Genomic DNA, 130,788 nt, shown 5'->3' with positions numbered 1-130,788 from the left:
CTCTCTCTCTCAAAATAAATAAATAAACATTAAAAAAAAACCCTGGATTTGATTTATGGCTTTCACTTACTAGTTATGTGACCCTGAACAAGTTACTGAATTTTCCTGGGTCTCAGTGACATCATAGGTAAAAATGAGTGTAACATAATTGGAACTACCTGGGGAGAAAAACTGTAAAAAATGCCCAGAGCAAGGTCTAGCATATAATAGGAGCTTAGTAATGGGTAGGTTTTAAAAAATTATTATTGGTTTTGAAACGTTGGACACTTTGGTGGAATCCAAACTGTCCTAGGCTTCAAAGGGTGAAGGATTCAGGAACCATTTCAGTACCTTATATCATAGAACAACACTGCTGAGACAGCTTCGTGTGCTAAGAAAACCCTGTGGTCTAGGCAATTTACAAACAATAAAGCCCCTTCTGTCTTCCCCCCGTTAGACTACAAGATCTTTCAGGAAAGGGCTGGAGGTTCCTCATCTCTGTGTCCCCAGAACCTACCATTAATAGGTGCATCATACCTCCCAGTACTGCTTGGGCATTTTCTCAGTGAGGAATTTAAACTGCTATGCAACAGGAAACATTACAAGGGACTGTCAGAGTACAGCCCTGGTTTAGGAAAAGTTCCAGTTAGAAGCAATTGCCTTAGGCTGATGAGTCTATGTGTCTTACTTCTGACACTGATGTTCTTGGATAGCCCATTGCTATTGGAACAATAATCCACAATCCTCCAGCTTGTTTTATTCATTAATTCATATATTCAACAAATATTCATTAAGCATCTACAACATGCCAGGTGCTATGTGAGCTGCTGGGGATACTTAGGGTGAGCAAGACAAGCAGATTCCTTTGGAGCTGACCTCCTTAGGGGAGGGGAATAGGCACAGACAACAAACAGTAAAAAATTAAGTCAATAATGTCAGATCATGGTAGGTGCGATGAGGGAAACACATAGGATGATGGGCTGGAGACGGACTGGATAGAGGCAGTGCCTCCTATAGGTTAAGGGTTCAGAAAGGCTTCCCTTGGGATGAGGAACCAGTCCTAAGAAGGGAGAGCATTCCAGGTCAAGGGAACAGGTGAGGGCGGGGGCAGGGCCTCCAAGCAGAGAACTGCAGGTGGAATTCAAGGAGTAGAATGGAAGATAGCTGGGCTGGAGCAGGTGAATGAGAGGAGAGTGCTCAGCGAGGAGCCTGGGAGAAGCAGATGAGGTCAGTCCATGAGGACCATGTGGGCTAAAGAAAGTGAGGGGTGTAGGCTGACCACGTGATTCTTACAATTCTCTCCCAGAATGTTTGGTGGATATTTTGCATTTGTGTACACTCTGGCACTTCTGCAAGATACTAAGGGGACAATCTGGATCGCTACAAACCCCATTATGCTATGAGCAATTACCCTTAAGTCAGTCTCTGTCAACCCTTTTGAGCCGCAGGTCCTATATTCTCTGGCTATGCTTAGAGACTGAATTGAAAGCAGCCCTCCCTAGGAATATTTCTGTGGAGTGTAATCTATTTGATGTGTCATTTTTATTTCAACTTTAATTTTTACAGTGTACCTAAATAAAGAGACACTTGAATGGGTGCCTTTCGAGCATCTGAGAATGTAGAAGAAGACAAATAGTGAACCAAATCCAAGAAAAGAAAGTGAAAAAACTAGTGAGGCATGGGAGGGAGTTCTAAGCCTCTTGAATTCATCCAGGGCTGAGGGTTCCCATTGTTCAATAGAGTGTGATTAGAAGGACATTATTAGAGCTTTGTACTTTAAAAATACTGGGCAGCTAATCAGTTAACTGGAGAAACAAGTCAGAAATCTAATGATAAATTTATATTCAAAGTATTTTTATTTTCTAGTTTAATTGGGATTTCTTCTTTTATTCTTAAAAAAATTTTTTTTAATGTTTATCTATTTTTGAGAGAGAAACAGAGTGTGAGCAGAGAAGGGGCAGAGAGGGAGAGAGGGAGACACAGAATGGGAAGCAGGCTCCAGGCTCTGAGCTGTCAGCACAGAACCTGACGCCGGGCTTGAACCCAGTAACCACGAGGTCATGACCTGAGCCGAAGTCGGACGCTTAATCAATTGAGCCACCCAGGTGCCCCTCTCTTTTATTCTTTCACATGGGTTTAGCTCTTTAACTGGGAAAATTAATATTTTGAAAGCACAAATGCATGTATCATATTGTTACTTTTTTTTTTTTCCCAAATAAAAGAAAGAGCAATTTTTTTCCTGCAAGCACTGGAAGTCTTCTTTCTCCTTGTTACTCTCTGAGAGAGACGAGGCAGCACCGAGGTTAAGGCCATAAGTCAAAGACTTAGTTTCCAATTGCTGTGGGCAAACCATTCCAATTCTCTGAGCCTCGGTTTTCCCTGCGGGGGATGTTACACCAGATACTCTAGGAGTCTGTGATTTTAGAAAGCGAGGAGATGTTTCAGAGAGAGGATGAAGGAAATATGACAAGAAGAGACAGACAATAAGAAAAATAAAGTAAGGTTTTTATGTTTTTTATTTAAAAAATTGTTTTTTCTTAGCATTTATTCATTTTTGAGAGACAGAGACAGACAGAGTGTGAGTGGGAGGGGCAGAGAGAGAGGGAAACACAGAATCCGAAGCAGGCTCCAGGTTCAGAGCTGTCAGCACAGAACCTGATGCAGGGCTTGAACTCATAAACCGTGAGATCATGACCTGAGCCGAGGTCGGATGCTTAACCGACTGAGCCACCCAAGTGCCCCTAAAGTAAGGTTTTTAAAGAACAAGAGTTTGGATATGTATTGTAGTCAACCTGCTCCCAGTTAAACTTCAGAAATGCTAAATTAACTTTTCTGGGCATTTTCTCTTTTCTCCTCTGCATCTGCTGGTAGGAGTGCAAATGGGCACCAAGGCACATTGGAGAAAGGCAGGAGCTGCAGGAACAGGGATGGTAATTAGTATAATTAGCCTGCAAGCCATCCCGATGTGATGTTAGCTTTCCCTCCTTACATGGCAACCGGACCCCGAAGTCCAAAAGGTTAAAAGGGATCTTTACGCTGTGCGGGCGCTCCCGCATACCAATAATCTTAATTCAAAGGCATACCAATTGTTTAATTTACCCAGAATCATCTCTTAAGTACACTTTGCCATGTGCTTCATCAAGGATTTCAACACAATGAAAAAACACCAAAGATTATTCTGATAGGTAAAGCTTTGAAAAATTTCTTGGTTCTAAATCGAGTCTTATATTTTACTGTCTAAACTGATTAGGATTCATTTCAGGCCAAGTTATCGTTCAAAATATATCTCTGCGTTTTTGTTTTGTTTTGTTTTCTTTTGTTTAAGTATCCAGAGAGAAGACCTAGGGAAAGAACGCTCTCATTGAGCACACTAAATAGAATTCACAACCTCACCTCCAGCCTTATCTCCAGTGGCTTAGAAGATAGTGTCACTTAGATTCATTCTCTCTCAACAAACCAGGCCCTTAACTCATATGGGAAGAGGCAGGTGAGTAAACAGTAATTATAGCACTCAGTGAAGGGAGGGTGAAATGCATTGGAGGACCTTGCAGGGGACGTGTGAAGGTGGCTTGAACTAGGTGGTGGCAGTGGAAAGGGAGAGAAGTAGACTTTAGATATATGTTGGGGGGAAAAGCGACAAGAAAGGGCAATGCACTGTGTAAGAAACATAGGGGGAAGGGTGTGTTTCTAGTCTAAGTGTGTGAACTACTGAGATGGAAAATCAGGAATTCTGTTTAGGACGTGGTATTTGATAAGTAATAACTCCTAAATTAAGTTATAACTCCTCCAAGGGATATGTGCATTTTAAAGAAAAAAGTTCTCAAGAATTAAAAAGGGTGAAGCTAGCTAAAGTGGTAGATGGGCAGGAAGTTGGGTTGTCATTTTTGGCTTTGGGGTTTTTTTTGTTGCATTTGTTTTTAATTGAAATATAATTGGCATATATATGTAACGATTCAATATTTGTATTTTTGTGAAATTTACCACGATAAATCTAGTTAAATAAAACTGGTCTCCACACAGTTACAAAGAATTTTATTTCTTGTGATGACAACTTTAAGACCTACTCCTAGCACCTTCCAAATCGACAGTACCATATTATTAACTATAACCACCATGCTGCACCTTACATCCCCAGGAATTATTTAAGGGTCGTCATTTTGGAATGAAGGACTATCTATTCTGCCTATGGATAAGACTAGTTGGGGCGTAATGACCACATTTTATGGAGATGAGCACAGGATCTAGGAGAAAGAGTTCTTTAAAAATTTTTGTTGTTGTTGTTCTGGTGCTAGGAACGTGAAGTTTGGTAGAGAATTTTCCCTGAGTTGCTCCTGAGCATATCTTGACCCAAAAGCCTAGGTCACCCACAGTGGCTTGTGAGGAAGTGACTACCACTCCCTTCCCAAAGCACCACCTCACCTCTAGCCCCCAAACCCATCCACCTTGAGGGAGGGAACAGCTTAAGCTTCCAAAGAGCTGCCAGTCTCTCTGTCCCTGGAAAAGGAGCTCAATTCATCTTAAAATCAGGGAAAAGGAGAAGCTGGAATTGGTAGAATTTCATATTCACAAAGGAGGACAAGGAAGAGAAAGAGACTAAACTGTCTGAAGCCAGGTTTTCTGATCCGATTCTCAGAACCCCCGCTCTCCTCCAAAGTTATCCAAGCCCAGTGGTTCCTAAATACTTGCAAAAAATTACAACCCTCACTTCAAAAGAATTTGTACATAAAAAAGTTCTTAACTTTTTTTTCCCCTGCACATATGAATACCTAGCATTCACTTAGCATTTAGAAGTTTTGAGTGGGGGCACCTGGCTGGCCCAGGAGGTGGAACATGTGATGCCTGATCTTGGGGTGGTGAGTTCAAGCTCCACGTTGGACATAGAGATTACTTAAACAAATAAAGTGACTCAAAAAAATAAAAATAAAATAAACTTCTAAGTTACAACACCAGCCCTGAAGAAGGTTTTTATCGGTCTCTACTTATTTTACTGAAGTTAGAATATGCAGCCACAAAGTAAACTTGGTTCTGGTTATATTATCTACAAGATCAGTTAATCTAAAAGGAAATCATCATGCTTTTATAGTCAGCTTTGCTTTTCATATACAATTTAAGCAGCCAAAGAGACAATAACCACTCTATTTAAAATGATATACAATTGTAAATTTTAAAGAAAATGGAATTACCTATGTACAATTCAGTTCCAGTGTCCATTATCTTTAACAGTTAGCAATCCCTGGTTGTCTTACCTGGGACCTGCCTAGTTCCTGGCCAGGGCCCTAGACCACCTCACTGGCATTGTCATTAGATCAAAAACTCTGTAAGATCCGGCCCATATCTGTCTGGGTCACTGCTGGAGCCCCAGTGCCTGGCATACTGCCTGCCTCATCTTAGGGAAACAGAAATATATCTCTCCAGTGAATGAATGAGTGGACACAATCCAGCACCAGGACTTTAGGATAAACTGAATCTGGTTGGATTATTTCTGAAGTAGCTGGGTAGAATTTAAGGGGTAAATGTGAATCGAAGCTGAGGGATGGGAGCCAAACACCAGAGGAGTATCAAATGTACTTTGTTTTGGTTTTTCCCCTAAGGGATTTTTACGAGGCCAAAAATAAGAGGTAAAAGGGAAGTTCAGAAGATCAGGAACTTCTCAGAAACTCAGGTGTGAACAGGGCAAAAAACAAAGCAAGGGTCCCAGATGTCATTCTTGCTGGTGCTAGTCAGTCATGTGACATACAGGCAGGTCCTCCAGTTTAAAGATTAGACTTGATCCCCAGAGAAACTTCCTTGAAACCAAACCCTTCCTGGGATTGCTTAAAAATTTCAAAATAATTTGATAACAAAAATCTTTGCAGTGAATTACACTGTAGTTGGAGGAACCTCAGCTCAAGGTCACATTCCCCAAAACATAGTTTTAAATTTTTCTTAATGACTTACTTACATGGGGGATTAATAGGGTTTTGTGGAAGGGAAAAAAAAGAGGTGAGTAAAACAAATGTTAAGCAGATTTCTTTCTCGTAGCAATTCTCAGAGCCTTGAATATGTTAATGTGCATTATGACTCTCCAAAAGAATGTGTGTGTGTGTGTGTCTGTGTGTGTGTGTGTAGCATCTCTTAAGACTAGAATTTTGCACAGCACTCTTTTGGAAAATACTGATTTATTGAGTAATCCCACCTTCCTCTTAAGCACTCTTGTGCTAAAACAAATTCCCCATCAATGTCAATGCTTTTCGCTCCAGAGGTCTTCATTTTCTTTTTGTGTGGCATGGTAAAAGCCCAAATGAAAGCTGAAAGACCTGAAATATATAATTTTCAGTAAGAAAGAAATATGTTTTCTTTTAAGTTTTGGTATTCTGCCTGTTGAAGCCAGAACTGGTATTTTTCCTTTTTCATATACAAACCAGCCCTTTAGTGACCAACACAAACAGAAAAATATGACAAAAGTACTTTGTGCAAGAACACAAAGTTAGAAAAGCAATTTATAAAAATATAACTTTAGTTTATTTTTTGAGAGAGAGATAGCATGCCCATGTGCACGTGCTCGAATCAGGGAGGGGCAGAGGGAGGGAGAGAGAATCCCAAGCAGGATCCACACCCAGTGCAAGCCCCATACGGGGCTTGATTTCGCCAACAGTGAGATCATGACCTGAGCCTAGATCAAGAGTTGGATGCTTAACCAACTGAGCCACCCAAGCGCCCCCAAATATATAACTTAAGGAAATACTTTTAAAATGAAACTCAACCAGGGTCCCTGGGTGGCTCACTCAGGTAAGCGTCTGACTCTTGATATCGGCTCAGGTCATGATCTTACCAGTCTGTGAGATCGAGTGTGGCATCGGGCTCTGTGCTGACAGTGCAGAGGTTGCTTGGGATTCTCTCTCTCCCTCTCTCTGTCTCTGCCCTTCCCTGCCTCAAAATAAATAAACTTAAAAAAATAAAATAAAATTTAGCCACAAAAAACTGAGATACATGTGATTTCATCATATATTAGAAAAGTAGAATTACTCATTATTTTCATAATTCCTAAGAGTACCATTTTATAATTTGCCTCAGGATTTCATTTTATTTTCTAGTGGCCCCAAAGTTGGCAATATCTGCCTATAAAAGCCTCGATTTGGACTGTGTAGGCTGCTGATTTCTTTTCAGACGTTTTCTCATGAAAAGAAGATTGCATCCAAGTTTGGCAGCATCAGGCTTCCCAGAGGCTTATATGATCAGAACTTACTTTTCCCTTCTCTTTGCAAACCAACTTTTTTCTTAGCTAGTAAGTATAAAATATGCTTTTTCATAGCATATATATAAAGCATATATATATATATATATATATATATATATATATATATATATAAAGCATATATACAAAGAATAAATTCTTTATTCTTCATTTCACCCCCAATATTTTCTCACAAGTGTCCTGCCCCTTTCTTACTTCCTTTTAACAGAAAATTTGTGAATAATAAGACATAAACATAACTGATAGTGGAATGGGCCTTGTCATCATTTGTCATTTAAGAAGTGTCTGTCTACTGCGGTTTGCAACAAACTTTTGGTGCCTATTGAGAAAATATTCATGGATTTTCAAAAAAACAAATGACTACACTAGGCCCGAGTAAGAAATATGTGTTAATCATCAAAACAGCTTCTTATTTGACCATCATCTGCTTCTATACTCTGACATGTGCTTCTCCTACCTATGGCAGGAAGGAGTTCAGTAGTAAAGGCTGAGACTGTCCTAAAAACTAGCTGGAGAGGCCACAGGGAGAGAACAAGACAGGCCTGCAAGATGAAACTGCCCTCACTGTCCAGCAGATTCTCTGCTGCAGGGTTATTCTTGCAAAACACAGTCAAAAAATGAAGGGTCCTGAGTTCTGAGAGTTGCCCTTGATCCTGTGGGCTTTGTCCCTAGAGGAATTGCCCAAAGAGTCCATTTTTTATAAAAGTCTGAATGATGGCTGGATTACAGAGCTGTTGTGGCTCAGAGATGGACTGTGCTGTGATTATAATTCCCCTGCTTGCCTTCAAGATTCATTCTCCATCCCTCCCAGCCCTGCTTCATGCCCAAGGAGATTCACCCTTTCAGATGAAAAGGCGAGGAGAGAGTGGTCAGGCCTCATTCTCTGCCATCACCACTTAGGAGCTGTGTCTCCGTTGGTAGCTATGATGTTCCACACCTGTGGCTCCCCTCAGGTGGCCCATCTTTCATGCTCTAGCTCTCACCAGGTTCCAATATCAATTTTCCTCCCCTTCGCCCCATCAGCCCTAAGGGAAATAATGGCTTCCTTCGAGTGCCAGACTCAAAATCCCTTGTTCATTTCCTCAATTTTGTCCCTACCTCTCAAGCCTCTTCATTCAAGTTTCTTGGTGATTGCTGTTTCCTGTGGGGAATCTGACTGATAAACCAACTGCCACTCATTTGCATTAAAAGAGATCTCGAGTTAACAAAAATAGATTTTCTTCACAACTTCAGAGCATTGCTTAGGAATATGGGTTTTGAAGTCATGCAGATCTGTTCTTATTAATTGTATGATTCTAGGTGTGCTTCACCTTTCTAAATATCAGTTTTCTCATCCAGAAAATGGAGCTAAAAACGGTGTTTAACACATCAGATTGTTGTTAGGATTAAATCAGATAAGTTGGTAAAATAGTTAGCACAGTGCTTAAAACATTGAAGACTGTCAGTAAGATGGAGCTCTTCTTTTTATTATTACTTATCTTTGAGTTTATTTCAATTTTCAAACTATCTAAGAATGCATCTTTATATATGAATTGTTCTGTGTTTCTTATTTGTGAAACGAAAGCCAATTACAGAATGTTATTGTTGTTTTACCAGTATGGACAATGGATGCTCAAGGGATTTGTACTGGTAGATTAAGAACCAACAGCAGAGAAAGAAAGGAGTTCAAAGCCTTGCCATTGGTTACTTTTAGGAAGTAGCATTGCTCTTACCAACTCCCCCCAAAACAGATACCTAGCTTTTCACTCTTTTCATACCAGCCTATCACACATTTACCCCGTTCTGGGCAATATGACACATGATCTTGTCCTTTAGTGCAAAACAGAATTCCTCTTTTCATCTGTTCACCTGAAATGTACTGAATCAGCTGGTGTTGGTTTAACTGTGAATGACCTAAAACTCAAAATAATAGTAGTGTAAGCAAGATGTTTATTCTTCCTTCACATAAAATCCGAGTGGGTAGTCCTGAGTTGGTAGGGGACTCCATCGTGTCAAGGACTCAGGCTTATCGCTCTGCTGTGCATGGCCCTTGTCCCTTCTTTCAAGATGGAGCTCCAGCCATTACAGCCATATTCCAAGCAGCAGGATGGAGGAAAAGAAGAAAGATAAAGGACCTTGTGAAATAATAGAAAATATATATATTGGCCTCTGTTTCCCAGTTCCTGCCACAGTCCTCCTAAAACCCTTATAATTTCCTAAATGATAAGAGCAGTAGGAACTCTCATTCCTAATCTTTGGTCTTTGACCCTAGTTCTAGACACACAGCTCCTAAATTCCTTGGAATTTCTGGGATGTGTCATTTATTCTAATGAGATGGGGCCAGAAAGATCAAGATGGGGTGACCAGAAAGATCAAGCCATAATTAGAAGCTTGGAACTTTTAATCCCACCCTCTATTCTCTGGGAAGTTTTATAAAGTGGCTGGAGATTGAGTTAATAACCAATCATAGCTAAGTGATGAAGCCTTCATAAAAATCCCCAACATATGGGGGATTCAGAGTTTCTGGGTTGGTAAACACATCCACATGAGGGGAGAGTGATGTACCCCAACTCCACAGAGACAGAAGCTCCTGCACTTAGGACTCTTCTGGACCTCTCCCATGTATTTCTTCATCTGGCTGTTCATCTGTAATCTTTATCAAATTCTTAATTATATAACAAGCTGATAAATGTATGTTTCCCTGAGTTCTTTAAGTCACTGTAGCAAATTATCAAACCCAAAAAGAGGGTCATGGGAACCCCAATTATAGCCAGTCAGAAGTATAGGGGACAACACAGGACTTGTGATTGGCATCTGAAATGAGAGGTCGGGGGCAGTTTTGTGGGACTAAGTTTTTAACCTGGGGGATCTGACACTAACTCCAAGTAGCTTGTGTCAGAACTGAGTAAAATTGTAGGACACCCAGCTGGTACCAGGGAATTGCTCAATATGCAGAAAACCCACACATGTGGTGTTGGAAGTGAAGCGAAATGTGGTAGTGGTGTAGGGGTAAAGGAGAAACATGGGAGTTTTTCCTTCACATTGTCCTACACTAGCTCTCCCTTAAAACAGGGATCCCAGAAGTTGCTATTCGACATTTCTGCTGTGAGCCCATGGGCCACCACTCAGTCGGGTGACTACCCTAGCGTCAAGGAAGCTGGGAAATGTCTTTACCCCGGGAAGTCACGTGTCCAGCTCAAATTTCTATAACTATAGAAGAAACGTAGAACAAATACTGGGGGCAAGGAGCAACTTCTGCCACAGACATCTTCCTTTCCACCACTCTTCTTCCTTGCCAGAGTTAGGAAAAAGAGAGGCAAAGAGATTTTTTAAAAAACCAGTGCCATCTTGACAGTAGAAAAGGGCACTTCATTATTTTTTTAATGTTTGTTTGTTTGTTTGTTTGTTTGTTTATTGAGAGATAGAGGCAGAGAGAGAATCCCAAGTAGGCTCCTCGCTGTCAGGAGCAGAGCCAGATGCAGGGCTTGCATTCATGAACCATGAGATCATGACCTGAGCTGAAATCAAGAGTCAGATGCTTAACTGACTGAGCCACCCAGGTGCCCCAGAAAAGGGCACTTTAAAGTGTTTTTCATCATCTCAGAAATGGTATGGTGTGAAATCAAAAGGAAACTGGAAAACTGTCATGCATCTTACTCTGCCCCACCTCAAACTCTGCTCAGATCAGTTTCCAAACATGAGCAATCAGTAGACCTTCTTTTAGACCATTGCCCATACACAATCAGAGCACAAATCTATATAAATATAACATTGACAGTAACTGCAAACACAGAATACATTTTATATCTGAAAGATAAGAGACAGCCTAGCAAAGCAGTCTGATGTTTATCTTTAACCATTCAGACATGGATTCAGCTGGTCCCCATGGCACATGCCTGGCAAATTCATTCTGTTGCCCAGTGGCCATCTCCATAATTCATAGTACTTGGGTGTCATAAAGATTTTTGAGTACATGTGCAAATAAGATCAGAATTATGCTCTAAGAATATTAACCTGGTAAAGTATTAAGTGGTCAGGCAAGAGAGAGAATGGAGTTGACACCAGTGAACAGATACTGCAGTGCTAATGACAAGTGAGGTATACAATGGGAATGGGAAGCTGGTTACAGATAGAGATCTACTCCAAAGGACTCAGAAATAGACTGTTTTCAGGGGACACACTGAGAAGAAGTTTAAAGAAGGAATCTGTCAATTTTGTGTTTTTAAGAGTCTCTTTTTGTAGATAATTGTTCCTCTGCCATTCTATATGATTATGGCAAGACTGCCAAATGGCAGGACCCTGCTGTTTAACAGATGAACAGAGATGTGAGTGTGTGTGTTAGTGGTAGGAGCAGCCAAGCATAGAATCTTACGCCCAGCCAATCATAGTACTCCATTCTCTTAGGCACAGTGATTGGTCCAGGGATGGACAATACGTGCCAGTCTGGGCTAATTAGAGCCCTTTTCTGAGACTTTTTAATTTGGAGCTGTTGGGGAGGAGGCAGGAGTGGAGAAGAGGTGTTGCTTATTGGAAGTTTGTGAGTGAGGAGTACCAGCAGCCTTTCTCTCTTTCTTTCTTTCTCTTTCTTTCTTTCTTTCCTTTCTTTTTTTCACTATTTGGAGAACACCTGTCTGCAGTAGGAAAGAATGAAGGCAACATAGATAAGTGGGCAAAGGGTACATGGGGCAACCAGTTGAGTTCCTGAGTCCAGTCAAACTAGAAGTTAGATCACTGCCTGGACTTTCCAGCTATGGAATCCAATAAATCTCCTCTTAAGCATAAGCTAGTTTGAGTTGGGTTTCTGCCATTTGTGATCAAAACACATCTGAACTGGAAAGAAAGAAAGAAAGAAAGAAAGAAAGAAAGAAAGAAAGAAAGAAAGAAAGAAAGAAAGGAAGAAAGAAAAGAAAGAGAAAAGAAGTTGAATAATATGCTCTTGCTATTAGAAATAGACTTAATAAACATCTAAGAGTCCACAGTAAATTCAATGAAATGAATGCTTAAGCACATTGGTAACTAAGAAATATTCATTAGCAAACTATAGACAAATCAAAGGTGTTAGGAGAATGTTGAAGAAGCCAATTTTGCTCATTTTTGTCATTTTCCTTCTAACACTGGTAGTTTTTGCTTTTGAAATTATAAGAGGAAGAAAACAGATGTGTCAGTCAAGAGAGAAGGAATTGATTGAGAGGCAAGAAAAGGAGGTATGGGAATAAAATGACGGGAAGGGAATGTTGAGAGATGGCATGGCATAGCAGTTCTAGTCTGGGAGTCAGGACCTGGGTCATAGCCCTGGCTTTGTCACTACTGTTCCACCAACTTGGGTAAACCACTTTGACGAGTTGTAATTTCTACACCTGAGAAATAAGGAAACCTGGAATAAAGGATGATAAGGTCCCTCTTGGTTCTAACAATCTATCATTCTAGCATATCCTGTTTCTGCCAGAAAAATGAAGGAAGCAGGGGAATAGGGTGCATCACTATTGGATTTGCAGCTGTCAAGAGAGTGACCTAAGTTTTCTGAAGAGGTACAGCTTGGATGTCAGCTGCTCTGAAACACCCACACCAGCCTCAGATCATCCCATGGGCAACTGAGGCTCTGACTTTACCCTGGAGGGTCAAAAACATGGTCAACAATTATTGGGCTGGCGATAGAAGTAGATCCAAGGCAGGGCTCCCTGTTTATAATTCATTAAATAATTTATCTAATTCCTTAGGCAGAGAGAGAACCAACCTAATCTCCCTCTTCTCTCCCCACCCTCTTCCTACCCACTAAGGAATCCTGACCCACACTAAATCCTATCCAGAGGAGCATACTGGAATCCATCCAACCTAGCAAGTGCAGCCTGCTTGGCAGAGACCTGAGCAAACCAGTTTCACACAGGAAAATTCAATAGCCTGCTATTATCACAACCAGGGAGGCAGGGGAGGAGCAGTCCCATCTATCACAGTGATTTGAGGAGGTGGAGAAGTGAGAATGGGAAGAAGAGGTGAATAAACAAACAGGGAAAGGAAGAATTATAGAAGGTGCTCCTGCCCAAAAGTTGGGGCTGAAGGATACTGTGTGAGAAGAAAGGAATTTCCTTCGAGCTCTTTCAAACTGTTTTCTCCATTCTCCACCAAAATGGTCAGCAAGAAGTTTCTCAGTTCTTAGAGTTCTGAAAAGACTTGGTACACAGTCGGCATTTAATATATATTTACTGAAAGAAAAAAAAAAGAATGGATGTACAAATCTATTGGTCACCATGTTTACTCTCTTTGTCTGACTTTCTGATGAACCACAAAAATGGAATATACTCCATAGAAGAGAAGGCATGATAAGGATAGGGGCTAATTTCAGGCTCAGCTGAGGCTGATAGTCCGCACTGTGGACTATCCAGGCTGAGTCATAATAGGTCACATCACACAGAGGGTGTTTCCTTCAGTCAATGAGCAATTGTTAAACAACATGCTCTTATGGACCCAGGACCATGTAGATGTTAGTGCTGGACTCCTAACTGAAGAGGGTGTTAGCCCATATAGAACAATGATATGAATCACATAAATGAATAAATAGCCTTGTTTAGGGAGAACTAGAATTGCAATTAAAGTTCAAAGAAAAGAGAGATGAGTGGGGCTGGAACAGTCCAGAAAAGCTCCACTGAAGTGGGATTTGACCTTGATGCAGAGAACAGGCAAATGTTCATTCACTTGGGACAAACTTGGGTTAACATTCTGAACTCTGATCCCACCTGGGTCATCACAGTGCTATTTTCCAGCTGCATGGCTAACCCCCCTTCCAATTTGCCTTTCATAATCTGCATGGCAAGTGAGATTTCCATCACCATTAGAGCAGAGGGGAGCCTCACAAGGAGCAGTGCAATTTGAGCGGTGATGAAGCCAACAGGTTTGATTCTGAAGGTTATTATTGCTGCCAGGCTGTAACCTAGACATATAAACTTGCTGCTTCAAATGTTCCATCAGGAGAATTGGCTGGGGTGCACTAATCCTACGTGAAACCCTCTTGATTACAAAGGAAGAAACGACAACACCGTATCATTTAACCACTGAACTTCATAATGAAACACAAAGCGGCATTAAAGTTCTCTGCCTGTAATGCCTCAGTTTAAGCAGTTAATCTTATTTTAGCTGAATGGCATGTTCATTACAGCAAATAAGTAGGTAATATGTGGGATTACTGAAAGGAAAGATAAACCAGTTATGGGCATCATGTTGATTTTTTTAACTGTCTGATTTAACTTGGTATTTTTCATCAGTCAGAACTAATGTATACTCATCTAGCAGAGATTAAGTAGATGGGACTCTTGCCCAGAAAAGCTATTATATACAACTTAAGATACTAGTTTTAAGGGCAGCAATCCATGGTACTCAGCACTAATTCCAGCCTGGAATCTTCAGTGCTTAAACTGGAGTGTTCCTGAATGGTAAGATGGCATTTCTCTCTTTTCCATTAAGTATGTTTTCACCATTTATGCTTCTCATGGGCAGCTGAAGGACTTTTCTTCAAGGTCTCAAATATCCTTCTGAGTGGAACTGCTACAAAGACGCCTTCCAACATAATGTATAGTGCAGGGATGTATCTTATCTCATTCACACATGCTTTCCTCAAGCAAGTACTGCTCTTACTCCAAACGCCATTCACTGAGCAAAGGATACAAAAGGGAGATATATAGTCCCTGAACTGGAGAAGATTACAATCTAGCCAAGAGAGGAGGGATAATAATCACAAATATAAGGAACCCAGGAAACAATGCGAGAGGGTGTATAATCCAATGCCAGTTGCACAATGCAGTCCATAAAGGGAAAAAAACTAGTACTTACTGAGCAATATGAAGCACTACATATTGGGCATTGCACTGTAGGCTCTTTGTATACTTAATCTCATTTAAGTTGCACAATAATCTTGTGAGAACAGTATTATTACTTCCCATTTTCACAGCCCTCCCAAAGTGAAGGCTCAGAGAAGTAAATTGCTTGCCCAAATAAGGGGAAAAACAGGAGTTTAAGCCCAGGTCTGATTGATTCTAAAGCCCTCTTTTTTTCTGTTATGGCAAAGTGCTTCCTTAAAAAATATGAAGAAAGAGCAGAAGAAAATCCTAAAAGATGTAGTGAAAGGAGGGGAATTGGATCTGAGTCAGAATGTATCTTCAGTCCAACTTAAAAACAACAAAGTTCATTACTAGTACCTATTTGAAAATCAATTCTACTTCCAGAAACAGCCTAAAGAAATAAGCTTTCCAGGTAATGCAATGACCTTAAAACATTTTAACTCCAAAAATAATCTCCTCTTGATGTTTATGCCATTGTTGTTTTTATCTATTTATTCTTTCATATACATAGATATATGAATATCTATCTATATATTAGAGAGAGAAAAAGAGACATCCCACAGAATATTATTGTTGTGTCCAGTCATTATTATTTAAATTTATCTATATATTTTACCCTTTTCATCAATCTTTTCTTCTTATACCTGAGTTTCCATCTAGGGTCATTTTACTTCTCCCTGAAGAACTGCCTTTAGTATATCCTTTAATATGTAGGCCTGCTTGTCAAAACAAAACAAAACAAAAAGAAAAAAAGAAAAAAAAATATGTAGGCCTACTTGTGAGAATTTTCTGTCTTTATGTCCATAGATGCCTTTATCTCCTTCTTAATTTTGAAAAACATTTTTGATTGGGCATAGAACTCTAGATTGTCAATCACTTTCTTTTAGCACTTTGAAAATATTCCATTTGTCTTCTGGCTTTCATTTTCTCTTGAGAAATAAGCAATAAGTTTAGTTATTGCTCTTTTAAAGGTAATATCTTTTCTCCAGCTGGTTTATAAGATTTTCTCTTTGGTTTTTATCAACTATGAATGTGACTAGGTTGTTTTGGTTTGTCTTAAATTCTTCTTGGGCATCTTCATTTGTGGCAATGTTTTTCACTAGTTTGGAAAATTCTCAGCTATTATGTTTTCAAAAAATTGCTTTCATCTCATTTTCTTTCTCCTTTGCTTCAGGGACTCTAACTATATTTATATTAAATCTTTTTAATGCAACCCCTCTGTCTCTTACCTACCCCCTCCCCAATCTGTATTCCCAAACTTTTTTCTTTCCCTGTTTCCTTCTGAAGATACTCTTCTAACATATTTTGAGTTAACTCTTTAACTATGTCTTATTTGCTATAAAACCTTTCCATTGAGTTAATTTCAGCTACCATATTTTTGGGGATTTGGTTCCTTTTAATGGCTTCCCTAACTGCCAATCTTACTTTTTGTTTTACCTCTTTACCTTTTGTTTTGTTTTTGAAAGAAAAACTATTTTACTTAAAAAAAAAAAAAAAAAGTAGGCTCTGGGAACAGAAGATTAGTCCATTTGAGCCTTCAGTGTCCTGGTGATAATTTTGTCCTTCTCAATGATGTGGACAATGGCGCCCATGCCTGGCATTGCATCTTGATCCACAGCATTCAGCATGGCTTGTAGGATGGTTTCAAACAGTGTTCTGGATCCATGTTAGGCTCCCAGAAGGACTCATACATCCCATTCTTGTTTGGAGTAGATGTCACTGACCACAAAGTCGTCAGTTACCATGGGGTTGCTGATGAGGTCTAGAGAGCAAATGAAGAGCTTAAAGGTCTTCAGGTTCAACCCAGGGATTTCTGGCTCTGTGTAGTAGGGGCCAAACCATCTCTGTACAAGAGGTTGGCCATGATGCTCATGAGGGTATAAGCCTTGATCTTCCAACCATCCTTCAGCTCATACAGGTTCAACCAGAACTTGAGTTGCTGGGAAATAGTCTGGACATCAGTGATAAGCCCAGTCAGTCCTATATACAGCTGATTGCCCATGGGAAAGAACTTCCGAAAGTCCGTGATCACCATCTGGGCCTGGATCCCAAAGTGCCTGTCAGCAGCGATAGCCACACAGTTCTTCCCTTTCAAGGCCATGACGGCCCCTCCATTATAGGACATAATAGACATAATTGCAGTATACTGGGACCTCCAATAGCCACAATTCCAGTCAACTGGTTAAGGCCCTCACTGCCTGTTTTACCTCTTTGAATGTATTAAACAAATTGTTGAGCAGTTTGCCATCAAGTAAAAACAGTTGACAATAAAGAAACAATCAGCGAGTTCTAGTCCGACTTAGGATATAGAAAGCCAGTAAACACTACTCCTACCAACTATTTTGCTTTGGGAAGAGTACAGGAGGAAGAGTAGCAGCCAAAAAAGTAAAGGTAAAAAACCCGAAATGTTAACAGAAGTTTAAAGACCAAGTATGGGCTAGAATGACAACTTAGAACCCCTGGGAGCCATGGTACAAAGTGTGTGCCCCATTTGCCAGCACTTTTCCATAGGCCTCCCTGGGTATTCACAGGAAAGACTGGGTGCAGATCAGGAGAACTGAAAGAGCCTCCCTTTGGTGAGACAGGCATGCAGATGACGGCCAGCTACCAATGTGAGACAGGCATGGGGCCCATGTCCATCTTCCACACAAAGAAAAAGCCATCTGCCACTAAAGGAGTAGTACTAAATCTTCTTGCCCCCTGGTCCCAAGATAAGGTTGGCTGTGGCAGAAGAGGAGTTGAAGCAAAAGCCATCAGATGCTGGAGGAAGGCAAGAAACCTACCAGTCACCAGGATCCTTCACTGATACAAAGCAAGGTCTACTGTCAGTGAGAAAGGGACAGAAAACTCACTCCCATTTAAGACCTCCCCCATTACAATGCAGTGTCCGATTGCCATGGGGGAGAAGGAGGCCCACCCTAAAGCTCAAGAGCCCAGGACCTGCATGAAACTGAGGTTAGAGGGGGGAGAAACAGTGCCTGCCCCTACCATAAGCCTTGCACAAAGAAACAAGCAAGAGACCCCTATAGCTGAGGAAGAGACAAGACCATGGAGAGAGATCCCACTTAGCACAGTTATACACAGTCTGCTGAAAGTTGAAGTAGGAACACTGAGAAGAACTCTCTTGGCATTCTAGGACACACACCAAACACAAAGTAGCTGCACAAATTCCATCACTGGAGGAATTTGACCTGTGATATACTGAAGGTAATGATATTAACAATAAAACTCAAATCCAGATCAACTACTGATGGGAGGTCTTCAACCCTCACTCCTCATACTAATAGTCTGATAGAAATGTTTGCTCAGTTGCAGGTATGAATACTAGTTATTTCAGTTTCTACTGTTCTTTTTCATGCAATGTCTGGCATTTAGGCAAAAATTGTAAGATGAATTAAAAATCAAGAAGAAAATGACAATGGTGTATTGTCAAGAGATGAAGTAATCAAAGAACTAGATCCAGAGATAGTTCAGATATTGATACTATCCAACAAGAACTTTAAAATAACTGTGATTAGGGGCACCTGAGTAGCTCAGTCAGTTAAGCAGCCAACTCTTGATCTCAGCTTAGGTCTTAACCTCAGGGTCATGAGTTCAAGCCCCATGTTGGGCTCCACACTGGGCATGGAGCCTACTTAAAAAATAAAACATAAAATAATATAAAAATAACCATGATTAAAACACTAAAGGATCTAGTGGATCTAGGAGAATACAAAGAAAAATACACCTAGACACATCACAGTAAACCTGCTGGAAATCAAAAATTAAGAAGAAATCTTGAAGGTAGCCAGAAAACAACAAAAACATTACATACAGAAGAACAAATACAAGAACTATAGCAGGACTCTCTTCAGAAACTTTGCAGTCCTGAAGGCAAAGGAATGATTTCTTTAAAGTACTGAAAAACTTAGACTTTACCACAATCCCATCAGGTCATTTGAATTTTTGGTGTTTGTGAAGCTAATGGGGACAAAGAAAAATGGTGGCACTATGGGAACAAGAGTAAATGACAGGGCTTAAATCCAAGGAGCTGGGTGGACTTGAGAGCCCAAAGTGACATGGATATACCTCATGAAAGCAGACTATCAATAAGCTAGGATCTCAACCCCCAAAAGGGTTTTCCAGAGCCTGACCAGGTCAGTGACTGCATTCTCTAACTCACTTCCAGCATGGTGGGGTTGGTTACAAGCAAAATTTCAGTACCCATGTAAGTAAGCACCTATCCCTGGTGTTTCAAAGACACAGAATGAGTGGTGCAGATTTGGTGATAATAGCTAAACTACAAAGGATAGTTCCTATGATTCCATCTATTGTGGTATCAGGAGACGGGGAAAAGCGAACAAAGAAAAGAGGACATAAACCTAGCAGGAGGAGCCAAAGCAGCTAAACAACAATTTCATGTTTCTCCTGAGATGCTGGGTTGGAGCAGGATTAAGTCCTGAGTGGATGGCGGGCAAAGTGTGGCAAGTAGTGTAATTTCAAGCAGTTTTAGCCCTTTCACAATGTCCATCATTTTCCAAAAGCCTCCCCCAGTAAATATACAATCTAATACTACTCCTAGAGATTTCCATTCCTAGGTCCCTCCTATATAAATATTTGGGAATCACAGGGGAGAGGTGTGAGGGGAAAGAGTAAATGTGGAGATTCTACTTGCTCACTCACACTCTTTACATCCTGTGCTAGCTGTTTGCCCACACCATAATTCTCCAAACCCATAAGGAGAAAAGCAAGAGAAAGAGCATGTGTATGTGTTGGGGGGTGAGGTGGGAAATGCAGTCCCTAGGTTGTAAAAACAAAACAAAACAACAAAAAAACACTGCCTTGTTTAGTGAAGAACAGCCAAGATATAAAGAGGATTTGGATTTTATTTGTTTGTTTATTTATTTTGAGGATTTGGATTTTACAAAGCCACGGTCAAGCCCTTTATATCTCAGCTCCTATTACATTACTGGCAATAGCACTTCAAATGAACATAGAAAATGAAGTACTAATAGGAGGGAGAAAGGGAAGACATAACTTCCCCTCTGGAAACAGGGATGACTGTCAAGCTTTCTCTTGTGGGCCTCTGCCTCTGAAGATACACATTCTGGTGACCAGAAACCTACTTCCTTCTGCTTACTCTTCTGCTTCAGAAGTCAAAACAGGATAAGCTAACAACTTCCAATCCTCCTATCTACACTCTAGTTGTCTACAATTACTCCAGAAATTACAGCTGTTGAATTGTTTTTCACTTCTAATGCTATTGAGCAAAACTTTTGGATACAATTCTGGTACTTAGGTATGACAATGGAGGATTTACTACAATATCTAGCTAAAGATGGGCTTATCATTCATTCCTTTTAAAGGTTTGAAATATTTTGATTGCATTTAGGTACTGGGATGGATGTTTTAAAAAATACATCTGTTTATCACAGGAAAAAGATTTTAAAAATTATTATGGAAAACCTCCCTACTTTAAGAAGCATGAATTAGTCATATTATCTTCTAAAAGCCCTCTTTAGTTCCAAGGAGACAAAGAAAACTACTGGTCATTAAGTATGTTACATGTATGACTAATATTTATTATACCCGATGTAATAGTTTAGAACAAGCAACCCTGGTAGAGTTGTAATTTTTATGTGTTACATGTATAATTCAGTATAGGCCGAAGCTCTTTTTATAATCAATGTGATCATTTTTTGGAATTTTGGATGAGCAGAGTAGAAAAACATTTGATTAGGTATTTCAAGTCTCAATTTTAGATTTGACTATCAAACAATGGCTCAGTCATAAATAAGGAGCTCCATGATGTTCTGCTTCCTCAATTGAGAAGATAGGAAATAAGTGATACACTTTTTAGAGGGAATTCATGCAGTGGATGGGTTAGATCCAGCTGTCTTTAGGGATCCATCTGGCTCTCGGAGTCTGTGACCAGATGACCACTAAGGTTTCTTGTAGCTCAGAAAACAATGTGCTTGGAACATAATTTTTTTCCTATCTTCAACAGGTACATAGGTTACTGGTGTAAATTTTGCTTTTTTAATTCATTGCTGCTGATGTCTATTATTTATAGATGTCAAGTCTTTCATCAGGAATGCAACCCCAATAATAACGTTCTGGAAAAACATTTCGGTTTATAAGGAGTACACTGCAGTAGAAGTACAGCTCATCCATGAAACATTAGAAAATGCTGTCCCATTAGAAGTAACCTTTACCATCTACACTCTGGTGGTATTGATTTAGAGTCACATTTTAAGATAGCTAGCTGATGCTAGTTCTACATCTCAAATCCAAACAAAAAAATAAACAATCCAAAAGTACATTTTTATTAACAACAAAATGATTAGATGGTACTTTTAAAGTAGGCATTTAAACTCAATGCCTGAAAAACTGATGTGTGACGTTCAATTACATCTGAAGTTTTAAAAATATATCTTAAAAAAATCAAATATGGTGCACTGCAGTTTTTTTAAGTTACTTCCTTTATTTCAAAGTGTCAAAAAGCTAAAGATGCACACACATATGCTTATGTGTCTCAGAATTTAAAACTATGCAAAGAATTTATCTGTATGACTAAAAAATGAAGTATTTACACACTTCAGTGTAATGCTTAATGCTTATTTTTGAAATCTATTGCTGATGCTATGTTGAAAGAGCAATGACTCAACCAGAAAAATAGCAAAGGCTATCTTTTCTTTTCTAAAGTGCTTACTTGCAACCATACCCAAAAGCAATGGTTTTTAGAAATACATAACATTGAAAGGTGATCAAAGAGTCACTACTTACAGATTCAAATATGCCATTTTGTAACTTTGCATATGTAAACTGGTTTTATCTGCATTAATGAAAGATTGCTTTCAATGGCCCTCAACTATATGCTTCAAATCAAGACAGTGTTATTAGTATCAGCAGCATGAACAATGACAATGACAGAATAAACCCCAGCACATTTTAAATGGATCACAGCCCACTAGAAAAACTGTAACGGCTTTTGGATATGTTACATATCCAAAGATAAGCCTTCTTTTTCAACTCTACATACATAGTAAACATTAAAAAAAATTAAAAACACTTTCTTGCCTCTTTATAGAGCATTTTACTATATATGAAGGGATTAAAATTCTTGTACTATTTAACCTAATTCTTGTTTCTATACAGAGCAGGCTTCACATTCTCAACATTTAGAACAAAGCCTATTTCCACCAAGAAAGCAAGAAGGAATTAACAAATGAAATACCTAACACTAAAAACCTGAGGGAAAAAAACTGTGAACAATTCTGAAATGAAGCTTTTTTCTAGAAAGGTTGATACAAACATCCCAAAATAGAATTTGCATTCTGATAGTGAAATATCTGACTTCATTTCTATCATATCACATTTAACTGATTTAAATAATTTAGAAAAAAAACAGGCATCTTAACCTAACTGCTTTCTGTATCAGACTCATCTTAACTCATGCCCTCAACATGAACCATTCGACAGTCTTCTCGTGAGCACCCCCCACGTCCCTATTTTCTGAACCTTAAGGTTTTTTTACCCCTCCTCTCTCTCCCCTCCAAAAATCTCCATATATCCCAAGAGAATCTCCATTAAAAAAAAAAAAAATAACAACTTAAATACATATTGTGAGAATGCTACATTTGATTTAAAGTAGTAATAAATTATAAATTGCCAAATAACTTAATGTAATTCACAATGCAAATCCCTGGTAGAAAAAGAATCCATCTTGCCCTGAATATAATACAGCAGTCCAGTGATTTCAAATTATTTAAGAAATAAAGGCAAAAATAAGGTGTAAAATACAACACTATTTATAAAAGTTAAGTAAGAAACCAGTTACCGTAAATCTTTTTACAAAGATAAATGTAATGTGCCTTCCTGCTTCTAAAAATTGTTAGGGAGGTTTCTAACTAGTGGTTTCAAAAATCACTTAAAGTAAACTAGAGATTGAATTACATATTATTTGTAATGTATGACATATTAAATATATATATAAAACAATAATACTGCAATGGTAATTTAAATTAATCTTTGGACCTGCTACTTTTTGGCAAGTATATTTCTTTTTCAAAGTCTTTGCTATAATTAATTAATTTTTAAATGTTAGTTTTCAAAAACTTTGCTACTAAAATACTATATTAATAAGGAGATACCAGAAGTCTCAAGTAGTAATAATATGCCTACAAAACAAAACAAAGATTGTCCTTGCATCTTTTGTTATTGTAACAAATACTCTTTAAAATAGACAACATTACTTGGCCTGGAAATTAAAAATACCCAAACCCTTGAAAAAGGAACAAAAAAGGAAAGAAAAATTGAAAATCCTTATTTAAAAATAAATCTGAAGTCCTTGCATTTCTTAGGAACTTGACTTGTCAAATCAGTTTATCTTCTTTTGGACCAAGCTGCATCTCCTACCATTCACCCATGGAACAGGACGTTAATTCTCCGTTTTGTAGATTTCAGTTTGAATTTTCTTGAATGTTTGCAAAGCTGGTACTGGACTTGAGACGTTTGGCTAGATAAATCAAAAGTATTATATTTTAACTCAAATGTAATTCTCTAAATGTAATTATTCATTATTTTTATGTAAACTATAGTATTCATCTAATAATTCTATGTTTGAATCAGAATAGACTCAATCTTCTAAGAATTAAAACCCAAGTCTATTTTTTTCTACCAACCTCAAAAAACGTAACTTTGCTTGAAGCCACACATGACTTTGTTAGAAGCAGCACCAAATAAAACAGACATAATTTATATCATCTTGAACATCACAATCTCAAATATGTAATATAGGTTAGAGTATTCTACTTAAAAATTGTAAGTGTTACAAGGTACAATAATAAAATTGTATATTTAAAAGTCTAAGTTAGTAGGGTGCCTGGATGGCTCAGTTGGTTAGGCATCCAACTCTTCATTTCAGCTCAGCTCATGGTCTTTTTTTTTTTTTTTTTTTTTTTTTAACATTTATTTATTGAGAGAGAGAGAGCATGAACACAGGAGGGGTACAGAGAGACGGGGAGTCAGATTCCAAAGCAGACTCCAGGCTCTGAGCTGTCAGCACAGAGTCCGACATGGAGCTCAAACTCACAAACCGTGAGATCATAACCTGAGCCAAAGTCAGATGCTTAACCAACTGAGCCACACAGGCGCCCCAACAGCTCAGGTCATGATCTCATGGTTCGTGAGTTCAAGCCCTGCATCAGGCTCTGCACTGACAGAGGGATTCTGCTTGGGATTCTCTCTCTCTGCACCTCACTTGCTCTCTATCAAAAATAAATAAATATGTGGATCCTGAGAAACTTAACAGAAGACCATGGGGGAGGGGAAGGAAAAAAAAAAGGTTAGAGAGGGAGGGAGCCAAAACATAAGAGACTCTTTTTTTTAAATTTTTTTTTTCTTAATGTTTTTATTTATTTTTTAGACAAAGAGAGACAGAGCATGAGCAGGGAAGGGGCAGAGAGAGAGGGAGACACAGAATCCGAAGCAGGCTCCAGGCTCTGAGCCATCAGCACAGAGTCCGATGTGGGACTCGAACTCACAGACTGTGAGATCATGACCTGAGCCAAAGTCGGATGCTCAACCAACTGAGCCACCCAGGCGCCCCAAGACTCTTAAAAACTGAGAACAAACTGAGGGTTGATGGGGGGGGTGGGAAGGAGGGGAGGGGGGGTGATGGGGGCCACCTGTTGGGATGAGCACTGGGTGTTGTACGGAAACCAATTTGACAATTAATTTCATATTAAATAAATAAATAAATATTTTTAAAAAAGTCTAAGTTAGAAACCCAAATCTAGATTTCTCTTAAAATAATTCTATAATGTCAAAAAATTGTCAAAAAAAAGTTGAAAAAAACTTAAATGGCTTACAAAAAAAAGTTACATTGAGTTATATTACATGTGCACAGACACACAAATACATATGGCTGCTAATAAAATATGTGCAATCAATTTTGATTATGATGCTAATGGGACTGAATCATTAGGGTCAATAAAGGAAATCATGGCTATTTTGCTTGGTAATGTTTGTGCTTATAGTTAAATGTGAATGTTTCTCATGTTCCATAAATGAAAAACAATTGTGCCATAGTAAAAGTATCTTACATTGGATAACTAGGAATCTCTCTACTTCAGAGGCTTTTAACATGAGAGTAGAGGTTGTGGTCAGAAGGTCTGCAATGGGACCCAGGCATCTGTTTTTATGTTTTGTTTTAAAGCTCTGCAGACAATTCTGATATGTGTTCAAGGATGAAAACCAGTGTTCTGGTTTCTATCAGGGTCTCTGCTAACCACCACTCTAAGATGACAACATGACTTTCTGAACCAGTGTATTGCTTCAGGCTAAACTAAAGGGCAACTTAACCTAAAAAACTGCCTAAGCTAGAAGTCTACTCTTAAGCTTCTGTGGGTTTGGGAGACAAACTAAATCAAGAGGGTTTCTTCCTATGTTGTTTAAAATTACTAGAAATAATAGTTTCTCACTAATTACCAAGTTTATTAAACTAACCAGGTGCAATGCCAATGAGTACATGTATCTACAACCTCCTTGCTTCCTTATTCTCTAATAAATCCCTATATCCTTCAAAATTCTACTCCAGGGGATATAAAAGGAGAGGGGAGGGAAGGGGCGGGGAGGGGAGAGGAGAGGAGAGAAATTCTACCCCAGAGATCTAGGGATGAATTCCAACAGCCCTAATGCAGAGTTGGTCTTACTCTCTGTGGGCCAACCACACTGTATACCTTTAACTACATCGGTTGTAATAATTGGATTATGGTCAGTGTGTTCTTTGAGGGCACATATTGTGCCTTGTTCCTTTTTTTTTTTTTTTTAATCGCGAATTCCTACCACAGGACTTAATAAATTGGGGTATATAAAATTGTGACATAAAAAAAAAAAAAAATGTCCATGAGATAACAGCACAAGAATTGTTTGCTTACACTAGCATTTCCTTAAATTCATAAATCAATTCATAAACATGAAACATCACAGGTAATATGCAAAAGTTCTGTCAAGTTTTGGGAATATAATCTCAGAACCTTTAATTTATATTCAGGTACATTATGGAGATCATAAAAAGGAATTTCACAGGACTAGTTATTTTAAGGAACACACCCTAGGAAATGCTAACATTAGATACACGTTCTTTTATCCAACAAATATATTTGAGCACCTAATATAGGCCGGGTACTTTCTAGATACTGATATAGTGGTGAACAAGACAAAATCCTTGTTCTGATGGAGCCTCCAGTTGAGTCAGGAGAGCAAATAAGATAGAATATAAATGAAAAAGTTAAGTTAAAAAGTGTCATCACACATGATAGATATAGGAGAATTGAAAGAAGGATGTCTTAAGGATGGGGGTCATAAAATGTATCTTTGAATAAGTATCTTTGGCCTAAGACCTGGATGACAGGAGCCAGTCAAGGAAGGTAGAGAGGGCCAGTGTAAGAGCTTTGGGAAGGGGGCAGTGTGAATGAGTTTGGTGTCTGAAGGGAGCAAAAAGGCCAGGCTGCCTACATACAGCATCATGAACAAAGAAAGGAGTGGGTGTAGTGAGTTTAGAAAGGTAGATGGGGAGGGAGGGGCAGGTCACACATAGCTTAGAAAGCAGACCCTGGAAATATGTTTTGAGTTTATTCTAGATGCAACAGGAACACAGGAAGGTTTCAAGTGGGAGAAAAGCATAGTAAAATTTGTGTTTGAAAAATTACTCTACCCACTATATGAAGAATGGATTGTTGTGGGTCCAAAAAATGGAAGCAGGGATACCAGGTAAGGGACTCCTGCATTAGGGCAGATAAGAGATGGGATGGCTTGGGCTAAGGTATTAACAGTGGAGGTAGAGAAAAGATAATTTAAGATACATATTTGGAAGTACAGCTGTCAATACTTGCTGATGGAGTGAAAAAAGGTAGGGAAGAGAATATGGGAATAGGGAAATAATAAAGAAAAGTATTAAGAAAGTAAAGATAACAAGGTTTGTGGCTTGTACAAGCAGATGGATGAAAGTGACTTTGAAAAACCCTGATCAGAAGCAATAAGTATCTTCCACAGAGTTAAACTGATTTGCAAGGCAAATATGATGCTAAACTTTAAAAGTACACTAAGCCTTGAAAAAGAAAGTTTCTCAATAGTGAGGTCCCTGCAATATTTTGTTAAAACTGTAAGTAAGTACTTTTAGGACTCATTTATTACATATTTTATAGAATGCTAGCAATCTTTGAAAAGCTTTGCCAAATACACTCATATTACAGACTTTCCCCTTTATTAGCTAGCTTTTCAAGGTGACAAGACATTACAAATTCAGTTCAAGCTGATCTGTAAGTAGCTTTTTTTAGTTAAATATATTAGTGAGGTTAAATAAACTGTGAAGAAGAAAGGCTAGAAAGAAATTTATAAAGGAAAGAAATTTTATATCATAGGTTCCTAGACTAGGAATAATATTTAAGAGAAAAAAAAGCCTAACTTTTTTCTACAAAAGGCATTCTCTATTTTAAAAATTAAAATTATTAAGGGATAAGCCCATACCTTCATTCTGATCATAAACAAGAAACCCACTAGACTTAGAAGCCACTCGTCTTCAGCTAAATAGGAACTTCTAGTTAGTGCTTTTTCTGCTCTGCCCTATTTGATGGGGAATATGTGTGAGCACGTGCTGTATGTGAAGTAATGTCCTTGCAACTACAATTCCAATTTATTCATAAACAAATTGTCTGTGTGTTCACTATAGTTTCTCCCTGCCTTTTTAGGTGGCTTTCTAGGTGGCTCCACCACAGCTCTGATGGGCCTGAGAGCTGTCCACCTCTCCCTACCATGGCTGTTCAGGTCTGCAAAACCTTTGTTGCTATTCTTCTGTTGTTGCCTACCTAATTCCAGAGCTAGCTCTCTCAGTTAAAACATCTGAAAAGATACTGTATGTTGACTTTTGATTATTTGTACTTATAGACTTCTTACACATCTCTCCTATTAGTAAGTATTTACTGTAAAATTTGAAGCAGAGAGCTGTTTTAGTCTAATACAGTTTGAGTTTTCAGAGTATACATCGTTTCTAAAACAGGCTTAAGTTTTTAAAATACAGGTTTTAGTTAAATAAATAAACAGTCGTAAAAAGAAACTTACGTAGAATGAGTTTCCGTTTCTTTTGTTCTGAGTGAAGAAAGCTACTAAGGTAGAAGACAATGGGTAGAAAGAGAATGAATACAGAAACAGCAATTACAGGCACTGTGTCACTGCAAGGGACAGAACAATTGAAAGTTCGACTCCAAAGTTTTCGAGTAATGTTCATCTGGAACGATAGCAAATAAAATTACTTTCTTTTACATTTAATTTGTCTTCAAGTCATACAATTATTTTATTAGTAAAATAACAGGCATCCAGAATTTAAAACTAAATATACATCCCTAAAAAATCTATTGATAGTTGAGGATAATTTCTTCTGCCCAGGAAATTAGCTAGTTTACAATCAGTCACTGTATAAGTTTATATCATACAGAAATTTCATATTCTAAATTCATAACACTATCCAAAGAATATCAGCCTTTCACAGATCTCAGAGAACTTGTATCAACAGAAATATGGTTAGACCATGCTTCATTCATTAAAGAAGATTTAAAAGGGTAACAATGTAAGGTGATGGATGTGTTAATTAACTCGACTGTGGGAGTCCTTTCACAATGTATATGTATATCAAATTATCACGTTGAACACTTTAAATATATTACAATTTCATTTGTCAATTATATCTCAATAAAACGGGGGGAAAAGGCTCACAAAAACAAATTTTTTTTATGTTACATGTGTAATCTCACTGAGCTTGTTTCAATATTTTTAGAATGAAAATAAAAACATCAACTAAATATGTAAATACAGCTATTCTTCAAGAGATGATATCTATGAAATGTTTAGTACCTTACCTAAGATATTATGAAAGATTCATATGGCAAATAATTGTTTAAGTCCATAATATCTAATGAATCATGGAAACTTTTTTAGGTAGTATTTCATTTAGCATCATACATTAAAAACAGATATATTTAGGGGCAGCAATACCCCATTTTCATTGAGCTCACAGTTTCTGTCAAACATGGTAAGTGATATAAGGAAACTATCAAATTTAATGTAGAAAACTGTTCTTGCCTGAATTTTGAGATATGGTTTGCAAATGGTGCTTTGTATGTTTACTGTAAGCTTTGCTTACTGTAAGAAGGACGTTCTAAAAACAGGCAGTCATGTTGATTTCCTATGTAATCCAACCTTTGTCAGGGAATCAATATTCATCTTTCTTCTTCATTTTAAAAATGATGAAATAGACTATTATTCTTAAAATAAATATTTAGTATTTACTGAGAGCCTACTAGAAGCAGGTACTCTTCCAGACATTAGAAAAAGCAGTAAAAAAATAAAAATCCCCATGGTATACCCATTTTAAGTTGACAATAAGTGCTTTTTGCCATCACAAATATTATTGATCCACCATAGTTCACTCTGAGCTGCTATTCATATTCATCATTCTCAACCATTAAGTTTATTAACTCTGACCTTTAGTTCTCTACTTTTAGCCAGTAATTCCTATTTCCTTTGATGCCTCAACCCTCAGGCACCATATTCCCATAAAAAGGCATGATCGCCATCTAGTGGTGCCCACATGAAGGCCGACTATACAGTGGAGGAAAAATCTTTTTTGTTAACCATTTAATCAATATACATTACTAAAGGCCTACTATATGCTTGGCACTGTTCTAAATACTGGACAGTAAACAGAAAAGGACAGGAGGTCCTTTTCCTCATGTGGCTTATAGTTCAGTGAGAGGTAACAGACTGTAAATAAGTAAACAAAAATTTCAGATGATAACAGATATAAAGAATAAAAGCAATGGGATAGGAAGCAATTCAAAAATGCCTTCAGAAACACATGGTAGCAGGGCACCTGGGTGGCTCAGTCAGTTAAGCGTCTGACTCTTGATTTCGGTTCAAGTCAGGATCTCACAGTTTGTGAGACTGAGCCCAGCGTTGGGCTCTGTGCTGACAGCACAGAGTCTGCTTGGGATTCTCTCTCCCTCTCTGCCTCTACCCCCCTCAGCTGTTCTCTCTCTGGAAATAAATACATAAGCTTACAAAAAGAAAAAAAAGAAAAAAGAAAAAAGAAACACATAGTAGCAAAACCAGAGACTTCTTGAATCAGCAATAGCACACAAGAAATTGAAATGTAAACATATAACACCCATGCCTCTGAAAATGACACATATTATCAACCTTAAAACACCAAACGTACCAAATTGTCAACTCATTTATGAAGTACTTGATTAATGTTCATTTTAGTTTGACAGATCAGGATATTCTAAAACTCTACTACTTTATAACTAGTTATTTCTGGTTGAAGACAGCATATACAGATTCCAATATACCTCTAAAGGGGATAATACTACTGAAGGCACAATCAACAACACTGCAAAATATGCATCATATCACAAGTAAAGTACTTACTGCATCTTCCACATCAATGCATAAATGTGTTCCAGATTCAGCCTTATTTTCAAGTTCATTCATTTTTTGCATTTCATTGTATAGACTACTCAGAGTTTTGTATGCTTCACGACAGTTTTTGCAAACTTCTGAATAATTCCTTAACTGCATAAGACTGTGTACGCTCACCTAAAACATCAAAGGCACATTTAATACACACAATAAACATTACATCTCTTTTAACATAAGCTATTTGACCTCCTAGCAGACAGGAAACACTATAGCACATCAAAGTACTGAGCTGTGTGATGTTAGACAGGTTACTAAATCACTCTGAGCCTGTTTTATCATCTATAATATATTGCTACCACTACCTGTATTATAGGTCTCAAGGATTAGAGAAGCACGCACATAGCAAAATATTTTCGCACTTTCTAGTTACCCTTAAATTTTGAAAACCACTGCACTAGTCGCTGGTAAGTGAGAACAATAGCTCTGATGCCAAATTACTAATGTCTAAATCCCCCAAATGTCTTAAATCATCTGGTCATTTATATGGCTGCTCTCATCTATCCTACTCTCACAGAATAAACCAAATATGCCATTCCCTGTGCTGACTTCAACACTGAAGTCTGCCTCATTGAGACAGAAGGCACTTTATTAATGCGGAAGGAAAAGGCACCAAAACTACATCCCCACTCAACCCTCTTATGTCAAGGCTTATAATCCAGACCTCTCTAGTCAACAAAAAGGGACTAATGCCAAAGGATTATATAACCTAAAATGAAGGTAGTGGATATAATATGTAAGCTATTACGTTGCTGAATCGCAATCTTTTCCATTTCCGCGACTGACACTTGTCTTTTCAAGAGCAAGTTTGCTAACCAGTCAGTTCACAACTTTGCCTTCTCTTCCCTTATTCATTACCTTGTAGCCTGAAGAAATGATATTAACTGAATATTGGAATGAAAGAGAAAAGAAACAATTAAAGGAAACTGATGCAGCCCCCACAATGTTACCCCCCCACCATCTATTTGACAGAGAAACTAAGTCTCCCTTTAGTTCTGCCACAAGAACTAGCACATGGCCTGTTTTTCACAAAACAATTGTGCATTTCGCTAAATGTGTTCAAGCAAAAATTGAGCACAGAACTTTGATGGTGGAGTATAATTTAGCCATTCATATGAAAATTTAAAATGCATATATCTTTTGACAGAGCAATTTCACTTCTGTTAAAGTCATACAAATACTCAAAAAAGACATGTTTGTAATAGTAAAATACTGAACCAAAAATCTCCATCAACATAGGGACTGACTGAATAAACGGTGGCATAGCCAAACAATAAAAAGACCTACAGTGTTTAAAAGGAATGAGGAAGCGGGATTCTAGAAAGAGGATGATATTAGCACATGCCTTGTGTCCTGACTTCTTCACAAGATTCAAGAAAAGAAAGGTAAATCCAGGCACTTGAATAGCAACTTAAATACAAAGGTATGACATGCAAGTCTCACATCACAGGAAGGTTGTATTGTAATATCAGCTACTATACCAGTCCCAGAGAAACTAACCAGAACCACAGTCTCTTGTGAACCTCTATCCCCTGCAGCCAGCCATCCACTGGGCTCTAGAGATGCAAGAGGCTAGAACAATAGCCCTACCCTGTCTGCAGACCCAGCCAGAAAAAGGAGCCTTTTCACAGCCACCAAGACAGTCCAGGTTTTCAGAGAAGCCACCTGCAAACGCTTACTACCCAAAATGGATCCGGTCTGGAATGTAAACCCATTTTCCCGCCCAAGCACTGAGTGCGGAGCCACTGCCACAGACAATGTCACCAATTAGGCTGCTTCCCTTTTGACCTCAAACTTTTTAGTTGTGTTCTTTCCAGTTTGTCTCTAGGCTCAGGCAGAAGACCCTGAGGGCAAAGTATCTCCAGAGGGGAACTTAAACTACCCCCTGAAGCAATAAGGGCGGCCCTGAGCCTATAAAACACTGCCCATGATTGACTCCAGGACGATGAGGATGATGATCAATTTGACCTTCACTTCCTGCCTGCACTACCCACCCATCTTTGCCCCACATTTTCCTTATGTAAACCTGGAAGTATTTTCAGCACTTTGGAGACAGTCTTTGGGATGCTAGTGGGCTGTCTTCTGGACATTGGCCTCATAGAAATAAATTCCTTTCCTGTTTCATCACCAATCAGTCTCTCTGACTTTGGAATTTGTCAGCAGCAAATGGCCGGCCCTGGTCTGTTTGGGACCCCCGGAGCCAGGTGCTCTTGTACCCTGGCTACACCACTCCTAAGCTGGCTCCCCTCTCCTTTTAAACACATGGGCGCGTGCACACACACACCCTACCTATGAAACACTGGAGTTCTTTGGGGCCCCTTTATTATCACTATAGCTTCACTCATTCACATTTGGTCTCATGACTTTAAACACCATCTGTACCTGATTTGATGATGGCCAAATCTGTATCTCCAGCTCACACCTCTCCCAAGCTCCAAGTTCACATATAATGTTATTTGACATCTCAACTTAGGTGTTCAATAGCTATTTTGTATTAACTTGCTCAAAACAGAATTCTTAATCCTCAATCCCTTACAACCAGTCTTTCTAGTGGCCCCATCATACTCTCGGATACTCTAGGATAGTCCTGCTTCTTCTTCCCTCTCTGATCAGCCACCACAAATCTCAGGAATTACCCAATCTATCAGCAAGCCCTGTTAGATATACTTGCAAAATATATTCTGAACCAATCTGCATTTCTCCAACATTACAGCCAGGACCCCAGTCCACACCATCTCTCTCTCCTGTGACAGCATCCTAAATAAGTTCCTCCTTTCCGTTCTTGCCCAGGTTCAACTGAGTTTCTCCACAGCGCAGCCAGAGTACTATTTTAACATGCAATTCATATCATGTCACATTCCTGCTTTAAATGGGTTCCCATTGTGCTCAGAATTCAGTCCATATTTCTTCCTTTGTTCTGCACAGCTCTACAAGATTTGGCCTCTGCCTATCTCCCCGTATCTCATTCACATATGCTCACTGTGCTCCAGCCAAACGGGCCTTCTTCTTATTCCTTGCACATACCAAGCTCATTCTCTCTCCCAAGGCCTTTATCCTTACTTCTAAGGGAAGCATTCTTCCCATGGCTGACTCTATGTCAAAATTTAGATTGTCTCAAAATTCACCTACTCAGAGGTACTCCCTGCCCACCCTCTCTAAAGTAGCACATTACACCCCTTTCCAGGACTCAGTACTCTTAATGATCTCATTTCTTTGTTATTAGTCTTACCCCTACTAGGACATAGTTCAGAAGAACAGAAATCTTAGCTGTATTGTTTACTGCTCTATCCTCAGTGCCCAGAACACTACCTCCTGGCACGTATCAGTGCCAATTAAATATTTGTTGAATGAATAAGTGAGTGCATAGTGCCTGCTTGAGGGAATTTCTGAAAGTCAAGCTATAGAAACCAAACTCTATATGGAGAGAGAGATTTCTTTCAGCCCTCCCAACCCGGTACAACCATCTTATCACACTGACCACATGAGCACATAAGAAAGTAAGATGAGCCTAACACTAGACATAAAAAGAAAACAAAATAAATTAAAAAAAAAAAAAAAGCAAATAAAGTGATTCTAAGTGCAAATTAAACCTAGACATCAGAATAAATGCCCTAATGAAAAAGAATTCATTCAGCATATAGGAGAGAACTTTTAAAAATTAATTACAGCTCCAGGTATGAAATAAATGTCCATGAGTCCATATTGATATAAATAAATAAATGTGGAAGAAGTGGCAAATCTTCCTTACAGAAGATTTCTAAATAATTTAAGCAAACACTCACTCCTCCAGGACTTAGATCTTAATTTCCCCATCCCCATTCTTGTCACTTAGGAACTTGCTTCCAAAGAATAGAATATGGAAAGAGGAAGAAAAAGGTAACTTTGAGTTAAAGAGACCTAGAAAACACTACCCTGTCCAGGTGATCAAGATTAACATAATCAGGGATAAATCATGGTGACAGCACGTACCTCTGACAGGATGTGATGAGAAAGGCACTTCACTTCTGTAGTGTTCTTCCCCAAAACCTATAGTCCCAGTGTAACCATGAAAGAAACATCAGACAAACCCAAACTGGGGGACATTCTATAAAATATGTGGCCAGTACTCCTCACAATTATCAGTCATGAAAAACAGGGAAAGATTGAGAAACTGTCATAGACCACAAGAGCTAAGTGTGGTGTGATGGGAAATAGGTATTTCGCCTTTGTCTCCGGTTCCTGGCACTGGGATATCCCCAGTGATGAGAGCCTTTTGTATGCTAATGCATGACTGGTGGCTGGGCATCCCTACATAGCTTCAAGCTAAAGGCTGGTCACCAGAAAGACCAAAGCATGATTGGGTGTTGGAACTTTTAGCCCCACCTCTGACCTCTGAGGAGGGGAGAGGAGCTGGAGACTGAGTTAATCACCAGTAGCTGAGGTAATTAATCATGCCTACATAATGAAACCTTCACACACACACACACACACACACACACACACACACACCCCTCAATGTTACAAGAGCTTGCTTCTGGGTTGGTGCATACAGCGATGTGCTGGAAGAGTGGTATCCCCAGCAGGGCATGGTAGCCCTGCACACACACCCCTCCCTCACACCTTCACCTACACATCTCTTCCACTTGAGCTATTTCTAACTTGTATCCTCTGTAATAATCAGTAAACATAAGTAAAAAGTGTACCTGAGTTCTGTGAGTCATTTAGCAAATTACTGAACTTGAAAGGGGGCAAGTTGTGGGAACCCCTTGACTTTGTAGCCAAGTCGAACGCAAGGGTAGGTAACCTGGGCACTTTGTGATGGGCATCTGAAATAAGGGCTTCTTGTGAGACTGAGCCCTTAAATCTGTGGAGTCTGACATTAATTCCAGGTAGTTAGTATCAAAATCGAATTGTAGGACACCTAGTTGGTGTCAGAGAATCAGAGAATTAGTTGTTGGTGTGGGAAAATCACTACACACTGGACATCAGAAGCGTCGTGAGTAAAACTAACTCACTTAAGGAAACAGAACAACTAAATGCAATCTGGAAATCAGGATGGAGAAGGAAGGACTTTACTGGAGAAACTAGCGAACACAAACTCTAGTTTAGTTAGTGGTAATGCACCAATGTTGGTTTTTCAGTTGTGACAAATGTACTATAACAATAGTAGATGTTAACAGAGTGGAAACTGAATGAGGGGTATATGGGAACATTCTGTACTATCTTTGTAATTTTGTTCTAAATCTACTATTATTCTAAAATTAAAACTTGAAAACTCTTTAAAAAGCAAATAATATGTCATCATATCTACAACTTATTTTTTTCCAACTTAATTTAAAATGCTTCAGCAAAAAAACTAAACATATCTGCACGTATATAAAGCAAATATGACAAAAAGTTGGTAATTGTTGAATCTAGATGATATGAGTCTTCATTGTAACACTCTTTCAACTTTTCTGTGAGTTTTAAATCTTTTCATAAGAAAAAGACTGAAAAAATAATGCATATCATTTGTCACATTTATCTGCAAAGATCTGAGATAAAATAAAATCAGCCTGCCTCTTGAAAAAAATAGAAGTCCTGAAAGGTAAAAGAGACTATATTAAAAATAATTGCTTTAAACTAGTATATACTTAGTAAAAGTGAGAGACTAAATATATGTGTAAAGAGATATTTACAAATAATCTGGCATTTGATTTCTTTCATCTGTATTTCCCAATGTTTACCTACAATAGAATAAAGCAAATAACATAGCTTATTCTTGAAACAGTAAGAAAAACAGCACCTATTAGAGCAATAAAAATTCTTGAAAATTAAAAAATACCTCACAACAGAAGAAATTAATATAGAAGCAGTGAAAAGTAGAATGCAACACTGAGGATATAATTAGTGATTCAGACAAGGACCTCTCCTAGAACACAAAAAGAAAAGCCAGAGAGACAGAGAGAGAGAGAGAGAGAACGGGAGAAAGTGAGAAAACTTACTTAAGAGAAAGAAGATAAGGGGCATGGAGGAACCAGACCCAAAAGATTCAGTATATCTGTAATAGGACTATTATAAGGAGAGAAAGGGCCAGGTAGGGCGAAGTAAAAGAAAAACTAAGTAAAAATTACCTATAAATGAAAACAATTCAAATTGGCATTGATTTCTATCTGAAACACTAAAGATAAAGGAGAATAATTCATAGAGAACTGAGAAAAAAGAATTATGATTCTAGAATCGTAAACCTAGCCAAGCTATTACTCACATGTAAGGGAAACAAATGGACATTTTCAGACATGCAAACATTTAGAAAGTACATCTCCCATATCCTTCTAACACAATATATAAAGTAGTAGTCTAGTCGAACATCAAAACTCAAAAAAAAAGGGAAAGATATAGAAAGGCCTGGAAAAGATAGCAAGCACAGAAACAGTAAAATATGAATAACTGCTAATAGAATGGTTATTGGGGCAGGTAAGGGGTTTTGAAAAAGATATATTTCAAATTTAATAAAAATGAGTTTTAAATTGCAGAGTATTTATATAAATTATGGGATATGGGATTCTATCTTGATCTAGGAAGACTATTGTGATAGAGAACTACAAATTCAAATATACTTCTTTAAAAAGTTAAAGAAAAACACTATGATGGCAGAATAGGATATATGAAATTTAAATTACAAATAGAGAAAAAGAAGTTGAGAAACAGGTCATTCCAATAAAAGTCAAGAAAAAGGAAAAAAACCCCAGAAAATAGAAAAATGGGTGGCAGGAATTAGACCTAAAATAATAGCACAATACATGTGAATTGGTCAAATTCCTCTATTAAAGACAGACTCTATATCAAATACAAAATAAAATCCATACATACATGCTACTTATATCAGAAATATTTCTTAATTATATAAAAAAGATTAAAAATGAAGAAATAAACAGAGATATAGGAAACATGCAAATAAAAAACAACAGGGGTGGCAACATTAGTGTTAAAGTAGAATTCAAGGCAAAAGCATTCAGTTGGATAAAGATAAATATCTTACATAAATATTTTATATATTTATAACAAAAATACAATCTAAAAAGACATCAAACTCATAAACCTTTATAATCCCTACAACACAGCAACAAAATAATAAAATTAATACTTTCACAAGCACAAGGTAAATTCATCCAAAATAAAATCACATGTAGAAACTTAGGGATAGCATACATAGACAGATAGAAATTTAAGTAACAGAACCTGCCTGAGTTTCAGCAGGGCACTTGGTCACCTAGCTAGATATGGTTATTGACTACATTCTTATCAATGAGACAAAAACATAAATGACACAGGAATTTCTGTGAAACTTCCTGAAAAGGAAACTCCTTGCCCTTCACTTTCTTTCTTTTGCCATTCTCACAGGATTAAATGGGGTCCTGGCTGAAAGCCTCCTAAAACAACTCCTTAAACGAGGGGGGAGCACAAAGGGACAAGAAACATAGGTCCCAGAATCACCCTGTGGAATACAGCTGCCTATCGTCTACCTGTGGACCATTTCATTCTCTTATTTGTGATAGTTATTTGAGGTCTCTGTTATGGCACCTTTGCTTATATTCTTCATAATATACTAACAAATTTAACCTAAAAGTAAATAAACAAATAAGTAAAAAAAATCACTTTGCATCCTATACACATATTCTTTTCAAATGCCCATAAAACATTTTTTAAAGGTTTTTAATAACTGATTATTACATCACAAAGATATCTCAATTAGTTCCAAAATGTACATAGGCTATACTTACTGGTCACAATTTTAATGAAACTTGAGATGTACAAATGCAAATAAACCAAAGAAATCACATCACTCCTATTAAAAAAAATAATTTTTTTTTAACGTTTATTTATTTTTGAGACAGCGAGAGACAGAGAGAGAGGGAGACACAGAATCTGAAACAGGCTCCAGGCTCTGAGTGGTCAGCACAGAGCTCGACGCGGGGCTCGAACTCACAGACCGTGAGATCATGACCTGAGCCGAAGTCGGACGTTTAACCGACCGAGACACCCAGGCGCCCCCAAAAAAATAATCTTCCAAAGAACTCTTAAGTCAAAGAACAAATCAAAACTAAAATTAGAAATTTAGAAATAAAAAGCAAATACAATGCCTTTATATGAGAATCTTATTATTGGAAAGACCAAAGTTATAAACTTACAATCTGCAAATTATTTTATTGTTGAGCAAAAAAAAAGCTAGAAATACATTGACCATTCAATTCAAAGAACTAGAAAAATGACAAAATTAACCAGAAAATATAGGAGGAACTAATAAATGCAAAAGCAAAAATAAACACATTAAAAAAAAACAAAATCAGAAACCAATAAATAAAACCAAACACAGGTTTTCAGAATGATCAACAAAAATGAACATACCTTTAACAAGCCTAAAGAAAACTCAAGGGGAAAACGCACAAAACAGCATTTGGAATAAGAAAGGGAATGTAGCTATATATATGATAGAAATTTTAAGGAGTAATCTGTTACTAAATGCAACATGTTATCCTGGAATGGATCCTTAAACAGAAAAAAGGACATTAGTGGGAAAAATGGTGAAATCAATAAAGTCTGGCATTTAGTTAATAGCTATGTACCAACATTGATTTCTTAGTTTTGACAAATATACCATGGTAACATAGGGTTAACATTTGGGGAAACTGGGTCAGGAATATACAGGAATTCTTTGCATTACCGATGCAACTTTTCTGTAAATCTAAAATCATTCCAAAATAAAACATTTTAAAAGAAAGTAACCACCGAAAATCTGGAGCGGGGGAAGAAAAGATATCATTCACAATGGCACCAAAAATAATATAATACCTTGGAATAAACTTCCGAAATGTATAACACCTATATGAAATTTAAATAAATCAGTAAAACTACTAGAGGGCATGAAAAAAATAGAGAATAAAGGTGGTTGCCAGAGGCTAGAGGAGGAAGACATGGAGAATCATTGCTTAATGGGTACAGACCTGCAGTTCGAAAAACTTCTAGAGATGGTTGGTGGTGATATTTGCACAACAATGTGAGTGTACACTTAAAAATGGTAACATGGTAAATTTTATATTCTATTTTACCATAATAAAAAAAAATAGATAATATACCATATTCCTAGATAGGAAAGCTCAGTACCATAAACATGTCAATTCTTTCCAAGTGATGAATCTAAAATGTAATGTAATTGTAATAAAATCACAAAATGATTGATTTTTTTAACTTGGTTCTATAATTCATTTCATGGATTTATTTAGCTAACTGGGACAGTTCAGAAGCCATCAGGAAAAACTAATGACCTATGCCTCGCATCTCACACCAAAATAAATTTCAGCTAGAGATAAGATGTTTTAACACAGAAAATGAAACCATAAAATTACTAAATCACAGCAATTTAAAAAATTATCTCAAAAGTGGGAAAATCCTTCTAATGTGACATCAAGTCTACAAGCTATTACAATTTTTTGATAAATCTGATAATATAAAAATTAAAATTTTCTTTGTAACAAAAAGGAAAACACAATAAAAAAAAACCCCAACAAACTAGGATAAAACATTTGCAACTAACATCCCAGCAAAATGCTAATTTTCCTAAAACATTCATCAGAACACTAGTCTCTTAAACCAAAGAGTAACCAACTGGTCAAATAGACTTGGTAAACACTGTACACAAAAATTACCATTTGGTCAACATAGTATTGGAAGCCTTAGCCTCTGCAATCAGACAACACAAAGAAATAAAAGGCATCCAAATCGGCCAGGAGGAGGGCAAACTTTCACTCTTCGCAGATGACATGATACTCTATATGGAAAACCCAAACGATCCACCAAAAAATTGCTAGAACTGATTCGTGAATTCAGCAAAGTTTCAGGATATAAAATCAATGCACAGAAATCGGTTGCATTCCTATTCACCAACAATGAAGCAACAGAAAGAGAAATCAAGGAATCAATCCCATTTACAGTTGCACCAAAAACCGTAAAAACCTAGGAATAAATCTAACCAAAGAGGTGAAAAATCTATACTCTGAAAACTATAGAAAGCTTATGAAAGAAACTGAAGAAGACACAAAAAAATTTAAAAAGATTCCATGCTCCTGGATAGAAAGAACAAATATTGTTAAAACGTCAATACTACCCAAAGCAATCTACATATTCAGTGCAATCACTATCAAAATAACAACAGCATTCTTCATAGAGCTAGAACAAACAATCCCAAAATTTGTATGGAACCAGAAAAGACCCCGAATAACCAAAGCGATCTTGAAAAAGAAAACCAAAGCAGGAGGCATCACAATCCCAGACTTCAAGCTATACTACAAAGCTGTCATCATCAAGACAGTATGGTATTGGCACAAGAACAGACACTCAGATCAACGGAACAGAATACAGAACCCAGAAATGGACCCACAAATGTATGGCCAACTAATCTTTGACAAAGCAGGAAAGAATATCCAATGGAATAAAAACAGTCTCTTCAGCAAGTGGTGCTGGGAAAACTGGACAGCAACATGCAGAAGAATGAACCTGGACTGCTTTCTTACACCATACACAAAAATAAACTTAAAATGGATGAAAGACCTAAATGTAAGACAGGTAGCCATCCAAATACTCGAGGAGAAAGCAGGCAAAAACCTCTTTGATCTTGGCCGCAGCAACTTCTTACTCAACACGTCTCTGGAGGCAAGGGAAACAAAAGCAAATAAAACTACCAGGACCTCATCAAAATAAAAAGCTTCTGCACAGCAAAGGAAACAATCAGCAAAACTAAAAGGCAACTGACAGAATGGGAGAAGATATCTGCAAATGACATATCAGATAAAGGGTTAGTATCCAAAATCTATAAAGAATTTATCAAACTCAATACCCAAAAAACAGACAATCCAGTGAAGAAATGGGCAAAAGACATGAATAGACACTTCTCCAAAGGAGACATCCAGATGGCTAACAGACACATGAAAAAATGCTCAACATCACTCATCATCAGGGAAATACAAAGCAAAACCACAATGAGATACCACCTTACACCTGTCAGAATGGCTAACATTAACAACTCAGGCAACAACAGATGCTGGTGAGGATGCGAAGAAAGAGGATCTCTTTTGCATTGTTGGTGGGAATGCAAGCTGATGCAGCTACTCTGAAAAACAGGATGGAGGTTCCTCAAAAAATTAAAAATAGAACTACCCTACGACCCAGCAATTGCACTACTAGGTATGTATCCAAGGGATACAGGTGTGCTGTTTCGAAGAGACATATGCACCCCAATGTTTATAGCAGTACTATCAACAATAGCCAAAGTATGGAAAGAGCCCAAATGTCCATCGATGGATGAATGGATAAAGAAGATGTGGTATATATATACAACGGAGTATTACCCAGCAATCAAAAAGAATGAAATCTTGCCACTTGCAACTACATGGATGGAACTAGAGGGTATTATGCTAAGCAAAATTAGTCAGTCAGAGAAAGACAAATATCATATGACTTCACTCATAAGAGGACTTTAAGAGACAAAACAGATGAACATAAGGCAAGGGAAACAAAATATGAAAACAGGGAGGGGGACAAAACATAAGAGACTCTGAAATGTGGAGAACAAACAGGGGGTTACTGGAGGGGTTGTGGGAGGGGGGATGGGCTAAATGGGTAAGGGGCATTAAGGAATCTACTCCTGAAATCATTGTTGCACTATATGCTAATTTGGATGTAAATTAAAAAAAATAAAATTAAAAAAAATTACCATTTGGAATTCTACAACATACATTAATTAGTCCACTAACGTTCTAAAGTCCTGTAGTAAAGCATTTCCCAACCTTATTAGAACACTCACTAAACCTTTTTTTATAGGCCATGTATTAATCACACTTTGCAGAATATATTTTGGGAACTGCTTATCTAATAGTTCTTATTCTCATGGAAATTCATAATTCTGTGTTATCACATTTATTAAAGAGGAATCATATATACCTATATACTAAACATGTTTACATCTATTTGTGGGGATTACTTACCTGCTAAGCAAATTTCAAACCTAGGATTTTATCAGAGTTCTAACGTCACCCCTTACCACCACCAGGAAAGTTCCAATACCAACAGTCAAGGGTCAGAGGTGGAGAAAACAAAACCAATAAGGGCAGGTTTCTTCTTTTTTTTAATATTTTATTTTTTGGGGCACCTGGGTAGCTCAGTCAGTTAAGCTTCCGATTCTTGAGTTCAGCTAAGATCATGTTCTCACCGTCATGAGATCAAGCTCCCCATCGCTTGCTCTCTCAAAAAAAAAAAAAAGTAAGTACTCTCTATACCCAATGTGGGGCTTGAATTCACAACCCTGAGATCAAGAGTCACAAGCTCTAGCAACCCAGCCAGGAGCCCTAAGGGTAGGTTTCTTAAAGGGTACCTTTTACATTATAATTCAATATTCAAAGCTACTTTACTAAACAGTGCCTTTAAAAGTAGGTAAAATATATTTCAGCAAATATTAAGGCAAAGAATAAGCTGCCTGTAGACAGAATCATATACTGCATAATACCTTTTGCATAAACAAAGTCAAGGTAAATTACTGTCAGAACAACATCGTGTTTTTATTAAACAATGACAGACCTAAGTTATTGTGTTCCATACTCAGTGTCTCATTGGATCTTCACTACAAAATACTTGAAGGCAGGCAGGATAAATTTTGCTGTTCCCACCTTACAAGTAAGAAAACTAAAGTTTTGATGATTTGCCTAAAGGCTAGTAATGTAAGAATTTAGCAGATATCCAGGTCCACTTACTCTTCTACATTGTATGTCTAGATAAATATCAATAATTAATGGTAAAACATTTTTAAAATTATTTATTACTCATTTGTACAAGGCATCATTTTAATTTCAAGTATCATATATAAAATACCTGAAGGTTATGCTCAAAGCAGGTCAAAGTGTGATTAAATAGACTGAGGAAATATAGCGTGCTATTTGACAATTCTTCACTTGTGTTCGTTAAACAATCTGTCAAACAAACAAAAACGTATATTAATATATCTCAAGCAACAATTACAAACTGTCATTTATCTCTCAAGCTATCATCTTCTGTTTCAAACTATAGTAATTCTTTATTCAAACAAGCATTATGTGTTCCACATACATGAAGCTTACCCCTTTTAGTTTCTAAAAGATATTTTTTCATATCATAAACATTTTCACAAAAATCTTAATCACATATTCTCCTCTCTCTATAAAAACAATATACCAGAGCAACTGTAGCTTAGTTGGTTAAGTGTCTGACTCTTGGTTTTGGCTCAGGTCATGATCTCACGGTTTCGTGGGTTGGAGCCCTACATCAGGCTCTGTGCTGACAGCACTGCAGAGCCTGCTTGGGATTCTCTCTCTCCCTCTCTCTGCCCCACCCCCCACCCACACTGTCTCTTTTTCAAAATAAGTAAACTTTAAAAATTAAAAAAAAAAAAAACACTACATCAAATAAAATTTAAATTGATTTTTGATATGTTACAAAGTCTTAATCGTGAACATCAGTTATCAAATACTGACTTAAGCGCACTTAGTGCTGTGTAGGCATAAAGACTGTGTATCCGGGGCGCCTGGGTGGCGCAGTCGGTTAAGCGTCCGACTTCAGCCAGGTCACGATCTCGCGGTCCGTGAGTTCGAGCCCCGCGTCAGGCTCTGGGCTGATGGCTCGGAGCCTGGAGCCTGTTTCCGATTCTGTGTCTCCCTCTCTCTCTGCCCCTCCCCCGTTCATGCTCTGTCTCTCTCTGTCCCAAAAATAAAAAAATAAAAAACGTTGAAAAAAAAAAAAATTAAAAAAAAAAAAAGACTGTGTATCCTACATTCATTTAATCTAAATTCATATGCTTTTTGATCCTGTTTTGTGCCAAATACAGTAGTTCTGTGTCTCTTCCATCTTCACTAGTGAGTCATTTACTGCATCTAACAGGATCAACCTTTTAAAATTTGCTCTTTTGGACTGGATATTGTATGTAAGCAATGAATCACAGGAATCTACCCCCAAAACCAAGAGCACACTGTATACAGTGTATGTTAGCCACCTTGACAATAAATTATATTTAAAAATAAATAAATAAAATTTTGAACAATAAAATAAAATAATATAAAAAATAAAATAAACTTTGTTCTTTTGGAACACCTGGGTGACTCAGTTGAGTCATGTTGAGCACCTGACTCTTGATTTCGGCTCAGGTCATGGTCTCAAGATTTGTATGATCGAGCCATGTGTCAGGCTCTGAGCTGGCAGCACAAAGCATGCTTGGGATTCTCTCTCTACCTCTCTGTATGCCCCTGCCCTGCTCATGCACACATGCTCTCTCTCTCAAAATAAATAAACACTTAAAAATAAATAAACCTTAAAAATAAATACATAAATAAATAAATTTGGTCTTTCAAATCTATTGTGAGTTATGGGAACAGAGAAACTAGCTGGTAAGAATTTTGCCTAAAAAATACTGATAAAGGGGCTTCAAGTAAAGTCTGGAAACAAAGATAATTATTTTACGTGTTTTTTTTAAATCTAAAATAAATGATATTCCTCTGTAACTTAATACTCTTACTTAACATTAGCTCGAGTTCATTCCTTTCGCTTTCCATGTATCTAGGTTGTAGGTTTGAGTGTCTGGCTCTATATCCTGAAACTTGTGGCCAGCCATTTCAATCTCACTCTCTGAGAATCCTTGCCCTCTTTACATTCCACACACTCACAAACATTTCCAACCCTAGACAACCTCCGTTTACTTCCTCTACTCCCAATTCTGTCTTGTAGCACACTATTATAGAAAATCTTAAGGTTATATTAAGGGGCTCAATTCTAAATTCTAGTCATAGGGCCACAAAAACTTCTTATAGGCACCCTACCAATTATTCTACAATGGATGTTCCAAATATTTTCTATTCTCTAGTACCTACTCCATGCTACTCTTGTCCTCCTTGATTTCAACTGATAGCTATATATTATACCCACTCAGGGCCATCTAATATGATGTCTCTCAACTGAGAGTGGAGAGACAGGATAGGAAGCTATTGCAATTATCCAGCAGGTAGCAATGCAAACAGAAAGAATTCAATGGATAAGAGATAAACTGAACAGGTAGTGAAGGGTACTGGAATACCGTCACCTCAAAATATGCCTCTGGGGCATATAGATTATTTTGAGCTAAAGGTCACTGATAACCAACAGAAGCAGGAAAAAAAGCTCTAAAAACAGGGAACATGTTATGTTTTATGAATGAAATTTACATTTGGAGGGAAATTTCCATTTGTAAAATGTCTCCCTCAGGGTGTAAGGAAGAGGACTCTTAACAACACTTACCAATGCAGAAGGCTCTGATGTAAATCTGCATTAATAACCTGGTTTACCATACCTTTTCTGGTTCTCAGAACTTGCCTCCTCCACTCAGAAGTCCGAAACCTGTTTTCTTTTGATTAACCTAACATGATATAGAAGCCCAAATTCTAACCATCCCTTTGGATTACTTCCATATGTTACTCCCATTATGGGTGTTCCCATGTGTCCATGTGCAAAACACATGTTAATAAACCCTTGTTTTTCTCTTCTTAACGTGTTCTCACCTGATCTAATCTACAAAGTTCTAGCAAGAGAACTTAAAATGGGAAAAGAGGTTTTTTCGCTCCCCTACAAGAGACACTAGTGTATCACACACTATGATATATGTACTGTAATTCTTATAATATTAAGAGGCAAGCACTATCATTATCTCCATTTTCTAAATAAGGAACAGAGGTTTAGAGGAATTAAGGAAGTTGCCTATGGCTACGAAACTGGTAAGTAACGACCTGAAATTTCTACTCAGTCTGATTCCTGAGACTGCATTTTCAAATACTGTGAAATTAATAAAATATTCACATCTACATTCTAAACCATTAAAGTTCAATACTGGGAATCAACAAATACAGGCCACTGCTCCTCCTTGCATAAGGAATAGATATCTTACACCACGCAGGGATTCAGGCAGTGACTACCAACTGATCAGTTTAGGCAACTGTGATGAACGGTAAATCTGCTGAACAGGGCAGCAACCAGCACTCTAAAAAACTCCTTTGTGCAAATTAGAAAAACATCCCCTCTGGGCAGATAGATTACAAAATGGCACACTCCTGCCTCCAGAAGCTGAGCTGGAATTAAGCCCCATTTGCCTCCTCATCCCCTAGTGCCGGGCTTGGTGTGCACCTGGTATACATGAGGCCCTGCTACTGAACCTAATCCTGGAGTCTTTGCCTCTCTGAACTCCTACACTCTACATTCTCTGCATCTTTATCTTCTCAAGAATGTAAGCCCCATTCTGACTGTTCACCTTATCATTTAAAAATCTGAGGGATCCCTTCACAAATTAGGAAACAGCCAGAGAAATAAAGTGATATACTGAAGATCATACATCGAGTTAGTAAGGCACTGCGATACAAAATATTCTTTCAAACTTTTAATTAAGCATTCTCTTAATTATACCACTCTTTGTTTACTACTTAAAAATGTTACTCCATCTGTCAGCTTTCAAAAGGTTCACACACTAAATTCTTTTTTAAACAAATATAATTTAAACCTCTCTTAATCCTGGTTTAGTGTCATCACAAAATCCTTTTATGCATGAGGCAGTATATATACAAAACACACAACTACAAACATGCAGAATGTATTGGCCCAAGAGATTAAAACAGGTTTTCAGTTTTTGTAGTTGACATTTTGCAGGGAGCAGAGGGAATACAATTTCACCCATAGCAAATGCACATCTGTGTTAATGAGCCATGTCGTGGCACTTGACACACACATTAGAGGGATAAATGGGGGGGGGGGGGGGTCCCTGTACTGCCTACAAAAACAGTAGAAAGCACACGAATATGAGAGAGCAGTGGCAATTTCTTCAATACAAAGTACATAACTGAAATAATTTTTATTAAAAAGTAATTTATAGGATACTTACGGAAAATAACAACAAATGAAAAAATAATTTATAAAGGAAGTTTCTCTGAACAAAAGAACTTGATCTCTTCTATTTTACTGACAGCCATTCCTTTTCATTTAAAATAACATGAAAATTAAACTAAAAGCTAATACAGACTGGTCATCTTGTTAAGTACCACATTAATGCAGTACCATCAAAATTTTTTCAGTGATCATTAGACAGTGGTATTATAAAGCACAAAGGAGTTCATTCATACAATAGGGTTAAAAATGTCTTAATTATTAAAGAGCCCTGACTTTCTGATTTAAAATAAAGGAGCTCCAGTAAAATTTCTCTTTTGTGCTTTTGTAGGAATTGGAAGCATAATGTTATAAGCAGTGAGAAGCTATGTATTTTATAAATTAGTAAGTTAGGGAATATTAGTAATAATAAAGCTTCCTATAAGCACCAAGTGAAGTGGTTATTATGAATTTTCCACATCTCAGATGATCAATGCAGCCTCATCAAGGACAGATTAGCATAGCTTCTTTCTTAGTGAGGGCTCAAAGCATCAGCTCAAGAGGCATTCTTAAAGGTATGGAGGATTCAAGTTAAGATACAGAGACCTAAATCATCATGACAGAAATTATTACGCACCTTTAGATAAAATATTTGGCATCCATTAGGCATTTGTATAAAGATCTCTGCTGTTTTACAAAACCAGTTTTATAGAGAACAGAGACAATTACCAATTTCTGAAAAATAGGGCAAGCTTCAGAAAATATAGTATAAACTCCTAGAACTTTGTGCCTCAATAACGTAATTAAGTTTTAAGTATGAAAACAAAGACATTTTAAATTGTAAGATACAAAATAAGTGAGTCTAATGCTTAGCAAATTACCATGTAGATAAAATATGTAAAAGAGGGGTTCTGGTTAACTGACCTTCTGATAACCATGAAGTTTTATTATTGACTCTTAAACAATTAAGACATGGTAAGTGAAGGGTGATAGAATATGCCATTCCAAAATATGCCTCTTTGCCGTAAGGATTATTTTGAGCTAAAGTCACTTGAAAAATAGCAAATGCAGAGAGCTTTCTGTGAACTGCCCTTAACTGCCTAAAGACAAATCTTCCAAAAGAAACTCAACTGGCATAAATCCCTTCCCTGGGAATTTCATCAACTAGTTAAGACTGACTGTTATCACAGGAAAGGAGACCGATGGAGCAGAATCCAGAGTCCAGAAATAAACCCCAGCATATACAGTCAACTATGAGCTTAATTCATAGAGAAGAATGGTGGTTGCCAGGGGCTAGAGGAAATAGGGAGATGTTAGTCAAAGGATACAAACCTCCAGTTATAAGATGAGTAAGTTCTAGGAATCTAGTGTACAGCATGGTGAGTATAGTTAACAGCACTGTCATATATTTACATACCTGAAAAGTTGCTAAGAGAGCAAATCTTAAACATTCTCACCACAAAAAAGAAATGATAATTATGTGACATGTTGGAGGTACTACCTAAACCATGGTGGTAATCATTTTCCAATATATATCAAATCAATACACTGTATATCTTAAACTTATATCTCAATTGTATGTCAATAAATTGAACAAGAAAAAAGAAAAAACAAAGAACCAAAACACTTTATCATAAAACAATCAATGGTCTCATCAAAGTTTGTGACCCTGGTAATTATTCAACGGTCATATGCATAGGATAACTAAGAAGCATGTTGATAACAAGGCTATTCCTATATCAACAATATACTTCTGATAACTGCTGTAAAATTCTGTACAGGAGAGGGGTGCCTGGGTGGCTCAGGTATGATCTCACAGTTCGTGATACCAAGCCCCATGTTGGGCTCTGTGCAGACAGTGCAGAGCCTGCTTGGGACTCTCTCTCTCCCTCTCTTTCTCTGTCCCTGCCCTGATTGTGCACGTGCTCGCTCTCTCGCACTCGCTCTCACTCTCTCTCTCTCCCTCTCCCCCTCCCACTCTCTGAAAATAAATACTTTAAAAAAAGAGAAATATTTAAAATTCTGTAGACAAGAAATTTTGATATATTTCCTTTACTACTTAGCAGACATTCTCCACAAGAACTAGTTTCCATGTTATATGTAATGTGAAATGTAAGAGCTGAGCTCTTAACACTTTGAGTCTCCATCTGTTTCCAAAACCATCTTTCCTACCAAGACTAATATCATTCAAAGACATAACAATTCTAAAGATAAAAGAGATGGGAGTGGTACATGGATGACACTCTATTTTTAATTGGGTTTCTAGCCTTCCTCTCATCAACTAATAACTGCAGAGACTTGGTGTCAACCTGAGCTAGATCAAGTAGAAAGGAAAGGTGGGTTTTGGCAGTGTCTTAATTTTAATAACATTTTTAAAGCAATATTTTAGCTTTTACATTTTTACATTTTAATAAGATTTTATAATTTTTTATTTTTGTATTTTAAATAACATTCTTTTTAAAAAATAGCCTCTTAAATTCACTTAAAAAGATTTTTACCTATATAATTATTACAGTTTTGCATTTGCTAACAGAGAAGTCGGGGAAAAAATAGTCATTTTATATCAAAAGATACATCCCTACAAAATGGATCATATACTGGTTTAAGTTTCCATTAAAAACAAAATTTTAAAACACATCAGTAGCTTTTGCTTATTCTTTGTAATTTTTTTCCTTCCTTTTTTACCTTTTAGGTGCTAGACTAAATAGACTCCATATTATTCACCATTAAAGATCCCTACTACTGGCCTCACCTATAAGGGGTATATTTGCAAATTTAATAACTAGATCATCAAAAAAAAGTAATGGAAACAAATGGATTGGTGGCTTAAGTTTAATAATTTCACACAAATTCTGAGAAAACTGAGCAGTCTTTTTTTTTTTTTTGTATTTAAATAAAAAGGTAAATAATCCAGAAAACATTTTTGAAAATTTATATTGTGATTTTTATGTATATACTGTAGAGGAGAAAAATAATTTTCCCTCTATTCTTCTAAGTTCTCAGCTGAGGCTCCTGTAACAAAAGACAGATAACAGGAGAAAAACAAACAAATTTATTAACTTGTATCTCTCACATATACATGGCAAACATGAGTAACTCAAAGAGATGGCTTAGAATGCAGGCTTAAATGCCACCTTCAGCTAAAAACAAAGTAAGAAGAGTATGAGGGAGACCAGTTATGAGGAAGTGACCAGGAGAATCATGGTAAACAAGTGTAAGGTTTGTTATGCAGATACATGTCCCTGTCTTCTCCATTTTTAATATTCTCTTGTGAGTTGGAGTCATCATTTCCTTGGTACAGAGAAGGAAATACTCTTACAAATGGAGATTTCCTTTATAAATATAAATTTCCCTTGTAAAATGGTTACTTCTACTCTGTCTTCAGAGCTTCTCCTGTGTCTGCTGTTTATCAAAATAATTAGCTCAAAATAATCCTTTGCCAGAGGTATACTTTGGGGTGGCATATTCTGGTCTCCTACAATACAAAATTACAACATCCAGGCAAACTTCTGACCAGGCAATCCCTTTAAAATTATAACATGTCTGTTGTCTTCCATTTATTAAAAGAGTAAACACCCCTTGTACTCTTTTACATATTTTTAAAGGTCAATGATTTAAAAAACAATGACTGGGTAGGTAGGTAGGTAGATTTTCTTTCAAGTGAACAAGTAAATGGAAGACTTTATTATCATTCACTAAGAAAATAAAAGAGTAAAGATCCCATGAAATTAGTGTTTTAACATATCTGCTTGCTAGAGATGCAATTTCATGAGAACCTGATACTGGACCATTGCTGAACAGCAACATTTTTCTATAAAATGTGCAACTCTGGTGCCTTCTTAGTGCACTGGATGGTGCATCAGTCTCATGGAAAATGTGGAACTTTATTAAAAATTTTTTTCACATTATCTAGTTTTATTTTACGTAGTATTACTTGTTCTTTATAGTATTTTACATTTATATTTGTAGTAAAAGATTAGGCTTTCCATAATATCAAGCACGTATATAGCATAAATGTTAAACTTTTGTGGGCTAATTAAAATATATTTGCATTTCTTAGAGATTGTGCAATGAATCTGTCAAGCACTACTTTAAAAAACTAAATTAGGCATTAACTCATAAACACCATCTATTCAGATGAACAATCTTAAAGCCTTTTGAATTTAGTTCTAGACTCTGGATCTGCAGTTCATCTATACTCTCTGAGCCCTCACTCTACCTCATAAGGCTTATTGTGAAGCTCAAATGAGACAAGGGCTACAAAATTGAGAAATTTTATTTATTTATCTATCCATCTATTTATTTAATTTATTTCTAAGATTTTATTTTTAAGTAAATGTCTACACCTGATGTGGAGCTTGAACTTAAAACCCCGAGATCAAGAGTCACATGCTCTACCAACTGAGCCAGCCAGGCGCCCTGAGAAATACTAACCGCTAATTTGTTGCTCAACTTCTTTAACTCCTCATTTTTTCTTTCCTTCCTATTTCTTCCTCACTACTTTGTAAGAGAAGATTATGCTGCTCAAGTAAGAATGCTTTATTAAATTTTGGTAAAAAATTTGAAGTTATTTGAACAATTCCTTAAAATTTTCAGAAAATGTTCACATTATCTTTATTAAATACATTTGCAAAGAGCATAATTAGAAGAGTTTCCAGGTAATTTTGGTAGAGATTATTCAATTCTAGTTAAGATGATTATTTTAGAATGTCCAAGAGAAAACAGTTGAGGGAGTACATATTTATAGAACTACTTTATTTCCACTTAAAATACAGAATATAAGTTACAATGAAACTTTAAAATGTGAATGAAAAATGAATGGAAGATAATTTTTTTAATGCATAATGCTAAAAAAGACTGACTACATCTAACATATAAATACCCTAAATTTGGACATTCTGTTAAAATTAAAAAAAAAAAATTTTATTACGTTTATTTATTTTTGAGAGGCAGAGAGAGACAGAACATGAGTCGGGGAGGGGCAGAGAGAGAGGGAGACAGAATCAGAAGCAGACTCCAGGTCCTGAACTGTCAGCACAGGGCCCAACGTGGGGCTCGAACTCACGAACCATGAGATAATGACCTGAGCCGAAGCCAGATGTTCAACGGACTGAGTCACCCAGGCGCCCCTCTGATAAAATTTTTAAATGTATTTTTGAATAGGTATTAAATGCATATGGCATAAAATCTAAAGGGTACAAATATAAGTACAATGAAAACTAAGTCTTCTTAGTTTCCTAATTCCTCAAAAGATGTCATACTTCTCTGCACCTTGCTTCTTTCACCTGACCATATGTCTTGGCCAAATTTTAATTAGGAGGTAAGCATTTCACTTGTTCAAAAGAAGTTTACTTAAGGAATATTTACAAGATAGGAAGGTCAGAGGAAAACAAAGGTATCCTAAGAATTTATTCTAAAGAGTTTTATAACTACCATATTAAGTAAATATGAAGCAAAATGTTTTCTTTCTTTTTTAATTAACTGGAGAAGAAAGCTGCTTTGCATTAGTGAAGTCTTTGTCACAAAATATCCTTTTTGTTACAAAATATCTTTTAAAAAAAGATGCTTTGCCTCTCAAGTATAAAAATTAAGTCATACCATTCAAAAGAATTGAAATCCAATACGTATCCCATTTACTCTAATTTTAAATTACTTATAATTAACATATTTTTTATATTAATGGATTTTTTAAGGTTTTAAGAATACTTAAAAACAATTCTCCTATACAGGTTAAGTAAACTCTGTTCAATCATTTTGAATACCAACTGTATATAAATTCTGTTCAATCATATTTATACTAGAAATTTTTACACTAAAAAAGTAAAGCTTTTGCTTTAAAAAAGGCTGTCAGCCAAGTCTCTGTTCAAATTACCAGAAAATCTGAATTAACAGAGACAAAGTTAAGAGAGTCAATAAAAAGGAAAAAAACTTAGCAGGGGTCTTTTTGCCATTTACAGTTTTTCTCATATGAACTAAACAAAGAGACAAGTCCTTAGGAAAGTTAAACTCATTAATGACTTACATACAGGTACACAGATTTTAAATCCTATGGATTTCCCCTGCCCATGCCCTACTTTGTGTTTTCTCTGCTTCTTGCCGAAACTATTATAATAACTTTCTCACTGGTCTCTCTCTTCCTCTTCCAATGGGATTCCACAAAAAGAAAAAATAAAGGGTCTTTGTAGTAAAAAAAAAAAAAAAAAAAAAAAGCTACAGATAGTGACTGTACTTACCATGGTGAGCACTGAGTAATGTATAGAATTGTCGAATCACTAAGTTGCATCCCTGAAACTAACATAACATTGTAGGTCAACTATACTTGAATAATAACAATTTTAATGAAATAAAGAAAACAAAACAAAAACAGCTTGGAAAGTCCTAGGTTAAATGTTAAAAAAAAATTTTTAACCTATAGTAGTCCTTACTGCCTTTAATATTCCATGTGTACTGTGAATGCCCAACATACTATAGTATATAACCATTTCTTAATGTACTGGTGACAAACTACTGCGTCAGTCAAGGTCCTACTTTCCTTTTCCAACTTTATGTCCCATTGTGCTTCCAGACCCTGGAACGCTACAACTCTGACACCTCTGTGCCTCTGTCTGTGGTGCCTCACCCTCTGCAGTGTCCTTCCTGTCATCTCTACTTCTTGAAATCACGCCTAGCCATAAAGGAATAGGATCAAAAGGTACCTACTCTAAGAAGTCATTTCAAATTCTCCCCAATGTATTTTCTATATCCCCCAAGTATTCGATAACTTTATTAAAGCATTTATTTATTTACCTTAGGGTTATCCTGTAAATATAACTTTCTTCATCACTAAATTATAAGACATGGAAAACAAGAACTGCTTGGTACACAGTTGGTATTCAAAACACTTACAAATTGAAACAGTGGCTTTAATTTTCCCCAAGAGTGCCTGAAAATAGATCTCACTGTGTTACACAAATACACATAAACCTGCAAAACTGGTAGAACAGATGTTATCACCTCCCACCACCTCCATTTGACAGATTATAATCATCGTCATTATTATATTAAACAGTTAACATTTCTTCAACATTAACTATGTGCCAGCTACCCAGCTAAATTCTTTACATAATTTTTTTCACTTAATCCTAAAAACAATCATATAAGGTAGGTTCCCATTATTGCCCCCAACTTACCCCCAAATCAGATGAAGAAACTGAAGCTCCAAGGTGTGAAGTTACATGCCCAAGGTCTGACTGCCAGTCAGTCAGGGTTAGCAAGTGGCAGAGCTTAGCATGAAGTCCAGCTCTGACTACAAAGCTCATCCTGTTAACTGCTACACTTTTCTGCCTTTCAATATTTGCCCAAGTAATTCCCACTAATAAACCATGATGCTAATTGCAGTTCATTTAAACTTGGTAATAAAAAGTATTATCTAGCTTCAAAGGTCTCAAAATTCACTAAAATAAAATCTGACATCTATACTATTGAACCATAGCTGCAACATGAAAATGAAAGAATTACTTACTTGCACAATTTGCCTTCTGCCATGTAGAGTTAAAAAACTCAGACAGAATCACAACTATCTGCATTCTATCTGCCATTAAGAGGCTTCTGGCACAACTATGACTCTCTGACGTATTCTGTAACAACAAAAAGGTAGAAAAATATAATCTGAGTACTTTTAGACTTCCTAAACAACATAAGGCAAAAGTTCTCATAAAAATAATTAAAAGATTAGAAGCATTTTAACTGTTTGATATAAGCAAATAATGATATAATTAATAACCATAATAAAACAAAAGCAGCTAATATTTGTTGGTACCAGGTTCACTAGCAAGGGAAGAAAATCTTTGCTTCTTAAATAAATATTTGCTTCTATTAAACAATCTCAACCATTTAGGGCCAAATTGTGTGTGTCTTGTTTCTTGCTTTTTACACATAGGAAAAAATTCTGGAAGGGTTTCATCAAAATGTAGCACTGGCATTATCTCTGAATAATGGAAATATGGTGATTTTTATTTTCTTTTTTGCCTCATTTACACTGCCTAAATTTTTCTACAATGAACATATACTATTTACATAATTTCTTTAATCTCGGTAAATGGTCACACATTTGAGTTTTATCTTCTGGGCAATTTTTGGTGCAAAAATCTTATAATCCACAAGACAATGTGACACATCCAATTTGTACCCAAATAGTTTATACCCAGATAGAATGAATATGCTTTCCACAGGTCATCTGAATAATAAAACTCACACTATGCAAATAAATAAATCCAAGTCCCTAAACTATTTGATCCTTATCTATTCCTTTTCCCCTTTGTCCCAAGCAAGGAATTAAGTCATGCTGACCCTTCATTCTTTCAAAGCTATTTAACTCCTACTACTTACCAGGCACTGTAAGAATCCTGGAGTTTTGAGGACACAGAAAGTGTAAGGGAATGCCATAAACACTGGGACTTCAAGAACCTCCCCAGATTAACTACCAAGTCTTGTCAAGACTACATTCTACATGGCTCTGAAATCTGTCCATTTCTCCCCATCACAATGGTCTAGCCACCATTTACCACATCACTGCAAGAGTCTCTTAATTCACCTCTCCACACCTACTCTTCCCCTACCCTCCTCAGTCTCTGTTTCCTCCACTTTCTCTCATGTAACCAGGATGGTTGTTTAATGTACGAATCTCATCGTGTCATTCTACAGAATTAAACCTCTCAATAACATCGCACTGCTTCAACATCAAAGTCTAACCCTTAAACATACTCCCACCAGGCCCACATGACCTGGTACCTGCCTACTTCTTCAGGCTCAGGTCACAGGTCTCCTCCTGGCTCATAGTACTTTGAGTTCTTTCTAGTGCTCAAACACACCAGACTCAGTCTTCACACCTGTTACTTCTTTTGGACGTATACCTTCTCTTCCCCGCCCCACACCCTCCCAGATTTTAGGTATCAGCTTTAACCACTGACCACTCTACCTACCACCAGCCCTAGTCAAGATCAGCTCCCTTGTTATATGCTTTGGTAGCATCTGGGGTTTTTTACTTGGCAACACTTATCACACCTGAATTAAGTAATTACTTGTATTATAATATAGCTAATGCCTGTTTTCCCTACCAGACTACAAGGTCTGCTCATTCACAGCTATATCCCTAGTAACTACCACTGGCCTGCATATAATACTCAATAATTTTCTTGAATGAATGCATTAGAAGCATTATTTTCTGATTGCTAATGAAAGATACAGATTATTACGTTATTCTATGTTCTGATTCTCCCCCTATATTCTTAAGAATTTGTGTATTAATCTATACTGAAAAAAGTATGTTGACCACTTCCAGATACATACCCCTAATCACTAGCACCTTCATAAATATATATACATATCTATGCATATCTATATCTATCTATGTACGCTTTAGACAAACCAAGTAGAATGAGATAGAGCTAAGCAATTCAGAGTTGGGGGTGGGGGGGGCAAAGCATCCTGGCAACTTCTCTGAGGATGCTGAACAGCTCAATGAAACCACTAGCCATTTAAATTAAAAGAAAAAAATACTGACTGTAAGGAAGAGGGAATCAGTCAGTTCTGTATTCTTTACCTTCAGATAATAAAACCATATGCAGGCCTTGTCTCAATAATTCCAAGAGGAACTGATAAGAAAACAGAATTCTTATCAGACAATTCTATTATAAATGAATTAGCTTGCTGTACCAGAGAAACAGCTTGCTAATTTCTACCTTAGATTCTTTTTCTCCTTGTTATACTCCCCTCCTCTCTCAATCAACCCATGGACATGGATTTGGCCTAAAGAGATGATAAAGGATATCTTGTTCAAAATTCAGCTCATAGGTTTTCTCTGATTAATGCCCCCTTGCTCAGTTCCCTCCTTTAATTCAGTATCTCCTTCACCCTTCTGCTGTAAATTGCTATTGTATGAATTATAACATTCACATTGATGATTTTTTTTTTCCTTTTTTCTTTTTCACAAAAGAGGTTTATCTCCCCAACTGATAGTTTGGAGCTTGGGCCTTATCCTTCTTTTCCTCCTGTATCGTTTTACCAGCCCAATATTTAAAAATACCATGTGCCTAATTAAACTCATTTAAATGAAAGACTGAGTTTATGTGAGTCAAAGAAAATACATTACTCTTGAGAAATACCCCCCTCCGAGCCCCCCCCCCCACACACACACAGAAAGGACAACTGATTCCTTCCAGTTCACTCATAAGAAACTCAGAACACTTTTTTTCCAGAAGTTCATTATTACACATGATGATTCAATTCCAGAACCAATCCAAGGAAGCCTATAAAATCCATGAAGTGGGGTGCCTGGGTGGCTCAGTCGGTTAAGCGTCTGACCTCAGCTCAGGTCATGATCTCACAGTTTGTGAGTTCAAGCCCCGCATCGGGCTCTGTGCTGACAGCTGGAGCCTGGAGCCTGCTTCTGTTCTGTGTGTGTGTCTCTCTCTCTGCCCCTCCACCGCTCATGCGTGCACGCTCTCTCTCTCTCTCTCTCTCAAAAATAAATAAACATTAAAATCCATGAAGTAACTCAGAACTGTAAAAATCATGCTTCTGAGCTAGCAAAGCACATCTAGCTCTACCGAGGAAAGGGGAAGAGGTCAAGGTCTAGGATGTCAGGAATTCCAGATTGGGTAAAGGGTTTTTCTGCCTTTTTAAATCTCTTTACTCTCTTCCTTTCACACAAGGGTGAGGTGAATCCGGTGCCCAGATCCACTGGTAGAATCTGAGAGGCACCTAATAAAAAAAAAAAAAAAAAAAAAAAAAGAATCTGAGAGGCATGAATGAAAGGAAGGAAGTTTCTGCCATCCCCTACCTGAGGAAGTCTCTCTTGGGCAGTAAGGAATTCATGTGGAAATTCATACACAGAATGGGTGATGGGTACCACTAGAGTTTGGGGTAATTTTTTAACTTCTTCTTAATTCCACTGTATCTACACAAATGAGGAAAGCATTTGCTCCCTCAAAAGATCCAAGCTTTGCATCATGATTCAGACATCTTGGCCACAAAACAACTCACTTAATTGCTCAAAACAGATATGATGTCATATCATACCTTGCTATCGTGCCAGGGACGAGTCTTGGGTGTTATATTTTAAAATCATAGGAATATAGATAGATGGATAGATATCTGCCTTGTTACATGTAATAGAAGTATGCCTGAAAAATACTGAAGCCTAAATTTAAACTATGTTAAAATTAAACAAATGGAGACCAGACTTGAATATTCCCTGATCAGGCAAAGCCAGTTGAGTCACACAAACAAAAACTTAATTTAGCTTACTTTGCAAGACAAGTGAAGCTATCTTGACCTGGGCTACTTCTTGCTTATCCGTTTGAAAATCATAAGCCAGACTTAAACTGTTCTCCCAAATTGATATGAGGTAACTACTAACCAATTCTCTTTCAGAAAATTCCTATGAAAAATAAAAAGAAAATTCCTATATTGTAACCAACGCTGTGAAGAATTAACAGTCACCATTCTATACTATGTAAACTGCTTTATAATAGTGTATCTCTGAGACTCATTCCGTGTTTTGGTTTGAGTGTTCCCAGTTCATACTGTCTTTTTTGGTGTGTGCACAATAAATTTTACTAATTACTACTTTGGTGATTCATTGGTTTTAATTGTTTTTTTCCAAACTTGACAACTACCTTTAAAACTAGCTCTTTACAGGAAGATTGACCTCATATTTATTTAATGCAAATAAATTTCCTATATATGTTTAAAAAAAAAGATTTACCTTAAGGAATATCAGGCTGACTTAAAGCAGGATGCAATTCTATATAAGTTTTTGTCAAATCAACTATGATTGATGAAATAATTCCAATCACATTTTCGTGAGACTACTTGTCCCCTCAATACAAGAGGAACTTTCCCCCTCCACAACCCTAATGTCATTCCTCATGTTTTTCCTTTACAAGGCATATCCGGCCCACACCTCATGACTCCTACCAGCCCTGACACTCTTATCCTTTCCTACTCTAGACCCTATAAAATTTATTATTAGTTAGGAACACGTATTCTTTTTCTTTCTTCATTACTTCCTCTTTTCTATTAAACCCTTCACAGGACCTACCGCATGACCAGAAAAGCACTAAGGGTATCAAGAATGGAGGGTAGATATATCATTTCCTAAAATTTTAACTCCCATTTACTGAGAACTATTACTATGTGCTAGTTTTCTAAGAGCTCCTTTCATCTTACAGATAAAAATACAGACAGAGAATGTAAGTAATTTGCTCAGAGTACACGGCTAAAAGATGAACTTTCATATGTCACCTCTTGTAATTCTTGTAACAGTCACAACAGGCGGCTGTTTTTTTCCATCTTACCGAGGGGTCTATACTAAGTCTATACTACACTAAGTCTATACTAACACTATAAATAAATTAATCCAAGACCAAGCTGCTATAAAGTAGTGCATCTGATATTTTCTGGCTACCAAGCTCAATCTTCCTAACCACTGCCATACTAGAGTTTCTCCACTCTACTTGGAGTTTCAGTAAAGGGTCCTTTCTGGGAACACCAAGTAGAGATGGGAAGAAGCTGTACTGGAGTGGGGCGAAGAGGGTAAAGGAGTGAAGGGAAAGGAAAAGTAGGGTTAAGGGTGTAGGAGACCCAAGAAAAACCACCATACCTATCTGCAAATATGTACCGAGCTGCCCAACAGCAGCTACGGAGGCAAAAATCGAAACTCCAAGCCCTATAATGCCACCCACTCTTCTGATGCCCCCAACTCCACAATTCCAGTCCAACCCTTTTTTCTTACAAACAGGAAAACTGAGCCCCGCCCCCCCCCCCCCCCCCCGAGTTACCATCATTACATCCTCCTTTCCCAACCCTCCACGCCGGAGGTCCAGGGGGTGCTCCGCTACCCACCCCCACGGCTCGACTGATGTTGTCCATCTTGTTCGCGACCTGTTGGAAGAGGGGATAGCAGGTCTGACAGAGGCGCACCGGCCGGGCGCTGCGCACTAAGCACCCGGTCAGCTCTGCGCTGCTGTTGGCGAAGTCCAGTAACAGCTCCCGACACTCGGGATCCAGATCCGGCAGGTCCGGGGGTAACGACAGTGGCCCCAGCCTTCCGCCCTGCAGCAGGGTCAGGGACAAGTCCTCCACCTCCAGCAACTGCTGCTCCGACAGGAGGTCGTGGAGGACCCTGTGGGGGCTGCTGACCACAGCGAGCGCTCCCAGAACCAGCCCCGACCACAGAAGCGGCACCAGCAGCAGCCGCCGCAAAAGCAACGACCTCCGCCACGCGACTGGCGCGTCTAGCTCCATCGCGGGGTCCGCAAACCCCAAAGCACTCAACCCGCCTCTCCCCCGCGAGCCGGCGCAGCTGACGGCCGTCGCTTCCGGCTTCCTTGGGCGCAGGCCGCGAGCGGGGTCACGAGGCGCGCGCGTCATGGCCCCGCCCCGGCGCGCGGCGCCCCGCCCCATTGGCTGCCGAGAGCCGCGCGCGCGCTTGTGCGGAAGCGCGCGCACAAAGGCAGGTTCGCGCTGCTGGTCGGCTCCAAGCGCCTGACCGAGGGGATGCGAGACCGAGGGTGGCGTCAGGCTGTGGACCGCAGAGCGGAGGCTCCTCACCCTGTGAATACAGGCGTCCAGCGCTTTGAACAACTGAATCTCGGGGGTCTTGGCCCTCTGTCGCCCACCGCTTTGGGATTCCCTGCGTTCTAGAAGTCTGAGGAGTTACTTCACACAGCAGAAAGACGGACGGCCCCCGCCGTGAGAATTACGTGAGTTCCCCGAGAAAGCCTTCCGGCAGGTGCCTTTGCAGGTTTTTTGCTTGGTGGTTTCTTAGCATAATTTCCTCCCTCATCCTATTTGGAAGGAGTAATAACGTCTGTTAATTATTTTGGGTAGGGGAGCCCAGTGGCTTCCGAGCTTTTTTTTCCTTTTAACTTCAAAGTGTCAATCAACATCAGCGTTGCCCAATAGCCTTTCTGCGATAATGGAAAAATTCTATATCTGCATTTTCTAATACGGTAGCCACTAGCCACTTGTGGCTGCTGAGCGATTGTGACTTAGCTACGGCGACCGAGGAAATTAATTTTTCATTGAACTTAATTTAAATGTAAATAGTCCCATGCGGCTAGCGGTGCCGTGTTGGAGAGCGCAGGTCCAAGTTCTCTCCCAGTGTAGCCTGGTCCTAGGGTGGCTAACGTCCGGGTTTGCTTGGTACTTGGAGGGGTTCGCCAGGTGCAGCACAAACCTGCAGCCAGGGCAAAAACCTGGGCAGTCCTGGGCAAACCGCGTAACTGCAAGCTCCCGATTTCTGACATGCCCGAGGCCATGGGAGAGGCCACTCCAATGAGCGCCGATACCACTGCTGGGCTGCAGGATGTAAGCTAATGACCTGGAAAACGGTTTTCTGACAAGTATCTGACGAACACGTGTGGTAGAAAAAATATTTCCTGGTGTTTTGTATCGTCCTGCTTTCATTTCTGCCTTGCAAATTGCAGGGCTACTGTACTAACTCCCATTCAGCTTATGGTGCTAATTTATGTTTGTTTCTGAGCATTCTTAAAGTTTTTAGCCAGTCTGTTCGGTTATTGTTTTGTATTTCTAAATTTGCTCGTGATGGCTAAATTTTGCTCCATTTTCTTCAGCGAGAAACTGAATTAGTAGGAAATTTGACTTATGTAACAATAAATGTATTTCCAGAGAAATAAGAAGAGAAAAAATATCTTAATTTTCTCAAATGTTATCCTGTCACGTTTAGGTCTTTCTGTGTATTTCTGTTTCTATGTATCTAAGAGTTCTTTCAGGCATCATCATGAGTAAATTGTTTAAACTCTGAAAAGTAATGTAGCACAATCAACAGCATTACAAAGGCACATACTCTCTGACCCAACAAGTCCACTTCTAGGAATTTATTTTAAACATATACTAACCTTGTATAGACACCATGACTAACTGCAGTATTGTTTGTAATAGTTAAAAAAAAAAAAAAGGCTAAAAGAGAATGTGAAAGAAATCACGTTTTCCTCTTCCCTTCCTGGAACAAAGGGTGTCAGAGAACAGGTAAGAAGAGGAGGACAGGGGTGCCCGGCTGGCTCAGTGGGTAGAGTGTGGGACTCTTGATCTTGGGGTTGTCAGTTTGAGTCCCATGATGGGTGTAGAGATTTTTTTTTTAATCTTCAAAGAAGAAGAAGAGGAAGAGGGCATTAGAGGATAAGGAGAAAGCATCAGCCTGATACAGGTATTGGATCATGAGTAGAGTAAGAAGAGGGGCGCCTGGGTGGCTCAGTCGGTTAAGCATCCGACTTCAGCTCAGGTCACGACCTGGGTGGCTCAGTCGGTTAAGCGTCCGACTTCAGCTCAGGTCACGATCTCCCGGTCCATGAGTTTGAGCCCCGCGTCGGGCTCTGTGCTCACAGCTCAGAGCCTGGAGCCTGCTTCCGATTCTGTGTCTCCCTCTCTCTCTGACCCACCCCTGCTCATGCTCTGTCTCTCTCTGTTTCAAAAATAAATAAACTTAAAAAAATTTTTTTAAAAGATGAGTAGGGTAAGAAGAGTTTCCATGCAGGGGAGGGGGCAGCAGTGAGTGGGAGTCTGCTTATGTTCAGAAGGATTGATTAAATAAGTAAATATATTAAGGATAATGAAGGTCCAGTTTCTCACTCTCATAGAAGGGAGTTACAAATATGAAAAGAGAGACCAGTAGAATGAACTCTGTAGTGTTGGATTAGAATTAGCAATATCAGTGACTGGACATACATACAGATATAGAAATAAATATAGTTGTATATGGGTGTGTGTGTGTGTGTGTGTGTGTGTGTGTGTGTGTGTGTATTTTCCCTGGCTTTGTCCACTGAGAAGGCCTGGTAGCAGAGGCACCCCATTAATAATAATGAGCACATATTGGGCCCAGGTGGTAGCTTCTAAATACTATTCTCCCCTAAAGGAAACTAAGAATCCTTGGAGAAATAACTGATTCCACCACTGGGGCAGCAGAAAAACACAAGTTTAGCCTGGATCATCTTGTTGTGCCAGAAAGTAAGAAAGTGCTCAAAGAATTGATGGTGGGGGGGGGGGGGGGGTGGTGCCTGGGTGGCTCAGTAAGTTGAGTGTCTGACTTTGGCTCAGGTCGTGATGTCACTGTTTGTGAGTTCAAGCCCCGCGTCGGGCTCTGTGCTGACAGCTCAGAGCCTGCAGCCTGCTTCAGATTCTGTGTCTCCTCCTCTCTCTGCCCCTCCTTTGCTCATGCTCTGTCTCTCTGTCTCTCAATAATAAATAAACGTTAAAAAATTAAAAAAAAAAAAAAAAAAGAATTGATGGGGACATGAAAACAACATAGAGCTTGAATAGGCTCCCCCTGGCCAAACCTGGGACATTTTGAGCATCAAAATAATATTGGTCAACATGTAATAATCCATTGAATAAAACAGGAAACCGCAAGCCTATATTGATACATTTTTTTAGGTTTTATTTATTTTTGAGAGAGAGAGAGAGACAGACAGGGAGGGGCAGAGAGAGAGAGGGAGAGAGAGAATCCCAAACAGGCTCTGCACTGTGAGTGCAGAGCCCAACTCAGGGCTTGAACCCACGAACTATGAGATCATGACCTGAGCCAAAACTGAGAGTTGGATGCTCAATCGACTGAGCCATCCAGGTGCCCCGCCTATATTAACGTATTTAAATAAATGAATAAATTGAATATTTAATGAGGAATAAGATATTTACATATTTTAGAAGTTCCTCCCCCCAAAATACTTATTAATTACAAATGGAAAAAAAATGATAAATTTATAGTGGAGAAGTCTGTCAGATCCCACATTAATCAAATGGTCAACATGAATATCATCCAATTGGATAAATAGAGATTGTATGCCACCTGATGGAATGTAGTTAGAAGATCACAACATCACTTCTGTTATATTCCTGCTGAAGATACATAACATGATGCTAATATGAGAAAGCCTCAGACAAATCAAATTAAGGTTCACTCTATAAAATAGCTAGCTTGTAATCTTCAGAAGTGTATGGCTATAAGAGTCAGGGAAAGATTGAGGGACTGCACCTGACATAAAGGACATTATTGGAAAACTAGTGAAATTTGAATAGAGTCTGATAATTAGATGGTAGTAATGTATAATGTTCCTGATTTTGATAATTATATTGTGTCCATGTAAGAAAATATTTTTATTCGTAGAATATATATATAGAAAAGCATTCAAGAGTAATCGGATATTAGGTCAGCAACTTACTTAAGTATTCTGCTGGGTGGGACAGAGTTGTAGGGAGGTTATTGTAAACAGACTTTCAGACTTTTAGCTTCAATTTACCTACATTTTCAAAGATACCTCAGGTTCTGTATTTCCCATGTTTCTTGAGAATTCTATAATGTAATTCACTTGCTTTTTTTCCACTGTAGACTTAGGATTCAACTATTCCGGTTCTGCTAAATCAGTTGTCATTAGTCCAGTTGCTTTCCAGCTTCCAGTAGTCTTACTTTGTTTTCTCTCCTCCTGCTCTCTATGTCTTTGTGTGTCAAAAATCTTTTTACTGTCATTTTGGTGGGATTTCAGGAAGGAGCAGATCTAATCATGTATTCAACTTGCTATCTTAAATGGCAGTTTCCTCTGTTTTACTTCACTCGTTAGTAAAGTAATTAGAGTGTGTCTTATGCCCCCCACCTTCACCCATTAGCTGATAACCTCATGGAGAATATGAACTGTGTCCTATTTATATTTGTATACTCAAGTACTGGCCTTAGTAAAGTACTCAGTACACTTGTTACATTGAATTTACATTGTAATTCAAATGTACATCTGCTTTAAATGGTTTTTCCATTGATACATCAGTAGAAACTTATACTTCTATTTTCCAAATTCTCTAATATGCAAAAAAAAAAAAAAAAACCCCACAATAAGTTAACTCCTAATGCCCATAAACTTTGCATGCCTGACTGGAATGACCTGAACACATGGAACATGTAAATCATATTCATTCATTACACTTTGCAAAGAGTCTCATGTATTCACTCTGGTGACCAATCTCATTTCCAAATCTCCAACCCCGAAATGGAGTACTTTATAGCCTCTGCATTGGGGTATTTTTAAAACAATGAAGTTTAATCACGTTTACCTGACAGATTATCTGGTTATAAATGCATATTTCTCTTAGATGAATTTTATTAGAACTTTAACTTTGTATCAATATATTTTTAAATAAATATCTCCTCAATAAAGAAATGAATAGAGGGGTGCCTGGGTAGCTTAGTCGGTTAAGCGTCCAACCCTTGTTTTTGGCTCAGGTCATGATTTCACAGCTCATGAGATCAAGCCCTATGTTGGGCTCTGTGCTGACAGCGCACAGCCTACTTGGGATTCTCTCTCTCCCTCCCTCTTTCTCTCTGTCCCTCCCCCCTCGCCCTCTCTCCCTCTCTCCCTCTCTCCCTCTCTCCCTCTCTCCCTCTCTCCCTCTCTCCCTCTCTCTCTAAATACATAAAAACTTTAAAAAAAGAAATATTCATGAATATGTGTACTCCAGTATTTGTATATTGTGAGTGGCCAAATTCTGATCATTGAATTCATTTCCCAATAACAGGAAGACTCATGGTTAATTAGATATATAACATATGGTGCTGTTTTTCTCCTATAGCCAGAATTCATGAGTCCAGGAAGCAAGGGGTAACAATGGGAATGGTAAATCTCACTATTAACCCTAATAATTCACTAGCACAATTTTGCTTCCTGTCCCCATGACCTTATGTTCCACTGGTCTAGAGGTCTTTGTTCCAAGGGGAGGAATGTTTCTACCAGATGATACAACAATGATTCCACTGAACTGGAAATTAAGACTGCCGACTGGCCACTTTGGGTTCCCCATGTGTCTGAATCAACAGGCAAAGAAAGGAGTTACTGTGCTGGCTGGGGTGATTGATCCTGACTACCAAGGGGAAATTGGACTACTCATCCACCATAGAAGGAAAGAAGAGTATGTCTGAAATACAGGGGATCCCTTCGTATTACCACGCCCTGTGATTAAGGCCAATGGAAAACTACAACAACCCAACCCAGACAGAACAACTAATGGCTCACATCCTTCAGAAATGAAGATTTGGGTCACCCTAACGGTAAAGAATCATGCATGACCACCTGAGATGCTGGCTGAAGACAAAGGGAAAACAGAATGGGTAGTGGAAGAAGGTAGTTATAAATACAAGCAATGACCATGTGACTAGTTATAGAAGTGAGGACTATAATTGTCATGAGTATTTATCCTTACTTTGTTATGCATGTGTGTGCGTGTATTTCACAAATACCTTTGTTTTTTTCCCTCTTGTATTTCCTTATCATATAATGTAAGATATATTGACTTTATGTCATAATATTTAAGTATTGTTAATTTTAGATTATAGAATTTGAATTATGGGATATCAAGAAGAGTGAACATCATTCAACAATATTACCTCCCTTTCAAGGGAAAGGGTTAGTATGTTTTTGGTTTATGCAAGATATTATATCATGTTAGGTAGAATTATGACCTTGTTATTGTCATTATTTAGAGACATCTCCTTGGTTTAAGGAGATGCATATGGGTTCCAAGTTGACAAGGGGTGGACTTCTTTCTGATGGTTAATTGTATATATCAACTTGACTGGGCCATGGAGTGCCCAACATTTAGTCAAACATTATTTTGGGTTTGTCTGTGAGGATGTTTCTGGATAAGCTAACATTTGAATGAGTACACTGAATAAAGCAGATTGCCCTCCCTAATTTGGGTAAGCTTTACTGAGTCAATTGAAGACTTAAGTAGAACAAAAAGGCTGGGTCAGAGGGGACTCCTCCTGCCTGATTGCTTTGAGCTGGGACATTGATTTTTTTTTTTTTTTTCTGCCTTAAGACGAACTGAAACATCAGTTCTTCTTGGGTCTTATCTTAAGTCTGCAAGCTTGTGGACTGGAACTGAAACCATTGGCTGTTCTGGTTCTTAGGCCTTCTGACTCACAATATAACTACACATCAGCTCTTCTAGGTCTGTAGCATGCCAACTGTAGATCTTGGGTCTTTTCAGCCTCCATAATCATGTTAGGCAATGCTTTATAATCCATCTCTCCTCCCCACTCTATATCTAGTTCTCTCTCTCTCCCTCTCTCTATATATATCCTATTGGTTCTATTTCTCTGGAGAACCCTAACAGACATATTTTAATTATATTTTGAAATGTGATTGCCCTACTTAAAAAATCTTATTAATTGTTCAATGTTTATTAATAACCATATATGGATTTTATGTATCTTTTGATAGTTTCAAAGTATGTTTTATTATTATTTGTTATCCATTTAATTTGTTGGGATATATAGATTGCTAAAGAAATGAAAAGATGCTATTTCTATACAGTATGCCTTCTTTAAATCAAGTTTTAAGTATTCTTCAAGAAGCATAGAAGGATGATAACAAGTAGTACTTGCTCCAAATGTTGCCATAGGTGAACTGGACAACATGAACTTCCTGAGACATGGACATTCATAGACTTACCTTGTTTGTAACATTTGCTTCCTTCTGCCTCTGTTGTCATGTACACAGTGCACGTGACTTACTTACAAAGAAGGCAGTGTCAAATTGTTTGCTATGTTTCTTTTGTAACGGATTTTATTTTTCTTCCAATTTTAGTCCTGCCTAATTGTTCCATTCAAGTAAAGTCATTTAATCTCTCCTGTTCTGATTGATACTTTATTTATTTATTTTTTTAAATGTGTTTATTTATCTTTGAGACAGAGAGAGACAGAGCATGAGCAGAGAAGGGCAGAAAGAGGGGGAGACACAGAATCTGAAGCAGGCTCCAGGCTCCGAGCTGTCAGCACAGAGCCCGACATGGGGCTCGAACTCACACACTGCGAGATCATGACCCGAGCTGAAGTCGGACGCTCAACCGACTGAGCCACCCAGGCGCCCCCTGATTGATACTTTAATTATCCAGGTTTAACCAGCTGTGTCCACCTCAGCCTTTTATGAAGAAAGGAGAGCTATGGTTTCTGAATTTGAGTAATGAAACTATAGGCAGGATCATTTTTTTCTCCCCAAAATTAGAGAAAGAAATTACCCACGAAAAGAGTACCATGGGGGTGGTGGTTGCCTATCCAGTCCCCTTTATTAGTCTCTTAACATTTTAAAGACCATGACAGTTATTTAAACTAATTACTTGAGGGGCACCTGGGTGGCTCAGCTGGTTAAGCATCTGACTCTTGATTTCTGCTCAGAACATGACCTCACAGTTTGTGAGTTCAAGCCCTACATTGGGCTCCACGCTAATGACAGTGCATAGCCTGCTTGAGATTCCCTCTCTCTCTGCCCCTTCCCTACTTGTTCTCTCTCTGTGTCTCAAAATAAATAAATAAACTTTTAAAAATAAAATAAAATAAAATAAAATAATGACTTGAGAGTCACCTGGCTGGCTCAGTTGGTAGAATATGCAACTTTCAATCTGGGGGTTGTGAGTTTGAACCCCATGTTGGGTGTAGAGATTACTTAAAAAAAGGAAAAGAGATTGGGGCACCTGGGTGGCTCAGTCAGTTAAGCGTCCGACTCTGGATCTTGGCTCAGGTCATGATCTCACAGTTCATGAGTTTGAGCCCCACACTGGGTTCTGCACAGATGGTAAGGAGCCTGCTTGGGATTCTGTCTCTCCTCCCTACCCCTCCCCCACTTGTGCACGTTCTCTCTCTCAAAATAAATAAATAAACTTAAAAAAAAAGATTATATGATGAAATGAGTTAAAAAAGTAATTACTTGGGGCGCCTGGGTGGCTCAGTCGGTTGGGCGGCCGACTTCAGCTCAGGTCATGATCTCACGGTCCCTGAGGGCTGTGAGTTTGAGCCCCGCGTCGGGCTCTGTGCTGACAGCTCAGAGCCTGGAGCCTGTTTCAGACTCTGTGTCTCCCTCTCTCTGACCCTCCCCTGTTCATGCTCTGTCTCTCTCTGTCTCAAAAATAAATAAATGTTAAAAAAAAATTAAAAAAAAAAAAAAAAAGTAATTACTTGATTTTATAGCAAAGAAATATATATGCCTATAAATATTATATATAAATATACTATATTATATATAAATATATATACATATAAATCTTGGACTTGTCAGATCTCATTTTGACTCCTCTGGAACACCTCGATTGTATTCCTAGATCTTCAGAGACTGGATTCTATGTGCATTTGAAAATAACTACTAGCGGGGCGCCTGGGTGGCTCAGTCGGTTAAGCGTCCGACTTCGGCTCAGGTCACGATCTCACGGTCCGTGAGTTCGAGCCCCGCGTCGGGCTCTGGGCTGATGGCTCAGAGCCTGGAGCCTGCTTCCGATTCTGTGTCTCCCTCTCTCTCTGCCCCTCCCCCGTTCATGCTCTGTCTCTCTCTGTCTCAAAAATAAATAAACGTTAAAAAAAAAAAAATTAAAAAAAAAAAAAAAAGAAAAGAACTACTAGCTGAAGTGATAGAGGCAATAATGTGACTGTAGAACTAACAGGTAGGCTTCTATCAAGACAGTATATCTCTTGGCTCACTTTTGGTTTCAAGCAACAGAAACCAACTCAAGTTAACTTAAGCAACAAGTGGAAAATATAAGAATGAAACCAAGGCCATGTCTCAGGGATGAGACATTCTCTCTTTGTTCCACTCTATGTATCTAACTACCTAATCTTCGTGGTAGAAAATATGGCTGCAAAAAATGTTTTTTATATCTCCTGCATTTAAAGATTTCAACCTAAACACAGACCAGATCTCTTACTCCCCGTTCCAAATTTTCTCTGTCCAGTCCAAACTGTATCTAACAACGTTAGGGGACATAATTTATAACCATGGCTGCTTGGAGACTATCCTGTGACTATGTAGATAAGGGGAAAGGGAGAAGTTTGCAGAGAAAGGAGAGCCGATGTCAAACTTAATAGGGGTCATTTGCAAGACCCTTCGCTTTCCTCCTAATGGAAAATTGATATTAAACAGTATCTTAGGGGCACATGGGTGGCTCAGTTGGTTGAGCATCCAATTCTTGATTTCAGCTCAGGTCATGATCTTATAGTTCATGGGATCAAGCCCTGCCATGGGCTCTGCACTGATAGTGTGGAGCCTGCTTGGGATTCTCTACCTGTCTGCCCCTCCCCCACTTGTGCTTTCTCTCTCTCTCTCTGTCTCTCTCTCAAAAAATAAACTTAAAAAAAAAACACAGCTTGCTGGAGTCCATGTTGAGGAAGAGGAAATGGATGGTATAAAAAGTAGATTGGGTAAAAGGAAAACTTTTGAGGCAACTGGGTTTTTGGTGACTTTCTTTAATTCAAACCATAAGTATGGTTTCTTGAAATACAGCTCATTATTTGGGCCATTCTTACACGAAGAGATTTAATTGAGTGTGGCAAATTTATTACTGGATTTTGAGCCATCTTCAAATTCAGATATATGTTAAGTATCCAGATCAGCTTTGTAGAAATTCAACTCAAATATAATCATGCCTGAAATGACTAGAATGGACAAGTAGTGACTCAGTTATTTCCATCCTATAAACCAGTGGGTTACAGCCTGAGATCCCTAGACATCTAAGAGTACATAAAGAAAGAATTAAGCAAAACTAAAAGGCAACCAATGGAATGGGAGAAGATATTTGCAAATCACATATCAGATAAAGGGTTAGTGTCCAAAATCTGTAAAAAACTTATCAAACTCAACACCCAAAAAAATAATCCAGTGAAGAAATGGGAAAAAGACATGAATAGACACTTCTCCAAAGAAGACATCCAGTTGGCTAACAGACACATGAAAAAATGCTCAACATCACTCATCATCAGGGAAATACAAATTAAAACCGCAATGAAATACCACCTCCCTCCAGTCAGAATGGCTAAAATTAACTCAGGCAACAACAGATGTTGGCAAGGATGCAGAGAAAGAGGATCTCCTCTGCATTGCTGGTGGGAATGCAAAGTGCAGCCACTCTGGAAAACAGTATGGAGGTTCCTCATAATGTTAAAAAAAGAACTACCCTACAACCCAGCAATTGCACTACTAGGTATTTATCTAAGGGATACAGGTATGCTGTTTCGAAGGGGCACATGCACCCCAATGTTTATAGCAGCACTATCCACAATAGCCAAAGTATGGAAAGAACCCAAATGTCCATTGACAGATGAATGGATAATGAAGATTTGGTATATATATATAGAATGGAGTATTACTTGGCAATCAAAAAGAATAAAATCTTGCCATTTGCAACAACATGGATGGAACTAGAGGGTATTATTATACACTAAGCAAAATAAGTCAGAGAAAGACAAATATCATATGACTTCACTCATATGTAGAATTTAAGATACAAAACAAATGAACATAAGGGAAGGGAAGCAAAAATAATGTAAAAACAGGAGGGTCATAAAACATAAGAGATTCTTAAATACAGAGAATAAACTGAGGGTTGCTGGAGGGGCTATAGTTGGGGAGATGGGCTAAATGGGTGAGGGGCATTAAGGAAGACACTTGTTGGGATGAGCACTGGGTGTTATACATAGGGGATGAATCACTGGAATCTACTCCTGAAATTATTATTGCACTATATGCTAACTAACTTGGATGTAAATTACAAATAAATAACCAGAAAATAAATAGGCACAAAATGAGATAAAGGCATTTTCATATTTCACTGTACTGATCAGCTAGTGGTGTCAATAAATTTGTTCCCTGTGCCATCTAACATTAAAAGGGGCTTACTTTAATTAAAAAAAAAGAAAGATCCATAAGCTATTTCCAATATTTCATAAAGCCCAAAAGAAATCATAAATTTACCTGACACAAAGCTACTTAAAAAACATCAAAATTTTCTGTTTATACTGTAATTATACCAAGGCAGGAAGTAAGCCTATTATTCCATGCTGATCCTAAGCTCTGTATATATCTATCTGTCTGTCTATCTATATGCACACATACATACACACACATATACATAAACACACAAATGCATACATAATACATACAATAGTTCATTAAATAGATTCTGGGTAAATGAATTACATCCTGGGAGAAATGTGACTTTAATAAATTTATATGTGGCCACTATTATTCTGTTTATATTCTAAAGGCTATAGAAAAAGAAATTTAAAGTTCAAGATTACCAAAGTCAACTTTCCTGGACATCTATAAACATGAGATAACTAGGCATCTCTCTAAAATAATAAGGTCTAAAATAATGACCTCTGGAAAATCCTCCTACTTTCCTCTTAAAATATATTAAAATATCATCTAGCCCATTATTAGAAGATGTATTGATTAGGATAGTATAATGCCTTAATGATGAAGACTTGTGGGTGATAAGTTGTTACCAGAAATGTTCTGCCTTTAGAGCATGAATTTTGATCATCCTGTGAATGTCAAGACCTTGGATGTTTAGGATTTCCTGAAAGTCCTCATCTCCATAATGATCACAAGCACTTGTTTATTCTTCTGCTTCATTCCATGATTAGGCCTTCTCAACCCAGATGGGAAGAACAAGATGGATAGGGGGCGCCTGGGTGGCTCAGTCAGTTAAGCGTCCGACTTCATCTCAGGTCATGATCTCACAGTTTGTGAGTTTGAGCCCCGTGTTGGGCTCAGTGGTGACAGCTCAGAGCCTAGAGCCTGCTTCAGATTCTGTCTCCCTGTCTCTGCCCCTCCCATGCTCATGCTCTGTCTCTGAAAAATAAATAAACATTAAAATTTTTTTAAAAAATAATTAAGATGGATGGGAAAGGTTTCTAAAATATTTATTCTCTACCTGTAGTCCACACTGTCAGAGATCTTTCATGCCCTTAGCAGTGGTACACACATTTACCTGAAATCCACTTTGGAGCAAAACCACTCCTTTTCCTATAGCCAAGATATCTCAGTAGGTCATTTTGAGCAGCCTTGAACACTTCTCTCACCTCATCAAGGCTCAAACCTCTGCACTAAGTTGTTTTCCATTTTGCCTTTCAGAAAATGATTACAGTTGACCCTTGAACAACATGGGTTTAAACTGTGGAGGTCTAATTATACATGATTTCTTTTCGATAAATACAGTACAATACTATAAATATATTTCCTCTTATGTTTGTCTTAATAACATTTTCTCTAGCTTTATGGTAATACAGAATATAATATAATACACATAACATACAAAATACATGCTAATTGATTGTTTATGTTATCAGGCCTCTAGTCAACAGGAGGCTATTAGTAGTTAAGTTTTGGGGGAGTCAAAAGTTATACATAGATTTTCCACTGCACAAGGGTCACTGCCCCAACTTCTACATTGTTCAGGTCAACTGTAATCCCAATTCAAATAAAAAAGTCCATAATTGCAACTTCATCTTTAAATGTACCCTCTACTGGGGCACATGGGTGGCTCAGTCAGTTAAGCATCTGATGTCAGCTCAGGTCATGATCTCACAGTTTGTGGGTTCAAGTCCTGCATCAGGCTCCGTGCTGACAGCTCAAAGCCTGGAGCCTGCTTCAGATTCTGTGTCTCCCTCTCTCTCTGCCCCTCCCCGGCTTGCACTCTGTCCCTCTGTCTCTCAAAAATAAATAAATGTTAAATGTACCCTCTCCTTCAGTCTTGGCAATGATATATCTAAGTTTGAAAAAAAGTTAATGAGATTAGAAGCAATAATGAAGACACAAATTCTAATAAGACTTACTGCTTTTTTAAAGCATTGGTTTAAGTATAAAGCTACACAGAAACAGACCCATAAATACAGAGAACAACTGATGACTGAGCGAACGGAGAGAGTAGGGCGAATGGGCAAAATGGGGGGAGGGGAGTGGTAGATACAGGCTTCCAGTATGGAATGAATAAATCACAGGAATAAAAGGTACAGCACAGGGAATATAGTCAGTGGTATTGTAATAGCACTGTATGGTAACGGATGGTAGTAGCTGTACTTCTAGTGCATAAGGTATAGACTTTTTGAATCATTATGTTGTACACCTGAAATTAAATGTAACATCGTATATCAAATATACTTCAATAATAAATACATAAATAAATATAAGGCTACATATTTATTCAAAATTGATTCATATTTTATGATGGACTAATCACTTCTCAAATGTGCTTCTTTGTAAGGCTATGAAAAGGGAAGAGTAGGTAGGACATGCATTAATGAGTGTAAGGTTTTCTCACCCTTAAATACTTGTACAAGATGTTCTTTGTAAAGCAAATGTAGTGAAAATCCCCTTTTCTTCCTTGAAGCATCTGTGAATCTTTCTTCTTTATATAAAATGAGGTTTTTGGTGAACACATGACAAGGAAGAGGTTCAATGTAACAAGCAATCATGTTATTTCAAAGAGCTCCATCTCTAAGTTTCCACGCTGAAGCTTTTTAGAAAGGATGGGTTGCAACATGTGAGCAATTTAAAAGTGTAACATTTCATTTACAGGTTCAGAGTAGCTTTCAATTCCCTTCCTAGTGTGCTTCTAATTAAATCTTAATTGTACCATACACTATGAAATGAAAGAAACACTGATATACTGGGTTTTCAATAAAAGAAAGTCAAGATGGCCCTCATAAAATGGCTGGCTAACCTAAAGAAAAGGAATAAAATGTGAAAACGAGCCTCAAAATTAAAACCTAACATTTGAAGCTGCATAATTATTAAGTTATCAGAAATAAGATTTTTTGATAGACCCAGATGATTTAAATATATATGATTATAGTAGATCACCAGAATGCATGAGGAGTAGTGAGTAGGTAGCAAATGTAATAAAAATGATATATCCAATAATTTAAGTTGCTACTTTATCATATGCCAGTTTTCAAATACATCCTCATGAAATAAACATTTTTAAAGTTGATTTATCTTAAAGTGAAAAGAAGAAAGGACCAAAAATGTAAGTAGCCCAGTGCTACTTTCAAGATTTTTGTCTAAATTATGGGATAATTGTTACACTTGTTTCATTACTCCTCTTTGGCATATTCTTGGGTAATTTATATTTTCAACTTAGAGTGACATGATTTTCAAAAACAAATCAATTCCCCTTCCATTTAAAAAAATTTTTTTCTAACCTTTTGTATTTATTTTTGAGAGACAGAGAGCACGAGCAGGGGAGGGGCAGAGAGGGAAGAAGACACAGAATCCAAAGCAGGTTCCAGGCTCTGAGCTGTCAGCACAGAGCTCGATGCGGGACTTGAACCCATGAACTGTGAGATCATGCTCTGAGCCAAAGACAGATGCTTAACCTACTGTGCCACACGGGCGCCCCAATTAAAAAAATTTTTTTAATGTTTTTATTTTATTTTTGAGAGAGAGAGTGAGCAGGGGAGGGACAGAGAGAGAAGAGGACAGAGGATCCAAGGCAGACTCCACACTGACAGCAGAGATCCTGAGGTGGGGCTTGAACTCACAAACCGTGAGATCCTGACCTGAGCTAAAGTCTCTGACACTTAACCAACTGGGCCACCCAGGTGCCCCTCCCCTTCCATTTTTTAATTTTTCCTATCTAGAAGTCATGATTCCTAAAATGTGATTTTGAATTTAGAATTTAAATGAGCACACTCTTCCATTATCCCCTGCAACTAGCTCTATAGAGAATTAATGATAATAACTAAATGGTATACCAAGAAAGCCTCCAACAACTATGTGGAACTGAAAACAAAAGGTTTATTTCTCATGTCTAGAGGTCTAGAAGATAAGATCTCAATCCTAGGTTTTTCTCATAGTCTGAGATTAGGAATTCATTCTTTCTTTCTTTTTTTTTTTTTTTTTTGAAAAATTAAGTACAAAAAAGGCACATATGATAATGTACCAAGCACCCATGTTCCCACAACCCAGATTTTAACAGTTATTAGCATTCTGTCACATTTTTTGAAAGTCATTTCTATAAAAGTATTTTTTAAATTCCCCTTCATCTTTCCTCTAATCCCATTCCCTCCTACTCCCTCCCCAATCCAGACTATAACCCACATAATGTGATGTATTAGTATCTATTGCTGCATAACAAATTACTTAAAACATTTATTTTCTTACAGTTTCTGTGGATCAGGAATCCATGTGCTTTAGCTGGACTCTCTGGTCAGGATCTCTCACAATGTTGCAGTTGAGATGTTGCCCCGGGGCTGCAGTCATCTCTAGGTTCAACTGGGGTAGAACACTTCCAGTTCACTCAGAGGTTGTGGGCAGGATTCATCTCCTGGAGGATTGTCAGACTGAGGGCTTCAATTCCTTTATGGCTCTTAACTAAAGGCTGCCCTCAGTTCCTTGGCACATGGACCTCTCCATAGAGCAGCTCACGACACGTAATTTGTTTCATCAGAGCTAGAAGAGCCAGAGCCAACAAGAGAAAAGTCAGAGTTTTTTTATACCCACTCTTGAAAGTGACACCATAACTTCTGTTCATTACAAGCAAATCACTAAGCCCCAGTCACACCCAAGGTGGGGAGATTATACAAGGGCACGAAGACTAGGAGGAAGGATTCATTGGGGACTATCTTAGGGGTTGGCTACCAAATTGTGTCTTTCTGGCTATTATACTTTTCTATGAATATCTGTAAATGAACATTTTATATACATAAACATAAAAATGTGCAATGTTTCATGTTTCCAATTTGTAAAAATGATTATGTAAGTGTGTATTATTATGCATCTTGCTTTTTTCTTTCAACATTATATTTTTGACATCAATTCATGTTGATCTGTTTACATCTATTTAGTTCCTTTTAACCACTATTCAGTAGATTGTGTATTGAGTCTATAGATTACCACATTTTACTTAAAATTCTACTCATTCATTTTCCTGGTAATGGACATTTGTTTCCCTTTTTGTTTTTTGTTTTTGTTTTTGTTTTTTGGGGTGTTTTTTTTTGTTGTTTTTTGAGTTTTTTTGGTGTTACAAAGTGACAATGAGCAACTTTGCACATGTACATATACCGGAGTTTCTATAAACTTAGAAGTTATTTAAATATTATAACATCCTTTCAAATTGTTCTCCTGAGAGATTATACCTGTTTATACTTATGCCTGTAGTTTAAGAGATTTACCTTCCCCCAACTTGCATGCCACCCCTTAATTGGTGATACATGATATCTAGTTGTTGTTATACTTGTTTTTTCCTAATAACCTGGAAGGTTGAGCATCTTGATGTTGATCACATGTTGATGAATCATTTGGGTTTCCTAATCCCTTCAGTTTCTGTTCATACTGTGGCCATCTTTCTATTGAGTTGTTTGTGCTTTTCATTACACTTTGATTATATGTTTTTTTGTCTTATAAAAAACATTTATGCAGTCAAATATCAATTCTTTGCCTTTATGATTCATACTTTCTGTGTCTAGTTTAAGAAATTTTCTATGACCCAAGATCCCAGAGATATTCCCTGTATTCTCTTCAAATGGTTTTAAAGTTTTGGGTTTTTTTTATCTTCAAGCTTCAGTCTGTCTGAAATTTGCTTCTATGTTTTGTTTGAAGTTGAGATCTTAATTTTATTTTTCTCTATGGAGAGTGAATTGTTCTGACATTGTTTATTAACTTATCCATCTTTTTACCCCAGATTTTAGTAACACCTCTGTTATAAATCAAGATCCCCTAAAAGCAGAAGTCTGTTTCTGGGCTTTCTATCCCCCTCAGCTGATCTCTTTGAACATTTCTGAATCAACTGATCTCTGTAATTGCTAAAGCTTTATAATGACTTGATATTTTAAAGAGCAAGTCCCACCTCCTTGTTCTTTTTTTTTTTTTTTTCCAGAACTCTTTGGGATATTTTTAGATATTTACTCTCCCATTTGCATTTTAATCATTTTCTCAAATTACATTAAAAAATCTCACCTGGAATTTTGTTAAATTTATACATCAAATTGACATGCTTTGAAATCACATCTTCCCAAAGGAGCACATGGTAGGTACCTCTATTTAAAAAAACAAACAAACAAACAAACAAAAAACCTCCTTATGTCCTTCATAATATGTTACAATTTTCTCCGTAAAGAATATATACATCTTTTGTTAGATTTATTCCAGGTACCTTTATAGTACATTTACTACAGTGAATGGTATCCTTTTTCTACTAGTTTTTTAATTGTTTACATAATGCTGACTTATAGAAATGCCATTGATTTTTATGTTAGTATCATGTCAAGAAAATTAAACTTCTTCATTAATTTTATAAGTTTGACTATAAATTACTTTAGATTTTCCGTGTAGATTATTATAGCATCTGCAAAAAACAATTTTTACTTTTTCTTTTCCTGAATGGACCTTTATCCTTTGTTTTGACCACCCAGCATCTGAACTCCTCTTTCTGTTTGAGGAATTTCATACATTACAAGTCCAGTTGTAGGACAAAGACTGCTCCCTCTTTAGGAGCTTAAAATATTCCAAATTTCTTTCCCAGCTTTCTATACAGCTGAGGAACGAGCCATTACTGATGCTGTAGTGGTGACAGCAGTGACATTAAGAGCAGTGTTGGAGCAGAGCTGACATCAGTGTTAGCAGGGGTAGCAGTTGCAGTCAAGTTGCAGAAGAAGTGATAATGGTCTATCAATAATGTCTAGGCTTCAGTGGTGGCAGCAAAGGATTCCTTGTCAGTCCATTTCTGCAGCCTGATATAGACACTTCAGGAAACTCAGCCTTAAGCCTGGTTTTTCAGCTCTCCCAATGATTCTGTGAGCTGTCAAATATTCTGGTTTATAAGCTATTTATCTGCTTAATTAACCAGAGTCAGCATCTATTGCTCATAACTAAGAACTCTAAGAAATATATTTTGGCTCTTTGAACCCCTTATTCTTTTTTTTTTTTTTTTTTTTTTTTTTTAATCCTAGTGGATTGTCAAGGATCTTCAGTACAGTGTTGAAAAATTGGAGTGATAGTATTTAGTATTGTCTTGCTCCTAGCTTTAAAAGGAATGTTTCTGGGGGCACCTGGCTGGCTCAGTCAGTAGAGCATGTGATTCTTGATCTCAGGGTTGTGAGTTCTAGCCCCACATTGGGCATGGAGATTATTTATTTAAAAAAAATGGGGGGCACCTGGGTGGCTCAGTTGGTTAGGCATCTGACTTTGGCTCAGGTCATGATCTCACAGTTTGTGAGTTCAAGCCCCACATCAGGCTCTGTACTGACAGTCCAGAGTCTGCTTGGAATTATCTCTCCTCCCCTGTCTCTGTCCCTACCCCTGCTCACATTATCTCTTTCACAAAAAATTAAAAACTTTGAAAAATATTTTTAAAAAATGTTTCTGAAGTTTTACCACTCAGCATGCTGTTTGTATGTTTTTAGTAGATATCAAATAATCAGGTTAGGGAACTTCTATTAATATTTTGCTGAGAAGTTTTTTCTTAAATCATGAATGGGTCACAATTAGGTCTTTAATCCATTTAGAATTTATTTTTGTGAATGAAGGAAGAAAGTGGTTCAATTTCATTCTTCTGCATGTTGCTGTCCAGTTTTCCCAACACCATTTGTTGAAGAGACTGTCTTTCTCCCATTGGATATTCTTTCCTGCTTTATCAAAGATTAATTGACCATCTAGTTATGGGTTCATTTCTGGGTTTTCTATTCTGTTCCATTGATCTATGTGTCTATTTTTGTGCCAGTACCATACTGTTTTGAACATTACAGCATTGTAATTTAACTTGAAGTCCAGAATTGTGATTCCTCCAGCTTTGCTTTTCTTTTTCAAGGCTGCTTTGGCTATTCAAGGTCTTTTGTTGTTCCATACAAATTTTGGGATTATTCTAGCTCTGTGAAAAATGCTGTTGGTATTTCGATAGCGATTGCATTAAATGTGTAGTTTGCTTTGGGTAGACAGTTTGACAGTATTTGGTCTTCCAGTTCTTAAGCATGTGATGTCTTTCCATTTCTTTTTCTTTTTTTAAATTTTTATTTATTTTTGAGAAAGAGAAAGAGAACTCAAGTGGGGGAGGTGCAGAGAGAGAGGGGGATAGAGGATTCAAAGTGGGCTCTGTGCTGACAGCAGAGAGCCCGATATGGGGCTTGAACTTGAGAACTGCAAGATCATGACCTGAGCCAGTCAGATGCTTAACCAACTGAACCACTCAGGTACCCCAATCTTTCCATTTCTTTGTGTCATCTTCAGCTTATTTCATCAGTGTTTTATAGTTTTCAGAGCACACATTTTTTAGCTCTTTCATTAGGTTTATTCCTAGGTATTTTACTGTTCTGGGTACAGTTGTAAATGGGATTGACTCCTTAGCTTCTCTTTCTGATGCTTCGTTATTGATGTATAGAAATGCAACACATTTCTGTATGTTGATTTTGTATCCTATAACTTTATTAAATTCATGTATCAGTTCTACCAATTCTTTGGTAGAGTCTTTGGGGTTTTCTGTATATAGTGTTATGTCATCTGCAAATAGTGAAAGTTTTATTTCTTCCTTGCCAATTTGGATGTCTTTTATTTCCTTTTGTTGTCTGCTTGCTATGGCTAGGACTTCCAGTACTATGCTAAATAACAGTGGTGAGAGTAGACATCCCTAGTTTGTTCCCGACTGTAAAGGAAAAGTTCTCAAATTCAAGGTGGATTAAAGAACTAAATATGAGACATGAAACCATAAACATCCTAGAGGAGAACACAGGCAATTATTTGCCTGTGTTTGACAGCAGTCATAGCAACTTCTTTCTAGATATCTCTCCTGAGGCTAGGGAAACAAAAGCAAAAATAAAATATTGGGACTTCATAAAAATAAAAAAACTTCTTCTGCACAGCAAAGGAAACAATCACCAAAACTATAAGGCAACCTGTGGAATGGGAGAAGATATTTGACAGTGACATATCTAATAAAGGGTTATATCCAAAATGTATAAAGAACTTATAAAACTCAACACCCCAAAAATGAATAATCCAATTAAAAATGGGCAGAAGACACGAACAGACATTTCTCCAAAGAATGCATACAGATGGCCAACAGACACGTGAAAAGATGCTCAACATCACTGACCATCAGGGAAATATACAAATCAAAACTACCTCACACCTGTCAGAATGACTAAAATCAACAATACAAGAAACAACAGGTATTACTGAGGATGTAGAGAAAAGAGAACCCTCTTGTGCTGTTGGTGGGAATGCAAACTGCCACCACCCCCTCTGGAAAACAGTATGGGGGTTCCTCAAAGTTAAAAATAGAACTACCCTATGATTCAGCAATTGCACTACTTGGTATGTACCAAAGAATACAAAAATAATAATTCAAAGGGATACATGTACCATGACGTTTATAGCAGCATTGTCTACAATAGCCTCACTATGGAAACAGTCCAAGTGTCCATTGGCTGATGAATGGATAAAGAAGATGTGGTATATATATACAATGGAATATTACTCAGCCATCAAAAAAGTGAAATCTTGCCATTTGCAACAATGTGGATGGATGGAGCTGGAGAGTATAATGCTAAGTGAAATAAGTTAGTCAGAGAAAGACAAATACCATATGATTTCACTCATGTGGAATTTAAGAAACAAAACACATGAGCAAAGGGAAAAACAGAAAGAGGCAAACTAAGAAACAGACTCTTAACTATAGAGAACAAACTGATGGTTACCAGAGGGGAGATAGGTGGGGGGATGAGTTAAATAGGTGATGGGTATTAAAGAGTGCACTTTCGGGGAGCCTGGGTGGCTCAGTCGGTTAAGTGGCCGACTTCAGCTCAGGTCATGATCTCACGGTCCATGAGTTCAAGTCCCGCGTCAGGCTCTGTGCTGACAGCTCAAAGCCTGGAGCCTGTTTCAGATTCTGTGTCTCCCTCTCTCTGACCCTCCCCCATTCATGCTCTGTCTCTCTCTGTCTCAAAAATAAATAAACATTAGGGGCGCCTGGGTGGCTCAGTCGGTTAAGCGGCCGACTTTGGCTCAGGTCATGATCTCACGGTCCGTGAGTTCGAGCCCCGCGTCAGGCTCTGTGCTGACGGCTCGGAGCCTGGAGACTGTTTCAGATTCTGTGTCTCCCTCTCTCTGACCCTCCCCTGTTCATGCTCTGTTTCTCCCTGTCTCAAAAATAAATAAAAATGTTAAAAAAAATAAATAAATAAATAAATAAATAAATAAACATTAAAAAAAAAATTTCTTTAAAGAGTGCACTTTCTGTGATGAGCACTGGGTGTTGTAATAAAGTGCTGAATCCCTATATTGTACACCTAAAACTAATATTACACTATATGTTAATTAACTAGAATTTAAATAAAAACTTAAAAATTAAGTGAAAAAGTTTTAACCAAAGAAAACTGCAAAAAAATCATGAATAAGGATTACATTTTATCAAATCCTTTTTAATATATCTTTTGAGGTAATCATATATTTCTTCTTTAACATGTTAATATGGTGAATTATATTAATAGTTTACTAAAGTTATTGTTACATTCCTATAAATCCTATTTGATCATCTTAAATTTTTTTTAATGTTTATTTTTGAAAGACAGAGAAAGAGCATGAGTGGGGGAAGAGCAGAGAGAGAGGGAGACACAGAATCCCAAGCAGGCTTCAGGCTCCGAGCTGTCAGCACAGAGCCTGACATGAATCCATGAACCATGAGATCATGACCTGAGCCAAAGTCGGATGTTTAACCGACTGAGCCACCCAGGTGCCCCCTATTTGATCATTTTTATACAATGTTAGATTCAATTTTCTAATGTTTTATGTAATATTTTGCATTTGTGTTCTTAAGTGAAATTACCTAAAATTTTATTTTCTTCTACTCTGCTTTGGGTGTTAAGGTTAGTCTAGCCTCAGAAAAAGAATTTGGTAACTTTCCCTCTTTCCTAATTCTCTAGGACAGTTTGTAAAGACTTTTTCTTTCTTCAAGGATTGGTTAAAACTAACCTGGGCCTGTGTATTAATCATGTTTTTTATTGTGCTGTATTTTATGATGCTGTGACATCTTGGGGCCAATGACCTGGGGAGGGACTGCCCCTACCAGGATTAGCTAATTCCTGGAGATAACAAACAGTTTGCATTTGAACATATCTTTGATATCCAAACCAACTAATTCTGAGTCTGTAATCTCTCTCCCTCTCTCTCTCTCTCTCTCTCTCTCTCTCTCTCTTTTTCTCAAAAAAAAAAAAAAAAAAAAAAAAAAATCCCAGACTGCCAGTACCTGATAAAAAGAGGGAGTTACAGACTCTTACCACAGTAAGTTTTTTTATGCCAATAAAATTTTCTTAATAGTTATGGTTCTATGCAATTTGCCTATATCTTCTTGAATGAATGGTGGTGATTTCTATTTTTTTTTTTAGAAAATTGACTATTCTTTTTTCAAACACACTGGCAAAATTAATGAAATGATCCTGATTTTTTAAATATTTACAACTTCTGTAGTTAGTTTCTGATATTGTTCACTTAATGCCATTCTCTTATTTTCTTGATTACTTTGTGAAAGTTTGGTCTATTTTATTGCTCTTTTTAAACTGTATTCAGTTTTATTAATCATCTCTTTTATTTTTCTGTTTGTTTTCATTTTAATTTCTGATTTTATATTTATTTTTTCTTTTATTCTACTTCCTATGAATTTATTGTAGCTTCTAGAATTGAATGCTTAGTTCATGTATTTTCAGCTTTTCTTATTTTAAAATATATTCTCCACTCCCAAAATTTCCTTTCATGTTGAAAGTACTCACTGTAATGCTTCTGATTTCTGTCTACCCTACTGCACTGCAGAACAAGGAAGGAGACTTATTTGATTGGTAAATTTTAGAAGAGTTCCAAATTCTTCTAACAACATTTGGCTCAACTCTTCTTCCCTTCCTTTTGAGAGTAAATGACCAGCAAAGAGCATGGGTACCCCTCTGCTATTCCATGATGTAAATCTCACATAGACAGGATTCCATGTGGGGAGACCTGCCCACGTCCAGTGTCCCTATATACAAACTCTCAGTTCTGGACCTATGCTCCCACCTTCATGAGTTCTGTTCATTACTGCTCTTCCACGAAAGCTGTCTGTGCATTTTAAGACTATTGTCTTCCTTACTTCCCCATGTGTCTTTAGTATTCTTTCAAGTTATAATTACTATAAAAATCATATAACAGTATTACATGAATGTTGAAAAGGGGGAGGAGGTAGCAAATTCAGCATCATAGAACAACCACTATCACCATTCTTTACATATTCCTTTGTCATGTTGTATACACATTTTTTATACTTGTAATCATGTAACATATACAGCATATATATTATTTCATGTTTCTAAATTGTCTTATACCTATGTGCAGCATATAATTTCAATGAAAGCATAATATTTCATTGAGTAGACAGTTCATAATTTAACCATGACACATTACTTAAAACTTTTTATTTGTGAACTTAACTCTGTAATAAATATTTTCAATTTTAACATTTTCCTATCTTTAATTTTTTTTTAGGATTAATATTGGTAAGTATAATTATTAAGCCAAAAAATTATAATTTTTTGATAATGAAATTTTATGAATCTTAACTAGGTTCCAGTTATATCCAAAATGTCTATGCTGGTTAGTTTATACTATGTTAGTTTATACTGCTCCCTGTAATACATGAGTACCCCAGTACTCTTTCCCAAACTGGGTAATTTTTGAAATATTAGTGTAAATGTTTTTTTGTTGTTACTTAGTACATTTGAAAATATTTTGCTTTTTAAAATCAGAATTCTTTTGGGGGTGGGAGGGGTGCCTCGGTGGCTCAGTTGGTTGTGTCTGACTTCGGCTCAGGTCAAGATCTCGCACTCTGAGTTCCAGCCCCACATAGGGCTCTGTGCTGATAGCTCAGGGCCTGGAACCTACTTTGGATTCTGTCTCCTTCTCTCTCTGCCCTCCCCCATTCATACTCTGTCTCTGTCTCTGTCTCTCAGAAATGAATAAACGTTAAATTTTTTTTTTAATTAAAAGAATTCTTTTTGGGGGGAATATCCATGATTTTCCCACTTACTTTTTTTAAGTTTTAATGTTTTTCAATATATGAGTTATTTATATAAGATGTTAATAATTTTGTTATTTTTTTTGTAAATAATTTCCCTGGTACTTAAGAATATTTGAGATAACACAAGAAAATATAAACAATCGTAAGATTAATACAAGAATTGTTTTAAAATATAAAACTGGCTGGGAAAAAAAGAGAAAGAAGCAAGTATACTAATCATAGGAACTAGCAAATGACCTAATGTAAAAAATGGTCTGATATAAAATCTCTGGCACTTAAGTAGCTTTATTATTGGTAGTTATAAAACTCTCATTATCAAAAATGGAAAAACATAATTATCTTTTAGAGAATATGAAAATTCTCAAAACTACCATCTACCATAAAAAGCATTCCTCCACCTGTCTCCTCAAAGCTGGGGGTAGGCTTAGTAAAGCATGTGGTTGGATAGAGCCATGTAACTAGTTCTGGCTAATGAGTTTTGTCTTCAAGGCTAAAACGTTTGGTTATTAATACAAGACCTTTCAGACCTCTCTTTCCATTGGCTATGGTAACTAGCAACATTGGAGAAGTAAACTTGCCTCCTTGCTTGCTTCCAAGGTCCATGAACTTGGGTCCCAGAGTGGGGAACCAAGAAGAAGCAGCTCCCAGATTCACTGCAGTGGATATGTGGCATGAGCAATAGATAAACCTTTGTTCTTGTAAACCACTAAGATTTGACTCTGTTACTCAAACAGCCTAAATTCTCGTAACTGAAACAAGAAGATCAGTTTCTTTGGTCCTAGATGTTATCGTAGGGACTTCCATAAATGCATTAGAAAGCTAAAGAATTGACTTTTGCTTCACCCCTAGTTGCCTACTGATGGACCCACCTCGTCTGCAGTAGCAATATGCAGGGTAGGTCCTGTCCCCTTGAGTACCAACACTTTATAAACAGCAGCTCCTCTTGGAAAAGGAATCAGTACTGCAATTCACATTATCCATTTGCCTTTCACTTAATTATATATACCTAACATATTCCAAATTTGTATAGATTCTTAAACCATGATATCACTGTTTTAATCGGTGTCATTAGTATTATTGATAATTACCAGAAACTTGAAGCAACGAAAATGTCCTCCAACAGGTGAATGGATAAAAAATTGAAGTATATCCATACAATGGCATAGTATTCAAGGGTTAAAAAAAAACACACACTGTCAGGTTACAAAAAAATATGGATATACTTTAAATGCATACTTCTAAGCTAAATAGCCAGTCTGAAAAGGCTACATATTATATTATTCCAACCATATGATATTCTGAAAAAGGCAAAACTATAGAGACAATAAAAACAGTGGTTTCCAGAGGCTCAGGGGAAAAGAGGAGGGTAAAATAAATGAAGTACAGGGGATTTGGCAGGGGCATAGGTCAAACTGTTCTGTATGATGTAATGGTAGATACATGATATTGTGCATTTGTCAAACCTTTAAAACTTTACAGCAGAAAGGGTGAGCTTTCAGGTAGACAATTAAAAAACATCATTTAGGAGGTTGGGGGATCCCAGGATGGAATGCAGAAAGTGACAAGTCAATTGAACTGTATTACAAATGTATGAAGCAACCTTACTAAAGCGGGGGGGGGGGGGGGGGGGGGGGGGGGGGCGGTAGGAGGAAAGGTTCTGACCTAAGTAACTGAAAATGAGTAGAGTCTATGGGGCGCCTGGGTGGCGCAGTCGGTTAAGCGTCCGACTTCAGCCAGGTCACGATCTCGCTCCGACTTCAGCCAGGTCACGATCTCGCGGTCCGTGAGTTCGAGACCCGCGTCAGGCTCTGGGCTGATGGTTCGGAGCCCGGAGCCTGTTTCCGATTCTGTGTCTCCCTCTCTCTCTGCCCCTCCCCCGTTCATGCTCTGTCTCTCTCTGTCCCAAAAATAAAAATTAAAAACGTTGAAAAAAAAAGAAAAAGAAAATGAGTAGAGTCTGTAAGACTAAAGGCAAAAGGAACTGCACATAAGCACTATACTTTAGTATTTAATATTATGTATTTAGTATTTAATGTTATGATATTTCCCACGGGGTACAAGTTAATGGTTCTGATAACACTGTACACGAATCCTGGAATTGAACAATTAAGTAAATGGATGGTGGAAACAAGCTTTCTTACAGTTTGAGTGGGAATTTACAGATAAAGAGCCCAGAAGAGATTAGAGTTGGAGATATCAGATTAGTACGAACTATATTATGTTTAACTTAATAGAGACACAGATGACTATATATAGAAATATTTATAGATATGTATATATAAATAGGTCAGTATATACACATATATTCCCTTGCTCTGTCTGCTGACAAGGCCTAGAAGCAATGACACTCCAATAGCAACAAACATTCCTAGCTCCCAGATCTTGGTTTCTAATACCAACTTCTAATAAAAGAAACCAAGGCTCCTTGGAGAAACGGCTGATCATAGGACTGGGGCAGGAAATATACAAGATGAGCCTGGAGCATCTTATACCACTGGAAAGTAAGGAAGTGCTCTAAAAACACAAAACAAAACACTGCATTGATGGAGTATGTCAAAGGAGCCAACTGAAAGCTCTCAGTGGTCAAAGAACAATTTGAGCAACAAAATAAAGCAGCCTTGGATTACACCCTAAAATATAAAATATTCACAATTCCATGTTGATATACAGAATTGATTGAATAAATAAATAGATGGGGGGAAGAAACAAATCTGCCTTGCAGAACAATTCTAACTAATTTATGTAGATATTCTGTCCTCAAGGAGGTAGAGTACAAGGCCCCATTTCTTAAATGTGGGTTGTGCATAGTGACTTTCTTCCAAAGAGTATGGTATGGAAAGAAGTTAAAAAAGAATAACTTGGTATTGGAGAAATCTGACAAATACTACCTTAGCCAGGTGTAAGGTCAAAACCCACAATGATAAATTATGTTAATAGTATATGTTCTCTTGATATGTGATGGAAATGGCACTTTACCTCTGTGGTTTTCCTCACAAAAACTCATAACCTCAATCTAATCATGAGAAAAATATCAGACAAATCTCAATAGAGGAGTATCCTACAAAGTATTTGACTAGTATCCCTCAAAACTGTCAAGATCATCAGAAACAAGGAAAATCTGAGAAGCTGTCATAGCCAAGAGGAACCTAAGGAGAATGACAACTAAATATAATGTGTCCTGGATGAGATATTAGAAGAGAAAATGATATTAGATAAAACGAAGGAAATCTAAACTATGGACTTTAGTTAATAAGAATATATGAATGTTGGTTCATTAATTGTCATAAATACACCATGCTAATGTAGGATATTAATAATAGGGAAAGTGGGGTGCAGGGTACATGAGAATGCTCTGTACTGTCTTCTTTTTTCTGCAAATCCAAAACTCTTCTGGGGGAAGCATTAATATGGTGGAGAAGTAGGGGGACTGGGATTTTCCTTGTCCCTCAAACACAGCTCTATTGAGGTCAGATCACTTGGAACACCCAGGAATTTGATCTGTGGAGTGGCAGAAGGATCTCCACAGTTGGAGGCAGACAGCATGGCAGGTGTGAGGCGTGTGGAAGTAAATTGTGGGAGAGAAAAATGGCGGTGCTGCAGAGGGGAGGAAGCCCATTCTGTGGAGAGACAAAAGGGAGAGAAGGAGAGAGGTGTTGAGAAAGTGCAGCATTGAGTTCGCACAAGAGGAAAACTTCTCTGGGTCACGGACCAGGGAGCAAGAAGTACTGAGTGTCACAGGGTTTTTTTGCAAACAGTGTTTGGAGCTCAAACTATGAGGTTTTGGAAGTCCATGACTTTCTCCAGAGTAGAGCTGTGGCACCTGCTCCTGGGGAGGAGGGAGCTGGGCCCAGAGTGCATAACATAGTGTAGAGATCTCCGGAGCGCATTGGGAGAGAACATTCTCCTTCCTGGAGTTCTTTTGGAAGAGGGTATATTGCCTCCCCAAGGATGGAAGACCTTACAGGCACCAGCAAAAGGCCTTCCATCAGTAGGGGACAGAGGTGCACCCAGAGGGAATATAACCTTTGCTGCTTTTAGTGGTGTCACACCATAGATTCCACACATTGTGCATGCATAGGACTGTTTTTCAGGGACAAAGGACTTCAGACACAGCATGGATAGGCTCTACTCCAGAGGAGGGGAGCGGATCTGCGTGGTGCCAGGTCCTTTAAGACTTTGAGTTTTGAATCCTAGCCTCATGCCAAGGAAAAAACAGGAGAGTTGTGGTTCAGGGCAAGCTGACTGCCTTCACTATTCTGTGAGGGCTACCTGAGCAGTGGGGTGTGTGAGATCCCCTGTCCAGAGAGGAGAGATTGGGGTGGTGCCATTTTACCCCCAACACCAACAGGGTAAGACTTCAAAGAGCAACACAGCAGCCCCCAGTGGTGGCGGGACCCACTTACACCAAACCCCACGCCCCTGTGCCTGGCAACTGCTTATTTACTGGGACAAGATTGCACAGGCCTCTCCTCCAGAAGACAAACACAGCCAGCACCCTGTATGCACCAAGTATACTGAAGATCGAGTGCTTCAAAATTACACCTGTGGTTCTAGTGGAAATAGGACGAGGCTTACTTTTTTTCTTTTTTCTTTTTCTTCTTTTTTTGTTTTGGAATCGGGCTTATAGTTTGTTTTTTTCATCTCCCTTTCACACATGCGTTCTCTCTCTCTCTCTCTCTCTCTCTCTCTCTCTCTCTCTGGATTAGTCCTTTTTTTTATCCTTTTTTCTTGTCTTTTTTTCATTTCTTTTTCTTTGGTATCAACTTTATAGTTTGTTGGGTTTTTTTTAAATTCTGTTTGGGGTTTATTTTTGTTCTTGTTGCCTTCCTTTTTCTCTTTTTTTGGGATCAGACTTTCCCCCCCTTTTTTTCCAGGCTTACTTCAACAAATAAATCAAAACACACTTAGTTAAAGGTCCAAACACTCCCCACTGCTCCACAGAGGACTGACCAGTGGGAAAGATAATCCAAAACGCAACAGCAGAGTGCACACAGCATACACCAGAAACACTTCCTGAAGTGCCAGGTCCTGGACAGTGATGACCCCTTTTTAATATAGCAGTACTCTCAGGTGCAGGAAACATAACAATCTTTTAAAACAAGCAAAAGACAGAAACTTAAGCCAAAATGACAAGATTGAGGAATTCTTCCCAAAAGAAAGGGCAAGTAGCCAGGGACTTGCTCAAAACAGATGTGAACAATATACCTAAACAAGAATTTAGAACAAAAGTCATAAGACTACTGACTGGGCTTGAAAAAAGCATAGAAGACACCAGAGTAACCCTTGCTGCAGATATCAAAGACCTAAAAACTAGTCAGGCTAAAATAACAAATGTTATAACTGAGATGCAAAACTGACTGGATATAGTCAAAATGAGGACTGAAGAAGCAGAGGAGAGAATAGGTGACGTAAAGATAAAATTATGGAAAATAATAAAGCTGGAAAGAGGGAAAGGAAACTATTGGATCATGAGGGGAGACTTAGAGAAGTTAATGATTCCATAAAACAAAACAATATCTGTATCATAGGAGTCCCAGAAGAAGAAGAGTGGGAAAGGGGGCAGAAGGTTTATTTGAACAAATTAGAGCTGAGAACTTCCCTAATCTGAGGAAGGAAACAGGCATTCAAGTTCAAGAGGCATAGAGAACTCCCCTCAAAATCAACAAAACAGGTCAACATGACCTATCATAATAAAACTTGCAAAATACAAAGATAAAGAGGGAATTCTGAAAGCAGCTAAAGACAAAAGGTCCTTAACCTACAAGAGTAGACACAAAAGGTTACCAGCAGATGTGTCCACTGAAAGTTGGCAAGCCAGAAGTGAGTGGTAGGAAATATTCAATGTGCTGAATGGGAAAAATATGCAGCCAAGAATTCCTTATCCAGCAAAGCTATCATTCAGAATAGAAGGAGAGATAAAGACTTTCCCAGACAAACAAAAGCTAAAGGAATTCACGACCACTAAACCAGCCCTGCAAGAAATTTTAAGGGGGACTCTGAGCAGAGGAAAAAAAAAAAAGAAGACCAAGGCAACAAAGGACCAGAGAATATCACCTGAAACATCAACTCTACAGGTAACACAGTGGCATTAAATTCATATCTTTCAATAATCACTCTGAATGTAAATGGACTAAATGCTCCATTCAAAAGACATAGGTTATCAGAATGGATAAAAAACAAGATCCATCTATATGTTGCCTACAGAGACTCATTTTGGACCTAAAGATACCTGCAGATTGAAAGTGAGGGTTTGGAGAACCATCTATCATGCTAATGGATGTCAAAAGAAAGCTGGAGTAGCTATACTTATATCAGACAAACTAGAATTTAAAACAAAAACTGTAACAAGCAGTGAATAATGGCATTATATCATAATTAAAGGGTCTATGCCCTCAACTTGAAAGCACCCGAATATATAAATTAATAAAAAACATTAAAAAAATTAGTTGATAGTACCTTAATAGTAAGGGGCTTTAATATCCCACTTAGAGCAAAGGACAGATCATCTAAGAAGAATATCAACAAGGAAAGAAGGCTTTGAATGACACACTGGACTGTATGGACTTAACAGATATATTCAGAACATTTCATCCTAAAGCAGCAGAATACACATTCTTCTCAAGTGCACATGGAACATTCTCCAGAATAGATCATGTACTGGGTCACAAATCGGCCCTCAACAGGTACAAAAAGATTGAGATCATACCATGCATATTTTCAGATCACAACACTATAAAATTTGAAATTAACCACAAGCAAAAATTTGGGGAGCCCTCAAATACATAGAGGTTAAAGAACATCCTACTAAAGAATGAATGGGAACTTAAAAAAATAAATTAAAAAAAAATACATGGAAAATGTAAACACAACAGTCCAACCCTGTGGGATGCAGCAAAGGCAGTCCTAAGATGAAAATACATTGCAATTCAGGCTGAACTCAAGAAGCAGGAAAGATCCCAAATACAAAATCTAACCTTACACCTAAAAGAGCTAGAAAAGCTCTTTAGGCAAATAACGCCTAAAGCCAGTAGAATAAGGGAAATAATAAAGACTAAAGCATAAATATACGATATAGAAACAAAAAAAAACACAATAGAACATATCAATGGAACTAAGAACTGGTTATTTGAAAGAATAAACAAAATTGATAACCCCCTAGCCAGACTTCTCAAAAAGAAAAGAGAAAGAGGGGTGCCTGGGTGGCTCAGTTACTTAAGCATCCAACTTTGGCTCAGGTCATGATCTCACAGTTTGTGAGTTTGAGCCCCACATCAGGCTCTGTGCTGACAGCTTGGAGCCTGGACCCTGCTTCAGATTCTGTGTCTCCCTCTGTCTCTGCCCCTCTCCCGTTCATGCACTGCCTCTCTCTCTCAAAAATAAATAAGCATTAAAAAAATTTTTTTTAAAAGAAAAGAGAAAGGACCCAAATAAATAAAGTCACAAATGAAAGAGGAGGGATAACAACCAACACCACAGAAATGCAAACAATTATAAGAGAATTCTATGAAAAATTATATGCCAACAAACTGGGCAATCTGGAAGAAATGGACAAATTCCTAGAAACTCACACACTACCAAAACTGAAACAGGAAGAAATAGAAAATTTGAACAGACCCATAACCAGCAAAGAAATTCAATCAGTTATCAAAAATCTCCCAACAAACTGGAGTCCTGGCCAGATGGCTTCCCAGGGGAATTCTACCAGACATTTGAAGAATATTTAAAACCTATTCTTCTCAAACTATTTCAAAAAATAGAAATGGAAGGAAAGCTTCCAAACTCATTCTATGAGCCAGCATTACCTTGATTCCAAAACCAAAGACCCCATTAAAAAGAATTTACAGGCCAATATCCCTGATGAACCTAGATGCAAAAATTCTCAGCAAGATACTAGCAAATCAAATTCAACAGTACATTAAAAGAATTATTCACCATGATCAAGTGGGATTTATTCCTGGGTACAGGGCTAGTTAAATATTTGCAAATCAGTCAACGTGGTACACCACATTAGTAAAAAAAAAAAAAAAAAAAAAAAAAAAAAAAAAAAGGATAAGAACCATATGATTCTCTCATTACATGCAGAAAAAGCATGTGACAAAATACAGCATCCTTTCTTGATAAAAACCCTCAAGAAAGTAGGGATAAAAGGAACATACCTCAAGATCATAAAGGCCATATACGAAAGATTCACAGCTAATATCATCCTCAATGGGAAAAAACTGAGAGCTTTCCCCCTAAGGGATGTCCACTCTCACCACTGTTGTTGAGCATAGTACTAGAAGTCCTAGCCTCAGCAATCAGACAAAACAAAAAAAAAGAGAAGAAAGAAAGAAAGAAAAAGAAAGAAAGAAAGAAGAAAGAAAAGGCATACAAATTGGCAAGGAAAAAGTCAAACTTTCACTCTTTGCAGATGACATGATACTCTACATGGAAAACCCAAAAGACTTCACCAAAAAACTGCTAAAACTGATACATGAATTCAGCAAAGCTGCAGGATATAAAATCAGCAACAAAAATTTGTTGCATTTCTATACACCAATAATGAAGCAGTGAAAAGAGAAACCAAGGAATTGATCCCATCTACAATTGCACCCAAAAAACCATAAAATATCTAGGAATAAACCTAACCAAAGAGGTAAAAGATCTGTATGCTCAAAACTATAGAGAGCTTATGAAAGAAATTGAAGAAGACTCAAAGAAATGGAAAAACATTCCATGCTCATGGATTGGAAGAACAAATATTGTTAAAATGTCTATACGACCCACAGCCACCTACATATTCAATGCAATCCCTATCAAAATAACACCAGTATTCTACACAAACCTAGAACAATTCTAAAATTTGTATGGAACCAGAAAAGACCCCGAATAGCCAAAGTAATGTTGAGAAAGAAAACCAAAGCTGGAGACATCACAATTCCAGACTTCAAGCTGTATTACAAAGCTGTAATCATCAAAATAGTATGGTACTGGCACAAAAACAGACACAAAGATCAATGGAACAGAATAGAGAACCCAGAAGTGGACCACAAATGTATGACCAACTAATCTTCGACAAAGCAGGAAAGAGTATCCAATGGAAAAAAGTCTCTTCAAATGGTGCCAGGAAAACTGGACAACGACATGCAGAAGAATTAACCTGGACCACTTTCTTACACCATGCACAAAAATAAATTCAAAATGGATGGAATACCTAAATGTGAGACAGGAAACCATCAAAATCCTACTGGAGAAAACAGGCAGCAACTCTTTGACATCGACCACAGCAACTTCTTATGAGACATGTCTCGAGAGGCAAGGGAAACAAAAGCAAAAATGAACTATTGGGACTTCATCAAGATAAAAAGCTTCTGCATAGTGAAGGAAACAATCAACAAAACTAAAAGGCAACCAATGAAATGGGAGAAGATATTGCAAAATGACATATCAGATAAAGGGTTAGTATCCAAAATCTATAAAGAACTTAACAAATTCAACACCCAAAAAACAATGCAGTGAAGAAACGGGCAGAAGACATGAATAGACACTTCTCCAAGGAAGACATCCAGATGACTAACAGACACACGAAAAGATGCTTAACGTCACTCATGATCAGAGAAATACAAATCAAAAGCACAATGAGGGGCACCTGGGTGGTGTAGTCGGTTATGTGTCTGACTCTTGATCTTGGCTCAGGTCATGATCTCAGTTCATGAGTACAAGGCCCACCTCGGGCTGTGCGCTGATGGCTCAAAGTTGGCTTGGGATTGTGTCTCTCCTTCTCTATGCTCCTCCCCCACTTTTACGTGCTCTCTCTCAAAGTGAATAAATAAAAAAAGAAAAAAAAGCACAATAAGATACCACCTCACACCTGTCAGAATGGCTAAAATTAATGACTCAGGAAACAATAGATATTGTCAAGGATGTGGAGAAAGAGGAATAAATGTCAACTTCATTAGCTGACAGACAAAATTTTATCAGAAAGAAAAACCCAGTGGGAACATTAAAAGCTATTCTCAAAAGAGAAAAAGAGGGAGCTAGTCTGAGCAATATTTAAGAAATACGTGCTAATTTTGTTAGATGTGATAAAGGCATTGAGGTTATACAGACAAATCCTTAATTTTTTTAATGTTTTTTTCGTTAAAAAAATTTTTTTAATGTTTATTATTTGAGAGAGACAGCAAGCAGAGGAGGGGCAGAGAGAGAGGGAGTCACAGAATCGGAAGCAAGTTCCAGGCTCTGAGTTGCCAGCACAGAGCCCATCACGGGGCTCAATCCCACAGACCTGGAGATCATGACCTGAGCTGAAGTTGGCAGCTTAACCAACTGAGCCACCCAGGTGCCCTAAATGATCCTTAATTTTTAGGGGTGTACGCTACATGTATTTCTTTCAAAATACTTCAGTAAAAGGGGCGCCTGGGTGGCTCAGGCGGTTGAGCATCCAACTTCGGCTCAGGTCATGATCTCACAGTTTGTGAGTTTGAGCCCCGTGTCGGGCTTTGTGCTGACAGCTCGGAGCCTGGAGCCTGCTTCAGATTCTGTGTCTCCCTCTCTCTCTGCTCCTCCCCTGCTCACAAGCTCTCTCTCAAAAATAAAGATTAAAAAAATTTTTTTAAATACTTCAGTAAAAAATATGAGCAAACATGGCAAAATATTAACAATTGTTACATATATGATGGATATATGGGTGTTCATTATATTGTTCTCCCTACCCCTTATTTTTTTTTTCATAATTAAAAAGTAAACAAAAAAAAGAAAAAAGTTCACTTTCTTTTTGTTTCTAGGCTTATAGGGCTGTTAAGTTTTTCATATGTCCAACATCCGTTACATTTATTGTCACTGAATAAATAAACCTACATCCTGTGTCACCAGGTCTATGCACATTCACTGCCTAAACTCAGAAGTCTAATCCCAGGAGATCCCAAATTGACCCTATGTGAGCATATGTCCATTCCCTCTTGATACCTGTTGTAATATTTGCAAGAAGAAAAGTTATCAGATGTTCGTATCTCCTGAAAAGACATGGAACATTCCTATTCTTCTCTTCATAGGCCAGATAGCTTAATGTGTCAGTTTTCACCAAAAAAGATACTAAATTAAATTGATTATTGAGATAGAGATATAGCGGTCATAGTGATCTCACGGTATTTTTATTCAGGCTGAATTACACAACATATAGTAAAGCTTTTATAACTATCAGTACGTTGTGTGTGAAAAGATTTGATAGAATGTACTATGCTTTATAAATGTTAATTGCCACCCTCATCATTAAGCATTTAAGTACCCACTGTGTACCTATGCTAGGAACTGGACAAATTAATGTGAGAAAATGCAGGCCCTGGGCTCTCAGTAATTCCAGATAAGCTATGTAACAATTCAAATTAACCAAATAACTGCAAATCTCTGCTTCATTGATTATTATTTTGGCTGTATCCATCTCTGTGTTCCAAAGTCTCAAATACAACACTCACATTCCAGAGACATCTGATAAAGTACAGTAAACTTTATATAAACCACATAAGCTAATGAATTGAAATTGCATTATCTGCTAGGGTAAAATTGGAAACACTCCATTTCTTTGTTGATTATCATTTGCTTGACCTTTAAAGTATATTTTTTTTTGACTCTGATGAGAACATTGTGCTGATGTATTAAGGGTTGCAGGGGGGTGGAATTTTCAAACTCAAATTCAATGGTTTCTCATTGATAGTTAACAACTAAAACCAGGATGACTAACAATAAAACATTCTTAAAAATAGAGCATGTGGACTGATGCTATACATACAGATATGCACATTCCTATTCATATATTACACTTTGTAACCAGTTTTACTTAATTTAGCCCTTTCATCAATTGTATGACTCTAGTTACTTAATCTTTCTGATCCTGTTTATTTATCCAAATAAGAGGGTCAAATGATTTTATGGCAATTTAAATACAATGTTCTATTGGCTCTATAATTTTTCAGTGATTCAGTGATATCTTTTAAAAATTGTAAATGAGAGGTGCCTGGGTGGCTCAGACAGTTAAAGTGTTCAACTATGGATTGACTCAGGTCATGATCCCACAGTTTGTGAGTTCAAGCCCCACATCAGGCTCTGCACTGAGAATGCACAGCCTGCTTGAGATTCTCTCTTACTCCCTCTTTCTCTGCCCCTCCCTCCCTCACTCTCTCTCTCTCTCTCTCAAAAATAAGTAATAAACTTAAAAAATTGTAAATGAATCCTGTTACTTACACACAGCTTTGATAAGTATTTTCATATTCACTTTTTTCTTGTTTTTATGTTTTTACCTATATGGCACTATATTTCTCATGCTTAGTATTAACTTTTTCTGATCGACCTATCTGATATCAGGAAAATGGAAAAGTGGTGAGGCAGACAAAGTATACATAGCGAGGTCCCAACATGTTGGAGGTAATGGAGGGGAGGCAGCCTGCTGGAGGTTTGGAGCTTGAGAAACCCAGGAGCTTGCTGGGGAATAATGGATTCCCAGAGTTAGGGACTTGATATTTGGCTCAAGGGTAAAGGGATGGGCATAGGATAGAGATTATTTTGAGCATACTAAGAAGTCTGGCATGGACTCACTTGCCAAGTCTAACCCCTTGGACTCCTCATCTTCTGAGCAACAGGGCTTCAAGAACTAAACCAACAAAAACTAAAAGATGTAGTTTTGTTTCTAACGTTATGCTATGAGAAGTTAAGAGGATGAGTCCCCTGAGGCACAGATATCAGTGACTCTGCAGGCAGCATCAAGGGATTTGCCAGCGACAGATGGGCCAGGAGTATGGCTAATGATGGCATCAGGGAACTTGCACAGCCCGGCTGCTGCAGAGGCTAGTAGTGGGGACTTTGGCAGGAAGCCATGGGACACACTGTCAGAGTGCATCAGAGGGAAAGGATCAGTACCCCAGGATGGCCTCAGGACCAGTTCTAGGGGCAACATGCAATATTCCTTGGCATCTTTCAGAAGCCGAGGGCCTAGAGTTCCTACAAAGAAATGCTGACAGTGACCATTATTGTGATACACTTCTTACGGCCTGTTTGGAAAACATGAATTATATTTTTCTGACCCCAGACTTACCCTTCTGCTCATTTCCACATTTTAGAGTTCCCCCTTTCTTCTTTAGACAGTCCTCCATTCAGAGGAGCTAATATTGGTCCTTGTACGGGCATTACATTTCCACTGTACCCCATCGCCCCCCGCCAGCCATGATTCTCTGTTTCCCAGTTGTGTATGAATGCTGGGGCTTCGGGGCTGATGTTTCTATTCTAATAGGAATATCCCACCGAGGCCTGCAAGGGTCAGACCCCAATCTTATGAATATACTTCTCACGTGAAGAGGGAGATCATTTTGGTGTCAGTCATTTGAGTGAGTATGAGAGTATGAGAGGAAACTAGAAATCTGGTCAGAATCTAAGGAGGGAGACCCAGCCCGTCTCTCTCAATTTAGATTTCTGGGGCTTTAAATAGCACTAAATGCATGCTTGGCTCATGGAGGTCAAAATGGCATCCACCATGTGGGGGGAGGATAACCTTCAAAAGATTTCTTTTCCTCATTCTCTAACCAGTGACATGAGTCTTTATCACGTGTGCAAGCTGTGTCTCAGCAACTGTGCTTCTTTTTTACCCTCCCTTTTGCTATTTAACCTTGAATAAAGTCTTTTTTTAATGTTCTAACCAGATCTCTGCTGTGCTACTGGGAAACCAGAGGACTGATTTCTCACTCTTGGCCCCTGGAGGTGAAGAATCTGAACTTTAATTTAAACTAAATAAGAATGACATTTTTCCTTGAGGCCCTTAATATATTGGGAAAAATGTAAATTAATGTTACCTTTCCAGAACTATTTGAATTTTAACATTATCGGTAATTGTGATACAGATTTTGTCCACCGTTAAAGGAATTTTCAAGCATTCACAAATCATATGCAGCAGACATTTTTGGAGAGAGGTCACTAGAAATCCATCTATGGTGGAAATCTCCTGATGTCAGGCCTGCTTTCTGACTCATAGTACCCTAACTCACATTTTTTATTCTGCAGATCTTCCTACTTCTCAATCTTACATCAACCTCAGTTTAATAGCCTTATATCCTCTAATACCCTTACACCAACCATGGAGCTCACAGATCAGTAAAATTCAACTTCATTTACCTTAGTGACCACCCAAGGTATTCATCCCCTCCTGAAAGTTGGAGCCAGTCTTTGTCTGATTACCATATCTTGTGGCCAAGGGGTTTATGGACATATTTTTCGTTACCATTTGTCCCTCAGAATGACTGGCTGAGGAACTTGGTTTCATGAAAGTATAAAAGATGGTGTGTGTCAGAGAGCAAAGAAAGATGGGATTGGTGTAGGTGGATCAGCATTTCATTTATGCCCAACCCTAATCTCCTTGCTGCCTCTGCTATAGAGGTTTGAAAGCCAAATACTGCTTTCCCAGCTCTTTAGCAGTTTAGGATGCCATATAAAGACCCAGTTCCAGCCCAAGAGAATACTGCTGGGGGGCTTCGGATAAAGCATATGTTTTCCTTATTGACAGATGTGGCTGGCATAAGCCTTTTCTTTCTCTTTCTTTAAAGATTTTTAAAAGTGTGTTGATTTATTTTGAGAGAGAGATAATGGAGGAGGGGCAGAGAGAGAAGGAGAGAGAATCCTAAGCAGGTTCTGCACTGTCAGCACAGAGCCTGATGCAGGGCTCGAACCCACAAACAGTGAGATCATGACCTGAGCCAAAATCAAGAGTCAGTCACGTAACTGACTGAGCCACACATGCACCCCTGACATATGCCTTTTCTTGAGCCCCCTTCTTCTGCTTTGAATGCAGACATGATGATTGGAAATGCAGGAGCCATCTTGAAACTAAAGGGAAAAAACTAAGAGAGAACATCTGCGATGTCATCATCAAACCACTAAAGCAAAGCCAGCAACTGCTAACTTCAGGCCTTCTTCTTATGTGGGGGAAAAAAAAAAAAGCAAAACCATAATTGTTTAAGGCCCATAAATTGGGACTTCTGATACTTTTAGCTGAATAAACCCTTACAATAAACATCCCAGTGCTGGGAATTAGAATATTCCTGAGTGAGAGAAGTATCCTCTTTGGTTTATCTGGCCAAAATCATGCAAATGAAAAGTTGACTCAAACAATGAAGATGGGGGTGGTGGGGTCACCTGGCTGGCTCAGTTGATGGAGCGTGCAACTCTTGATCTGAAGGTTGTGAGTTCAAGCCCCACTTTGGGTGTGGAGCCTACTTTTAAAAAAAACTATAAAAATTTAAAAAAAGCAATAATGAAGATGGTTTGGGATCTTAGATATTCATAACCAAGCAAATAAAATTTCTTATATCTGGTATCCAGACCAGAGTGACCCAAACTGACCTCAGTTAAGATTTTTAAGTCAAGGGGCACCTGGGTGGCTTGGTTGAGCATCCAACTTCGGCTCAGGTCATGATCTCATGGTTTGTGAGTTCAAGCCCCACATTGGGCTCTCTGCTGTCAGCACAGAGTCTGGTTCAGATCCTCTGTCCTCCTCTTTCTGCCCCTCACCTGCTTGTGTGCTCTCTCTCAAAAGCAAACAAAAATTTAAAAAATATTTTTTTAAAAAGTCAAAAGATTTTGAACCCTTTGAGCCCAGTTTTAAAATATTCCTTTGTATTCCAAATGGCAAGATATAAGGAAGCATTGTTACCTATTGTGTTTCCTGCCATAGAAAAGTATTTGGAGTCAGGATTCAGCAGACTTGGATTTTGGTTATTCATGAACCCCAAGTCACTGTGTGATCCCGAACATGACTTCTCTATTACTACTCTATACTATAAGGGAAATTATAAGTATCACTGAAATAATTACATGAAGATCTGCTTTGAAAATAAAATAATTTACATGAAGATCTGCTTTGAAATGGGTGATATCCTATCTCCTAATGAATTACCTGATTCAAACAATGATAAGAGGGAGATGGGAACTTTACATTGAACGACTGGGCTGACATCACCTGAACCCACTGATTAATCAATTTGAGCTTCACCCAAAACAGAACAAGACATTGTGGACCTCCTGATTTGGTACAATATGAAAATTACCTCCAATGTATTATTTCCCCCAAAAAATGACAAATAAAAAAAAAACAGAAAAATCTGAATTTATTCAAATCTTTAGAACTTAGTGCTAGTCTTCAGGAAATGCAGAAGAAAGAAAAACAAGTCAAATCTCTGCTTTACTGACTCACGAAATCTCTGCTAAACGATACCATGAGGAAGCAAACAAGAAAGCAAATCCAGAATGTGGAACATTCCTCAGAACAACTAACTTGGTTTCCTGAAAAACTCAATGTCATATAAAAAGAATGGGAGAGAGAAAGGAGAAACCATACTAAAAGATTTTAAAAGACTTAAAAGCCATCACAAAAACATTTTTTTAAGACTTAAGAGCTATACAACCAAATATAAGTGTATCTTATCTGGATCCTGATTTAAACAAATTAACTGTTTAAAACCAGACAATGAGAGAAATTTTAATATGGTCTGGATATAACATATTAGAGAAATGTTTGTCATTAGATGTGTTATTGCCACCGTGACTATGTCATATTTTGAGATGTATAATGAAGTATTTAGGGGTGAAATGACATTTAATGTCTAGGATTCACTTTAAAACATCCTGGCCAAACCAAGAGGGAGATAGGAAACAAGAGGCAAAATATATGCTTATTGGAGTTAGGTGATAGATTCATGGGGGATTTTTTTTTAAGTTTATTTATTTATTTTGAGAGAGATAGAGTGCAAGCAGGGGAGGGGCAGAGAGAGAGAGAGACTCTCAAGCAGGCTGTCAGCACAGAGCCTGAAGTGGGGGCTCAAAGCCACAAAACTGAGATCATGACCTGAGCCGAAGTCAAGAATCAGATGCTTAACTGAGCCACTCAGATGCCCATGGAGGATTATTATACTTGACTTTTGTGTATGGTGGGAAATTTTCACAATAAAACCTATAAAAAAAAAAAAAGAAAAGTATGACATGATGTAGAATGTGGTTTATTGCTCAGGTTTGGTGTTTTCTACTAAATGCTAATATGTGTTTTTCTTTTTATTTAGATATAAGTAAATTTTTCAGTAAATATAAGTAAATGCACTAAAGGGATGATGGAGTCCCAATAAACCATTCAAAGCACTAAGCTCTTCCTTCACAAAGTGCCCAAGAAGCTTCTAAAGAGCAAGCTTGTGTCTACAAAGCACAAAATAAAGCAAAATCATATAATCATCTGATGACAGGTAGTAGGGTGCACAATTCAGATAATTCAGTCTTTGCATGTATATTCTGACCTGAATTGTTCAGTTTGGCTGTTTCAAAACTTACAGTGCTTTAATAATTGTACATTCTTGGGGTGCCTGGGTGGCTCAGTTAGTTAAGCATCAAACTCTTGATTTTTACCTCAGGTCATGATCTCATGGTTCGTGAGTTTGAGCCCCACATCAGGCTCTGCACTGACAGTGCAGAACCTGCTTGGGATTCTCTCTCCCCTGTCTCTCTCTCTCTCCCTACCCTGCTTGCTCACTCTCTCAAAATAGATAAATAAACTTAAAAAAAATTAAATAATTATACATTCTTCTCTTTGCTTTATTACTATTTTGACTCAGTACAAACTGAAATTAGCTAGAGCAGCCATGAGACATTCCAGCTGTTTTTGAGACACTGGTTACCATACTAAGATGAACTGTGTGGGTCATGATATTCTGATAAACAGGAAAGACTGAAGAGGACGCAGCTGAGAGTTCATGAAAACTTTAAAGATGACATGGGATGGTTTGAGGAGAGTGCCCTGCACCAAAGTGGGGTCACCACAGCTCTTCCTCTGGCTCTGATAGTGGCTACAGGAATTATGATTCATTTGCCAAGGCTCCCTTTGTTGACTTGGCATCCCTCATTTCAAACCTAAGTCATCATTTGGGTCAGATTGTGGTCAAGGCTCTACTGGAGCCAGTAATGGCTCTACCAGGGGGACAACATGGAAAAGCTCTGAAAGAAGCATATACTGTCACTGGCAAGAGTTGTGGAACATAGTGCTGTCTACTCTCACTGGAACATGCACTCACCTCTTATTACTATTTCCTGTAGGTGTGCTACAACTATTTCATTAATTGCTGTCAAGAGAAACTATTTACCCTCTATCCACCCTCTATCCAGGACACCAGACTGATCCTCCTGACCTGCTTCTCTCAAAGCAGATTTCAGAACAACTGTGTTCTCTGCATGTCTGCTCCCCCCCCCCCCAATCTCCCTCTTCCAGTGTTTGGCAGTTGCATTGGAGAGTCACAAACACAGCATAGGAGTTTCCCTTCCTACTATATACTCAAACTCAGCCTCCAACAATATCCTCCTCACACTTCTCAGCAAGGGTTGTTCTCAGCTGCCAAGGAGTGGCTGTGGTTCACATTAGATTCCAGAAAGACTAACCTAGAACTACCCTCCTTCTAGGCATGGTTTACAAGCCCAAACTTTGAATATCAGAGGATAGTCCACAATTCAACAAATTTCCTGAGAACTCACCCAGGGCAAAGTTCTGGATAAGTGAATGGTTGTGGAGCTTAAGGGAGAAGAAAATGCTTCTGGTGTGTCCTAGGTGCAGGAGAGATGAGGTGTGTGAAAGAAATCCCTGTATAATATCAGAACATGTAGAAGAGTATTGAGGATAAGGTAGAAAGATGAGGAGGGAGCAACACAGAGGCACATCTTGCTAGTAGATTCAAGAAAAGCTTTTAAAAAGAGCTCAAAGACACAAATGCCACACTTTGCACTTCCTTGATTAACCTGAAGTGCTCACTCCAAGTAAACAGTGACTTGCTCATCAAGGAGATCTTTGCCTTTGATGTCACCTTTTCCTTCTTCTTTTATTTTTAACTGTTTGGCCCTGGACATTAGCAGAGACTTCAGGACAGTGGTTCTCCTTCACTTTTGCTGTAGTGACTGAAATACCACCATTCCTTGGGCAAAAACCTTGTGCCCCAGATGTTCCCCATTAAAATTCAAGAACAAATAAATACCAGAGAGGAATGGTGCTTTCATTCTAAACTGCTTTCCCCTTTGGTAAGTTGAATTTTTGCCTTAGTTACTAACACCTTGCTAGGACCAAGAAGTTAGCATGGTGGGAGGCAGAGGTTTGTTTAGAGGAAAGAGAAGGAAGATTCTGGAACCTGAATGCTCTCTGGGGCAGGCAGGCAGAGCCTTCCAGTGTCCAGCAGAAACCTCCATCTGCCCTCTGTAGCCACATAACATCCAAACTTCCACTAAAGAGGAAGAGAAGTAGGGCACCTAGCTGGCTCAGTTGATATAGCACATGGGACTCTTGAGCCTGAGGTTATGAGTTCAAGCCCCACTTTAGGCCTAAAGCTAACTTTAAAAAGAGGGGGGAGGCACCTGGGTGGCTCAGGTTATGATCCCATCCTGGGTGGCTCGGTAGATTGAGCCCAACTTCAGCTCAGGTCATGATCTTGAGGTTCGTGAATTCAGGCCCCACATGCGACTGGCAGCTGCCATCGCACAGAGCCCTTTGCATCCTCTGTCCCCCTTTCTCTGCCCCTCCCCCGCCTTTGCTGTCTCAAAAATAAGTATTTTAAAAGAGAGAGAGAGAGAAGTCAGACTCCTTCCCCCCTGCATGCCCTGTCACACTGCCCAAGTCACAAGCACTGAGGATGCACACTTGACCCAAGAGCCCGAAAGAATCTGCCCTGAGTCTCATTCTTCCCAGCTCTCTCCACTAAGTTTCACCTGCGGCTATGTGAGCTGTCCTGTTTTCTGCCTCTTCCAATTCTCTCCCGCTCCCTGTTACCAACTGACTGCGCAGGCTCTCCCAAACCTTCCTTATATTTATCCTTAAATTTTCATTTTCTTCCACCAGGGGTCGGCTTTGTTTCTTTTTTTCGAAGGCTGATACAGCTCCCACTGCGCGCGAGATCCTAATCCAAAAACAGACTCCCTTTTTTTCTTGGAAGTATCGGAGGAGTCATGGTCGGTCTACAAGATGTGCCCCTGCATCGCAGTTACTCTTGTAGGGAGTGAGCTCGCCAAGGGGGAGGCCGTGGTCCTCTCTACCATCAAAAATGCCCTTTCTCCTCCCCGTTTGAGGCACTTGAGTTGGATCAAATCTCTAGGGTTGGGACGACCGGAAGTATAGGGGGACAGGTGGGGTGGGACACCCAAGTCCTCAATGTAAATGCCTGAACCAGTAGGCCCTACAGCTGCTGCGGTGGGATCCCGGCCAAAGAAGGGCCGAGAGGTCACCTCCCACTTCCCATTGGGCCAAGGGAGCACAGAAAGTCAGTCCCGCGTGGGTCTGAGCCCAGCGTGGGGGGCGGGGACATTGGGGAGTAGGGCCTGAACGCCCCTGCGTAGGCATGTGAGCTGTCGGCCCAGGACAGGCATGCAGCCGGCAAGCTCTGTGCCTTGGAACGTCACCCCAGCTGGCCTGGGCAGTAGGCACGAGCCGCCAAAGCCCATTTCTCTTTCGAACCAGGATGGGACATTCATCTCCAAAAACCTTTTCTTCTTGTTCTTCCTCCTGTTTCTTCCTTCCCATTTGTATCCCTCTGGCTGCAAACCAAGAGAGGCACCCAAATATAAGTCAATTAGAATTAAAAGTGAATGGCTGTTTGCTCCAGCTCCCCCTCCCCAGCACCCCTTAAATTGTGTTTCAAAACAACATAGTGACTTTTTGACAAAATTTTTCTGTTTCACCCACACCACAATAGAGATGCAATGAAGGCGGCTGGTGAAATGTTTGGCTGTGTCAAATTCAGTCCCGAAGGCTGGCTTGGGCCAGCATTGGGGCTCTGCTTTGTGTTATGTTCACGGAGAAGATATTAATTAAAAGAAATACATGATTAAAAAGTAATGAGTTGAATAAAAATTATCTCAGCTCATTTTCTGATTATGTTAATTGTTAAAAACCCTTCAATCACGACGTTGCAGTCAATGGGCTTTAATGTGAAATTAGTGGGCTCTTGATAACTTACAGTCCAGAATAATCCTGGCGGTTTAGTCATCATTCCTAATAACAAGGATGTTGCTAAGAACAGAAATTTTACATGATTTTGATACATGCAGCCCTTCCCCCCATGTGTCATAAAAAAAAAAAAAAAAAAAAAAGGCTTAGCCTGCCTGAGATTTCCAACTTCTTCCACCGCGGCCTTAGACTGGAGTTTGTATTTCAGTCCCTTTCGCTCCCCACGCGCAGCTCCACACCGTTGCGTCCGCGGGTTGCCGGTTGCTGGTTCCTGGCTCAGTGGCCGGGTGCGCCTTTTCCAGACGGTCTGCGCAGCTTTCCCTCCTGGCGGGGTCAGAGCGCCGCGCCAGGGACTGTACTGGGGGGCGTGGGGAAGGACGGAATTCGCAGCTACTGGGGCTGGAGGGGCCTCGAGGCCGTTTTGGGACCGGTCGCCAAGAGGCTGGCGAGTAAGACTGTCCGTAAACATGTCCAGACAGTCGTGGTGCGCCACGCAGGGTTGCTGGGCAAGGCAGGCCGAGTTGTGGCACGAGTGTCTGTGTGTGTGTCCCTCCTGCTAGTGCGCTTTCGGAGCTTTGAATGCCACGAATTCTGAGAACCCATCCCAAGCGCTGAGGGGGCGGAGGGTCAAGCGAGCTAGGGAAAAGTTGCCCACGCCTCAGAGCCTGGGTCGGGCTCCTGACAAAAGTGCCTAATGCAGAGTAGGCTCTTAATAGATTTTATTGGATCTAAAAGAAAGCTAGTATATCTGTGCATGATTCTGATGAATGACAACGGTCGGTGTTTTCCGCAGCCGCTGACCCTCTTGGGGCTCCCACCCTACCCAAGACCAAACTTAGAGCAGAGGATGGGAGTGAAAGGAGGGTTATACGTGGATCGAGGATAAGGAGGGATGCTTTTCACCTACAACATAAACACTTTACATTCTCAGTGAGCCGAGGGAAAGAGGAAATGTCCCAAATGCGCCCTATGCCGTTTTGTTGTTGTTGCTGTTGGCTTCCTGGGGAACAGTGCTGCGCATATTGGGCCTGTGAGGGAAGTGTTACCGAGAGAGTCGTGGGGTCCTGGACTTTGAATAGGTGTGGGCGATGGGCTGCCTGAGGCGGAAGTGATGGACTCCCGCTGGTTTCAGCTCACCTGGTGCTGGAGATCTAGGGAACCCAAAACTGACCATTCCCGGCGCTTTGACACCTGGGCCAACAACCATCTGCCATCCAGCTAGAGACAGGAAGGGATTCAAGCTCCATTTTTCTCCCAAGAGAACCAAGTAGGGGAAATTGCATTTCCTGAATTCTAGCTGTCTGGAATTATATATAGATACCTATAGAAGTCTACAGAGATTGCCATGCAAAAGTATGTGAGCTGGGTGTGGGGGTTCAGTGAGGTGAATGCTGTGCGCATGTGTTAAACAGATCTGATTCATTCCTAGAGCAGGAGGCTTTGTTGCTCAAGGTGCCTTTTTCAAAGCTTCTAACTTTAAGACACACTATCTGGTTGGTGTGGGTACTCTGGTGTTTCGCAAGCTGGTGGAGGGGGTTGTTTTGTTTGGGGGCGTTTGTTTTGGTTCTTTTGTGCCTCCGAAAAAGGAATTTTCTTTTAGCGCCTTTCTAAAAATGTTTCCACCGTCTCAAGCCCAAAAACTGATGAATCTTCCCTGGGGAATGGAGGGTGAAGGTGTCAGCCACGGACTGGGATGAGTCCCAAGGCTAATTCTTGTTCGCCTCTCTATTTGCAATCGCTGTTAGGCTGAGGATCATTTTAATAAATAACAATGAACTGGAATGGCATCTAGAGGGCTTGTCGGCAACATTTAAAAGCCAATAGAGTTTATAATTCTACTCTATCATTTCTTATTGATTAGCGTAATCAAGATAAAAAGCTAGCCGGGCTCAGAGAACTTCAGCAGCATATCATTAAAGATAAGAGTCAGTTAATTCTGGAGCTAGGGTAATGTGGCTGAAATGAAGAGTTCATTTGCATGAGATGCTGAGCCCAGTAACAAGGGGACAAAAATCACTAATTAGGATTGCAGAATGTCGCCCTCTCTGCAAGCCCCCTTTCCAGATCGCGGACGAAGTGGAGATCCACGTTTATGTAAATCTAGGGCTGGGCAGACCACTCTCTCTCCTTATAGATGGTGGTTATCATCTCCCGTTCTCTACACCATCCTGCTGGCCCGGCTGCCGGACTAGGGTGGAGATGAGGGTCAGTCCAGACAGATCCTCTCCTTCCCTGCCCATCCCACTCCCCAACCCCGAGGCCGCCAGAGCTCAGCTCGCCCACTCCTTTACGGAGGCTCACGGGCGCGTGTCTGGTGCCTCAGTGAACTAGTCCCGGTGTCAATCTTCGCCACGAGTTCTGGCCTGGTCCGTATGGGCGACCTGAGGAAGCCCCAGCTTTGGTGCAGCGCCCATGGGGTGAGGGGTGGAGCGTTGCACCTGCCCAGGCCCCACGGGAAGCTCGGGGCATTTCCCGCGGCAAGGATCCCCAAAGGAGGCCCATGTGTCAGGGCCGAAGTCGGTGACCCCCCCACTCGGATGGCTTCCTCTGTCTCCCTGCTTGACCTAACATACGGGACCGAGCCAGTCCATGGGCGCCCAAGAGCGCGTGTTTGCGCACTGCGAGAGCAGTTGGGAGTGCGTGCATGTACACTGTGTGCCTCAATGTACAGGAATGTGTGCATACCTGTGTAACTATATGTGTATGCAAGTGAGTCCAGGTCTTGTGTAAATCTGAATATGTTTCAGAAGCTTGCTGCGGCGTGAACGTTTTTACTGCATGTGCGTACACAAGTGATAACGTTCGTGTAAATGATTTGCAGTGCATGTTCATGGGTACACATGTGATATTGTGTATGTACTGTGTGATGTGCTTGTGGCGCGAAGGGTGGGGGGGGGGGAGTGACAGCCTGGAGAGGTTCCCCAGAGGGAAAAGTGCTACAGGCGTCCGGGGTTTGGGCGCCCAGGGGTGAGGTGTGAATTGGACGCTGCGGGAAATGGGGGCGAGGTGTTGGCGGGAGCGGGAATCGCCCGCGGCAGGGGTGCCTCGGGGGCCCGTAAGAGGCGAGGCGAGGCGAGGCGAGGGGAGAACACCCCTCTTGCAGCACTTGGCCCTCCCACTCCGCCGGGCGAACCATCAGGAAAAGCAGCTTCATCTCTCGGCCGCTGGAGATTCCCTCAACCCACCCCGGGGAAGTGAAAGTGGACAAAAAGGCACCCCAAGATAAGCTTTAACGTAATGAGAGAAGTGGACGCAGAGTAGCCGCTGGACGAGCAAGGACTGCGCGTTCACACCTAGGCCCCAACCCTTTTTCTGCTCAAGGTGGTTTGGGATTCATGTCCTTTGCGGCCCTCCCAGTCCGCTGCTGGGGGAAATCCCGCATCCACGGGAGCTGGGGAGCTGGGAGCTCTCAAAGTTCCTTCCCAAGGAGGGAAAGAAAAGCGCGCGGCTGCTGGGGCAACCCCTCCCGGAGAGGCCGCGGCCGCGCCTGGAATCCCGCCCGGCATCCCGCTTTTTACATCGGCCTCTTTAGAACTAACTTTGCCCCTCACTTGGCTGCGGCATAAAAGAATCAAGGCCTATGTCAGATAATTGTAGGTGTCAGCGTGGAAAGTGGCAGTGTTTGCACACTCTCACAGGTCTCGCTGTGTCTGCTCCCGAAGCTTCGCGGGCCTCTCACGCCCCACCCCCCGCCCACCGCGTGGAGACAGCAGCTTCCTGGGCCGACAGCCCACGGACCCCATGCGCGCGTGCGCCGAGCACCTGCGCCCGCGCGAGCGCGGAGTCGTCGAGGCCGCGCGCCCTCCAGGGCCCGGGGCCGGAGGTGCCCGCGAAGGGCGCGTTGCTTTAGCATCGACACCCCGCCCCCATCTCTCTCTCCAGGGATTTTTTTTTGTATCTGAGCACAGCTGGGGGCTCCCTCACCACCCACCCCTGGGCCTCCCCATACAGAATAAAGTCAGTCTGTATTTAATGGTTATGGCGGATGTGAGGGGGATTTGGCAGAGGCAGAAGAGAGGCCTTTCGCTCTCAAATATCTCTCCTTACGTCGTGTGAGTCTACCAACCCACCACGACCCCATATTCTTGTGCGGGTGTCTGACTCGAATGACAAGCGAGCTGATTTTTTCAGTACATAGCTGGGAAATGTAGTGAGTGATAATAGAGATTTCTCTTTCATTTTTTACGCTTGACTTGGTTATTGTTGCTTTTCTTTTCCCGTGATTCCTTCTGAGGATTAGCTCTGACTTCCCCACTATTGGCGGTCAAAGTGGCCCCGACTCGGGATGACAATTGACGGGGATCAAGGGATTGCCCATTCTGTGCCTGTAAGAACGGATTCGTGCCAGAGAAACTCATCAAGTGGAGGCGGAGAATAAAGACCGTTCGGGGGTAAATGTATTCATTGAGAAGGGTTCTCCCAAATTGCTTCTAAGTTTTTTTAATGAAAAGTAACGATTGCAGCAATCAGCGGCTTTTTGGCGGATTACAAATCTGGAGGGAGCTGCGGCGCTGCATTGAAAAGCGCCCCCGCCTTCGCACGGGGCAGCCGGTTCACAGGAGCAGCGCGAGGGCGGGGGTCCCCGTCACCAGACAAAGGCTGGAGGGGGCAAGCCGCGTAGGGTGTCTTCGGGCGCTCCGGCGCGCACCCGGGAACCAATCATCAACCCGGGCGCAGGTGTGGCAGAGAGAGCCTTCCCCCTCCCCCCTACACACACCGAGGGGCAGGGGCCTGGGCAAAGTGTCTAGAGAGGTGGACCCCATCGCGGCCACTGGGTAGATCCGGGCATCAGCAGCGAGAAAGGTGCGTGAGAAACACCGAGCAGGTGACGGTGGGGCGGAGGAGCCGAAGGTGCGAGTTGGCTCCTCCACCTCCACCCCGGAACTGAGCACGCTAGTTTCTTCTTTTAGGGACGCCCGATTTTGCAAACAGGAACCGAAAGCGTGGGGACCCGTCAGGTACGGGTGGGATATTCCCCAGGTGTCCTGGGCAGGAGGGAAAGTGGGGTCTCCTCCCCCGGGCGGGGGCACGATGGCCTAGAGCCGAACCTGGCGGAGCTGGAGGCGCGAGGGCGCGCCGCCTGCCGCCCACACGCTTTGGTCTGGCCCGCACCAGTCCCCTCCGCCCCGTGGAACCCGAGCGCACGCCCCAGCTCTCCCAGAGTCGGCGGGCACGGCCTCCAGGCCCGCCCTGAGCCCCGGCCTAGGCCGCAGCCTCCCAGCCCCAGGACTCGGGGAGTCGCCTTAGAAAATGGGGGGAGGGAACGAGAGCGCAGAGACAAAACGCTATTCTCACAGAGGTTGAAATCAGCTGCAGCGGTCTAAGGCAGCCGCATTCAGCCTGACTTTTTATACATTTATTTTTTTTAATAGTGTATCTTAGCAGGGGGGTGGGGGGTATGTTTTTTCAAACCGACTTCTTTAAGGCTCTCTGAAGTAAATAAGGGAGCAGAGAGACAAGGGTGGGGAAGAGAAGAAGAAAAAGAAAGGCTCTCCCCTCTCCTACCCCCCTCCTCAAGTTTAAAAAGAATAAATCCAGCAGGCAACTCCACAGCCCTGAAGGTTTAACTTTTTTTCTTTGCAGCTTGTCAATGCGACCATTGCTTTGATGGGAGGCTCCTCAAGGTGACACATTTCTGAACTTCACCCCCTTTTCAAACTAACTCCCTACCTCCTTGTTAGTGGCCAGCTCTGAACTTCTGCAGAGTGTTTTTGTGTGAGTCAAGGCTCATTCACGGGCGCTTTTGTGGGCCTCTCCTCCTTTCAGGCCTCAGCGTGTTACACCAATTAAAGGGCGACGTGCTGTAAATGTAATGGGCCGCTCAGCGATTGTTTCTGACAAGCAACAAAACACATCGATCCACCCCTTAGATTAGGCCGTTGAAGGGGAGGTTGAGGCCGGTCAGTTTACTGAATAGTTTGTGAACTGTAATTCTGAGGACTCATGTGAAAAAAAAGTCTCTTCCCACCTCCCTCAGCTTGCTTCCCTTCCCCAAAACCTCCAAAAAAGGAGGGAGAGAGAAAGTGAGAGAGAGAGAAAGAGAAAAAGTGACATCCATGGGGCAGAATGGGGTCACTACAGAAAAAAAAACAAAACAAAACAAAACAAAAACGGTGAGTTGCTTGTCTTGTCATTTGGACTGTCCAAAAAGCCCCTCCAGTTCTTTCCCCTCCTTCCTTACTTCTTTGAACCTGGTCATTAGTTTTATTGGCCACAGTAGCCTTCTCCCAAGTACCCCCCCCCCCATTAGACTTGAGATCAGGGTAGCAGTGAGGAAAAGTCAGGTTGTCTTAGAAAATCCCACTGGGGTTTGATCTGGTCCTAGTGGGACAGTGATGAGTCCCAGGCTGCAGCCACCCCCTTGTCTCTCCCCTGGCAGGGTGCTCAGCCCCTCCTCTTTCTCCACAACCCTGCAAGCTGGAGCTGTGGAGCACCACCCCCCCCCCGCCCCCCTCCCCTCCCCCGCCAGGCCAGCACTGTCATCACCAGACAGTTAAAGAGCACATTTCTCCTGGAAAGCATAGGTTTCGAGATTACCTGCTCCATCTTCCTCACAAGTTCTGAGGCCCAGAGAAGTGACTTGTCCAAGCTCAGAAAGCATATAGCTGAGCTGCAACTGGAGTTCAGATCTTTCATCCCATCCCATCCCATCAAACACCCATCCTCCCACACATCACCGCCCCCCCACCACCACCAGCCTACCTCTGAGACAGCTTCTCCACCCTTCCTCATACTCAGGCAACCCTAGCTCCTGAGGCTTTGCCTATATGTTCCTTCTCTCACTGCCCTCCTCTCCATCCTGCCACATTCTGTCCATCCCCAGCCTTCCCAGCCCAGCTCCATTCAACAGATAGTTATTATTAGTTACATACAAAGAACACCTTGCATTTTCTATGAAACTTTCCCCGGCCACTCTTCTTCACCAAGTCCCCTCCTTACTCAAATTCCTCCACCTGGAATCCTACCAGCCTACATCACTTTCTGCCTGGAAATCTTCTAGGCATTCCTCAAGACCCTGCTCAAATGACACTTCTGTGAAGCCATCCCAGGACGCAAAGACCCCAAGGAAGGAAAGAGGCATAGCGTGATGAAGGAACTCTTTGAAGCCTAGCGTGGGGCTAGAGAGAGGCACAAAGGTCACATCTCCTAAAGCCTTGTGGGCCACATGAAGGATTTTGGGTGGTACCCCAGAAGCAATGGGAAGCCACTGAATGGTTTTGAGGGTCTCTTGTCTAGATTGAACTTGTTGAGAATAGGGATGGTGTCCTTTTGCTCTCTGTGTCCCTCTATTCCTATCCCAGTGTCTGGCACATAGTGCCTGAGAACTATTTGCTGAGTGCATAAACGAACTAATAATTCATTAAATACATACCATCCAGCCCTTCCTTATCTCTTTAAAAAAAAATTTAAATATTTATTTTTGAGGAGAGAGAGAGGGAGAGAAAGCAGGGGAGGGCAGAGAGAGAGGGAGACACAGAATCCAAAGCAGGCTCCAGGCTCTGAGCTGTCAGCACAGAGCCCGATGTGGGACTTGAACCCACAAACTGGGAAATCATGACCTGAGCTGAATTCAGAGGCTTAACCCACTGAGCCACCCAGTTGCCCCAAGCCCTTCCTCATCTCTTAATTCTAGTTAATCAGCTTACAAGTGCCAAGATGGTAGGGATCAAGTCACAGTGTCTCTGAATTCTCAACAGAACCTAGTCGATGCTATTTCCATGCTAGGAATACAGTACATGCTTGCCCATTGACTAAGGTGTGCAAAGGCAAGAAAGTAAAGTCAGGAGGCCTGACTTCTCGTTGCTAATACTAATAGCCTTACCTTGGGGAACACCTTACTTAAATCACTCTGAAGCCTTCATCAATAAAATCTTCATCAATAATAAGTTCTTCGTCAATAAAATGGGAACAATGCTACTCATTTCTTGGGCTGTGAGAACCAACCAATACCATTTGTATCAGAATAACTTGATTGTAAGGGAATACGTTAATGAATGAAATTTAGTGCGTGCCCTGGGGTCAGGGCAAGACCAGTGGTGTAGGCACCACTTTAAAATGACAAAAGAAGGTCCTGGAGCAAGCGGGTCTTGGAAGAACTCCTCATCTCGCAGCGGTTGGCTCAGAGCCCAGCTGGTTCCACATCTTCCCCCAGGGCGTGTCTCCGCTGCTGACACCCTTCACACTTGGCTCCCTATATGCTCCTGCTCTAAGAAGCCTGTTTTGCAGAAGCCCCAATTCCCTTGTTGCCTGTAGAAGGCTGCACTTGGAGATGAGGCAGCTGGACCCCGGGGTGCGGTGGCAGAAGTCATGCAGACTTTGATTCCTGCTAACCCAGGCAAAGACCCACTCGTGGCAAGAGCAGACAGGGCCCACCAGCCCCATGGATACTCACCAAACTCTGCTGCCCGGTTGCCATGGAGTTCTGGTCCTGGAGGCCCGCATGGTGTTGGAGATGAAATGTGAGTACTAGAGCAGAGACTGCCAGCATGCTGGGGGGTGTCTGCTTGCGTGTGAGTGTATGTCTGTGTTTGTGTTCCAAACCATCGTAGTTAGCCTCTGCCAAACATAGTGGGGAAAGAATCTCCTAAGAGAAAGGGGAAGTCTTTTTAAGTTTCTACATCCAAATAAAATAAAGAACCAAACTGCCTCTTAAGTCCATTTAAGAACAGAAAGGAGAGAAACTTGGGCGTCTTATCTTTACCTGTTGTGCTTTCATCTGAACATTTTTTAACCTCAAGGAGCAGGCATAGAAGCTAATATCTGTAAAGCTCTGAAGCAAGCCAGCCAGCCAACCTGCCAGGGAGAACTCCAGGAACACGAGGGGTAGTCCAGGCGGGTGGTGGGAATCGTTTGGCAACTCACATCTTCCCTGTGGAGATGGCTTTCGTGTCTGCAGGCTAAGTATATGCCAAATGAGGGGCCTGCCATCATCGGAGCTAACGTGGGAATGAATTTGTCCTTAGAGACTTTTCACGCCAACCCGATAAGTGTACTGCTAAATCTTCTCTCCCCGGGCCCCAGATAACAACAAAAGCTATCTTTCCTCTTCTGATGCATGAATCCCTCAGCTACAAGGAATGCATGTTGCTTGGGCTCATTGTCAGCTCTTGCAACCATAAGTGATTTCAGTCAAGGATTCTAGGCCTGAATATTTTTTTGCACTGGACTCCTCCCAGAGGATGTTTTTCAGATGAGCTCCTGCCCAGATAGAGTTGTGTGTTCTCAGAGGAGAGTCACTTTGGCAGCTGGGAGGTGCGGAGCGGTGGATGGGGAAATTGGGAAGCAGCACCAAGGAAGCGAAGGGTAGAGAAGAATTTCCCTGGGGTGGGGGAAGATAGTAGCTGTGGCGAAGGGAGGAGGAGCCTCCAATCCCTGGAGAAGACACATCCATCCAGAGGCGGTCTACGGAGGGTACCGGTGCTGCATGCGAGCTGAGCGGTGCTCTCCTTGCCATGGGATGGAAGGTGGGGGAGGCAGAAACCTAAACAAGAGAATTCAATTACATCTGAAAAAGAATGGGCTAAATTAGGATTCGGTCCTTGGGCCTGTTCCAGAAAATATTTGTGAAAAGTTGGTTGAAAGAATAAGAATACCACCATCCAAACCCTAATTTTGCTATTATATAGAAGCCCCAATTTCTTTGCAGTTTCTGATTAGAAAAATGTTTTCCTGATTCTGTCTTTGCTACTGGTGTGTGACCTCTTAATTTAATTTTGGTTTTTGCTTCTACAAACCAAGTGCCAGGGAAACTTTTTCCTGTGGTGTAGCAAAGATGGGGGAATGTAGAACACTGGTAATTATATATTATGTACCTAATTCGTTTAATTAGCAGTTATCGTGCATCCTTAATGGTTCCTAGCCACAAACTAGGTTTATATCTGAGGATAGCAGCTTGCTTCAGAGATCTCTCATGTGTGTCTCTGTGATGCAGAAAGAGGGAGACTGTTCTTAGTAGAATGAGGTTAGAATTAGCCAGGATGCCCCAACATTTCCTGCTGCCTTCTGCCTCTGCCTTGACCTGAGCTGAGCCAGTGAGGTTGGTGCCCGATCAGTGATACCACCGCCCAGTTTACTCAGATGGCCAGTCAGTGGGACTGGGATCCAAAACCCAACATTTTTTGTAAAATTTATTTTTGACTTTTCAGTCACTTGCCTGATCTGGTAAAGAGAATGCTCCTAGGATTCTTTAGTTCCTCTTCTCAAGGAGTGTTGCTAACCCTTTGAGAGAACTCTCATATTTATGGGAAATGTTACACATTTGGGAACATAAACTAGACAGAAAGCTCAAATTTAGAATACATGGTGCTTTTTTTTTTTTTTTGGTGTCATGTGACATTTCATGGTCGATGGAATTCAGGGCTGGTGCAGACAGTTACACAGGCTACACACTGTACAATGATAGAGGGACAGAGTGATAGAGGGAAACATTCAACAGATCATGGATGGAATTGGGTCTTCTGCTCTTGGGGATGGGGGTAAAAACAGAGGATTCCCTCTCTTGCTTGTGATCTTTATTTCACCAACTTAAGATAACTGCAAAAGATGTTGAAAATAGTGTGTTGCTTTTGGATAAAATGACAAAATATAAGATCTGGACCCAGGCAACTTGGGCCTAAACTCTGCCTCTGCCTCTGCCTCTGCCTCTGCCATACACAAGCTGAGTCTCCTTGGATGGATTCCTTAACCTCTCTGTGTCTCAATTCCTCATCTATAAATAATAGATAAACAATACTACATACCAAGAGTAACCACATCATGGGTTCGTGAGGATTAAATGAATTAATACATGTAAAAACCTTAGAATCATGTCTGGCACATTGTAATTGCTCAAATAATATGTTACAGTTATCCTTTTATATGTTGAAAAACGTGTACTTTTCCTCTATTGTGGCAAAGGATAGAAACACAAGTTTCCCATTATTCTGTTTAGACAAAAAGTAAAGTTCTTGCATGGTTTGGCAGGAAGAGGAAAGGTACTCAGGTAGATAGAACAGGTCTAGTAACCACCTGTTTTGACCTTGGCTGTGTCCTCTACAGCTGTAGTTTCCTCATAAGCAAATTGAGGATGATAATAGTATCTACCTTGCAAGATTGGTATGAGGATTAAAGACAAAACCTGGAAAGGGTCAGCACAGTGCCTGACCTTTAAGAGGCTCTCCAGAAGTGTTAGCTATTGTCAAATTAAAATTAAGCCAAGACATGGCATTTGGATACTATTATCTCCAGAGTCACTGAGGGTGAGAAAAATCTTCCCCCTCCCCAATCCCCCAGCTAAGGGCAGTGATCTAAAAATCTTTAGGTGGGGTTGATGTTCAGACCCTAGTCGTCTTCTGGACCGCAGGACCTTGGTGTTTGATCTGCTTCCTCCACCTCCTCCTAGGTCCTGGTCAAAAGTAACATTTGCAGAAACTGAGAAAACTGGTCAGGGGAGGTGGAGATTGTCCCAGTGCCTTTTGTACGTGTGATGGTGTTCTGAGTACCAGATCATCAGCTCCATAGGGGCAGCTCTATGTCTGTTTCTGCTCGACATTATATTCCCAGGGTCTTTAGTTAATATTTGTTGAGTAAGTCTTAAAAATATATTATTAATGCCTTTCTTATACAGTAAACCTGAACTCAGTGAATAGAACTCTCAATTTACCTCATTTTTTTTTTTTTTTACATCTCACCTTTTTTTAATTTGAATACAGTTGACACACAATGTCACGTTAGTTTCAGGTGTACAACACAGTGGTTCAACATCTCTGTACATTATGCTGTGCTCACCACAAGTGTAGCTACCATCTGTCACCATACAACCATATTACAATATCACTGACTATATTCCAATGCTGTGCCTTTTATTCCTGTGACTTTCTCATTGCATAATGGGAAGCCTGTATCTCCCACTCCCCTTTACCCATTTTGCCCATCTCTACCCTCTCCCCTCTGGCAACCATCAGTTTGTTCTCTGTATTTATTGGTCTGATTCTGCTTTTTGTTTGTTTATTCATTTTTTTTGTTTTTTACATTCTATACGTAAGTGAAATCACATGGTATTTGTCTTTCTCTGAGTTATTTCACTTAGCATAATACCCTTGAGGTCCATCCATATGGTCACAAATGGCAAGATCTCATCCTCTTTTATGGCTGCGTAATATTCCACCATATGTATATATATGTGTGTGTGTGTGTGTGTGTGTGTGTGTGTATACATACTCCACTGTATGTATGTATGTATGTGTGTGTGTGTGTGTGTGTGTGTGTGTTCCATGGTATGTATGTGTATGTGTGTGTATCTTCTCTATCCATTCATCTATCGAGGGATACTTGGGTTGCTTCCATATCCTGGCTATTGTAAATAATGCTGCAATAAACATAAAGCTGCATATATCTTTTCAAATGAGTATTCTCTTTTTCTTTAGGTAAAAACCCAGTAGTGGAATTACTGGATCATACAGCATTTCTGTTTTCAATCTTTTGAGGAACTTCCATACTGTTTTCCACAGTGGCCATGCCAATTTACATTACATCAACAGTGAAATGTAGCAGTACACCAGGGTTCATTTTTCTCCACATCCTCACCAACACTCATTATTTCTTTGTGATTCTGGCCATTCTAATAGATGTGAAGTGCCCTACATTTCACTTTGTGCAAGAGGAAGCTAATAGAACTAGCTCCTATGAGGAAGTTAGTATGTTAAAAAAAAAAAACTAGTCATATTTTTTCAGAATGTGATCAGGATTTGCCCAGATTCAGCCCAGTTTCTATACCTCACACATGGGGACTGTTCACATCATAGAAGTCATTCAACCTTTATAGAGCAAATCTTATATACCAAAGACTGAAATAATAACTTATGCCTTTAATTTACTAATTAATTTCATGTATAAACTCAAAGTAATTCCCCCTGAGATAAAAAGAAAAGACAAGTATTACCACCTTCATTTTCTCTTTCTCATACGTGGAAAGTGGGGCTCAGAGAAACTTGGTGATGTTCCTGAGGTTCCTTGATGATATAGCTGGGATGCAGTGGGGTGTTCTGACCCTTTAAACACAGTACTGTGTCCACTTCTCCCTAGGATCTCTTCTTTGGGAACTGCTATTTAAACTCATGACTCACATGTCACCAAGAGAACAAATATTGTCACTATCTTACAAGGAAAGTAAACATTTTTTTTTAAGTTTATTTACTTATTTTGAGAGAGAGAGAGCATGCACAAGCCAGGGAGGAACAGAGAGAGTCCCAGGCAGGCTCCATGCTAACAGCGTGATTCTCACTAATGGTGAGATTATGACCTGAGCTGAAATCAGGAGTCGGACATTTAACTGATCCATCCAGGTACCCCAAGAGCAGCTTTTTTTTTAAGGTTGTCATTTAATGGGTATAGAGTTTCGGGGTTACACGAAGAAAAAGTTCTGGAGATTGGTTGCACATCAAAGTGTATTGAACTGTACACTTAAAAATGGTTAAGATGGGGGGAGGCGGTACCTGGGTGGCTCAGTCAGTTGAGAGTCTGACCACTGATTTCAGCTCAGGTCATGATCCCAGGGTTGTGGGATGGAGCCCCACATCCAGCTCCGGGCTAAGCACATGGAACCTGCTCAGGATTCTCTCTCTCTCTCCCTCTGCCCCTACCCCCTGCTCACTCTCTTTCGCTCTCTCTCTCTCTGTGTCAAATAAAAAAATTTTAAAAAAAAGAAAAAGAAACCCCTTCCAGTGAGATTTTTTTTTTTTAATACAAGCATTTTCTGGTTAACACAAAGGTTTTATCAGAAAATGAGTCAAGAATACTTCACTCCCCAATCTACCCATTAGTCCAGATTTAAATGTAATCATCTAAGATTTAAAACAGAAAAAAATAAGGCACTTTTGGATATTTCTAACAATCTGAATAGAAACGTTCAGCATGCATTTCCGCAGCTGATGATTTACACTGCCTGCCAGGCACATCCCACCTGTGGTGACAGAGAGGGTGGTAGGCCAACCTTCCTGGGGCTGGAAGGCCCTTGGCTTCCTTGGTGGTAGGCCAACCTTCCTTGGTCCTAGCACAAGAAGCCACAGGGCCTCAGAGAGAAACAGAGACAGAGACAGAATGAGTAAGGAGTAGCAGCAGTTTCCCCAAGAAGTCCAGCTATACTTTTCCTGTATCCATCCAATAACCACCAGCCCTCCCCTACACATAAGTTTGAATGGATCTTTTGTCCTTAAAATCAAATTTACTTAGCTTAGGACAGTTGTGAGAAAGGCTGCCCTCAAGATGAATTGGATGGGAAAGGATGGAGAATCTGTCTGGTCACAAGTCCTGGGGGAAACTGCCACACCAGCCAAGTTTGTCTAGCATCCTTCAATCTCCCCAAGCTCACCTACTTCTTAGCCACTCACCCTCACGGGTGGCCTACACTCCCACAGTGACCTTTGCTTCTGAAAGGTCCTAACTGCCATATTCTTCTTAGGTTCCTTTTTGGAACATTCTCCAAGCTTCAAAATTACTGTTACAAGTTTCTTGGGTAGGTATTAAGATTATCTGACCAAGCTAACTCATCCTAACTTGAGTAATCCCCAGAGAATTACAAGTTATACCCAGAGATGTCTCAGTCAGTTAAGCTCGGACTTCAGCTCAGTTCATGACCTCACGGTTCGTGGGTTCAAGCCCCCACGTGGGGCTCTGTGCTGACAGCTCAGGGCCTGGAGCCTGCTTCAGATTCTGTGTCTCCCTCTCTCTCTGCCCCTCCCCCATGCATGCTCTGTTTGTCTCTCTCTCTCAAAAATGAATAAACATTAAAAAAAAAAGTTATACCCAGAGAATTCAAAAGATCTTATGAACCAAAAAAAAGCTCTGGTTTGTGGGTTTTTAAAATATTTTTTAATAATTATTTATTTTTTGAGAGACAGAGAGAGAGACAGAGCACGAGCAGGGCAAGGGCAGAGAGAGAGGGAGACACAGAATCTGAAGGAGGCTCCTGGCTCTGAGCTGTCGACACAGAGCCCAAGGCAGGACTCAAACTCATGAACCATGAGATCATGATCTGAACTGAAGTCAGATGTTTAACTGACTGAGGCACCCAGGTGCCCTGGTTTGTGAGTTTTATGCCAGAAATGTTTCAGGAGCCCAAGAATGGAGTGTCCTGAGTCATGTGCTCACCCCTGGTCAGTAAGCAGAGGACACAGGAGCATGGGGCCCACAGGGCAGGCCAAGGTGGACAGTTTTATTTTATTTTATTTTTAAAGTAATCTCTACATCCAATGTGGGACTCAACTCATGACTCCAAGATCAAGAGTTGCATACTCTACCTGCTGAACCAGCCAGGCATCCCACAGCAGACAATTTTAGAAGGGGATATGAGCTGTTGCAATAATTGCTATCTCTTTTATATGGTTCTTGTGTTAATCTGCTCCAGCTGCCATAACAAAATGCCATAGACTGTGTAGCTTAAATAATAGAAATTAGTTTTCTCATAGTTGTGGAAGTTGGGAAGCCCAAGTTAAAAGTGCTGGTCAGTTTAGTTTCTGGTGAGAGCTCTCTTCTTGGCTTACAAATGACTGCCTTCTCTCTGTGTCCTCACATGAGGAAGAGAAAGCTCTGGTCTGTCCTCCTCTTTTTATAAGGGCACCACCCCCACTGGATTAGGGATCTACCTTCATGAACTCATTTAAATTTTATTACCCCTTCACAGGCTCTATCTCCAAATATAGTCACATTAGGGGTTAGGGCATCAACATATGAATTAGAGGGGGGAGAACACAAACATTTAGTCCATAACATTCCACCCTTGGCCCCCCAAAATTCATGTCCTTCTCACATGCAAATACATGCACTCCATTCCAACAGCACCCCCCCCCAAAGTCTTAACTCATTCCAGCATCAACTCTAAAGTCTAAAGTCCAAAGTGTCATCCAAATAGCATCTAAATCAGATATGAGTGACACTTGAGGAGGTTTGATTCATCCTGAGGCAGAATTCCTCTCCAGATCTAAACCTGTGAAACCAGACAAGTTATGTGATCCCAAAATACAATGGCCGCTGGGACAGGCATAGAACAGACATTCTCATTCCAAAAGAAAGAACCAGGAAAGAAGGAAAGGGTGATGAATCCCAAGTAAGTCTAAAACCTAGCAAGACAAATTCCATTAGCTCTTAAGGTTTAAGAATAATCCTCTTTGGCTTGATGCACTGCCCTCCAGGGTCACTGGGGTGACAGTGTCACCCTCAAGACTCTGCAGGCAGCCCCACCCCATCAGCTCTCTGCTGAGGGCCCCCATCATGGCTCTTTTCAAGGACTCTGCCCTCTGAAACCAAAGAGGAAATAGCCTTGCTCCTGGGTCTGGGGTGGGAGTAGTAGCCCTAGTGATCTATAAATCACCTTCAGGATTATTCTTCCCTTTTCTTGAAGGATAACCCATATTAGCAGCCTTCCTTCATTCTCAGTTTCTAGAAGCTGTCAGTGTTTCTGATGGCATAATCCCATCTCTGTTTCTGGTTTCTGCTGAGATGGCTGATTAGATCCATCGTTCACACCACATTAATCTCCTTATCAAAGGGTTGCTTAGCCATTCCCTTTGGGTTCTTTTCAGAACACCTTCTTCATTTTTGCAGTGTGGGTAGGCTGAGAATTTTCCAAATCTTTAAGTTCTGGTTTTATTTTTGCTTAAGGATTCCTTCTTCAACAAATTTCTCTCCTTTTACCTTTTAGTACTTTGCTCAGAAATCCCCTCTGCTAAATATCTGATTTCATCACTCACAAGTTCAACCTTCCACAGAACAGTATTTAACACTATTTAACACAGTTGAGCCAAGTTCTTTGCCACTTTGTAAAGATGTAAAGAATCATCTTCCTCCAGTTTCCTACAATCCATTCCTCATTTCTACTTGAGACTTCACCAGAATGGCCTTTGACATCCATATCTCTACCAACATTCTGTTCATGATCATTGTTGTGTTCCCTAAGAAGATGGAAGTTTTCTCTCCAGTTCTCTTTCTTTCTGAGCCTTCACTGCCTTTAACATCCGTCTTTATAGCATGCACCTCAAACTCCTCCAGCCTCCACTCATTCCCTAGTTCCACAGCTGCTTCCCCATTTTTAAGTATTTATTACAGCAGCACCCCACTTCATGGTACCAAAATCTGTATCTGTCAGGGTCCTCCAAGCAATCAGAACCCATAAGACGTGTACCTATACAGAGATTTATTATAAGGAATTGGTTCAAACGATCATGGAGGCTGACAAGTCCCAAGAGGTTCAGTCAGCAAGCTGGATACAGAAGAGTCAGTGCTGTAGTTCTGGTCCAACTACTGGTGCACTCAAGATCCAAGAAGAATCGATGTTTCAGATTAAGCCCAATGTTTCAGATTAAGTCCAAAGGCAGGAAAAAACTGATGTACTCAGCTCAGAGGCAATCAGGCGAGAGGAGTTCCCTCTTACTCAGCTTTTTAAATTTTATTCAGGCCTTCAACTGAATTATGAGCTCCACATTAGGGAGGACAATCTGCTTTACTCAGTCTACCAGTTCAAATGTTCACCTCACAGACACATCCAGAATAATGTTTGACCAAATGTCTGGGCACGCTGTGACCCAGTCTAGTTGACACATATAATAAAGCATCACAGTTCTCAACCTCATAAATCACCCTAGATTTGTAAGTACACATTGAAATGCCCTGGGGAACTTTAAAAACATCCCATACTCTGGTCCCACCCCCAAAATTCTTATGTAGCTGGTCTGAGGTGCAGCTCTTGGGAGTTTTAAAAGCTCCTGGGGCACTCTAACATGCAGTCAAGGTGGCCAGATGAGGGACTTCTGCAAGCAAACTTAGTGGGGCAGAGAAGCCACTGAGGAGTGCTTTCTGACTCACCCCACAGCTACTACCAACTACCAACTAAGAGTCTCTTCATCCAGTTAGTTGAGGGCCCTTTTTTCACTGCTAGCTGTAATAGCAAAGCAATCTGACAATATAGGTGCTAAGTACACACATGGTAAAACTGATATGGCTTATGGTTTGTAATTTATGTGCTTTTGATTCCGTGCACTTTTTATCATTTAGCTGATTTTTCATAATTACTGCTTTTTCGTCTGGGTTGGGGGGCACGCCACCCTTCATTTTCCCCAGGGCTGTGCCCACAGCCAGAAAAGGAGGGGTGATTTGACCAAAGGACCTGCTGGCAGGGCCTCGGTCAACCACTGCTGTCCCTGTGCCCTGCCGGGTCTGGGTCCTGGAGATTGGCTTCCTGTGGCCTGGGGAGGAGGAAGACGCTGGGAGAATGACGGGGGAGAAACACTCCTCTCCACCCTAGCTGAAGAAGAGACTAAGGCCTAGGTGCGGGTGGAGTCACCAGATAGGATTCTGTATATTTAGATAGTAGTTCTGGTCCTTTCCTCCTAATGCTAAGAGCGGGGAGTGACACTTTGCTCTTCTCTGAGGGACAGAAATTCTTCCTCACTCTACCATGGGGTAAATAAGGCAAACCAAAATGGCAATTCACTGTCTGGGTGAGATTTCATACAGTATTTGCTCAATGTCAATCCAGAAAGAGTAAAAGTACACAGAAATGTTTTGAACAGGAAACAAGGGCTACGTTATCTTGCTCCGGGTTTTGTCATGAAGGAGAACTATGCAAAAACTCTCCACTCCTTAAAAGATGCTAATCTCTTCAAGAGAATTACTGATAACTTGAAAAACCGTGGAACCAACCTTGCCAAGCCCCCCTCGATGCAAACAGAGTCTCAGTTTGGGAAGATGGACCGTAGTGATAGTCGTACAACAATGTGAATGTACTGAATGCCACGGAACTCTACACTTCAACATGGTTTAAATGGTGTAAAAAAAAAAAGTTCCACATTAAAAAACAAAGGCATCCCACATTGAGAACTCACACCATCTTTAAATATGTAATACCAAAACAAAACCCCTGAAGGTTTTACTGTCTTAATCAGAAGTTCCGGGTTCACATACATTACAGGAGGCACGAAACGGGATGGCAGAGAGATCAGGTCTAGGCAACCGCCAACCGCCAACCAGTACCCACGCTTCCGAAAAGCCCCGTGGTTCTCAAGATGGCAAAGACCTAGCGAAGGTTTTGCTTAGTTGAGCTGGGGTTCTGGTGGCAGAGAAGCAACGCCCGGGAAGGGAGGAAGACAGGGAGAAATCTTCCTCCTGCAGCCAACGAGAAGAGGCCGGGCCGCCCACCAGGGTCGGACAGCCGCTCCCTCCGGGAGCTGCCACCCAGCTCCCCTGCCTGCCCTCGCCCTCGGCCTGCGGGGTCGCCGCAGAGCCCGCGCTGCAGAGAGAGCGTCCGGCCCGCGCGGGCCACCCGGGGCCGCGCTCCGAACTCCCAGGGCCTCCTGCGGCTGCTTCGCCCGCCTCCCTCCCGCTCGCCCGGCTTCCAGGTTCAATAAGGATTACATCATGGAGCAAGTATGCGGGGCAGCCTGAGAATCAAAGCCGTCACAATCAGAGGCTGGTTAACTGTAATGTTGCTGAAACACATCCTTCCCACCCCCTCCTCTCTCCCCTCTCCCCACCCCAGCCCTCTGCTTTTCGTACTATTAAGCATAGTATTATTGGGGAGAGGAAAATCTGATCAAAACTGTCGACCGCCAACGGCAGATTTTCTATGGATTCTATAAAGGCCACCTTAACGATTTCCCTAATTAATGGATGACATCTTTGGCTGAAGGAGAGGCGATGGATTCGACTCCGTCTTCGTCTTTGTTACCCTTCTAATTAACTTTCGTAGGTCACCCAGGTCTCCCAAACCTAAAAAGTGAAGAGGCCCATTGTGCGAGGAGCAGTAAACTTACTTTTTCTGCTGGGGTACTTAAAAGGGAGAACGATTATAAGCCGAGAAAAATAACTCCATTTAAAAGCTTTGTGGCTGCAGAGAATGCATAGGTCCCTCCCTCAGAAAATAATTGAAACACCTTTTATACCAATATTTCTATGCATAATAAAAACAAATTAGCAAAATGCATCTAAATTCAGCAGCACTTTCAAATTACCTTTTTTGGAATGCAAGCCTCTGCAAGTCAACAAAAGGAGTGGGGTTTAGAGAGAAAATTGCAACAGCTACCAGCCTTTATGCAGGGCAAGTGCAGGACAGGGCCAGGGGCTCTCTGATACCTCTGAGTCACCTCCCTCAGGAAATGCTCCTGCCCAGGCTGGGGGGAGGGGGGGCCGGAGAGGGAGACCCAAAGCCTGTGGGCAAAAGGGCAGATCTTTTTCTGGATAGGAAGGGTCTTTGGGTGTTCAGAGATATGTTAATGATCTCCGTGAAAAACGGAAACCAAGGTGGTGGAAAAGCCGAAAAGCAAGATGAAACCCCACTGTGATCAGCGAAATTGACAAATCAGAACAATTTTTTTTTTTAAGTAAGACATATACCTGTTGGAATTTTAGCATTGGTGGATTTGCCACACTATGCAGATGAGTTGTATCTGCTGCTCTGGTCCCCTCGCATCTCTGGCCAAGCAGAGGAGACACTGAGGGAAGAGGAGGTAGGTGTTCAGCCTAAAATGGAACTAAGTTGGAAGCTCCTTTAAAGGAGAACTTTATTTGGGAATGCAAGTTGGTGCAGCCACTCTGGAAAACAGGATGGAGGTTCCTCAAAAAACTAAAAATAGAACTACCCTAGGAATGACCCAGCAATTGCACTACTAGGCATTTATCCAAGGGATACAGGTGTCCTGTTTCAAAGGGACACATGCACTCCAATGTTTATAGCAGCACTATCAACAATAGCCCAAGTATGGAAAGAACCCAATGTCCATAAATGGATGAATGAATAAAGAAGATGTGGTATACATATACAATGGAGTATTATTTGGCAATCAAAAAGAATGAAATCTTGCCATTTGCAACTATGTGGATGGAACTGGAGGGTTTTATGCTAAGCCAAATTAGTCAGTCAGAGAAAGACAAATATCATATGACTTCACTCATATGAGGACTTTAAGAGACAAAACAGATGAACATAAGGGAAAGGAAACAAAAATAATATAAAAACAGGGAAGGGGACAAAACAGAAGAGACTTTTAAATATGGAGAACAAACAGAGGGTTACTGGAGAGGTTGTGGGGGGGATGGGCTAAATGGGTAAGGGGCACTAAGGAATCTACTCCTGAAATCACTGTTGCACTATATGCTAACTAATTTGTATGTAAATTAAAAATTTTTTTAATTAAAAAAAAAAGAAAAAGAAACAAAAGAAAGGAGAGCTTTACTGAAAGGGGACTCTGCTGAGATATCTTACAAGGGAATGAGATTCCTAACCCAAGGACAATAGCAGCAGTGACTTTAGCATTGTTTCTGATTATAAACAGAACCAGAGCTAATTATAGAAAAGTACAAAGACTTTAAATACTATCAATATTTTAAATGTTTTAATGTTTATTTTATTTTTGAGAGACAGAGCATGAGTGAGGGAGATGCAGAGAGATAGAGAGAGACAAAGAAGCTGCAGCAGGCTCCAGGCTCTGAGCTGTCACCACAGACCCCAAGGGGCGGGGGGGGGGGGGGGGGCTCGAACTCATGAACTGTGAGATCATGACCTGAGCTGAAGTCCGACGCTTAACTGACTGAGCCACCCAGGCACCCATAAATACTGTCAATATTTTAATCCTATCTTTCCATTCTTTTTCTACACACACTCAAATTTTTACACGGTTGAGATTTGTATCTTGTTTTGTTCCTTTAGTACCATATAATGAGCATTTTTCTGTGTTATTAAAAATGGGAACAAGATCCTTTTGGAGTCCTGCCCACACACCTAGACTGAAGGTGCAGGGAACACCTTTATGCCCTCTCTTCTGGAAGAGACTCGCCACTCGTGGGACAACCAGTGCTCTGATGCATTGCTGTGGAAGTGTAAGTTGCTGCAATCCCTCTGGAAGAGAGGGCAGTTTGACATTATTATCAAAATTACAAAGACATATGTCCTTGTATACAGCAATTCCTCTGTAGGACTTTTCCCTAAGGTACACTTGCACATGTGCAAAATGACATATGTATACAGTTATTCTTTGCAACACTGCTTATAATAGGTTGAAAGCAATCTAAATGTCCATCACTTGGGGACTGGTTAAGGAAATATGGTACATCCATTCAGCGGAATATTACACAGCCATAAAAAAGATGAGGACGCTCATTGCACAAATTGAAATGGTCTCCAAAGTAGCCTGATGGGTAAAAAACAAACAATGACAAAAAGAAGCAGAATAGTGTATACAGTATGCTGCTATTTTTAGGGAAAGGCATGGTTGAAATACTCCTAAAGATTTTCTTCTAGTAGTAGTTGTCTTGGGAAAAGAGAACTGAGTGGGTGAGGAGCAATTGTGGGAAAGAGACATCACCATAACTTTTGAATTTATACTGTGTGAATATATTGCCTGTTCAAAAAAAATAAATACATAAGTTTTAAGATTTAAAAAGGGTAAGATTGCCATTTTCCAATCTGCTCTGTGCACATCTTTGTGCAATTCAAGGGTAGCCCAGTCTTTTTTTTTTTTTTTTTTTTTTTTTTAATGCCTTCCCTTTCATCTCTGCCATTATACTTCCAGGGATTTTTTTTTTTTAAGATTTTATTTTTAAATAATCTCTGCACACAACGTGGGGCTTGAACTCACAGCCCTGAGATCAAGACATTCATATTCCACCAACTGAGATAACCACGCACCCCAGGGGTAGCCCAGTCTTAAAAGCTTCCTGTTCACTTCCACAAACTAAATAGCTTATTTTAGACTTTCAAAGTCTGCCTAGTTTAAAAGACCCCTAAAATGGAAGGTACACAGTCACTTTCTCTTTGAAATATTTAAATGCTTTTTTAATGAAAACAGAATACTGCATTCTGTGATTTAATTGTTCAAAATTAAAATTCAACAAACTATGAAGTCTGTATAAATAAAACATTCACAAGCTTCATCAGCACGTGCATCAGGACAAATGCTTTGGGGCTCAGGATTGTGGAAATATTTCCTAACATTTGAGATGTGCCAAGAAAGAGATAAAGAAATCAAATAAGATCTTGTATTACCCAAAATCTTTTGCCCACAAGAGTCTGATTTACTTGTATCAATCAATTTAAGTGATTCATGCTTTATGAGCTATTCTAAGTGATTGAACTAAAACCTGGAGCCAATATTACCCTCTCCCCACTCCTCAGCCCAATTTGTCAAAATGGCATGGGAAATGATTAAGTTGAACCATATGAAATTAGTGTTGTCAATGATCCAATGGCAGCAATTTCAAGATTTAACCTAATATTTTTCATCATGATGTTGCAGCCGACGGCTACATAACAGAGACATTGTAAGTTGCTCATCTGACATCCATTTCTCCTTTCTTCCCTGTTAGCAGAACTCCTATATAGTTCCCATTCAGGAAGGTAGTAAATCTCACCTCAACTAAATCATACACATGGAATTCCCATTTCTCTTACCTGTGATTGGTTTAGATTTAGGCCTGTGATACAGTTCTAGGCCAATAAGATATAAGAAAAGACAGCTAGATTTCTCTCCCACTGGACATTTTCATTTTCAGGTCCAGATAGACTGCCCAGAATTCTAGCAACCATTTTGCTACCACCAAGGCAGCAAGCATGCAGATGGGCCCAAGTAGAAAAACGGAGGGAAGCTGGATCTCCATGATAGTACTGAGTGGTTGTGTTAAACAGCTTTGACCTTGTCCTTCTTGTTACATGAAATGATAATTCTCCTCATTGCTTAAGCCATTTTGAGTTGGTTTTCTATTACATTCTAAACATCAATAGGCCATCCTGGCAAATATTTTTACCACTTTAAGTGATGTGAAGCCCATGTAGTGTCTTGTCTTGTAAAAGCTCCTCAAGTAGTTCTGTTGTGCTCCTCTAGTCAAGATTATTTTATTTTATTTATTTATTTTTAAATTTTACTTATTTATTTTTGAGAGAGCACAAGTGTGGGGCGGGGGGGGTGGTGTAGAGTGGGGGAGACACAGAATCTGAAGCAGGCTCCAGGCTCTAAGCTGAAAGCTCAGCATGGGGCACAAACTCATGAACCATGAGATCATGACCTGAGCCGAGGTCAGATGCTTAACCAACTGAGCCACTCAGGTGCCCCAGGATTATTCTAAATCATAAAAATAAATGTCTCCTCAATGTCTTTAGTCATTAGAGAAATGCAAATGAAAATCACAATGAGATACCTACCACTTCACACACACTAGAATGGCTATAGTCAAACAGATGGACAATGACAAGTGTTGGAGATGATGTGAAAAAACTGGAACCCTCATGCATTGCTGATGAAAATGTAAAATTTTGTGGCCACTTTGGAAAACTGGCAGTTCCTCAAAAAGTTCATCATAGAGTTACCATATAACCTGGCAATTCTACTTCTAGACATGTATACAAGGAAATTGAAAATGTTCATCCACACAAAACACACAAGAATGTTCATAGCAGTATTATTCGTAATAGCCAAAAAGGAGAAGCAACACAGATGTCTATCAACTGATAAATGGATAAATATAATATGGCATATCCATACAATGGAATATTATTTGGCAATAAGAGTAAA

General features: G+C 39.7%; 1 protein-coding gene, 1 long non-coding RNA gene and 1 pseudogene across 2 annotated transcripts; 1 reads left to right on the top strand and 2 right to left on the bottom strand.

The window, feature by feature from the left end:
• Positions 1 to 12,128: 12,128 nt before the first annotated feature.
• On the bottom strand, positions 12,129 to 18,609 carry LOC109263499 (proteasome subunit beta type-3-like; annotated as a pseudogene).
• Positions 18,610 to 19,868: 1,259 nt separating this feature from the next.
• On the bottom strand, positions 19,869 to 60,909 carry OSTM1 (osteoclastogenesis associated transmembrane protein 1). The gene is made up of 6 exons (XM_019443026.2): positions 60,334 to 60,909; positions 54,950 to 55,064; positions 43,414 to 43,511; positions 30,487 to 30,654; positions 28,123 to 28,288; positions 19,869 to 23,518 (listed from the first exon to the last, which is right to left on the bottom strand). The coding sequence occupies exons 1-6, from the start codon at positions 60,892 to 60,894 to the stop codon at positions 23,463 to 23,465; spliced, it is 1,164 nt and encodes a 387-aa protein (XP_019298571.1). The 5' UTR covers positions 60,895 to 60,909; the 3' UTR covers positions 19,869 to 23,462.
• Positions 60,910 to 60,920: 11 nt separating this feature from the next.
• LOC109263503 (uncharacterized) lies at positions 60,921 to 68,119 on the top strand. Its single transcript, XR_002078251.2, has 2 exons — positions 60,921 to 61,193; positions 66,308 to 68,119. It is a non-coding gene; the product is annotated as an uncharacterized LOC109263503 (long non-coding RNA).
• Positions 68,120 to 130,788: the final 62,669 nt, after the last annotated feature.

The sequence above is a fragment of the Panthera pardus genome, unplaced genomic scaffold (genome assembly GCF_024362965.1).
Source record: "Panthera pardus isolate Hobbes unplaced genomic scaffold, ASM2436296v1 HiC_scaffold_17, whole genome shotgun sequence".
NCBI lineage: Eukaryota > Metazoa > Chordata > Mammalia > Carnivora > Felidae > Panthera > Panthera pardus.
The sequence above is the reverse complement of the archived record's forward strand: the minus strand, read 5'-3'. Positions and strand labels throughout refer to the sequence as shown.

Excerpts from the sequence above, each read along its gene's own strand:
- OSTM1 (XM_019443026.2), bottom strand. The coding sequence starts at position 60,894 with ATGGGGCGGGGCGCCGCGCGCCGGGGCGGGGCCATGACGCGCGCGCCT. Across the intron at positions 28,289-30,486 it reads GCATTGATGTGGAAGATGCA|ATGAACATTACTCGAAAACT; the intron begins GTAAGTACTTTA and ends CTATCGTTCCAG. Across the intron at positions 23,519-28,122 it reads GAAACGGAAACTCATTCTAC|CCAAACGTCTCAAGTCCAGT; the intron begins GTAAGTTTCTTT and ends TGATTTATCTAG.